This window comes from Pseudonaja textilis, chromosome 8 (genome assembly GCF_049901715.1).
Source record: "Pseudonaja textilis isolate UNSWEBS1 chromosome 8, rPseTex1.2, whole genome shotgun sequence".
NCBI lineage: Eukaryota > Metazoa > Chordata > Lepidosauria > Squamata > Elapidae > Pseudonaja > Pseudonaja textilis.
The window spans coordinates 21,472,214-21,616,392 of NC_141997.1; the positions used below are offsets into that span (position 1 = coordinate 21,472,214).

The window sequence follows — 144,179 nt, forward strand, 5'->3', positions numbered from 1 at the left end:
GAGCTAGATATGTATTCTCTCATTTAAAGACCATTAAAAAAGCAAGTGGGTGCCCCATTTCAGTTTTAAATGTCTTGATTACTGCCTTGGAATGAGATAGTCAATCAGTCAATGAGGCTTAAGTGTTTTTATCTACCTGATGATAAGCTTTAATGTGCCTACATATCTGCAACTTAGTTTGTACTGTACTTTGTATGTTTGCCTGAGACAAATATATATATATACAAATAAATATATATAAACAAATAAATATATATAAACATTGCTATAACTTTAAAAGCACAACTATAATGACGTGGGAAAATACCTGAACAAAGTTGAATACTATACATGTAAGTACCCGCGAAAACTTATATATATATATATATATATATATATATATATATATATATATATGTGTGTGTGTGTGTGTGTGTGTGTGTGTGTGTGTGTGTGTGTGTGTGTGTTTTCTGAGGTTCTCGCATGGTATTAGTATGTGGATCTTTGGTTATTCAGGTTTTCCCACGTAAGATTGGAAGCATCGAAACGTTGCCTAGATACTTCCAATCTTACGCGGGAGAAAACCCAAAGATAACATAAGATATATATATATATATATATATATATATATATATATATATATATACATACACACACACACACATACACACACACACATACATACATACATACATACATTCATTGCTACTCCTTGTCAGCGTTGGATATTGAAATCCAACCTAGGCAGAATAATAAGGGGAGAGTAATTTCATCCCTCTTCTTCATATGTGGATGCACCATGTGCAACAATATTTCAAGCCAATAGCTAGCTAAGGGAAGGTCAGCTATTTTTGGCTGGTCACGCCAGCTAAGGAAAATACTGTAAAGTTTTTTTCAGGGAGTGTCCCAAAATAGAAGTCTATCTTCATTTGTTAGGCTGCAGTTTAATTGAACACAAATCCAAGCCATAGCATAAGCAACATAATTCTTAACTAAATTTATCTGAGGAGGACTTTTCTCCCCCACCACCCTGAAAGATATATTTTAGCTTTATCAGTTATTTTTAAGGAACAAACCAACAATGAAGTTGAGTGTTGGAATATTTTTTGGAGGCTTCTTTGGGGCTCTTGGCATTTTGTTTTTTCTGGTTGCTTTTGGGACAGATTATTGGCTTCTGGCTACAGAAGTTGGGAAGTGTTCTGAAGATGTCAATCGCACTAGGGTTAGTATACTTTTTATTTCTAGGAATAATCTCTTGGTATCAGAAATGTGTCTGTTTTGTTCTTGTTTAGAAAACCATTGAACATTTTGATTTTAATATTAACTTCAGCCAGTAAGATTCAGGAGGTTATTTTCTCCAATTTCTATTTTGGTCAGTTATACTCAGAATTAGCAGGATGTTATGGAGTTATGAGCAATCTACCATAAAACATAGAACATGTGTTCATATAAATGTATGCTAAGTTCTTCGGGGGTTTTTTGTGCAGGAAGAGACAATTATGTTCCATCATGAGGGTTTCTTCTGGAGATGCTGGTTTGATGGGAAGATTGATGAGAATCCTAGCAGTATGTTGAAGTTTTGGTACAGTAAGTAATCGAGTTTTGACCTAATATGCTTGCTTACATTTTAAACATTGTCTGCTTTAATAACTTCTATCTGTAGAGGGAAACCTTTCTGTGTGGCAAAATGGATTTTCATGAGCATTTTCATTATCCTTCTCTCTGCTACATTTCTCTGTGATTCTTTCAAAATCTGTTCTAGAGGACTTCCCAATCTTCTGCCTCAGATATGTGGATCTGTTTGTTATAGATATTATTCTGCTGGACAGAGGTTGAATAAGGCTCACAATACCCCGTTTCTTTATGCTGCTTTATATTCGAAGTATTCAGTGGAGATTCAGTTCAAGGACAAGAATGCAATGGTTTGCAACACTCCAACAGAACAATCCACTAAAAAAACTAGCATGTTTGTACTAGCAGGATGACCCTGTATGCAAAAATAAAAGCCATAATCTTACACGTGCAGAAATGTGACCAAAATGAAACTAGGACACTTCTGCACATGCTGCACAAATGCATTCTGCAAATATTTCTAGCAAGGCTTCACATAGTGATATAAGCAAGATTGAATAGCAACTTCATGTTTGTGCTTGTGCAAGAGCTGCACAAGCTCTTGAATGAAATGGAAGAACTTATTTGAATGTATTTTCTGTTTCCTTATGCACTGCTCTAGAACAGTGGTCGCCAACCAGTGGGCTGGGAATCACAGTGGTCCACGAGAAAATTTTGGTGGTCCTCAGAGAAATTTCACCCCCAAAGCACCCCCCAAAGCAATTAATCCAGGCTGCGTGGAACACAAGGCTGCGCCGCCGACATGGCCCGCAGGAACACAAGGCTTGTGTCACTTGCATTGTGAACCACACGAGGTAGTGAGGAGAGGGAGGAAAGGGCGGAGGGGGGGGAACTTGCCCCACTCACCCCAGGCATCTCGTCTGGCCACAGGCTGCTTCTTTCTGCTTTTTTCTTCTTCTGCTTTCGGCTGCACCCAAGGAAAGCAGCAAAAGTCTTTCTTTCTCTCCCCCAAACTCCACCAGAAACGACTCTTTGGGACCCTGCAAGGCATCCTGCTCCAAGAGGCTGTGCCAGCACAACAAGTCTCACAAAGACTCATTTCTGGCAAAGTTTGGGGGAGAGAAAGATAGACTTCTGCTGCTTCTGCTGCTTTCCTTGCATGAAGCCAAAAGTCTCTCTCTCTCCCCTGAGAATGGAGCTTGAGATGGTATCCTGTGATCCCAAATAAAGAATGATCAATCGGTAGGAAAACAGGGTGGAGACTTTTCCTGTAGACCTTTTTGGAGATTTTTCCAGTGTCTCTGGTCCGCGGGATTTAAAATTATGAGTTTGGTGGTCCCTGAAGTCAAAAAGGTTGGCAACCCCTGCTCAAGAGCGTGGTGTTTTGTTAGTGAAGAATTGACAGAGCCTTTCTATATAAATACCTGTATAGACTGGCGCAGAAGCCAACTTACTGAGCATTGGGTATTCCTAAGCATTAAACATAGAGAACTAGAGAAATATATAATTATGGTTACAAACTGTTTTAATCATTTGGGAAGTATAATAACTATCTTTCACAGATGTTCCTCTTAAATATTTAAAGTATTTATGGAAATAAGCGTAGCCCATCTTTCCATAAAAAACTAATTGCTGTCTGTAGGACCATAATTCAAACAGATTTGCATCAATAAAAGCTCTAAACTATACCAAAGTTTTAGCTAACATCACCCCCCGCCCCCAAATCTCTTTCTTTCTCTCTTTCCCTCTACCCATTCACCCTTCCATGTCAGACCATTCAAAAGCATCCTCCTCTTTCTATGCTAGTTTCCAGATACCAAATGAGAGGCGGTGCAAGTCCTAAAATGCCATATTAGGACTCTAGTAGAAGAAAGTTAGACGGAGACTCGTCTACTGAATGATCTTTAGATGACAGAATATTGGAATTTCAAAAATGTTACAAAATGTAATGATGGTTTGAAAGACTGAAGAACTTGGAAGGAACAAGAATGGGTGTTTATGCATTTCTTACACTTTCCTTATAAGGATCTTCATAATATAGGCATCTGGAAATCAGGAGAAGTCAATGAATGATTTTTGTTTGTTTGTTTGTCTTCAAAATTTAAATATAAGTGCTAAATGAAATGCTAATTGGAAATAATTGGCAAGTATATATATATCACTGGGAAATGTCTTGAATTCTCTAGGGAAGTCCTTTACTGCTTATGTTTCACTCTGAATCAGTTCAGAGTGAATCAAGCAATACGATTACTGCTACCAAAACTCCCACCAGAATAGTGTTTTTCCTACATTTACTAGTCCAGATCATACAATAGATTTTTAATTTTAATTTTTAAATGTATATGCTACCTGACTCCTAGAGACTGTGCGATCTGATACTGACACTGTAGAGCCCTCCAAGAACTAAAAGTAGGATGTAATTCTTTCTCTTTCCCACACATAATTCAGAATTTTGGATATTAAACATATAGGGCCAATTATCCATCCACCTAGCATAAGCATTCTAAAATTGGGGAAATTGGCATGTATGGAAATGCAAGATAATAATTTAGCCTTTGTTACTGTTTTTCAGCGAACCAGTCACCTTCTAAAAACTGCACCCATGCTTATCTCTCTCCATTTCCTTTCTTACGAGATTCCCATAATTCAACCACCTATAATTCTGCAATTAGTAAGTATTCTTTATTGCAATTATCACTAGGGCTTTGGAATTCTTCAAGTTCAATTCCAGAACTGCTGTTCAGAAAACATAGCAGTAGCAATTGCTTTAAGAATTATAAGCAGATCACCACTTCTGCCATTGAAGCCCCATTTTGGAATTGAACCCACAGTGTTGCATTGCCCTGGGCAGTTGTTTCTTGTGTGAGTAGACCCATTACAGTCATAACTCATTTATGATCCCCAGAGGCATCAGGCTGGATTCATTGTTCTACCAGTACCTATTATTATTGCTTTTGTTGTTGTTTTCTCCCCAAAGGCACATTCCTAAGGTGAGAATATATATCATTGTCTTAAATCAGTGTATGTGTGTGTGCGTGCGCGCGCGCACGCGTGCAAGTCAGGTTTGATTCCTGTCAACAACTTTAAACAGGTAATCTCATTTTCTTTGATGTTCTTATCCTTACTGTTAATTCTTTGTACCATCTCATGTTATGTTTTCACCAATGAAGAATCTGACATTTAAAAGGAGCTAAAGGAGACTCCAAAATTCTAGCATCCTGACTCGTCCAATTGGAAGGGTGGAGGTGAGATATAATCTAAGACCTCTGTGTATATATTCAAGTACAGAATACAAGTCCATGGTTAGCAAAAAAAAAAGAGTGAAGCATTTCTAGGGAAGAACCAGTCTCATGGTGGTTCAAATTAAAATTAACTTGTCAAAAATGACACTTCACTGCTAACTGAAAAAAGATGGCCGGTATCCATTAGTACTGTCCTTTTATCCCAGAAATTGAGTCCAACATTTTAAGGGCAAAGATTGCAATGTACCTTTAATTAGCACCTCAACAATAAGGTAAGATAAGAATTGAGAAATGGGTTGAATGGGGTCAAAAAATTAAAATACATTAAATTAAATCCAATTAGCTTAATGAGATATTGGTAATATGGTTCCTTCCAATAGTTTACTTTCATAGATCATATGAAAAAGGTCAAGGGCAACATTTTGAGAGGAGAAGAAGTGAAAAAGTCAAGATAACATCAACACCCACATAGTTAAAATCCTGTTTCTTTATTATGCATTATGATATCTTTACAAAAGGAGGTGGCATTTTGATTGTCCATGCTTGAGCATCATCTTGACTTTTTTACCTCTACCACAAATGGTATTTTATTTATTGATCAAATATGTGATTGGTCAAATTTCAGGCAGTAGTCACTCTATTCACTGATTAAATCAACCAACCAACCAACCAGCCAAGGGACCTTTTTTTTTTTTTGAAACAAACACAACTCTTTGGAAGAGCTTCCCTCTCAGTTTTGGAGGGCCTCACTCTATTTCCCTTCCAGAGGGCTATGAAGCTAGAGGGCTATGAAGCATTGAGCTAGAATGGGAATGAACCCAGCAAATGCAAGTGTAAATATAGAGTTGATAAGAAATGATAGTGTTGTGATGGGATATACCATATGATAATGTGGAGTTTTCTGGCTTCTATTTTATGGAATGTTGTTGTGAGATGCCTAGGTTGATCATGCATAGTATAAGCAGCCATACAAGTTCTTTAAATAAACAAAAGCTTATTATAGCTGTTCCGGACTAGCAGGCTCGAAAGCCTGCAAACCTGATTGGCCCGCTGATAGCCGATTGTGATTGGTCGCCATAGACTGATGCGATTGGCCAGTAAACGGGCTTCCGCGATTGGCCCTGCCAAGAGCGGCAAACTCAAATTGCCTTCATTGGCTACCTAGCCGCAGCCAGCCCTATATAAGGGGCTGCTGCAGCTGGGATTAGTTGCTCAGATCTGAAGTCACTAATAAAGAGCTGTTGTTGCTATCTGAGTCTTGCCTCCGTTCTTGAACCATCCTCCCAGATCTAAAAATAGCCTATTATAAAAAAGGGTCAACTGGATGAATAAAAAGAAACTGAGAAATATTGAGCCTTCAGTCACACTGCTCAGAAAGACAATACATTAGGCAGATTTCTGCAAAAAAGGAAACTGACTAAAGAAACTCTTGTTCTGAAAAACCATCTCTTTTCCTCTTCCCACACTAAGCCACTTTATTTGGGTACATAAAAAAACATAAAAATGCAAATTATTGCATAAAAATAAATACATGAAAACAGAATCCTGCATATAAGAATCTATTATTATTCAGTTTTCTTGGAACTTTTTCCTTTCCAAAAAAAAGAAAAAATCAAATATTGAAGACAGTCAATTTATGGACTTCTTATTAATTCTACTGGGAGAGAAGACATACTGGTTATATCTGTCCTTAAGAGCAACCTGAGAAAAGGGAGATTAGTTTCACATTTTGCAATCAATCACTCACTTACTCAATCAACAGTCAAGCCCCTTCTTGAAGGTAGTTCTAATTCTGCAAGTTTTATGATTCAATAAAAGACAATAAGAAATAATTTATTCTTCTTATGACTGGCAATATCACTATGATAAAAATCAAGCTCAATTACCTATTCACTCCTGTTTGTTTTCCTGTTCCCAACTCTTTTATATTTTTAGCCTTGTGAAACATTGCCAAAACTAGAGCTGTGACATGCTGTAGAAAAATGTTATGATGCTTAGTTATGGAAACTATTCATATTGCAACAACACAAAGCATGTGGATTTAAAATCTGTAGCACCACTTCAATGCATTCTTGTTCTACTACTTTGGAAATACCCTAAGTATAAATATTATTCCAAATTCCACTTTATTTATTGCTAAGTTATATTGTGTAAATATTACATAATGAAATAATAAATTGCTTCATTTTCGGTGGCATACACATTTAATGATAATGATAAATTATTATTTCTGTGTGTATGTGGGCAAAGGCAGAAATCTATGGAAATAATTCTTTTTTAGACCCGAAATTCAAAGGAATATTTCTAAATCTAATTGGGAGTAGATAATAAGTCTCCAATTCCTTAGCCATATTGGTCCCTGAAAAATAATATTTCTGATCACAAAAAAGAAATAAAGTTGAATGGTTTTTCATCAATTCTTCAAAACCAAACTAACAAAATAATTTTGTCTCATCACCTCTTTTGAATGACAATCCTCAAACTGAGGAACTCTGTTCAAGATTCTTGAAAATGTTAGAGACTATAGTTTACTTTTAAGAAAAGAGGCTATAGTTCGTATAGCTTATTTTGAAAGATCCCATTAGATACTGAACTGTCCTTCAGAGGGAGGGTGCAAATAACAATGTCTTCAACCAGAAGATGTGGAAAACTATCATAAAACACACGATAGGGTTCTTCCTTATATTCATATAAAATTGTGTTTAGATAGAGGTTCCAATTATTCCCTTGAGTTTTTATATTTTTGGTATAAACTTTTGATTTGCCACCATAACAGCAAGAAGTATATATTTAAAATAAACAAATTAATGAACAGATTCCACAGATAATCAAAGCATACATAATCTATCTTATAGGAAAGGGTAATAATTAATTATTGAGAGGATACTATACTAAGGCTTTCAGTTGGAAAATAAGACATGGTTTTAGGTAACATTTGCAATTACAATTGTGTACATGATGATGTAATTTTTTAAAAAATTGATTTTTTAATTTAATTTGTATGCCGTCCATCTCACTCCGCAAAATGATTGGGTGGCTTGTTTATGTTATACCATATAAACAGAGCATAATAGCAAATGCTGTGACCAAGATTAGATTCTAGCAACCTTTTTTTTTTTTTTAAAGGACTCTCATTTATACATTAGGGAACATAGCAACTCTAATACATTTATAGTCTTTTTTTTTAATTAAAATTATTTGCATTACAATGTAAATAAATTTTGGTTTAAAATATTTCAAATTATTGAAATGGGAGAACTTTATGAATACACTATGAGGAAAATTAATTTATAGAATGTTCATACACTTAAAGTATTTTCTGCAACTTCATTCATAAAACAGTAGTTGAAATACAGTTTAAATATCAATATGAATAATCCTAAATTTATTTTATTTATTATTTCTATTTATAATGAATAAAATAAATAGATTTCCATAATCTTACTTTTTATAAAGATTCCTAAAAATAGATGCCTAATTTGTCAATTAATTTATTATTATGAATATTTGAAGGGAAGAACACCATATATTACTAGAGTCTTAAAGCAATGATTATTATCCAGAACCTTTAATATTGCTTGTCCTTGATGCAATGACTTTTAATATTTGCTTTGAAAAATACACAAAGAAATATACTGTTTGAACAGTTGTAGTTATTAGCCTTTTTTAGAATACATATTTTGGCTGGTCTTTCCATTGATATTTTAGACTTGGATTTTTAAAACCATATGTAAATACATTTTGGTGAATATATAGTATACGTTTCTTAAAAGCACTCAATTCTGGTTTTCAGCAATTTTGTGACTTATCTTGGCTCTGTTTTAAACTTTTCTTTACATTGTCTGTAGGTTCTGTTTCTACTTTAGTGAGATCAATTGTATCTGGTAAAACCATGCAAATATCTTGAAGAATCTTGGCTATAGTTCAGCATATTATTTTATGAACAATTTCCATTGGCCAAGCAAGTGAACTGATTAACCGCATGTCTCTCCAGCAGATACCAAACAACAGGGATTCAAAACACTCTTCACATGCATCGTTATATTCCAAGATGATCTGATAGCATTTGGCATTCCTGTCTAATGCAGGACATATGGTGCTTTAGATTACTGATTACTAGGAGGCTGTGCTGGAATAAATGTTCAGCTTGCTAATGAAAAAAAATGTCAGAGAAGGCTGGAAATATTTTGTAAAAATGGTCTTTTATTCTCTAAAATGTCTTTTTGATATTCTCCTATCCCCATTTCTAGTTTATCGTGGCTTTTGGTCAATTTTCATGCTCCTTGGAGTGGTCACTGTGGTTGTTGCTAGTTTCTTCATCATCTGTGCTGCACCTTTTGGTAGTCACATCCTCTACAAAATAGGAGGAGGTTTTTTCATTGCTGCTGGTAAGTTTCATGTGCTGTCCAAAGTTAGTGTCCCAAAGCAACATACCTTATCCTAAAATTATAGACTGTGTGGTTGAAACCATAGATGCAATGCAAGGATCTGGGGAAGGTTTTGTATGCTAAGCATAAAATACCTTGGATTTAGATGGGAATGTTTCTTGAAAAAGTCTCATTGAAGGAAGGGATAACATTTTTTTTCAATATATGTGTATATGTATAAGTATATGTATAATAGCCCAATCATTCTATGTCCATGTATTTATCACAAAATCCTCCTTCTTCACAATGTAATACCAGCAAAGTCCCTCTGGCTTTTTCTAGCATGCCATATTCAAAATATTTCCAGAAGATAATCTAAACTCCACATATTTTGTGGGACAGTATCTAAGAATGCCTTCTTGTTTATATAGTAAGGAAGTAATCCATTCTTGGAATTGTGGTAGTCCCTTCAAGATATTACAATTTCTTTTCAAGGCCTTGGAAAGAGAATAGAAAACTTAATTTGAACCTCATTCTCTCCTTCAACACCAACCCTCAAACTTTGTCTCCCTCTCCTGACAGACCAAGAAAATAAGAGCCTCTACTTCCGGTCATTTCTGTCTCTTTCAGAAACAACTCATCAGGTGTTTCTACAGAATACATGCATGCTTGCTTAGAACTCAGATCTGACATTTAGGATCCAAATATGTATCTTTTCTGTCCCTTGTTCCATTCTGTTGGATTGATCATAGTTCTGTGTAGATATTTCTGTTACTACATACATCCTTCTTATTCTATTATAGACACTCTACTTACTCCTCCTATTCAGTCCCCATTTCTGCCACAACTTCAGGGTCTTGAACAATTAATTTTAGCCTTGTTAAACCATTTCTGACTCAATAGCCAGATTATATTATTCTTAAGTGATTTTCAATTCTTCCCCAGTTGCTCCATTTACATTCAGTTCTTACAGCATTCCAGTAAATTCTAGCATCCTGTTTCACAACACCAACACTTTGTTGGATTTATATTCCAACTGTCTCCTTAAAGCCTTAACACAAGTTTCATTTATCTTCTTACCATTTTTCTTTTCCACAAATTATATGGAAGTAATATGCTAGTGGCTGGGGGCTTTGGAGTCCTGGCTTTCTTCTCACTTGTTAATTTCAAAATATAGTAAAATATACTATAGATTTGAAATTACATAAATTTAGAGCAAGCTATTCAAAGTACATGAGTCTCTGTAAACATTTCATGGTCTAATCAAGAGATTAAGCCATATTCAGAACAGGAGATTCAAAAGAGATGTTGCTGATGAACTGACAATGTTGTATAATAGGTGTATTTAGAGCAATCCTGTGTGTGTCTGTTCAGACATAAATCCTGCTCCTACAATGACGGAGTTTTACTTCTAAACATCCAGTTCTTCAACTCTGCGAGAGAATAACCCTATTTTTTTCTTAACTTTGTGCTCCTTACTTACGTTTCTTCATATCAATTAATGGCTGTTCTGAGGCTCAATGTCCTATTACCTTATTTAAAATACTGCATTAGAAACATATAATTTTATTTACCTCAGTTAAGACATGACAGTACAGATCATGGAATGTGTGATTTAGAAGACTCTCTACTAGCTGGATCCTTCCTAAATTCTGTTCTTTTCTACACTGGTTCAGAGGCTAAACAATAAGGAAAAATAAAGTCTTTTACCAGAGGTCTTTATTTGATTATTTTAAACCAACAATCAAACATGCAAGGAAATAATGCGAGGAAGGATGTATGTTTAATTTATCAACCCACATAATATATCCTGTTTTGAATTGCTCTCCCTTCATATATTTTCTCTAATGCAAGTACAAGAAAGGCTGATTTGTATGTTATCTACTAGCAGAACATTCAGATCAGCTACCATTTCAGAGCCTCTGTATGATTTTGTCTTCTGCTCCTCAGGATGACTTATATCCTCAGATTTTTGTAGGATTTGATTGAAGCTCTGTGGAATGCATGAAGTGCCCTGGCAGCAGAACAGTTTCCCAGCTTCAATCAAATCCTACAAAAATCTGAGGATATAAGTCATCCTGAGGAGCAGAAGACAAAATCAGAAGTTGTCCATATACAGCCTGCCAACAAAGCCAACAAAAAGAACAAAGTCTGGAATGATTAAAAAAAATAAGGATTTTCAAACCTCTGTAATACTAGTGGAACTGTAGAGGAGCCTGTCACTTTAAACAGCACCTGTTGATCACATCTCTCTCTTCCTTCTTTGTACCATAAACAACCCTTCATTGTTCGTATGGAAAAAGCATTGCTATGTGGGAAGATCCGGAATTTGTTCGAGTATACAGATATTTCTTTTTTGTCATTTATTTACCTTTGAAAGAAGTATAAAGATATTGGAATGAAGACTTCTGTTAATTGCTGCTTCTCCTCACTATGTTACTTTATACCTTGTGGATAAAATATGGGTGCCCCTGAAAAATAAAACAGCAAAATGAGTAATGGTGAGGGAGAGACAGAGAAATAGAGAGATGAATCCTTATTTATCCCAATATCTGCTGAACCCATTGTTAATTTTTTGAAGTAATGGGTTCCATCTTTTTGTGATTCATTACATCTTTAAGACGCTTACTTTTACTAATGAATGGGGAATTGGTCTTCAAGCAAAGGGTCTTAACAAGTTGAAACAGAGGATCTGTGTAGCAGTCTCAAAAGTTTCTAAAAATCCTTGCTTTTTAAAAAAAACTTAAACACAGTCACTGGGCTTGGATGGCAATGGACATTTGTGATAATGATCATAATAAAGGAACATTTTTCTCCCAAATCAATGAGTGTCATTTGGTCCATTGATCTTGGTAATAAACCAATGGTACAATTAAGCATTCAATCTGTTCAAACATAATGCAGGTTTTGAAGGAAGATGTCATTTAAATTATAAATGTTTAAGACAAGAATTGGAGCCTCTGGTCCTCCATTGGTTTTTGGTAACTTGCTTTCCTCAACCTCAACCAAAGCCCAAAAATTAATGGGCCAAATATTTTCTCTATTGGATGAATAGATAGATGTCACAAATCTATATGCTGACCTTCTAAAATGATGCTATATGCAAGTAATATATAGTATAAAAACAAACTTAAAACATTTCTTCCTATGTAACTAATAAATAAGTTTACCAATAAATATTTTTCTAGTTGTTATTATATCCATTCACGAAAGATTCCCAGTAGAGAGAAAAACAAGAGTAGAAGCAGACTTGGATTCTAGTTCATTAATAAGCTTGTTGGATGATGTGCTGGTTACTTTCTTTCAGCCCATCCTTCCTTCCAAAGTAGCTGTAGGGAAAAATGGGGTGGGGGGAGAGTGTCGTGAATGCTGCCTTGAGATTCTGAACAAAATGAAGGATATAAATCTAATAATCCATTCTGGAAATTGTGACTTCCATAGATTTATAGGATTAGAGAATCTGTTTTAATGTTTTTCTAAATTTTCTGGATATTTCTGAGTTCCTGTATGACAATGTTGCCATAAATATTTAATAAAATATTCTTTTTTCTCCATCTGTCAGGCATTCTATTCTCCCTGGTGGTTGTACTGTATGTTATCTGGGTCCAAGCAGTGGCTGATCTCAAAAATTATGAAGCTCAGAAGAAAATTGACTGTTCAAGTTATTCCATCTATGTACGTTACGGCTGGTCTTTTATACTGGCTCCAGTTGGAATATTTTTTGCTATGTTTTCTGGCATGTTGTTCCTCCTGGTAGGACGTACGATTTATCTGCATTCTGATTAGTTGGGTAGCAGGTGCTTGAATTATTAGTGTGTGGTGAAATTATGCTAAATACGGTTTTTTATACATTGTTATCACTACTGCCATAGAATACTCATGGTATCATTGAAGATTGACTTAAATAATGTAACTTCATATTGTCTACTCAGTAATACTGGAAGTGTGATGCTTAGGTTCAGTGAAGATTGCTTCCCAGAAATGTGCACAAGATTGTAGCCACTGTTTACATGTCCTTGCCATGAAGGACATGAAAATGCTTTCAGAAGTAGGATTGTTTCACATTTCTTCAAATCTTCCTACATATATTAACACCCAAGGAAATATATAAAATAATTACCATAAGAATTAGGTGTTGGCTGCAGGCCAATTCAGCAATTCATTATTGACATTAACTACTTAATGAAAGAACATTTACAATGAAACAAGGTCTTCTTTTCTCTCCTATCCAAATATTTGCTGCTGGAAGTAAGGAAAGGGTTGGGAGATCACCCTTCTCAATTCATCTACAATGGATTTTTGTATTCTGTTTTATGGAAAGATTCCAAATTTGATGTCTTTAGCAATAACACTTTAATGTTATATAATAATATAACAATGCAAATTTCCAGAAACAGGGCTATTTTTTATTTAGTATAGATATAAAATTTCTCTATCATCAATATCTTTTTCCAGTGTAAGGATCTGTGTGCTTACAGACAGCCAATAAATTAAGGTCTAATCATTAAATTGCCTTGTAGTCAAATTGTATCCTTTTCCTAGGCAACACAAATGCAAAATTATATGAGAAAGTCTAGATGCAAATACTCATATTGCTCCTGAAAGAAGGGCCAGCTTTGGCCTCCTTAAAAGTCATCTGAGAAGTCATCTCAAAATTATAAAATGACAATGTCAACTGCGTATAAAGAAAATTTGTATAAGATGTTTTACAGGTGGCACTTACCCCCGACGAGAATTGCCAGAATGTTCAAGGATAATTCGGATAAATGTTGGAAATGTCATCAGATACCTGGTTCATATTACCACATGTGGTGGACATGCTCGGATGCAAAAAGATATTGGACTATAATCCACACATGGTTGGAAAAAATTACAAAACAACACATAGACTTTAAACCTGAGATTATTTTTATTGGGAATCATACCGGAAATATATTGTAAAGAATTGAAATATTTGATTGTAAATGTTTTAACAGCAGCTAGAATTGTATTTGCTAAGAACTGGAAAAATGAAAAAATACCCATGCAGGAGGAAATTATTAAGAAAATCATGGACTGTGCCGAAATGAGTAAATTGATATTTGAAATTAGAGAACAAGAGGATAAACAATTTTAGATGATATGGGATTTATGGTAAAGAAAAGTCATCTGAGAAGCAATTTGGACTGTGTGTAGCCCTTAATTATAATATTGTTTGAATTAGCCCTGCATCCTTACTGAACAAACAAGAGTTCCATGCAATCCTTACTCTATTTGCTTTTGTTTCAGTTCTCAGTTTTACTATGAGCAAGCAGTTCAGTTCTTAAAAATAATTATCCATGTAATGCTTTAGACAATGTGTCAGAGAAAGGATGAGATCAGCAGAAGAGCAGTTTTTAGATGCAATAAGTCCATGTAGTCCAAATTATGAACAGTTCATCCAAAGGAACTACAAAAGATGCAGCAGCTGTTGTTGCTTACCTGGGCATTAAAACAATGCGTGATACAATTATAATTATTATTTCATTTTGCATCATGTTTTGGTGTCCAGTGAAGTTTATAATTTGATCCATTTGATCATGTTGTTTGAACTATTGTCTGTCAATCACCTTTTCATAGTCCACCTGTTCTCTTACAACAAGCATAGGAAAGAATGAAGGAAGAAAGGAAGGAGGAAGGAAGTAAGGAAGGTCTATGATGGATATGTAGAAGGGGTGATCATATGGAATGGAGAATAATATTTTTAAAAACTCATGTATTATCATTTTACCACACACTTCCCATGTTGAAGGAGCAAGACTATATTGAGCTCCATTCTTAGCTAGACTACAGTTGACTCCGACCAACTTGGTTTCTCTCTCAGATTAATAAAAGGTACTGGCTACCTGCAACCCGAGCAGAAGGCACCAGCTTTACATATGGCATCCTTTTTCTTCTGGTTCAGGATGATAGGCTTTCCCCATTATCCCTTAATCCCCTGCAAGACTGAAATATTATGGGTAATGTAAAGGGGGCATTGAGGCCTGTTTCCTGTATTGCTACATTGCCAGAAAATGCATGTCAAGATTCAGTTAGATGAGGAAGGGCAGAAAGGAGGCATTAGAAATGTTACTTACATTTTTCAAGCCTGGAGCCAGGTCTACTTTTGCTCCTTCTATTTGTTATCACTTTGCAAACATTCACTTTTTAAAATTAATACCATGTTTTCACTGGAAAACTTGTTCCATTCTCTATTTTTGGTAATAGCAAGAAAGTATGTTTCTTAGCATACTGTTTACATCTGTTTCGCTATAATATAATCCCTTCTTTTGATTTCCTCTCTTCTCCTCTTACCACAGTGGTTCAGGGTAGAATTAAAGCCCGCATGATTATGTTCCGATAAATATTAAAAGTATCCGTTTTTATGGAACTTCTGTCTTTACCTTTCCAAAGCCTTCTCTGTTGTCTGAATACTCTATACTACCTGTATAGGAGGTATACCTGTATGCCTCGGAATATGGCTACATAAAGACTGGCTAGTTGTGGCATTGTCTGTTCGCCAGGAGAAAGTGCTTAGCAATTGGAAGTATGCCAAATCTGCTTCTTGCAAATAGGAGCAGATTTTGAAGATAAAATTCTTATCTCATCATTTGCGGCAACATATGATAATTGGATTTCTTTAGAAAAATACATATATATGTATTTGACATATGTTTTCTATGAAAAAAAAACTTGCTGTATATGTTCCCTTTTTAAAAAATAAAAGTTAATGAGGAAAATATTTGTATAAAGGAAGGGTTTTCTTTTCTTCTTGCTCTCTGTTTCTCTCCAAACGATGGTGCTAAATTTCATTATATTAGCAAAACATAAAGCTTGCTGTTTGCTTGAGTATGCATTTTAGTAATCCGGTTGTAATGCCTTTATTCTACCTATAGATCTCAAAACTAGTTAAATGTTCCAGACTGTTTCCCATACAGCTATGGAAACAGCCAAACTTCCTTATCTCCAATTGTTTTCAGATCCATTTGCCTTGGGATGATGGTGCTTTTACTGGGAAACTATTCTGACTCATTCAATAAATTTGATGGAAGTGGCCTTATCTAGACATCTTCCTACTGTCAGGGTTCCAAGTAATAGATCCATTACAAGCAAAAACTTAGAGGCAGGTGGATTCTTCAAAGAATAGCTTTATTGAAAATATCATATAGGCACGTATCTGGTGCAAAACAACTCTGAGGGGCCCCTTGGTTTTCACCTAATTAAAAGTAAAAGATTTCCCCCAACCCCAAACAATCAGTAACATGGCTCAATCAAGGCAGCATCCGCTGGTCTGGTGACATCTCCTCCTCCCGGCCAGATGTGAGTACGTCCTAGGTTCCCAAGAGTAAGTATTTTATTTTGACTACACAGCCCCAGCTATCTCTAATCCTCCTTCCCTAACCCTCACTGCAGTGTGGCGGGACTGAAGGTCCAAGATGGCTCCAGTCAGATCAGCTTCGTAGAGTTGACACTTACCATTCCTTCTGATTTGTTTGTTCCCTTTAGGATATTTCAGTCATATTCTCTGGCTGCTGGTATTTTTTTCACTAACATTTTTATAGAGTTCATGTAAAACACATGACCATTCTCATGTAATGTTTTATATATGGGCATTTTTTTTTCTTGAACAATTTTTTTCTTGAATGGGTTTTGTGGGCACTATGTATGAGCCAGGCTTAGGAAAAATTTTATGGCAGAGGTGGGGAATGATGGCCCTTTTATGACTTGTAGATTTCGAGTTGAAGTCCACAAACCATAAAGGGGCCATCATTTTCTACATGTGGTCTATGGGAACACTTCCCCATCCAGCTGGTTGACAGCTGAATACAATGAACTTAAACACTGAAATCCATAAACTAAATTGAAAGACCCAATAAAAAAATGGTAATTCTCTGTATGAGGCATCTGAAAGGTAGTTCTAGAAGTATATAATAATTTTGGAGGTTGAGATTATAGTAATGTAAAATATAAATAATAATAAAGCTTTATTTTTTTAAAAAAGAATTTTCTTTTAAATGCATATTTTTCAAAGAATGCAAGAAATAGATAATATATTTATAAACTTAAAAAATATGGGCATTACAAAAAAGCAAATATAAGCCATGCTATGTGACTGGTTAGCCAAGAAATCTGAAACATCTTATAACAAATATATTCTAATACATAATTAAAAGCTTATAATATAAGAAGATAGTCCACGTCCATTTTCTAATCAAAATGTGTCTTTGTGAAGCTTTAAATGTAAAGTGGATTGAAATTTTATTGCATAATAACAGTAAAAAGAAGCTGTGTAGTGCCTCACAGTGAAGCTGTGAAGTGGTGTTATAATTGTAGTTTTTCATTAAGAGTAAGCAATAATAATAATAAGTGACAGATAACTAGTCAGAACGAATGTGAGCAAGATAAGTTACATAGCAGTGAAGAAAATCCCAACCGTTTTTCCGTTTTGCTCAAGGCATCATCACTACTATTAATATTTACCTATTGCTCATTTTCAGGGGAAATTTCATGCTTTTTGGATGATGATTTTTTGACAAGGCAGATCATTATAGAGTATAATAATAAGAATTATTTGGATATACAGTACGCATATTGGTATAAACGACACCTTCCTTAGGCAGTTAATTACTGACTTGTAGATGCCCACCCACACACCCCTACTCTCAACATATATTTTCTTAAACTATTAGCTTTTTCCTTCTGTTCCTGTAATATATTTGTCTATTTACTTCAGTAATATTTATTCTGATTGACAGCATGTTCCTAGAGCCTCATGCAAACAGTGAGTCATATCACCTAATCCTTTGAATTGAAAATGCTAAAGACCAAACCTGGAATTTACTGAGCTGAGGAGGATCCTGCCATAAGCATGACATAAGAAATCCATGTAGAAATGGAAATTTCAATATTTATGAACATTGAAAAGGCATGGGAGAGTAACATGAGAAGACATCAGGTATGGATGAAGGTGGGGAAAATCTTTCCCATTCATCACCTCTTGCAATTCAGTGACTTTACTTCTGAACAGATCATTCACGCTGCAACAGATTTCTCCATGGTATACTTGGCAGCTATTTTAAGCTCAGATCACATTACTCCATTCAGCATTTGGCACCCATGTTCCTGAGTTGTATTGGACTGATTTAAACAGAAACCATCTTACTGGTTTTTGTTCTCCAGAATTAAAGCTGACAGCATGATCCTTTATGATCCTTTCTTTCTTGGTATGTTATTACTTTTGTAACAATGTTTTGCTAGCACCACAGGGGAAATTCAGCACAGTTGTCAGTCAGATAGAGTGAATTATCAGACATGTTAGCTTTCCCTCTCACTTACATTTGCTTAAGAGCTTATAAGCTACAAAGACTGTTTTTTAAATGCTAAAGGGAATGAAATGTCCTGTCAAGGATATTTGAAACCGACTTACAGAATTTTTTCCAGTTTCCAAACACTCTGTTCTGACATAGTCTGGTTTACAAAATCAATATGTTCGGAGATCTTCAGTAAATTAATGATGGGGAGATGAGAATGAACATTACTCTTTCAAAATATGAAACTGGCTTCATAATGCTATGTTATATCTATATCTATATATCTATCAGTGGTGGGATTCAATTTTTTTTAGTATCGGTTCTGTGGGCGTGGCTTGGTAGGCGTGGAAGGGGAAGGATACTGTAAAATTTCCAGTCAGAGGTAGCATTTGCCAGTTGTCCAAACTACTCAAAATTTCCGCAACTGGTTCTCCAGAACTGGTCAGAACCTGCTGAATACCACCTCTGATATATACACATAGCTTCTATATATTATACAGATTCATTATTCTCCAAATGTATAGAAATACTATAACTCTCAGTCTACCTTCCTTGGAATTAGAAGGTTGTGGTATGTCACATTTGGAAAATGTCACATTTTGGAAAGGCTGACGGGCTTCAACATCAGGAAAAGCCATATTATACAAATTCATGGGCGATAGGCTCTTAGTGGCTATGCTCTATGACATTTGAATTAAATCTTGGGTATTGGATATCACTGACTGCCAGATGCTAAGGATTAAACAAAGGTTGACAGACACATTTCCATTGCATCAGTGGTTGCAACCACTTAACAAACCTTTTGAATTGGAACATTATATTAGATACTGTGATGTTATTATCCATTCTAACTAGGAATATATTGATGTATATTTTTTACCTAACAGACTTGCTTTCCTGCATCAGTATATAAAATACTATACCTTAATAGCAATCACAATTCGTCTAACCCCCCTCCTTCAAAAAAAAAAAAAAACAATAATGAAATGACTCATTCTTCCCAATATTGTTATTTCCATAATATTTGCATATTAATTGCATGGAAATTCTCCTGAACCCTGAATGTAAAACATTCTAAGCAGAGGAGCCATAAGTAGAAGTCAAAGGAAATTGTAATAAGGAATAAAGAGGGTGTATTTTAGTGATGTTAATTTTTGATACCAATTTCTCAAAGTCACACATAGAATTTGGAGAAGGGAAAGCTTTATGTACATTTTTTTCTTCTTTTTATGACCTTTGGAATGGAGTCGGGGCAACTGGAGCTAAGCGTTATTGGCTGAGTGCCCTTCCTGACGCCTACACGGAGTTCGCAGCAGATATTTTCTCTTTGCACCCTGATAGAGAAACATTTGTCACTGCTTAGGATTGAACTCTCAATCTTCTGAGTGGGAAGTGAACATCTTCACCTCTAGGCCACTACCCCACACCGAAGACTTTATGTACATAAATCAGTGTAATTCCTTGTTGGCTTTTGTGAATTCTGTCCATGTCAGTTTTGGTTCTTCCTTTTCCCTTCTAAATTCAGTGTTTGATAGCAAGACGTGATCCTGGGCATAGGTGCATTAAAAACAACAACAATCCTCCTCTTTGTTTGTCCAGTCATCAGATTTCACAGGACCACCCATCTGTGCTGTAACAGACCTTATTAGTGTCATCAGCCTTTGTCAACCTGACAGTTTGCATTTCTTCTGTAAACATCTGGTTTTATTTATTTTAATGTATTTAATAGTGCTGAATATATATAGCTCAGAATTGAATTTTTGGGTTCTTGCTTTATCTGAGCTTGGTTGTTTGAGAATATGTGTCATTAACAGGCTATGTAATGTCACCAATGCATGGAAAAAGTTTGTTTGGAGAACAATGACCTCAAACAACACTAAGAATGCAATAAAGATAAATGCACCATATGGATGCTGAGAAACAAATTTTAAAATAGCAAATGGTATAAGTTTAAATGTTAAAATCACTTGAAAAACATGTACAAAGAAATATAAGAAGTATTGGAAACCAGGCAAAGGCAGGCCTTAGTCTCTTTTCTGTCTGGAGATGCTGTGGTTCCAGGAGAAATCCAACTGGCCTTCTGAGGGAAAACTATTATTACTAGTGGACAGAATCACAATTTCATAAAGGACTATAGGTTGTAGAATTATTCCTTGATAATCCCTCTCTCTGATCAGAGTTTCACCAAGCTCTGTAACATTCAAGACCTCCATTAAAACCATGATCAGATAATGTTTCCTCACATTCCATGCTGTAATTCCTCACAACAAAAACAGGACAACACATTTATCATGCTGCCTGTAAAATATGTGCTGATCGTTGTAGTTTATTTTAAAATAAGTTTTCATTTGACTTCCAAAATCATCACTCTCCATAAAGAAGATGTAGAAAGTAGAGGCTACTCCCACCTCCCACTTGGTTTTACATCAGGAGTGGTAAAGCATTTGAGCAATGTCCTTTCCTACGCACCAGTGAATGTGCTATCAAAAGGACACCAAACATTCTTTTCTAATCTAGGATTAACTGCACAGAAGAGCAAAAATAGCCAACCTTCCAGCCTCTCCAAGATGCTAAGAAGAACTTAAAACAGTCCAGCAGCAAAGCAGTTAACATGACAGGAATACTAAAGTTACTAAAATACTGAAGTTAGCCAAATTGAAATGATAGAAGTTAATAGAAACGTGACCTTGAGAATCAAGTAGCGTTATGGAAGATAATGTATGAGAAGTTCCAACCTGGAAGCATGTGAAGATGGATCTACAGGGGTAGAAATCCAGAGAAGTGGTTTGAGAAGGAGGTAAGTCCTGCACGTGATCTGAATACAGCAGGTCAGGTATGATTTTATGGACTCATTTTCTGCCTAACAATCAGATCGGTGTGCTCTCTCAGACTTCCTGATCTGCTACATTACATGTTTCTATAACTGTGATCTTGCTATGGAGATGTCTTGTGTTTCTGGAGTAACTCCTGGAATATCATTCCAGAATTGTAGGTCAATCACTTCTGCAGGGTTAGAGGTAAACCTTGCCATAAACATGGTTCTATTTTTATTTCCTGTTACTTCGTTACTGAATTTATACCCTACCTGTTTTTGCTAACACCTGAGGTAGCTTTCAACAATTAAAAATATAACACGTACCCAGTGCTGTCTACCAGGAACAAGGATAACAGCAGCCACTGGACAGCCCTTAGCCAGAATTTTATAATGTTGAATACTCTGTTAAGCACAGCAAATGCTGTCATAAAGCCATTTTTCATCCAAGATGGATTTCTTTCTCTGTATCCGACTTATTTCCTTGACCTATGAACTTCACATAGAGCTATGTGACTAAAATATGATTATGGCTTCTGAAGAAGGTAGATCTGTACATGAGGTATTAATCATGCCCATGCAGGTATAATTTCCATGTGAGGAAGGAACAGACTCCATCTGGGAGGGGGGAAAAGGGAATCAATATGCTTGATTGCTTGAGACTCTTCATTTTGCACTCTGCAGCCCCTTGCTGAGTTGAGCAGCAGGGATCCACAGTGTGCATCTCTAGAATTATGCCACCAGATGGCAGTAGAGACTGACGAAATGGCATCTCTTTGCCAATACATTTCCTGAGCATTGCTGGTAGACAGAGTCACTATGGATATTACTGTTATTACTATTATTCTTTTGAAAGAAAAATAACATGGGGAGTAATACAAAGGAATGGTTTAAAAAACATGTCCCGTTATTTCTACATTTTTATGTCAGTTAAGAGCTCATGTGAATAATCTTATTTAAAAAGCTGACGCTTTTCAAATAGCCCTCACTTGATGTTTCCTGAATCCAAATGTTTGTGGAGATTCTCAGTCATTCCAGTCATGGTTGTTCCAAAGGTGCTTTTTCAAAAGGCAGCTGCACTTTGTTTTTTTCTTGAAGATGTTTCACTTCTCATCCAAGAAGCTTCTTCAGTTCCTTAATCCAAATTAACTTTGAACAGCATATGGCCCTTCTTGATGCCTTAGTGAAACAAGTAGAAGCTATGTTGGTATCCAGATTTTATTATTAGTTCAGCAGTATATGCAGCTGTTTATAGTAATTTTATTAAAAATTACAATAAATATAAAAATTTGGTACAAAATAAAAATAAAAATAAAAAATAAAAAAATAGCAAAGAAAATAGGAATAATAATTAGTAAAGGAAAGGAAAGGAAATAAATTTATGAAGAAATGGCCTTCCATATCATCACAAATATAAATAATTTTCCTAATTTATAACCTTATCTTAAAATACAACAAATAATCTTTTCATCCCAAAACCCATTCTTTATCTATAAGAGAAACAAAAATAATTGGGGGAAGCTAAGAAGAAGCTAAAACATATGAAGAACGACTGCAGGAATTTAGCATACCTAGTCTAGTGAAAAGAAGAACCGGGATGCATGATATGATAGCATCTTCCTATATTTGAAGGGCTGCCACAAAGAAGAGGGGGACAACTATTTACCAAAGCACCTCTAGGCACGACAAGAAATGATGGATTCAGGGCTGAGATCCTACTGGCATAACAACCGGTTCGGGGAATGCGCACATGTGCACCAAACACACACTGCATGTGTGTGCGCACTACCGGCTCAGGTGAGCATTTACCTTTTCTAGCTGATGAGCGGCATTCAGCTGTGCTGCACAAAGCAGCTAAGGAAGTAAAAGCATAGGATAAAGGACAGTCTAGAGAAGGGCAGGTGAGCCAAACCGATGACCAAACAGTCGTCCCAGCGAACTGGTTTGGGGTCAGCTGCTCTTCAGAACTACTGGTTCTATAGAACCAGGCTGAACTGGTAGAATCTCACCCCTGGGTGGTGGGTGGAAACTAACCAAGGAGAGAAAAAATTCCTAATAGTGAGAACAATTAACCAGTGGAACAAATTGGTTTCAGAAATTGTGAGTGCCACAACAGCGGAGGCTTTCAAGAAAAGACTGGACATCCATCTATCAGAAATAGCATCACTTTTGCCAATTTGTCTCCTGTACAGCATTACCAAGATCAGTACTCCAAGCTTCTGTTAAATCAATTGGTGGATCTATAATAAGATTATCAATAACATCTCTATCAATAATATTTCTGACTGTATAATTTTCTAATTGCAATAATAACCTGTACATTTTTGAAATTGTTCCTTTTGGTTGTTCTAAATAATGAAGTGTTAAATTGTGAAAATTGATATAGGGTCATGTTGCTAAATCTCTAATATTTCTACTACCCAAAATAAATTTAAGTTGGTACTAGAAGAGCTATGGTATATATTTCATCATCAATCTTATGTTTATTGAAAAGTTCCCTATTACTATAGAAATATTTTAGTCTACAAAGATTAAATTTTCCAAAGATTTTGTTTTAGTCAAACTATAATAACCTTCTTGACATATATTTGTTAAAGGAGAAATATCCTTTATGAAAACTCTGCAACTTCTTTTCCAAATCTGAAGTATTGTTTTAGTAGTAAAAACAATTTCAATCTGTTTCATTTTAGAAAAATATTTTCGGTGAAAAGAAACATTGATTTATAAACTTATCTGGCTCTAATATAGTTTCAGTATGAATACATTGTTTTAAGAGTCTACCCTAATAAATGGAATCATATGCCCTAACTATGCTGCTTGGTAATATATTAACAACTTGGGCCTGTTCCAATCTTCCTGCTTCTGAGATCCATATAAAATCCTTTTATTTACTCTCAGTTTTTGTGCACGGAAACAAAAGCTTTCAATTTTTCTCTGCCAATATCTTAAAACCTATTCTGGATTTAACATTGGGAGGCATTGAAATAAAAAATTTAAGCTGTGCAAGGATGTTCATTTTAGCCATTGTGATTTTCCCTAAAATATTGAAATGTTTTGACGATCTCTTTGTTTAGTTTCTCCCAAGTTGTTACATAATCATTTGCAAAGGTTTTATTAATATTTTGAGTTACAGTCATCGCTTAATATTTTAACGATTCTGTTAGAACCTCTAAAACTATGAAAATTTCCTTTTGTGTTTTTTTGCGGTTTATGAAAAAATCTCAATATGATTTATGAAAATTAACTGATAGTCATGTCAGCTCTGCAAATTTTTCTAACCCTAGCTGAATGAGAAGCATTTGAAGGATTCAAGATCATATAACCTACAAGTAGATACAAAAGATACATCTTATTTCCCCTTTTATACTGTTATGCTTCTAAAGTCAGGTTGGATAATAATGGTGATACAGGACAAATTTGCTTAGTATTTCTTAAAAATGTAATGGGAACTGAATCATAACTTAAGATTTCTCTGAGATTTAGTTGGTCTGTAGATGTATTAAATCATCTTATAGAAATCAGTGCCAAATTAAAATTTAATTAGTTATTTGTTTTAAAAATTGTACTTTGGTAGAGTCAAAGGCTTTAAATATATCCAAAGAACATATGGCTAATGAAGATCTAATAATTTTGTTTATTTGTGTAATATGTAAGAATTTCCTAATAAGGGGTAAATTTATTAATAATTTGGAATAAATCCAGCTTGAATAATATGAATAATGTGATCTATAATCACTTATAAACAGTTAATAATTTAGTGTAGACTTCATAGTCCATGTTGAGAAGTGAATGGGCAGGTAAAATGCCTGTAAGATCAAAATGATATTGGAATGACAGCAAGCCACTTGTAGATGCTGAAGGCTGTCCTTGGTGAGATGTGGATATCTATCAAACTAGACAGTGAGACACAACTTCATCTGTTTGCAGAACAATCATAAAGCCTTGAATCATCAGGTGGATCTTTCTGCAGCTGGCATGCCCTGAAGAAAGAGAAGCATGACCAGGTCAAAGACAAAGCTTGAGATGAAGTTGAGTCACTACTTTGCTGGAGTGAATGCTATCATTCCTGTATGCCCTACAACTTTCTTGCTTTGCTTCCCTTTTATTAAGGTTTTGTTTTATTATATAAAATACAAAGAAGAGAAGAAAGAAATGGGAAATTAAAGGAAGGAAGGGGAGAAGGGAATAGGGGGTGTGAGATACAAGGGGAAGGAGAAAAAGACAAAAACTTTCTTGGTTTGCAAGTGGACTATTAGATACTTGAGTTTGATTCTGCCAAGAGCTGCAACTCTAGTTGTTACAGAATATCACCATTGTGGTGCAGCACAGCAAGGGCAAACCTCAAGTATGACCATGATCTGAAAAAGGGAAAAATTCCACTAGATAACAAAAAATTGATCCTTTGCTGTCATCTATTGATTCAATGGTTTTTGTGCCCCAGGTAGGGCAATCATATATTGTACAAGTCCTTTTTTTTTGGTGGGGGGGAGACTCCCAGAAAATGGGTTGCTCTGTCCTGCTACACTTAACATTCATTTTGTGGTATTCTGGCAAAGTCTTTAAAATGGATCTCAAGACATGTCATAGTTTTCTTTCTAAATTAGAAGGCTAGAATGTGTGCAGAAAAACAGGAAGCTCAGCATTACGTTACTAAAATAAGAATGATATTAAAAGTTAGGACAATTTGGATATAAGGCATTGAAATGTAATGAAAGGAACAATAATTTAAAATAATAAAACAAACGGCACCATTAATTTCAAGAAACCTACGGTAGAATCAGTTAATTAATTTTTGGCCTTCTTAACTACAGGGTATTTGAAGTCATATGCTATGAATCATTTTCAGTTGAGATATTAAAATCAGATTACAAAAGAAAAGCCTTGTAAATATTTGCCTTCAAATGAGTCTGAGAATAAATATATATTCAGTAATTCATCCATATTTAGCAGATATTAAAGAGACAAAGCATAGCTTTAAATTCAATTATCATTTTATACAAAGGGAGGAAATATGAAACTTGGCTTGATTAGCTTGTTTCTTTCCATGCTTTGTAATACCTTATTAAAATTTGAACTTTGAAATTGATATTATCAGTCTAATAATGTGAGAATAAATATTTAATCCATGGTTACAGCCTTAGTTAATAGAAGCTTTATTTGAAGTGTGTTACGTCAAAAGTAGGGAAAATACATAACGGAAATCCAGATTTGATAGGGAAGTTTGATTTCAATAGTTTAATTCCATTTAAAATCCTCCAGTAGAGAAAACACAGTTTTTGGAATTCATCCAAGGAGAATTACAGTTTTATTTAGACTTGTAGAGGAAAACATTGACAAATCTCTGAATTAACCATTATGCTAAACATATTATGGAATGGCCACTGAGCTGAAAGAATTCCTAAAGTAACAACGCTTTATGGTGGAAAAGCAGCAAAGTTGTATCCCCAAAATTTACTTTAATAATTGGACTTTAAGTTTTTTTTTCATCAAAAGGCTGTTCTTCTTATACATCTTTTAAAAAAAACTAGCTATTTCTTATAACATATAGTCAAACCCACGTAGATATGAGAATATCTTTAAAGCCACATTTTAGGTATTTGTAAGATGTCACTCAGATTTCTCAGAGTTAGACTCCGACTGGGTGAGTTCTTGTGTGCTGACTGAGAAATAATCTTGTCCTGTTATGTAGAAGAAATATAATCCTGTAGCTCCTGGAAATGCACAGAATCTTTTGGGATTGTTAATTTGTTTATCTGTCCTTTAGATTTTTACCCTTCCTTTTTAGTTAGAACTGCCGAAGTAGCCATGTGGTGATGTCTGAATCTTCACTGAAGGAAGTTGTGTTACACCCATCCTGGAGAAGCTGTCATTGGACAAATCATAAAGGTAGAGAACAACTTTTGTTGAGAAGATGGTCATATTGTGGCTTCAGAGGATCATGGCGTAAGTAAATTATTCGCATTTTTTTCAGTTATGTTTTAGGTTGGGAGACTCCATTGATTTTGTCTATTGATGATCTTTGGTATTCTCCTTGATGCCTCAGTGACTTTTAATATAATAGATCATGGCATCATTCTGGGCCTCCCTGTGTTGCTCCTTCTCCTACTTCTGTGATCAGTCCAGTCAGTGTTTACAAGTTAGGATTTTCAGGATTGACCTCTTTTCCCTTGTCACTGCTGGTGAAAAAATTAGAGAAATCTGTTAAGTTCGAGAAATGAGAGGCTGAACCAGGGCATGGATGCAACAAATACTTTATTAGAATAATAAAGGACTGACCGTGCTTGCCAAGCCTGGAACTGGCTCGCAGCGATCAGCAACTGGTTGGACCCCGCAGCCTGCTTTTATAGCTGGCTGCTGGGGAGAACCAACCAATGGGAGAGAGGGCAACCGCCCCCGTATCACGAACGGACCTGGGTGGGAACTTCTTTAAGTTCCAGGGACATAACACCCCTTCCCCCCAGATGCGAACACGCATAGTCTTTAAGGTACGCGGGAGGCTTGTGCTGGCGCCCAGAATGGCGCAACTCTGGGGAATTGTCTGGTAGATTGGAGTCTGCAACTGAAGGTTGGACCGGTGTGGTGTCACGAGCGCGTTCCTCGGTCAGTGCCGGATCGGGGCTTGTAGGGCTGATCGTTGAGGAAGTGTTTCCGTTGGCTGGTTCGGACTGGTCAGCCATCAGGTGGTCACGGGTCATATTCGGGGTCCCCGACTCGGCTGCAGGCGTGAGCTGGTCCCTGGAATTGGTGCTGATGTGGGGTTGATGCTGTAGCCCTGCACCGGTCTGCAACCATGAGTCACTGCTAATGTGCGTGTCTTGGCGCTTCCGCAGCTGATCCAGGTGCCTCCTCCAGATCCGGCCATCCTCCAGTCTGACTCTATACGACCTGGGTCCGGTGATGGCCACGACCTCGCCCGGGATCCACAGAGGGTCTCCAGCGAAGTTCCTCGCGAACACGGGTTCCTGTAAGACAAAATGCCTAACCCCCGATGTGGAAGCGAGGGGAACGTCAGGGCAGTAATGTGGGTGCAGCCTGTCCAATACAGTCCGCAGGCGTCTACCCATCAGGAGTTCAGCCGGGGACTTATTAGTGACTGTGCACGGGGTTGAGTGCTGGCTCAGCAAGAAACGGGAGAGTTTGTGGTGCCAGTCATCCTTGCTGAACCTAGCCAGAGCCTCTTTAGTGGTCCTAATGGCTCTTTCTGCCAACCCATTACTGGCAGGATGAAAGGGGGCCGTGAAGATGTGGCGGATGCCCAGATTGGCAGCGAAGCGACTGAACTCAGCCTATGCGAACTGGGGGCCATTGTCGGAAACAATTGAGTCAGGTAGCCTGTGCGTTACGAATAGGCGAGTTAATACCTTGGTGACCGCTTGCGTGGTGGTTGTGGACAGTTGTGCCACGTCAATCCATTTAGAGTAAGAGTCCACGACCACCAGGAACATTTTGCCGTGTGTCGGGCCTGCTAGGTCGATGTGAATCCTGGACCAGGGTGCGCTGGCGCTTTCCCACTTGGTGGGGTGGCAATTGGAGGGGATGGACGGGATTCCTGGCAGGGATGGCAGGAGCTTACCCATCTGCTGATGTCATCGTCGAGGCCGGGCCACCATATGTAGCTGCGTGCTAATGCCTTCATTCTGACGATGCCAGGGTGGCCCTCGTGCAATGCCTCCAAAACTCTGGTACGCAGCGAGGTCGGGATGACCACTCGTGTGCCCCACAGCAAACAGCCCTGCAAACTGGATAACTCCTGTAGGCGGGTCTTAAAAGGCGTGAATTTGGTTTCAACATCACTGCCCGGCCACCCCCTCCTCACCCAGTCCAGTACCTGGGCGATCGTCTTGTCTGCCTTGGATTTGGCTGCAATGTCAAGGGCAGTGATGGGGAGGTCCATTTGGGTGACCTCAAAGATAGCGTGGACCGGGGCCGGGTCCTCAGCTGGAGCAGGTAGGGGGCAGCGGCTGAGGGCGTCTGCGTGAGACAATGTTTTACCTGGACGGTGTATGAGTCTATACGAGTATGCTGCTAGGAAAAGAGTCCACCTCGTCATTCTAGGCGACAGGACTTGAGGGGTCTGTTTGTCACCTGCTAGTAGGCCCAGGAGAGGCTTATGATCCGTGACCAGCTCGAAAAAGTGGCCAAAAAGAAACTCATGGAATTTCTTCACAGCTGCGACAGCTGCTAAAGCTTCCTTATCGATTTGACTATAGTTGCGCTCTGTTGCAGAGAGCGTCCTGGAAAAAAAAGCGATGGGGGCCTCGGAGCCATTGGGGAGCCTGTGGCTTAACACTGTCCCAATTCCAAAAGGGGATGCGTCCGCTGCTAGCACTAATGGAAGGTTGGGGTCAAACTGAATAAGGACCGCCTCCGACGTGAGTAGTGATTTGACTGCACGAAAAGCGGAGTCTTCCTTGTGACCCCAATGCCAAGCCGATTTTTTATCCAAGTCTGTGCAGGGGTTCCGCCACAGATGCTTTATGGGGCAGGAACGATGCGTAAAAATTCAAGAGCCCCAAGAAGGCCTGTAGTTCCGCTTTGGAGGTTGGAGTGGGTGCCTCGTGAATTGCCTTAACCTTGGACTCCAGGGGGTGAATGCCTGAGGCGTCAATTTTATAACCCAGAAAGTCCACCTGTCTAGTGGCAATGGCACATTTTTCTTTTTTTAATTTAAGGCCATGCTGTCTGAACCTCTCTAACACTGCTCGAACTCTCTGGAAGAGTTGGGGTCTGTCCCTGGCCGAGACTAAGATGTCGTCAAGTAGGGTACTACACCAGGAGGCCCTGCAAAATCCGCTCCATGAGGGATTGAAAATGCCGGGGCAACACTTACGCCAAATTGGAGACGCTTGCACCGGAAAGCACCCCTGTGGGTGACGATGGTCTGGAGTTCCGCTGTTTGGTTGTCAACAGGGAACTGTTGATACGCTTGAGACATGTCCAATTTGGCAAAAATGCTGCCAGGTTCAAAAGTGTGTAATAAGTGCTGAATGACGGGCACTGGGTAGCGCTAACTTGTAAAAATTTATTAATTGTGGTTTTGTAGTCCGAACAAATTCTCAGGCTACCATCTTTTTGAGGGTGTGACAATGGGCGTCTCCCATTTGGCGAAATCTGTTGGCTCAATGACCCCTTGTTTTAATAATTTATCCAGTTCCGCATCTAATTTAGGCCGAATAGCGAATGGGACTCTACGAGGTTTTAGCCTGATTGGGACTGCTTGGGGTTCGACTGAGAATGAGATAGGGGTACCGTTATAACACTCCAGTTCATTGCTGAATACGTCTGAGTAGTCAGCGAATAAGGAGTCAGTGTCTGAGGTTGAGACAGCATGGACTCCTGTTAACCCTAGGCCGAGATGGGGGAACCAATCAAGCCCCAAGAGTGTGGGTAGGTTGCCGTTAACTACCACTAGAGGTAGGTGGCCTTTGAAAGTTTTAAAATTGACAAGAAGCTTGCCTCTGCCGATTACAGGAATGTCCTTCCCCTGGTAGTCCTTCAGGCTAAACTGGCACTTCTGGAGCCGGGTTCTGGATAGATTGGGCTGTAGTCTCTTGATGGTGCTCCAAGAGATAATTGAGAGCGCTGACCCCGTGTCAACCTCCATGCGACAAGGTCTACCTTCTAACAAAACGGAGAGAGAAATTTTACTAATGGCATGGCAAGCGTGCTTAGCATGGTGGTGAGTGCGACAGTTCAATACTTGCCTTTGGGGTCCCGAATGTGAAAAGGAGGGGTGCCTTTGTGCTGAGTTGTGAGCGGCCTGGCAGACTCTAGCGATGTGCCCTTTTTTGTGGCAAATGTTGCAAGTGGCTCCCTTGAATTTGCAGGTGGTCCTCAGGTGAGATCCACCACATGATAGGCACAGGGTGATGTGCTTGGGTGGACTGACGCTTTCTTGCTTGGCTCCTACCTGCGGGGGTCTGGCGTGGGCTAGGCGGAGGATGTCGGCTGCATCGCTGGGGTCCTCTTCGATGACCACCTCTTCAGAGTGGACTGAAACTGCACTTTGCTTGGAAGCAGGACCTTGGATTTAGGTGGCTGAGTGTGCTGCCAGCTCTGCTGCCAGGGCTTCCTCGACGGCTTGCGCGAGGTTGAGATCCTTCTTAGTGAGTAAGCGCCTTTGGAGGTGAAGGTCCTTGACTCCACAGACTAGCTGGTCGAGGAGCATGTCCTCCAGGTAGGTCCCAAACCCACAATGGAGAGCTGCAGTTCTGAGGGCAGCCATGTACTGGTTGATGGTCTCTTTGTCTGATTGCTTCCTCATTCGGAAAGTGAACCGCCTGGCAATCTGTGAGGATCTAGGAGAATAGTGGTTAGTAAGGATTTCTAACAGTTCTGTCCAGGGAACGTTTTTTAACTCACGTGGAGCCACGAGTGCTGTGGCAGTATCAAAGATGATGGCTCCACAGTAGATCAGGAAATATGATTTTTTCCGGTGCTCCCCTGCATCAGCCAACCCAATTGCGTCAATGTAATGGTTAAAGCGATTCTTGTATGACTCCCACTTCTCCTCATCCGGCTTGAACGCTGGGAAAACCGGGTTGGAGTTCATGATGAAAAAAAAATCAGGTTGGAATAATCTGTTGAGAAAATCTCTCTGGGGCAGCAGCAGGAAGGTTTTTGTGCCTGTGGCAGGCAAGTGACTTCAGCTCTGGAGAGGCTTTTCACAACTCTCTCTCTCTCTCTGGGTTAACACGAGGTTAGGCTGCAACGGTCGTTGGCAGCGTTTTGAAATTCACGCCTGCGTGGGCGTCAGTGACTTTGTAATACAGCACCGCGCTGTACTTCTAGGGCGGAATTCAAATGACAGCCGTTTGAATTTCGCGCCTAAAGAAACGAGCGGCTGCGGCTCGCAGAGCTTCACTTTCCCTGTAGCTTGGCTAACAAGCGGCTACAGACGCTTCTCACTCTCGCTGCTTGCTGACCGCTCTCTCTGGCTGCGGATCAGCGTTCGCTCTCGTTTGCCTGCTGATCGTTCTCTCTAGCTGCGGATCAGCGTTTGCTCTTATTGCCTGCTGATCGTTCTCTCTGGCTGCGGATCAGCGGCTAGTGATTCAGCGGTTGCATTGTGCCTCTGGTCGCCATCCCATCCTCGTCGCCAGTGTTAAGTTCGAGAAATGAGAGGCTGAACCAGGGCATGGATGCAACAAATACTTTATTAGAATAATAAAGGACTGACCGTGCTTGCCAAGCCTGGAACTTGCCAAGCCTGGAACTGGCTCGCAGCGATCAGCAACTGCTTTTATAGCTGGCTGCTGGGGAGAACCAACCAATGGGAGAGAGGGCAACCGCCCCCGTATCACGAACGGACCTGGGTGGGAACTTCTTTAAGTTCCAGGGACATAACAAAATCCTTGGTAAATCCAACTATATAGTGCTTCCAGTATCCATAATCCATTGTATAATTTTATTCCACATTTGAATCACTGAAAACAACCTATTGAAGTACTAGCCATAATGGCATTAGATATATATGAATCAAATACTACATAGGAGTGTGAACATTTCTATAATCTCATGTTTTCTGGACATATATCCACGCTCCTTTTCCCTCAAACTAACCACTTTTGACCTCACCCCTTCCTAAGAGGTATGTAAGGGACATGAATAAGTGCACAATCATGCCTATCGTCCCTGTCCTATTGTCCCCAATTATTCATACCCATTTCTTGTATTTATACTTATGTTCATTATCTTGTAAGTTATTGACAAATAAATAAATAAAACATAAAAAATATTCCTACTAATACATCACATTTTGTTATACTGTCTCAAAAATAAACTCTAATACTTGGAATACAATTATCTTTTAATTCAGTATGATTTATTGTGGCTAAAGACCAGTGAAAAAAATAGACAAAATTTAGTTCAGAGTTAAAATACATTTGTAAAATAACTAATATCTAGTATAATATAAAATCCAGGATGTAGCGTATATTAAATTATAATATAATATAGATAAATACACTATGCTACATAACTTAACAGCTGCTAGGATTTCCTAGGATTTTGTGGAAAATGTACCATCAGAGGAAGTTGTTACAAAAAAAAAAAAAAAAAAAAAATAGACTGTGCAAAGATGCACAGACTAACAATAAAATTAAGAGACAAAGAAGAATCGATATATTTTAATGTCTGGGATGCCTGGTATGAATGGATTAAGAATAAAAAGAAATCAAAATGGCAATTAGGTAAAGAATAAGAAACTATGTAAATACTTATATCTATATTCATATTTATCAATATTTATTTATATATTAAGTTGAAATTATATAATGAAAGAAATGTGTATGTAGAAAGTTGATAAGGAAATGTAAAAGATGTATTGACAGTGATATAATGATGTATAAAGTTTTATTTTATGTTTTTAAATTTTGAAAACTAAATAAAATTTAATAATTGAAAAAAAGATAAATTCTAATATAAAGACTAATTAATATTAAGTATGATATCTAAGATTGAACCAAGGTAAAAATATCTATTAATATCAGCAAAGTATTAGTATTTAAAATCTAAAGGAATTATTGTTACAGGGGATGCATTGCAGGATAATGGCCCATCAATGGATCTTCTGCACTGCTGTGCAAATCTTAGCTACATGCACTGCAACAAGTGGTACATTATCTATAAGCAGCATCTGGCATGGGCCAAATCTCAACAATCAGAATATCTACTGATTAGAAGAAGTCTGAATCTGGTTTGGATGTCCTCCATAAAGGGAGCAACATAGAAGGACATGTTCTGTAGTTTCTTCCTCTCTGGAATTATAGGGGCAGAGCCTTTCAGGCAATGGAACTTTTTTGAATTTACCATCCAATGAAACTTTTTTTGTATTTACCATACAATACTACAGAGGAGAGACCATGGCATCAGGCAAGAGAGAAAGGTTTGTGATGACTGGGTCTTTCTAGCTGTGTAAGGTAGCTGGCAGCTGTGGCAATATATCTGTTATGTGCTGGAGACAGGAAGCTTCCCTTAGATCCACTTACCTCTTTGCTTCAGGGATTGTCTTGTCTGATCTTGTTCCATCTTAAGACCTGTGGAAGGAGAGTAGCCCAAATCTGAAATATTTACACAGCCTTGATCCATCTGGATTGGAAGTTATCCTCAAAAGTTTAATGGTGCTAAGCCTTGAGGACAGAAGTTGACTTTAACCAAAGGTATTTTAGAAGCTAGATGTAATTTATTTTTTATATTAACTGGCTCTATTCTGAGGTGTGCGTCTGAGAAACAGCAAAGTATCTGGAGAGTTGATCTGATGAATTTAGATTGTACTCTTTGCAGAGACCTGGAACACGAAGTTGGGGCCAACCAGAGTCCCATAAAGAAGTTGAGCTACCAGCTTAGCCTGAAAGAGTTTAAGTGCAGCTGGAACATAATGTCCGCCTTGGTTTGGAAAAAAATTAAGAATGGCATTGGCAGATCTTTGTCGAATAACAATGTTATACAGCATGTTAACACTGAGCTTTCTTTGAGTCACTGGCATGCATGACTACTCCTAAATACTTAAAGCTAAAGGTAATCACTTGTTCTATTTTATGGCCATTAATGCTCTAAAAATTGCTGTGGAAAAAACTGTAATCTTGGTTTTCTGATTATAATCTTTGATATCTCACCATGCCATTAATCTAAAAATGGGGCCAAATGTGTATGGAGATTCTCAGTCATTCAGGTCATGGTTGTCCCAAAGGTGCTTTTTCAAGAGGCAATTGGACTTTCTTTGTTTTTGCTTGAAGACATTTCTCTTCTGATCCAAGAAGCTTCTAAACTAAACTAAACTGACGAAGCTTCTTAGACGAGAAGAGAAACATATTCAAGCAAAAACAAAGAAAGTCCAATTGCCTCCTGAAAAAGCACCTTTGGAATGAGGGAGGGGAAATAGTCGGTTCCCCACCCCTTTTGAGTTGTCATTGGTTTCAAGAAAAAACCCTTACATTTTACACCTGAGCTTAAGAGTTGTATTGGGGTGTAGGAAATAAATAATGAATGAATGAAAATGAAAAATGAATTAAAGGGAGAAGTCTCCAATTGAAAAATGCATTTCCAGCTTCTCCCATAGTTTGGTCCTGGGTACAGAATCAAAAGCTGCCTTAAGATTAATGAAATATTGGTTGCACTTACATATTTTATGGAAGCTGGTAAAACAGAATGACTAAAGTGAAATAATTATTTACAATTTTATAACAAATATAGCATCCAGGCACAAAATATGCTTAAATCTTATTTGACTAATTATCTACGTGTATGAAACCCAAGTATCTGCCTTTTAGAGCAATTTCTCTAATGTTGGAAATCAGTTGTAGCCTGTTCAAAACACTTTGTCTCTCTTCCCTCACTAGTGATACAATTACAAGATCCCGGGGAGTCTCCCTGCTAAAGAGATACGTACGAGAAAGGAGAACAAGAAATCTCACAGGGTGGGATTGTTTTTCTCCACTAATGTATACAATCAGGCAGCTCTCTCACTTATACATTCATATAGATTTTTCTTTTGATAGAACAAGGGGTGTCATTTGCAACAGGGCAGTGAGTGAGAGGAAAAGAAAAGGAATGAATGACTCAAGGCACAATGCCTCCGTGTGAGAGAAAATGGCACTAAATGTAATGTTTCGTCAGAGAATTTAATCACAAAAACACTCAAGACTTTAAAAGACAATTTTTAAAATAAAAAATGGAATGTTCTGATTAATCAATATGCACTTTCCAATGACATTGTTTAAGGAGAGAGAGGAAAAATAGATGGTGATTTGAGTCCATAAAATACTGGGACATTTAATTGTTTGCCTAAAGCAAATGTAAAAATTGACTTAATTAGATTTCTCTGTAACAAAGTAATATCTACTGCACTGACGACAGGACCTGGCAAGAGAGAAATAGGCCAAAAAGCAAGCCTGGTATAAGGAATTGGAAATAATTAGAAGTGTCCACAGTAAGAGAATAAAATAAGTCAATATGCTGTTCACAATCATGTGATCAAAACCTCTCTCTTTTATTAAGATTTGTCAAACTTCCATTATGTCCTACATGCTGATAAGCTTAAGAGACTAAGAGTCAAAACTACTTGGAACTGGTAAAACTCTATTCATTTCTTCTTCTCTTCCAACTATCGGGTGTTACTTTGGGAATGAAGAAATGTAACCCTCATGGCTTCTGAAGCTGCTGGAAAATAGAAATTAAGTTAACGTTATGTTGTTTTTAAGTTTATTTCTGCACATCTTTCACTAATATGCTTTGGGGTTCCTTAAATTTTGAAAATGGTATTGGGAGATATTTTGATCATGCCTTTCCAAATAAAATACTTCAAGGCCAGACACTTCTCTAACAATTTACTCTCCTGTTGAGATTATCAAAAGATAGTGATGGAGATAGTGAACCTAGATTAGAGGTGTTGTTTTTAAGTCAGGGCATTAGAGGTAGTCCTCAATTTAAAACCACAATTGAACCTGGAATTATGGTAATAAATGATTGCAGTCATAAGTCAAGGCACTTACATGACCAGAAATAATTTTCCAGCCTTTTTCATGGCGGTTGTTAGATGAACCAATTTATTTGATTGGGACTGAGCAAAAAATATTGTGAATTGTAATCTTATGACTATGACCTATTGCAGTTAGTTGCAAAACTGATCTCCACAACATGCAGTCCAGTGGTGGGATTTATTTTTTTTTGCTACTGGTTCTGTGGGCGTGGCTTGGTGGGCGTGGCAGGGGAAGGATACTGTAAAATCTCCAGTCAGAAGTGGTATTTGCTGGTTCTCAGAACTACTCAAAATTTCTGCTACTGGTTCTTCAGAACTGGTCAGAACCTGCTAAATACCACCTCTGATGCAGTCACATGACAGTGGGGGGAGGTGGGTGGCAGACATAGCCATTAATGACAGCATCCTTTACAGGCCACAAAGCAATTCTATATATGATATAACTTTGAAATGACTGGTAGATAAGCGAAGACTACCTGTATCCTAAGATGTAAATTGGTAAAGAAGTAGTCTTAGTTTTAGAATCCATGGACAAGACAACCAAGACTGTTACAAACTGCATGTGGGATTCTAAAAACCACGTCAGAGAACTGAAATGCCACATAACTTTTCCAAAATTTACAGCTCCTATATTTATATAGGTGCCAAAATATGCAAGCACCTCAGTCAAAATATATAAACTAATCCTAATCCTAACCCAATCACGAAGGGAGATACAAGATTTGAGCAGAGCAGAATAAAGGGAAGGGAAGGGAAGAGAAAATCCCATGTTATTTCCATGTGAGTCTTCTTATTTCAACACACCGTTTTCTTACAGGGAAAAATTGTACTCTTCCGGAAATAGCTAAATTTTTAGCCTATGTTATGTTAGTTCCAAAAATGGACTCCTATTGTTTTTTCCTATTGATTTGATTTGGGATAGACTATCAGGGATTGAGAACTTGAAGCCTGCTTGAATCTCAGGTTCTGTGACACGATGTTTTCTTTCTCTTCTATCTGTACTCAAGCCATGTAAGCCAAAAGCAGATATTTAATTGTGGCAGTTTGAAACATCAAGGTTAGAAGCTAAGGATGTTGATATTGTCTGGTTAAAAGTATTGTGACAAATATAGCTCCAGGGGATTCTTCTAAACGTGCTGGATGGGTTACGGGAGCAGACTAAGGATTCAATCTCTGCTGGTTTAGTGTTCTCTGGCTGGTTCTGCTCATCAGGTATTAGTAAATTATACTATAGAGTTTACAGCACAGAGAATATATTCCGAGCCTTGTTAGAGCTATAATCTTTTTTTAATGCTTTATGTCAGGAAGCCCTGCTGCACTCTAACCACTCTTTAATAATAAGACAAAAGTGATATTTTAAGGTAACAGTTAATAAATAACGTGACTTATCCAATCACACCTTTCAGTAAAATATTATTATCTTTTGACAGATTCATTACAGTGGAGGCATCAGGAGCTGATGAAACCCTCTCTAATTCTACCACTAGTACATTTTCTGCAGTTGTCTTTCTTTTAATTTAATTCTCCTATTCTGAAAGCATACTGTCCATTGCAATTATCGAGTAAGCATTTAATCTAGCATAAGTAAAGCATTTTAATCTTTTCTTATGGAAAAACAATTAAATGGTCATAACACTGCTATGATGAGCATTCCTTTCATTTATTCCAAAGTTTTAGAAGTTTCTTATGCCACGTCCAAGTAAAACTAAACTACTTTATCAAAAACCATTAATTTTGGATTCCTGGATTTATAATTGACTGCTTTTTCCTATTGTTCAGAAATACACTGTATGTCTTCATAATAGGCTATGACTCACTAATGTACCATTTTATGACAATATTTAATTTTTGCACAGCTTTCAAAGCAATGATCTCTGTCCTCCAGATTCTAGATTTAATATTATTTTGCAGAATTTTATTTTTTATAGAGTAGTATACAATGTAATAAACAGTCCCAAACTGGACTTAGATACAAGATAAAACAAGGTAAGATAGGTAATACAAGTTAAAAGGTAAATTTCAACCAGCTTAAGGTGAATTATTTCCATTGTCTTTTTGGTGGTGATCTTTTGCTACTTCCCAAGTGTAATGTATAGCCTTAGGACTCTCTGGAGATCTCCCATCCAATTTTGAACCAAGACCAACCCTGCTTAGTTCTGAAGTTCAAAAAAGGTTTGCCAGATATTGCCGCTTGCTCAGACAGAAGTTTAGAATTGTAATTTTCACACAATTTGCTACTTTACATCAAGCCAAGATCACATCCAAATGAATATACATGGTAATGTGTGCAAATTCTGCACTTGGTATTTGGAGACTGACATCTGACACTAGTACCATGATTGTACCAGATATGTTTGAGATGTGTATCTGGTGTCATGTTTTGTTATTTGCAACATCCAGGTCAGTTAAAGCAATTCTGTATTTCTCTCTACTCTGGTCAGGCAGAAATGGCTTTTTACAAAGTTACAAAATTTTGAGTGATAGCTTGTGTTGTATAGTGAAAAATAACATCTTCGCTTATTTTTGTGAACTGTCTGCTTTAGAATAATAGAATCATAGAATTCTGGAGTAGGGAGAGTTCATGACAATCATTTATTCCAACCCTCAGGAATATATTCTCCAAGTTCTTCAATCAAGTTCTTCTCTAAGCCATGAATTCCCTTTATTGAATGGGCACCTTATGTTTTCCTCTGTAACTGTAACACATTACGTTTCTTCCTGTGAAGGACATCTTGTTCCTCTCAACCCAACTTCCAATCTTTCCAGATTTTATTGAAATTTAATTCTGTCATCATGAGAGTTGGCCCAACCTCCCAATTTTGTGCCATTCACAATTTTGACAAGCAATACATAATTCTTGCTATTCAGGTTATGAATAAAAATGTTCCAATCACATTGGCCACTGTTCTCCATATTGATGTGGCATCATCAGTGCTTCAGAATTATTTTGTCTGTCTTACAAGTTAGATTCAACTAGCGAATATGGATTATATTCATTAATACATTGTTACTGGTTTTTTCTCTTATTCTTAATACATTGAAACACCTGGGATGTTCTCCAACACCTCCTGCTCTCTTTGCCTATTATTGAGCCAAAGGATGTAAAGAGCTTTTGATTTTATCACCACCACTCGACTACTCTTTGTCTACTATGGCTTTCATCACTGCAACCTATCCAGAATAGTTACAACCATTATACATGTTATACAACATAACCAGTTAGGTATCAAATCAGCTCTATGATCAGCTAGAATGAAACAATTATTTTTTTCTTGATCTCTCTGTTCATTTATGTTTTCTGGAACATGAATCTAAAATTATATAGAAGCCCTTCCCTGAACTCAGAAATTAGCTTGCTCTGAAGGAGAAGGGTGGTTAAAAAATATGAAAAATAAATACATAAATACATAAATAAACAAATAAAGTAAATAAGATATATCTGCCAATCCAATTGAATTCTTGAGTGGATAAGTGTTTCCCCCCTAATTTTATTATTATTTTATTCCATTTAAACAATATCCAACTGGCATATAAATCAAGGTTCATTACAAGATTCACCTGAACTATTATTAATTCAATCCACATCTAATAAGAATAATCTCTCTTCAAATCTTATCAGTAACTTTTTTCCTGAAGAACAACTGATCATATGTTAAAACTCATTTTTTTCTATTGTTAAATTATTCTAAAAGCATCCAGTTTTAAGCAATGATTAACTTACCTGCCCCAAACAGGAATTTTATTTAACATTATATGTGTGTGTGTGTGTGTGTGTGTGTGTGTGTGTGTGTGTATGTATGTATGTATGTATATGTATACAAAATGTATGTATGTAATAATTCTGGGGTATCTTTGTTTTTTGATATATCTTATTTCTTCAGGTACAAATTTTTCACATACCCAACACATTAAAAAGTTCCCTTTTTCTCAGGCAGAAAAAACATCTTGGATCAGTCTTAATAAGGTCACTTTATTTAGTACAGTACATTTCCTTTTCTTCCTCATTCCAAACAGTTGCAGGAAAGAACACCCCCTGAGTCATTCCAAATTATATTTGTGAGGATTATCAGGTCTAGTAATCGGTCTCTCTTTCTCTGTCACTCTATAAAAATATATTTAGTGCTTGCTGATTTGAGGTGGAGGAATGTGCATAAGGAAGCAACAACTATAAAAATGATGGCATTGAGAAAATAGAAAAGACAAGCTTCTGCACACTTGTAGTTTTTTCTGGTCTCTACCTCCCCATTTTAGATGGTTTCTGAGATAGAAAACAGTCTTGCTTGCTTAAGGGAAAAAAATTAACACAACCTTTATAAGCTATATTACATGCAAGCATAATTAGCAATAGAGTGCCAGAATATAACTGTTCAGAAATCAATCAGCAGGGGTTGGGGGAGATGAAAATAACACAAAATAGTACAAAAAGTGTGAGAGAGGAGACATAATTTATCTCTCAGATTGTTTCTTGTGAATAGCTTGCTCTATTCCAGCCTTAGTGTTGGCTGCTCCTCAATTACAGTATAATGTTTGGATGGTAAAGCCTAAATTCTCTGTAGCACAAATTAGTAATTTTTGGCATCAAATTATCACCTTGCTATGATGAAGAATCAAGTATTCCTGGGTGCCTGTCATACTTTAGGATGACATTTGCAGCACCCCACAACATATATACATATGTGTATGCCATCACAGAAGATTGTGCAATGGCACTTGGAACCTAGTGAAAGGATTTGAATCTCTACCTACTTACCAAAAGATGAAAATGTTGAAAATGGAATTTCTTGATCTTAGGTTATAGTCACCCATGAAGCTGATTTAGTGTTACTTGTACTATGTGCTCTTCTTGAATGTATGCATTGTATATGACAAGGGTGTCAAACTCGCGGCCCATGGGACTGATGCATCACGTGCTGGCCCCACCCCATCCAGTTTAGTGAAGAAGAAAAATGTCCTGATACATCACATGACAATGCCATGACGGCACGAGTTTGACACCCCGAGTATATGATTATCAATTTTTCTACAGCTTTTTCCCATCAAGCATTGTGTAACATTTGAAGATGGTATGTGGCTTCCTCAACTCTGGTGAAGTCAGATAATTATGATTTTCTATTTATGAGTACTGTCATTCTATTCTTTTAAATTAAAAAAGGTATTTTGACATAAGATTTTTATTTAGCTTGGAAATAGCTTTAAGCCTGTCCAATTTTGCATTATCAGTTGGGTTTGAGAACTGTGTTGACTTATTTCTCTTCTGCATCAGTATGTTTGAAACAGCAGCAAAGGTTTTCAACTTCTTCTTGTGGTTCTGTACTTCTACAGTGCTTGTGGCTGAACATTTTTTTTTCAATTGGTGTTTCTTGCTTGTCTTCCTCCTGCTCTGAGGCTAAAGACAACCTCCTTCAGATCATGAAGAAATAAGGTCACAATGCCTTTCTCATCCTCTCCATGGTGTCATACTGAAAATCTGCCTTAGAAACATTTTCAGTGCCACAAAAGAATGATGGCATGGCAGCTTAACAGCTCTCTCTCATAGACGCCATTCGGATTTTTTTGGCTATGTGACCAGCAAATGCATATGGTACAATCAACAACAAAAATGGAATGGGGTTAAATTGTTGAAGAGTTTTTCTTGCTTGATTTTTTAATTGCGTTTTATGTGGAGTGGGCTTAAGATATTTTTGGCGGGAGAGGGGGGCAACCTGAAATGATGATCGGACAAGGCATTGATTAAATGATATTTTTAAACAGTTTTGTTGGACAGCTGGTAAGAATATTAATTCAGTCCTGATATTTGAATGATGTATTTTAGTGTCAGCTGGCTGTCAGGGCTCCAACAAATCCACCCCCATTCAAATCATAAGTCTTTAGCTGCATCTCTCAAAGTAAAAAAACACAGATTTATTTGGAGTGGCCATGTTGGCGTTAGCTGGGTGCAGCTGACACTAAAATGCATCATTCATTTCCCCCTTGACCCTGGTCTTCCTCCTACTCCCTGGACATATATTCTCCAATGGGACATGTTCATAGCCAAAAATAATCAATTGTGCTCTCCAGTAATATTGTTGCACACCAACAGCTTTGGGCATTTAAGGAATGCATTGCTTTCCCTCACTCCCTTTCTGCTGGCAACTAAAAAGACCAAAGAAGTATTTTTTAGTTGATAATATTCTTTTATGTCCTCGGTCTTTTGAGAACCACAGAAATGATGTGTTTGACTTCACACTGCTTTGAGACTGAAAGTATGAGAGGAAAAGATGAGGGATTTCCTATGAAAAATGGCTAGTTGGCAATTCATTTCCACTAGGGAATTGGGGACAATGGGTTTTTTGGTAGGAATGGGAGCAGTTTATTTCTCCTTTCAATTCAGTGAATGAAATGATTTGCTCTCCACTTCAACAGAAGCAAAACGTTCTCCTTTCAAGCAGAAACAATGACAACAATTTGAGATTTTTATCCATGCTCAACAAGGGTTTTCAGGTGACAGATAGGGATTTGGTTTCATTCCAGCTGTTTTTTGGTTTTGTTTCCACAAAGAAAAAGAGCTTAATTCAATTACCTATGATGTTTGTTTGTTTATTTTCCATGCCCTTTAAAAAAAAAAAATCTTCTCCATATGCAAGAACCCTATCAATCCTTGTGTGGCAGATCGTTTCCCACCATCGTGAACTCACCCTGCCTTCCTTTAGGTATGAAAGAAGCACGGATACTGGGGCGCTTCCTCCATTCTTTACAGTCTATCTGAGATATATCTGCCTCCCACGGCATAGTGGCGCCATGTTAAAAATTGTGACATGGATCATGGAGGAGGAGAATGCTGGAACTATGAAATTTGCCCTCGTTTGTAATGTTGGAACTCTTCACTGAAATTAGTGGAAATCATTTTTGGGTCATTATATCAATCACTGTGGTTTAATTTTATAATTTTGCTTACTTTTGTTTCTGTTTCTGATTGGTAATTTTATAAACAATCTTTACACTATTGTTAAGAGAGTGATTTATTTTTAATTTTATGCTTTTCTTTTTAATCAATTTATGCTTTTTTATATTTAATTGATTTATGCTTTCATTTTTAGTTTTAATTTGTCTATGTTTCTATTTCATGTTTTCATTTTGATCTGATTTGCTTTTGCTGTTGGGCAGACTCTACTATCCCTGTTATGCAATTCAAATTAAATTGATCTTACCTTGAATAGAATCTTAAACAGAATGTTAGCTTGTATTAATTACATTTAGGGTAGTAAAGATCCATTGGTTGGCCATGCTGTTCTCAAGTTGCCAACAGAAGTCTGTGAATTGCTCTGTGCATCTTAGTTGATTGTTGCATTGTTTAGTAAAATATAATTAATTAAAAACATCAAATTACATTTTGGGAACTCAGTAAAGAATCTTAATCTGGTTGATAATTAGACATGGGGATCAGGGGATCAATGAGCTGAACTTTAGTTTTAGTCATTCATTGCATTTGCAGTTTTAGGAGTGAGGTGTTCTCAGTACACATACATTTTATATACAGTCTCAACAATAAGAGACAAATTAGAAAAGTTGGCTAAAATGTTTGACTCACTGGGTTAACTAGAATCCAGAAACAAAATGTCCTCCCACAACAGAAGTCTCTTTAAAGCCTACAGAGCATGCTTTGTTTTATGTTTTACTTATTTTCATATCTAACAGCCTGCTATTGCTCTATCTTTCTCTTCAACTTTTGTTTCAGAATATGAATTAAGAAAACTATCTGAGGTGTAAATGTGACTGTCAAAAATATCTGGATACGTTTAATCTGGTGCATGCATTTTAGAGGACAAAAGAACAATGCCAAATCACCTTTTGATAATAACATAGCTTTGAGGCTGGGAGAAAGCACAGAGTCATAATTTGATTTTGCAAAGGGATGCAGAGTTTAAAGTGTTCCCGTATTTTGCTATTTTTCTTTGTTTGTTTCAAGTCTTATACCTGTGGCACTTTGGGAATCTTATAAACATTCTCCTGAAATCTATTACAAAATTGAAGTATTTCAAGAGCATGGTAATAGTTGAGTTTTATAGATTGCAGAATGCATAAAAATGTGCAAAATACAGGTGCACCATGTAGACAGCTTTGGTCCAAGTGATCTTCTGTGAATAGTCAAATGAAGCAATTGTGTTTAATCAAGCTTTTCAATGACCCTGTTCAATTCCTCATTGCCTTGGAAAAAGAGGCTGCTCATGATTATACACTGAAACGCTAATAATAGTAAGCTTACACTTGATCAGAAGTTGTAGAGTTTAAGAGGAATGACACAATTTTCTTAACATTGTAAAAAATGTAAATGTGGATCAGATCACACATCTCTTTCTTTGTGGCATATTTCTTCAACTGTACTAATTTTGAACAAATAATGATCTGGGCCAGCTTTCCGTACTTCCAACAGAGGGAAGATAAATTCTTTGCAAAATTAAAGACCGAGTCCAAAAGCAGCAAACCACCACAGTCCCAACTACTGGTGCTCTAGAACAGGGGTCACCAACCTTTTGGACCTCAGGGACCACCAAACTCATAATTTTAAATCCCGTGAACTAGAGACCCTGGGAAAATCCCCCCCAAAAGTCTGCAGGAAAATTCCCCACCCTGTTTTCCTACTGACTGATTATTCTTTATTTGGGATCACAGGATACCGTCTCCAGCTCTGTTCTCAGGGGGAGAAAGAGAGAGAGAGAGACTTTTGGCTTCATGCAAGGAAACCAGCAGAAGCAGCGGAAGTCTTTCTTTCTCTCCCCCAAACTCTGCCAGAAATGAGTCTTTGTGAGACTTGTCGCACTGGCACAGCCTCTTGGAGCAGGATGTGTTGCAGGGTCCCAAAGACTCATTTCTGGCAGAGTTTGGAGGAGAGAAAGAAAGACTTTTGCTGCTTTCCTTGTGTGCAGCCAAAAGCAGAAGCAGAAAGAAGCAGCCGGGTGGCCAGGCCAGGCATGTGGGGCACATGAGGCAAGTCCCCCCCCTGCCCTTCCCCCCTCTCCTCACTAACTCATGTTGTTCGCAATGCAAGTGACCCTCTGTTCCCGTGGGCCATGTGGGTGGCACAGCCTTGTGTTCCTGTTCAGCCTGGATAAATTGCTTTTTTAGGGGGGGGGTTTCTCTGGGGGTGACATTTCATTGCGGACCACCAAAATTTTCTTGTGGACCACCTGTGGTCCCTGGCCCACTGGTTGGCAGTGGTTGGCAACCACTGCTCAAGAATAACCAGAAATGAACTTTCAAGTAGTAGAATGACTTAAACTGTATTGGTGATACAAAGGTAACATGCAGCATATTTTATTAGAGATTTAAAAAGGGGACAATGTTATTTCAGTACTGATTGCAACCATAATACATTTTAAACATGATGACAAATAAATAAAGCAGATAGATTATGTAAGGTATGCTTTCCAGTAGTTCTGTTCCAAAACTACTCAATAGCTTGATAAATCCAGAGAGCACCAGATTGTTTAACATGTTTATATCAATTCTCAAACACGTGGCAAAAGGCAGAGCCAAGTAAAATATCTTCTAAAATATTTGCTTGTAAAAACATTGCAATTGATACTGCACAGTAAAGAAATGCAGAGACTTGTCTGGAGAAGCTGAGTGGACCTGGATTTACCCAAAAATGGGGAAGCTCTTCCTAAAGACATATGGAGGGATGATTGGTGGTCTTATCAAAATGATTGTTGTTCAGCCAAGCAGGCAGGCTACCTTTCCTTTGTAATGGCTGCCCTGTCATCAGCTACCTTGCTGGTCCTTCCCGTGTGTCTTGTTGTGCCTTGCGTAACCCCTTCCTTCATTAAAAGTCTCGAGTTAAGCGCATGTCAGCTTCCTTTTGTGTGTATTGATCAGACTCTGTCATCTTCTCCCTTGCCCTTATCTGCAAATGAACCTTGGGTTCTCCTCCCTCCTGAAGAGCATCCTCTCTCCTCCTTAACCTGGCCTGTCAGCATAATGAAGGCTTGATTTCAATGCAACTCCCTCATTTCTCTGTTCACTGCTCTGCAGGTTAATGCAGATTCCAAACTTCAACAAGCAGCTGTTAAACATGTCATTAACACTACTCTGGCTGCAAATGAAACTCGGCTACTGGGATTATTATTCTGGGAGCTATAGTTTTGTGATGAGCTTTGTCAATCACAGCTGACCTGCTGTGTACAGAATGAAACTCAGATTATCTTCTCTCTTCCTCAGACTCTTGTCATTTTTCCCCCCAGAAAGAATTACTATTCTGTTCCCAGAAAGATTGATTACTTGCACAAATAAGAGAGTCAGAGACATTAATACAAAATTCCACAGGCTTTTCTTTATCTCAAACCTGCAACTCCCTCTACATTTCCCTCCTGGTAATTATATTAGAATTGTATACACTAGGAATTGCCATCTGATTATTATGAAACTAGTTTTGTCATGACAAAAATGAGCTTAAGTCTTGTTTTTTTGGAAAATGATCAGCACAGTGCAGTGGATGAGAGAGAAGGAGATTAAATCCAACTTGCTTTCATCCATGAATGCTTTCATCTCTTTTTCAAACACAGGAAATGATTACCACTGCTATAAGCTGCGGTTCATAGGAGTGAAAAAAAAGGATATGAAAATATTGAAAATTCTGTAACCAGAAGAATATAGATCCCTGGTACTGAGAGATATCTGTCTATTTTTTAAAATATGGCCCATGTCAAGGCTTTCCCATTTGAACAACTACTTCACAATGATGTCCCATTTTGTCCTGTGGAATACGTTAACTAGCTTGTGTTTTTCCTACATTAGTATTTTGATTGCAAAAAATAAAAGATGCTCTCTCTCGCTTTCCCTCCCAGTCTCATTCCCTTTGTTTTAAATGTGGACCTTTTTTGAGTCCTGGAATCAGCCAAAGGGCCCCAACAATTGCATATCAATATTTCACAGGGAGTGGCAGGAGGTGACATATTTGCCGGGGCTTCTTTTGATGTGGTCAAAAGGCCTACATTAATATAGCCTTCTTGTGGCATACTTGCTATAAAATAATTAATATGTGACTGCCATTTTTCATTCTGGCTCAAGTGAAGGGAATTTTTATAGCACCTTGGGTAATATTTGGATAACTTCACATGAATTTAAATGTTTGAGGATATGATATGATAGCTGATATGCTTGTTATTCTTTGCATCTAGTTTTCTGCCTTGTTTAGTCTCGCACTTCTCTAGATACCTCTGTTATGTTCCCCTTTGGATTCAACTTTGATGGCTTTTACTTGTTGTCTATTTCATTGTCTTTCACGTGGTTCTGGGTTGCTTGTTTTTTATTCCATTCAACAAGCAAGATTGTTCCTGTACAAGTGATGTCTTCAAGGTGAGCAATCTAATCTGATCACCAGTAGAAGCTAGACAATAGACAAATGTAATTAGGTTAGTGATGGAAATTAATTGGAATGCCTGGGATCTTTGCAGAATCAAAGTTTAAAATATTTTTTTGCAGTTTTTCAGTTCCAGAAAACTTTTCAGAAGGCAAGATTGTTAAAAGTCCTATCTGGAGTGAGGATGGGAAATGAGGATAGATGATGTTTAAGTCTTTCCTATACCAGGTGACATTCATAGACAGCATGTGGAAGTAGACACAATAAAAATAACTAAGGTGCCCTAAGAACTCTAGCTAGCTTGCTGGGAAGATAAAACCAGCAAGATTAATATGTATAACAATTCACAGATAATGGGACCAGAGCTATCAGAATTGCACATATAACAGGGAATGTGTAGAACACTAGAAAAGGAAAAAATATCCAGCAGTTTCTATAATTGCCTTTATGTGATAGCATTCCACATCTTGGAAAGCTAAGTAGGTAGTCTGTTTTTAGTTGCATTTTGTTACTAGATCCAGATAATTATTCAATGGCTATACATTTTGCTTTTTAACACATTCTCCAGAAAAGGCTTTTCAAGTTAGAGTCTGAGATATACAATGGGTTGTTAACTCCAAATCAAGTTGGGATAACAGCAAGAATATATATAACCCAGAAAGTGAAGGAGACTAGCATTATAACTTCAGAGCATTGAAGCATCTCCAAATAATTAGAAATAGTTTAAATGGAAAAGCTTTCAAATACAATATCTAAATTAGCCACCTTGGTCTAGTGAGTAAGTTACCAAGGGTACAAACCTGGAGACTTTGAATTCTAGTTCCATCTTAGCCATGAAGTTAGTGACTGTGAGTCAGTCATTCTCTCTCAGCCCAATTCACCTCACAGACAGTTGTTGAGATAAAAAGAATATTAGGTATGTTTGCCATTTTGAATTAGGTTTAAAAAAATCTAATAAATAAAAAGAGGGCAGTAGATACGGCGTATTTCACTGAATTTGAAAAGATATTATTAACTCATATATAAAAGTCTAATTCAATTAAGAGATATTTGTTCTCAGTGATTAGGTGGATTTTGTAAGGTGAAGAGGAATTGTCAGTTTGAGGGATAGAATATAAAGATTGATTGATTGATTATGTGCCATCAAGTTATTTTTTATTTCTAGTAACCACATAGATATTCTACATGATGAACTATCTCCAACGTAGCCTGCCTTCCTTCCTTCCTTCCTTCCTTCCTTCCTTCCTTCCTTCCTTCCTTCCTTCCTTCCTTCCTTCCTTCCTTCCTTCCTTCCTTCCTTCCTTCCTTCCTAGATCTTCCAACCCCACACTCATCTCCTTCATCTATACCCACTGCTGCTGATCTTCATCTTTTTCTTTCTTCCCATCCCCCAGCATTAGAGCATTTTCCAGAGAGCTGGGTCTTCATATAATACTGTATGTCTGAAATAGGATACTTTGAATCTGGCACTTGTGCCTCAAGTGAGATCTCTGAGTTGATTTCTTCAATGATCTGTTTGTTTTCTTGGCTGTCCATGGTATTCCCACACCAAAATTCTAAAGGCTCAACACTTTCAAGTCCTTCATGGTTGCTGTACCAAGTTGCAGTCTGTGGCATATCTCTTGACTACTTGCTTTTTTACTATTGATTTTGAATCAGACATGCATTATGAATAGTGTTTGTGTACACACACGTTCTGATATATAGTGTGATTTTACCATGTATATGCATCTGTATATACAGATATCTGTATATGTTGTTTACGTGTTCCTCTCTGTATGCTTTTGTGTATCTGAATGGGATATCAAGGTTGGTAGTCATCAATATATCTCCTTTTCATGCCATCATTATAACAAATATGTGAACTAACGTGGTAGAGGGTTGGCATAGAGACTTCCTATATGTATTTTTCCTTTGACTGCCATGGTAGACAAAATCATCATTGCTTCTTTTTCTGCTTTACACATTATCAAATTAACACAGATATACATGCAATAATGGATTTCTTTTTATTAGAAGGCTTGTAAAATGTAATTGGTACAGCTTATGAAATTTCAGAGTGAATTATTCTTGCTTTTTACCTTTCTAGCCCACTGTAATTTTTGAAAGAATTTATGTAAATAGGCATGGTATTTTATCTATCTATCTGTTTGTCTATCAGTGGAGTGGTACAGTGGCCTAGAGGTGGAGATCTGACATTACAATCAGGAGGCTGTGAGTTTGATCCTAGGTAGAGGCAGAAATTTCTCTCTCTGTGCACAACGAAAATATATCTGCTGAACTAAACTTCACATTGGTGACAGGAAGAGTATCTGGCCAATAAAACTCTGCTAGCTCCATTCAGTTGCCATGACTCTACCATGCAAGGGATTATGGGGTCATTAAAAGACGACGATGATGATGATAATCATGATGATCTGTTTGTCTATTAGTAGGATAATTCTCTAAAACCAGCTTTGGACCTTGTTAGAGGGAAGAAACTTGGGAATAATACAAAGAACAGAGATGCAGAGAAAAAATCCAGAACAAATCTCAAAGGTAAGAGTCTGAGATTCATTAATTTAAAAAAATAACCCCAAGACTGATCACCACAGAAATTTTTGCAATCAATAAAGTTGAACCTACTTCACGGAAAGAAAATGATGAGGTGCAGAAATAAGTACCTTGGTCCAGAAATTAAGTCCAATTTAGGTGTGAGATGTGAGTTCCAAGCAGAAAAAAACTACAAAGTGTAATAAGTGTACTTTTCACAGAAAGCAATAAGAATTGCTTGGAAAAGCAGGCAAAATAAGAACTCTGCAAAACTATGGAGAAAACACAGACAGCCCAAAACCACCATGGTTTTGTTGGTTGGCTGGTGTGTTTTTAGTTTGAAATGAAGACTGGTCTGCAGTGAGCCAGCATTTTAATATTTTCTAAGTCTACCTTTGGGGCTGTTGTGAAACATTCGTAGAAAACAGAATATGGCTGGCTGGCTGGTGTTCTGGTGGAATATTGAGTTTTTTGAGTCCAACACGAGAGGAAAAGCTTTCCAAAAATATCTTATATTTGGTACAGAAAATTTTTTAAAGAAAGAGACTAAAATTTATAAGCAGCTAGTAAAGAGGATGATAACCTTGCTTACCAATAGGGAAACCCCTCCCAACCATTAATGATTAAATGTTTCATATTTTGATTTATTCAAGCTTTGTGAGACCCAAGTTGCACTTTTACATATTCATTTTTTTCTCCGTTGACTTTAATTAAGCTGGCCCCAGGCTGGAAATCTGGCAATGCAGATGAACCATGATGATTTTTGTCCCCAGTTCCTCAAGAGCAAGCTGAAATAGATTTTTTTCCTTGCCTTGTCCAGCTATGACTTAAAATAGTTTATTATGTCACCAAGTTAAAACCTTTGAAATATAACATTTGGAGGTACTTAGCTCCTCCACCAATTTTTTTTACTTCATGATGATAAAATTACCCTATTTCTAATATTTCTGAAGATGCTAATATTGGCAAGTGACTGCAGAGATGGAGGCTACAGGTGTTAAATGTATGGGAGACACTAGTATTTAATTCCAGGATTTCTCTTCTGAATGATGACAATATGAGCAGAATTGTGATTTGGAGTACAGGGAATGTTGGTTAATAATATGAACTAGAATATTATATTTGGATTAAGAGTGCATTTCTTAACCATTAAATTCTCAGTCTATCCTGTTTATTTATTTTATTTATTAATTTTTATGCTGCCATCTACCCTATTAGATGAGTCTGGATTCTTTGTACACTTGGTTGTACTGAAGACAAAGCAAAGAATATGAAAACAGTGCTCTATGTGGGTTCAACTACTCCCAAATACCAACTCACCATCCTTATCTTATTGTGATTGGATTGCCCTAACTTTGCATTACTGATGCGCGAGCCTATTCCAGGTGCGTAGTACAGGAGTGAAGGAAGCGCATTCCTAGACAAGAATCACGCTTTGTCGGGGACGTATCGTTGAGACGATCACGTCGGGGTCACCAGTTGATGCGTTGCGGGTCCCAGTACCGGGATGAATCAGTCAGCTGACGACCTGCACCCAGGCAGACTGTCCGGGCGGGCTCCTCTTGATGGCAAAGATGACAGCGACACAAAGGTTTCTTTTGGTGAGAGTACTACGCACCTCTCTTTTATTGTGCAGCAAGCGGGGGGTTATGTTACACATGAGGAAGTTAGACAGGAATAGGGAATATTGCCATATATGGCTACACCTTATGCTATAGCCAACTCAGGTTTTACACGTTGCTGTTCCAATAGTGTCGCCCTATATGTGTATTGTATGTGTATTGGGTTTTCTGTGTACGTGACTTCCTACTGATGTGTCATGATATTGCAACACATTACATCACCATATGAAAACTTTTATAATTGTTACACAGTTTTCCCCTGGAATCCTCAGAAAATAAATTACTGTGTGTTGAATTTTAGATGGTGATGAATAAAAAGATTAGACTAAATCTGGTATGTTAATATTGCATATTTTTTATTTATTCCCCTGCATCTGAGACTTTTTGTTTCCAACCTTTCCTAACGTTCATACTTTGTATGAATCTTGAACCCATTTTTTTTCCATAAATACATTTCGGTAGACAACTTTGTCTAACGACCTGTTAGACAACACTTTCTGCAACACACTCTTTTGCTTTCATGGTCCATTATGTATCCAAGTCCATGTCTGGTAAACTTTTTGGGAACGATCTATGCTATTTAACATTACTTGTGTTCTGTTCTCACTACACTTTGTGTGCAGCTTGACATGCAGCTAAACCCACCCAACCTCCAATAAAACAGACTGTGTGCAGAGATCTGAATGTTTTATTGAAAAAACGGGATATGGTGAAACTGAGGAAAATAGGAATACATACAATGAGAAACAAATACAAAATAGGCAATATTGGGTTACTGCTCAACATAACAATTAATAAATACAAGTAATTTCTCACCAGCCATGCTTTATGTGTGGGATGTGGGTTTGTCCTTGGATGACCATGTGCCACAGATTAAGATGGATTCTTCTTTGTGCTTCTTGCCTTCTCCAAATGCTAAAGGAAATGGTAACTGGCTTCCCAGCTTGCACTTGTTTTGAGAGTGCGGGCTGATGGGTAATGAGGTGAGGCCAGCTTCAAACAATATACTTGGTATTTTTTTCTCTGGCCACTAGATGGGGCTAGAGAGCAGCAACAGTATATAAAAGTTATATGTTGAGGCATGACAACTTGCAATCTTGCTGCAGCATCCATCCTTCACTTTAAAAGAAATCAGTGGAATTTTTACATTTTTATTTTCATGGCTATGAGATCATGGCAAGCTCTACAAATTTCATGGAAATTGGCCTGCTATAGTCTGTTAGGGTTGGTCCTTACAGTTGCTGCAAAGGTCATATCACAACTCCATATTTATTTACCCGAAGAAAAGCACCACAGTACACATTGATGCTTACTTCAGAGCAGATATACAGTATATAGTCATTCACTTTTGGCTTGGGTAGTAACGGCAACAAGCTGAGCTAGTAAATCACCCATAGTAAGTTACATTCATTTTGTTAATAACAGCAACAACAGTTGTGAGGAAATCCTGCTGTGAAAAAGGTGAAAAAATTATCAACAAAAGTTAAAAGGGAGACCAGTTTTAATCAGTAATGCTAGAATAGAACGCTAGCTTATTTTTTGTTTTTTGTTTTTAATGTTATCAGAGGATATGGAATGAAAAAAAAAATATTTTTTGTTCCACCGGAAAGGGGAGACTTACATTTATTACACTCTAAGCTGTCTAAAGCATCCTTTTTGTCATTCAAAGATTTTGATAAGATGCAACCATATTTAATTTTAATCAATTCATCAGGTGAAAGGCAAATGATGATTCAGCTGCAGCTATAAAACGTGGAAGCCCCTCTACTACAGTTGATATGTTATGCATCACTAAAGTTGCATCTACATGTCAGTGTGCAATGAAACTGGGAGAAATCAGGTGCAGCTTTGTTCATTTCTGCCTCAAAGGTTATTGCTATTAAAATTCCATCTCCGACTCTGCTGTTCTCAAAGGTAAAAAGTGGGATCATCTTTAACATCATCTTGGTGCATGAACTCCGGGGGTTGCCATTTGTTCCTTAGGAAGGAGTTTCAATGACTCAGAAATAAACAAAAAGGACAATAATTACAGCTTTTAAAATGTCTGTGCTTGCAGGCATCAGAGTTGCAATGGTCGTCCTCTCTGTTCATCACTCTAATTGCATCAGAATGATTCTACAACAATTTCTTTGACCGTAGCCTTCATCAAAAGGGTCTTTGCCTGAAAAGCAAGCCGCACACAATTCTTTTCTTGTAAAGGTGAGGGCTTCTCAATGCACATTCAAAGCCATACACCAGGTGCAAATAAGTCAACTACCATAGCTATTTAATCAGGAGCATTTGTTGATTTGAGCAGAGCCCCTATGCTGTGAAATGAAAAAAAGAAAACCAAATTTTCTTGAGCAATCTTGCTGTTCCTGCTTCAGGTGCTAGGCCATTTCACTAAAGCAGCTCAGACGAGAATGTCATTAGTTCTTAAGCCCCAGGTGAATTTGCCACTGTTCCACATGATTAAGCCAGATAATTGTGTGTTGATAGCAAATGTGGTTGGTAAAATACAATTTCTGGGACCTTCCTAAACAAACACAAGGTAGAAGGGAGTCAAAGTGCTGTCATTTCGGTCTTTTGTCACAGGCTTTGTGCCTGCAGACGCATCTCTGGCAAAGAGCACAGAGGAATTTGATGCCACATTCTTTTAGAGGTGACCTGGCTGAAAAGAAGGAGAATGTGCATTTTTGGCATTCAGTTCCAGGAAAGGAGAAAAGAGCATCTCAGAGAAACATTTGTGCAGTGGAGCTGTACTGCTTTCAGCTTGTCTTAGGCAATAAATGTAAATGCTTCTTCTAAGTTTAGTACAATGGTTATTGCAGATGATACCTTGAAAAAAGATGCAAATGCTCCTTAATAAGCTTATACGGTATTTCACAAGGAGCAAAATAAAAAGAATACAAAAAAAAATATATATAGGAAGCCAAGAATACAGAAGAGAAATCCCAGTTTTAGATTTTAATATATCTGATATGTAGAATAAATGTAAACAGGATATGAAATAAATTACACTAATTGACATTTCTAAAATAGCATAAATCATAATAATTTTTTCAGTGTCTTCAAACCAACACACTTAGATTTAAACACAAAATATAACATAAAGCTTTCCTAAGCATTTGATCATCCCCCCAGTAAGTTGAGATCAAAATTAGATTTCAGCTTAATCTGAACTATTTGCATGAAAATTATTTTCTTGTAAATGGTAAGAAGAGAAAGCAAGAGAAATCAATCCACATGTGATATGCACCACACACACACATACCCCTCAGATACACACAGTAAAAAATAAATAAAATTGTCCTTGTATTACTAACATGTTAAACATGGATAAAGAAAATGGCTACAGTAAATCATAAAATTCTACTTTAATTATGTATCTTTATTGAAACAAAGATACTTTATAAGTTTCATAGACTGAAAGCTGAAGTCAAGAGATCTAATTTTGCTTAATGCTTAGTGCTATCTGTGAGTTATGGCAACTGTTAGACTTGGATTCATATTTCATCAATTCATATTTGATCTATCCAATAGAATTTGCGGAAAGAAAGGGTAGTCTTGCTTACTCCAAATGTAATATACACTCACTATTTAGGACTGGATTGTTTTGAGTTATTCATTAAAAATATTGCATTCTGTCCAGAACTTTGTACACATGCATGCATTAGACTGGTTTGTTGCCCATATCATCTAGAGGCAAACGTTTATGATTCAGCATAGCAAGAGTTACTTCCCCAAAATATTTAGTAGTGACTAGTGGGTGTTGGAAAAGCAAAATAGACCTTGGCTACTATTTAGAGGGAAACAAAAAAGAAACACCAAAACTATGGAGTAGAAGATTGATAAATGCTTTAAAAAAATGGAAGAAGACAATGGTAAACCATTTCTGCACTAGTGTTAGCAAAATGGGCAGGTCTACAAAGTAAGCTTAACTATGATATTTTACTTATCTGCCTGAGGACACATCCAAACAGTTTAGTTCTTTATTTTGAGCATATCAAAGTATGATAATATGTCTTTTGAAGATTTGAGGAAAATCTGGTCAGACATATGGAAGTTCTGCAACAGTGGTGGCTAACCTTTTCAGCACCAAAAGCCAAAATGGGAGAATGCGTGTCAGTGGTGGGATTCAAATTTTTTTTACTACTGGTTCTGTGGGCATGGCATGGCAGGGGAAGGATACTGTAAAATCTCCATTCCCACCCCACTCCAGGGGAAGGTTACTGCAAAATCCCCATTCCCTCCCCATCCCACTAACCTACTTTCCAGCTCTGTTCTCCTGTGCAGGGCAACAAAAGAAGACCCAGCCGATCAGCTGGGACTCAGGAGGCAGACAATAGATGGGGGCCGGTCAGTCAGAGGTGATATTGCCGGTTCTCTGAACTACTTAAAATTTCTGCTACCGGTTCTCCAGAACTGGTCGGAATCTGCTGAATGCCACCTCTGATGCGCGTGTGCTGGAAACCAGAAGAGCAGCTCCCTGATGCATGTGCATGGGAATACTGGAAACCAGAAGCTTAGCTTCCCAGTTCGTGCATGTGTGTTGGCCACCTGGTCTTCTGGTTTCTAAAATGCATGTGCATGAGAACACCAGCTGGCTGGTGCATGCATGTACTCTGGGGAGCTGCTCTTCCTGTTTCCAGTACCCGCCCAGGTGCACCACACCAGCTGGCTGGTACATGCATGTGTTCCGGAGAGCTGCTCTTCTGATTTCCAATACTCCCACATGCACAAAGAGCAGCTGGCCAGCATGCATGCATGTGCTGGGATCCATAAGAGCAATGGGTGGTGGCTGGCATGCCCAGGTGGCTGGCATGCCTCTGTGTGCCACTTGCAGCATGCGTGGCATAGGTTTGCCATCACGGCTCTACAAGCTGTTTCCAAAGATGCATGAATGTTCCTTATCATAATGCATTCTTAGCAAAAGCAGTGGACAATCGTTACCAAATATATATTCTTTTTAGAATTGATCAAGATTCACTAGGGTAAGTATTCAACACAATTTTCAAAGGGATAGTTCTTTTCAAAGCACTCAAAAGTTATGCTAAAGAATCCGCCTGAGTTGACAGGAGCAGGTGAATCTAGGAAACTGGAGGTGTCAATCTTTAACAACTAAAGATGTCAAAAAGCAAAGACGATGGGGGGTCCATTATCCCAATCATCAGGTAGCAGATGCAAAAGAAAATGCACAAAGTGTCAGGTAATGTGAGCTTACACCAGTGGTGGGATTCAAATTATTTACTACCGGTTCTGTGGGTATGGCTTGGTAGGCTTGGCAGGGGAAGGATACTGTAAAATCTCCAGTCAGAGGTGGGATTTGCCAGTTCTCTGAGCTACTCAAAATTTCTGCTACCGGTTCTCCAGAACTGATCAGAACCTGCTGAATATCACCCCTGGATCACACCAGCAAAATCAATATTGAAAACAAGATGAGAAGAGAATTGGTAGCTTAAGGCTAGAATTGGTCAAGTTGAAATGAAAGAACTTTTGACCTGGCTAAAATAATAGTAAGTTCGGGAGTAGCTGCAAGTGATAGGGACTAATCCTATAGGCTGTCTTATTCAACTCTATATGGCAGCAAAACAAACCACAAAAACAATTGTGGTATCTTAAAGATTAACCCAAGAAATTTTAGACATGCTATGAAAATGAAACACTGCATTTTCTTTCTTCCGTTTATATTATTAGCTGTATATAGTCATGACTTTTCCTATAGAAGAGGATTATGAGAAGTCAGGAAATAAATCAAAGAATATGATGCAGGTCACCCAGAACTTAATCCTCCATATCTAGGAAATACCATTACCAATCATTTTGTCCAGTAGTGGGATTGAATTTTTTTTACTACCAGTTCTGTGGGCATGGCTTGGTGGGCATGGCAGGGGAAGGATACTATAAAATCTCCAGTCAGAGGTGGTGTTTTCTGTTTCTCTGAACTACTCAAAATTTCCGCTACTGATTCTCCAGAACTGGTCAGAACCTGCTTGAATACCACCTCTGATTTTGTGCCAGAGGCAGCAGATTATCAACAGAAAGAATTTAAAAAGAAACCCTCACCCCAACAAACCAAAATAACAAATTCATATTCTTCATGTATTTCAGTAAAATTATACTTCTCATTTTTTGAAAGAAAAAACACCCTCACCGCATGGATATAACATGAATAATCAGTAAGAAATAATGTATATGAATTTTATCTTCAGGTGCTGCTGATGCAAGAGAAAGGAGATTTAGTTTGCATTTTTTCCCAAATGTGTGTGAGAGAGACTGACTGAGCCAGGGACAGGAGTCAAATGGAGAATTAGACTGGAATCCCTGCATGGGCATAAGAAGGCAAAATCTGATCCTACTCCCCCAAATGCCATTGAAACTTATTTAATCTGACCCTGGTGCAAACTACCAGTTTGAGAAGATTCTAGAATTGTAAGCTTGAACAATAAAATAGATAATTGAACTCTTCACCTGTGTAATCTGATTGTTTGCACCTGACATTGGAAGGTATTTCTAGTCAGCATTTTTTAATTTTAGATGCTTATCTAGATTTTAGTGTTTGTTAATCTTAGTGACATTAAGACTATGAACTTCTCCTCTCAGAATTTCCCAGCGAGGGGAATGCTACCTAAGAATTCTGGGACTTAAAGTCTACAGGTCTGAACATCACTGAAATTAAGAAACACTCCTTAAAGTTACCTGTAAAAATCTTCATATACGTCTCCACATTATGCACCCTTATTAACTCTGGTCTTTCAGATATGCCTTTGGTTTGAGTTAGACAATGATTATTCAGATCTGTCTCAGCAATAATGAAGATAATTTAGGTTCCATGCCAGGGAAAGTTGATGAAATCAATAAGACAACATGTACTTGCAATTATTCTTGTACTGATTTCATGGGAACTGTATTATTTCTGATTTTGTTTACTTTTAGTACACTGGATTTACTACTATTATTAAATCCCTTACTTTACTTTATATATTCTTATTTTAATCCCAGAATTTGATATGTTTCTCTAAATTGCTAGTTGAAAATTCACCTTGGTTTTGTATTTTATAGTTTGGGAGAAGCCTTCATTGCACCATTAGAGAATACTAATTTTGGTAATAAAGATCCTTGATATCCGGAACAACACATTAGAAGACTAGAACAACATTAAATTATACAACATTAGATTATAACTGTATCTTGCTACAGAGGCATTCAAAGGTCTATAGGTGGAGAAAAGGGCGTGCATAAGTGCACCATCGTGCCTCCCGTCCCTGTCCTATTGTCCCCATTTATTTGTACCTATTTCCTGTGTTCTTACTCATGTTTATACTTATACCTATTATCTTGTAAGCAATTGACAAATAAAATAAAATAAAATAAATAAATAAAACGAGTCTGGTGGGCTGGTTTGAGAAATGCTTTCCATTCAGAATAAATTAAAAAAATAAAAAATAAAAATGAAGTCCCTAATATCAAGTGTTCTGAGGAATTTTTTTTTTTTTCTGTTTTGCCAAGAATGACAAAATAGGGCTTTCCCTCTTATGCTTGAAAATAGTTCTATAAAAAGAGAGGGAGGCATTTTTGGCACTGCCCTACTTAGCTATTACTAGATTAATCCTTCTATCCAGAAGTTAATTTGATAGCATTCTATTCTTTAGATGCTTTTAGATATAATTTTGGAATTTATAGACATAGATTCCTAGAGGTCTCAAACTCTGAGACAAACAAACATATTTGGAATATGAGAATACTCTCCCCAAATGTTGACAATGGCATGCAGTTCCAGTCACTAGAAGGTACAAAAAAATTGGCCACAGTTTTCATTTTCTTATCTACTAATATTTCTGGAGCTATGGCTCGACCAGAAGTATTGTTGGAAATGTAGGTTGTGCTTGAGGCTAGTGGTTTACTTCATAGCATGCTGGCTTTCTTTTCCTCTTTTAATTAAAAGAACCTAAAAAAATATAAAGCTAAGAAGGGCAAGGAGCCTGGCAGGAGTGAAGGAACATGTCAGAACATTGTTTGCTCCAGGCACTATGTTGGGACTAAAAACCTATATAGTTGCATTTGGATTGTTATGTTTGGGAGATAGAAATCCAAAATGCCTTTTCACACTAGGGGCACCATTCAGCCAAAAAGCTTTTATTTAAATTAATGAAACCCAAAAGGTGTATAGCATATTATACCTCACAACATGTGATGTTTTAGAAAGAATAATTGCTCTGCTTCTAAAATGAGCACAAGGGGGCAAGTTGCATCTCCAATCTACTCTTCTAAAAAAGTCAAGGACTAACTCACCCTCTTCTGTCTCTCCATAGATTAATATACAATTCTGTGGCCTCATTTCAGCGTGATAAGTGGTTTTCTTGTACATCCATCGGAAACATTATTGTTATATGCTGCTTTTTGAAGATGACGTTCATTGCATCAATAGCCTTTAGTGCATTGTCTCATTAACTATATGCATAAGAACACTTACACAAAGTTTTTGGATTTTTTTTCTCAGTTAGCTTCAGAAATTTTCCTGCATGAAAGTTGATTTAAAACTTGAAAAATGCCCTACTTCCTAATAAGAGCCAACATGAGAATGGTTTATATTTGCACCAGACTTTCTGTCACATACTTGTATGTGTGTTCTTCATCTTTGTATGCATTATAAATTTTTTTAAAAGATGCACATTTTTTATTGGAAATGGATTTACTGACATTACTGGGAAAGTAAAAGAGCATAGTACATACTCCTGGCTAGTATACAAAAAGTGACATTTTTAATTTTTTTTAGGTGGTGGAGCGGAATGAATAATATCTAAGAATTTATATGCAGGCAAATTTCTGATAAAATGGATCTTCTATTGAATGTTATTGTACATATGGTTTCCATAGTGATATTCATCACATCCATCCTTTAAATGTGAAACAAATACCCAAGTACCTTCCCTCAATAAAGGTAGATACACAACTCTGTGTGAGTGCCTCTAACTTGTGACATACAACTATCCTCAGGGTAAAACCTTTCCCTATTTTATAGATCATTTATTCATTTGCTTAAAAAAAAAGTTTAACAATTGCTAGGTTTGAAAGATGAAACTTCTAACTTTTTTTGAGGGGGTAGATTGCTTACCTCACACAAGCAGATTGCTTACCCTAAGGTAGGGGACAGTTCAGAAAAATTGCAGCCTTTCTTTGAAAAATCTGTTTTAGTATTTGTTCACATAGTGGGTGAAGGTGAAACTTGTCAGGCAGTGAAAAATGGAATCTGTGCTGGATGACCTGCAAGACGCGTTAAAAGGCTGTTCTTCACAGCAGTAAGATATATTATTGCCGCAACGCCATTATTCCGCTCCATCACTTTTAAACCTTGTTCCCATTATCTACAAGTTAAATATAACCCTATGTAAAAACAGGAAGGCCGGTACTAAGTTGCCCAGCTTAACAGCACATACTTAAGCATAATAGAGCACTTGTTACTGTATTTTATGGAACGGAAACTCCAAATGTAAAGACGTATTAAGGAAATATCTCAAAGTTATTAGGAAAGGATATTTACAATTACAGATTGCTTTATATTATGCTTTTATGAACATCTCAGGAAATGAAATAGCCCTCAGCTGTAGAAAGTAAAGAGGGAGGTAATTTTCCTTAATACGGGTGATAAAATTAATCTGATTGAAATCGCAGGCGATTATTTCACAGAATACTGAGTGGCAGTACAATCACTTACACCCTTTTATATATTTTTTTTAGTCAAAGCTCATGTAGATGAAAGCTAATTACAAAGTAGTGATGTGAAGCACTAAGGAAATAGTTTGTATAGCATAGAACAGGCACAGCTAATTGGGGTTTGTGATTACACAGATTGTTGTTAGGGAGAATTAACTACCAGCAGTCTCTCCTGCAATGCTTCTCATCAAGGAAAATAAAAATAGACACTAGATCTGTTATTTATCTAATTATGCCATGAATATTTTCACTCATATGGCTTGTTGTTCAAAAAACTTTCAGTCTCCATGCTGCTTGTGATCAAAGTATCCATATGAAGTTTTTGACGTTAGCTGTTCTTCCAATTACCTTGCCTAAATCGGATTGCCAAAGGTATTTTCATAGTTTCTTTTCTTTTGTGGTCTCTCTTTGGCTCCATCTCTCTCTTCCTTTGATTACATTATTAGTGTATCGTCAAGTAATGTCACTTCTGGAACAAATTTTCATTTAAGGAATTGTCACTGTCTTTTTTTTAAAAAAAAATACACTTTATTGATTTTACGATTAAAATAGACCAACAACACATACATAAATGCAAGAGAAAAAAAGAAAACAAGAAAAATAAAGAATAGAAAGAAAAAGATAGAAAACAATTAAAAACATTTTCATCTTCAACAGTTTGTGAGACCTTCTTTTTATCCTTATTTTATGCCATATACACAATTAATCCTTACATATATCTGTATATCACTACTATGATTCTATCATATCTTCTTTTGCCTTTTAGTGTGAAATCTATCTTTGGTCTATCCATTTGTACCAGCTGTCATAATATATTGAAGTGTTTTTATCTTTTAATGCCAAGGTTAATTTGTCCATTTCTGCACAACTTGAAATTTTTTGAATAATCATCTGTGATGGATCATGAGGCTGTTTCCATCATTGTGCAAAAGCCAATCTGGCCGCTGTCAAAATATGTATTATTATATATTTCACTTTTTTTGTTAGTTCTTTATCAAAGATCCCTGACAGAAAGGACTCTGGTTTAAATTCGATCTGTTCTCTTGTCATTTCCTCCAGCCAATTTCTAATTTTCTGCCAATATTTTTGAGCTTCTGTACAAGACCACCACATATGGAAGAAAGTTCCCTCTTTTTTTTTGCATTTCCAGCAGTTCGGACTCATATTGGGATGCATCTTCTCTAATTTCGAAGGAGGAAGGTGCCATCTATAAAACATTTTATAGGCATTTTCTTTGTACGCTATCCAATTTTGTGATTTTGTTATTTCTACCCCAGACCTTTTCCCATTCTGTTAAGGTGATACTACGTCCTATGTTCCTACTCCAGGCTATCATGTTCCCTTTAACAATTTCTTCCTCTAATTCTACCTCTAATAAATAATTATAAAATTTTGTTATATTTTTTTTGCCTGATCCTAATAAAATTTTATCTAATTGCTGGAGTTTATTATTAATTACAAATTCTTTCTTGTCCTGTTTGTATCTACTTTGAATTTGAAGATATGCCCACCGATCAATTTTTAATCCCTGATCTTGAAGGTCTTGCCACGATTTCAGATTTCCTTGTGTATCCAATAGGTCCTTATATTTAATCATTTTAGTAATATCCGGATTATTTGGGTGGGTCATTGCCTCCATTGTTGAGATCCAAATTGGTAGCTTTAAGTAGTGTTTTTTCCATATTTTCTTCCAATTAGTCAATAATGTATCTCTGATTAGGTGTCTGTGAAAATATTTCTGGCTAGTTTTCCCAATATCCCATAAAAAAGCATGCCATCCCCTCTATAAGTCATGGCCTTCTAAAAGTAATATTCTCTTATTGGTTAAATTCACCCATTCCTTCAACCATACCAAAGAGGCCACACTATAATACAACTCCCAGTTTGGAAGTGCCAGCCCTCCCCTGCTCTTTATATCCTGCATTGCCTTTAGGTTTATTCTAGGCTTTTTCCCTTGCCAGATGAATTTTGCAGTTATTTTGTTAAGTTCTTCAAAAACTTTTTGTGTACTTTAATTGGAATCGTCTGAAATATATAGAGGAATTTTGGAAGAATATTCATTTTAGGAATTGTCACTATCTTTTAATGGAGCATCAGTATGACATCATCTTTATCTCATTTGTAACTTTTATTACTGTGTTTCTCCAACAATAAGCCCCCCCAATTGGAAGACCCAGCATGTTTTCTAGGCATAAAATGAAATTAAGCCCCTCTCCCAAATTTAGGCCTAGTTTAAAACATGTGAAATTGGGGGGGGGGGGGAAGGCAAGGGGGAATTTGCCATTAGGAGTGCCCAGCGGGCAGCTATTCCTCACCATCAGCCACTCCTAACACCATGGTGGAGCACAGAGGGCTCCCTTACCTGGGTCAGCAGTGGCGGAAACCGTGGAAGTGTTTCAGTCACTTCTCGGGTGGGGGAGCCACCTCCGTAACTTCCACGGTTCCCGCCGCTGCTGCCACTGTTATTGGAGATGGCGCTTGTGAGAGCGGGACAGCTGCAGCTCGGCCTGGGTGCTTGGAATGCAGGAGCGGGCTGCGCACCAGGACTTTTGCCAACTTGCAGAGCCCGAGGCTGGAGCACCAAGCATAGCAGCAGCAGAGACGCTAGCTCGGCTCTTCTCATGCCCACCCAGCTGCTTGGGATTAAACCAAAATGCAGCACGCGGTGCTCCCAGGTACCTCAAAGTGTTTTTTTTCCTGTTGTTATGGGGACGGGGAAAAGCGGGAGCGACTCAGACACTGTTTTTGGAGATGGTGCTGGTGTGCGGGGGGAGAATCAATTCACCCCCAAAAGATGTCCTAGCCATTTTGGGGGCTCAAAAAAATAAGGCCCGGCCTTATTTTGTGAGAAACACGGTATTATTTTTGTAATTGTGGTGAAATCTAGCTTGATACTTATTAAAGCAGAATATTAAGCATGTTAAATGGAATATCTTGTTAATTCTACTTCGATCTGAATCGCTGTATAAATTGTAGACATTGTGGATGCTTCATCACTGGACATTTATAGTTAGTCACTTATCTGAAGTGGTATAGGGCCGTGATGGCGAACCTATGGCATGCGTGCCACAGGTGGCATGCAGAGCCATTTGTGCTGGCACGTGAGCCACAGGCAAACTTACCTCACTGTGCATGTGCGCACCTCACAGCTGATATTCGGTCTCCCAGGGACTCGAGGAAAGCTTTTGCAGGCTGAAAAATAGGCCTGTTTCATCACTTCCTATATTTCTGGAAATACCGGAAGTGACAAAACGGGTCCACTTTTCAGCCTGCAAAGGCTACAGAAGCTTTCCTCAAGCCTCTGGGAGGCCAAAAAAAGGCCTCACACGGGCTGGAAATCAGCTGGCAGGCACAGTGCAGGTAAGGGGGTGGTGGGGGGAGGATTGCATACACATGCGCAGGGGGCAGGGGGGGCATGCACATTGCCTTCTGGGTGCTGGCACATGAGCACGCATGCACAAGTGCATGCACAAATTTTGGCACAGGAGCCCAAAAAGGTTAGCCACCACTGGTATAGGGTCTCCTGCTTGAGCAGGGGATTGGACTAGAAGACATCAAAGGTCCCGCCAGCTCTTTTCTTATTGAAATATTAAAATAATAGATCAACAATTTGGTTGATTAACATATGCCAAGCATTATTTTAAAATATTTTTGAGAAGATGTGGTATATTTTGACATTGGTAGAGATGTTCCTGGTTAAACATTTCCATTCATAAGCAGATTATATTCACAATATTCTTGCTTTCATTAATATAAAGGGTTTTTTTTAATAAAAAAATACAATGTTAACCAAAAAATATGAGGTATAGGCAAAAAACAATTAAACATTGGGGTAAAATCATTCAAGAAATTAATTACAGTTTACTTTACTGTAGGTGGGGAAAAAACACATTAAAAGAACTTTTATCTCATTGAAATTGTCAGCAAATTTTAAGCTGATTAGAATGAAACATCTTTTTAGTAAACATACTTTGGAAATTGCTGTAAAGTTGCCAGTCACTGCACAGTAAATCCTACTCAATTTTTTGTCATAGGAATGAGATATTATGAGACTAAAGGGAGTGAAACAGAATATTAAATGTCATGTGAACCCTAATTATAATTTTATTTTCAATCATTATGCAATTATTCCAATGTACTAATAACCTTATTATTTCTTTGAACACATTAATTGACCATGGATCCTTAAGTTGCCAAAATGATTGGGGAGAAGGGATCTGAGAAAATCCTAAATTTTGTAAAAATACAATCGAGCTAGGCCTACAGAAAAATAACTTCAATCTAATGTATTGTGGCCTGAAGAATAGAATGGTGCAAAAAAGTAATTAAGAAATTTCTTGATGGGTACATACAAGATGACAAAAATAAGAACATAGAAAGAAAGTATGGTTGAATCCTAAACATCAGCATGTCATAGAATTACTATTGAGTTTCCCATCCAAATAAAAGTGTATAAAATATAGCACTGAGATTGCAGACTGTTCTCACTCAGAAGGTCCCACTTTCAAAATTTCACTTAAAAAGAGTAAAGCAAACTATAATCTGAAAGACTTCTGGTTGATTCATAAAGAAAATATATTAAGTGAAATATTGACTGCTTGCTTGGCAAGATGAATAGTCTGATCTGGTTCCAAGCAACTTTGCCTAATTAAGTATACAAATGAAACATTATTGTAATACTTTTATAGTGATATTTGTTAGCAAAGACACTGACAAGGAACTAATTTTAGTATTTGCTTATGCTTAATAAAAGCAGAATTGTAAAACTTGATTTTCCACACTCAGCAAAAAAAATAATAATAATAATCCAATTTTATTGGAAATTCACTGTGTGTCTTATGCTGCCGTATGGAACAAGTAAATAAATGGAGGCCTGAGACCATATTTGGGATTTCCAATGTACACTTCACTTGACAGTTAATGAAAATGAAATGTTTCATAGATTACAAGTGTTTAAATTCTGTTATATAGACAACAAAAAATAATAGTATAACAGCATCTTATTACCAGTGGCCCTTCACATTGCCCTATTTAATGTACTTTGTTCCTTTTAAACTGACACCACAAAGACAGACAAAATCTCTCACTCCCCCCAAATTTGCTGTTACAGTCAAGCTGAAATTGAACTTGTGTGTGAGATACACTTCTTAACATATCCTTATCACAGGGCTTCTTCTGTCTTATTTCAGGGAATTCCCTAGTCAGAGGGCTGAATTTTGTTCAGGCTAAAGTATCTTTTAGTAGAGCATCATAAAAACATCTTATGGTGTATGCGCAAATTCTCTTTGGGAAGCAGAAACGGGCAACAGAGTGGCCGGCATGAGGGAAGGAGAAGGCCACTTCCTCTCTTTCTCCTTCCTGCTCCTCCCCCTTCCTTTGTGCTGACTGCTCCATTTCCCGTTTCTCCATTGCAGTGCAGCACCCAGGATCCTCTTTGATAGCGGGAGGGGGATAATTTAACAACCGGTTTGCCCAGGGTCAGGTTGGCCATTGTAGCAGGCTCATCCCACATGTGTGGTGGAGCTGAAGGACGGGGATGGGCTACACTTTCCACAACAGCCAACCTGAGCCTTGGCGAGCTGATTGTTAAATTATTTGAATCCCGCAACTGCGATAAATGATAAATAGACATAAATGGTTAACTTACCATGACGCACTAGAATTTTCTCAAGGTGATTGTAAAATGAAATGAAGAAAAGTTCTAATAAGAGGATATTAACATCAATGGATTTTCATATGCACAGGAAGATTTCTTATTACCAGGAAGATTTAAAGTGGACTTTAAAACAAGACTGTGTTTGAAATAGATTTATGTACTATTAATGATCATGTTATTACTAAAATGTATAAACTTGTTGAAAGATGAAATAGAAGAAGAAATGAAGGAATACATGATAAAATGGGGTAACACACTTAAGTACAATGTGAATGAAATACTGTATCATGGGTATTTATCACCACAGAAACTGTCTAGAACAGGAGTGTCAAATTTAATTTCATTGAGAGCTGGATCAGCATTGCAATTGCCCTCAAACAGCCAGATAGGTATGTCTGGGTAGGCATGTCTGGGTGATCATGTGACCAGGTGGACATAGCCAACTTGACCAGGCCAGCTTGACATTGCTCATGTCAAGGGGTCAGACAAGGCTGGGAGGGGTGATCCGGAGGTCTCTAACAGAGGAAGGAGAGATCAGAGCGACCGCCAAAGCCTACTGCCCCATGCCATCCTGCACCTTATCCTGCCTGCTTCACTACGAGAGCTCGAGGGCCTCCACAGGTAACAGACACACTTGTCCATCAGTGTATCATTACTCCCCATTCTGCTCTCCTGCCTCACACAGTTTCTGATGCTGGGGCCCCTGATGGGGCATTGGTGCTTGCATGAGGCTGGAGAGGGTGCTTGTTGGTCTAAGGGTACAGGAGTGGGGTGGGGGGACAGTTATGTTTGGTTTTAGGCTGGAATCCAGGTAGAGAGGCAACGGCATTGTGGAGAGATCAAAATGGGAAGCCCTCACGCACTTCTGCCTACCCATTGCCCTCGGCAGCTTCTATTTTCATTCCTCCTCCCCACTGCACTTCATGTAGTTTGGCTGCCCCTTTCACTGTGCCCCAGTACTTTTGGACCCCCTGGAAACCCTTCCCAACTATGTGCAAGCACTGATGCCCTGCCAGCCCCTCCGGCATCAGAAACAGCCATGCACAAGCAGCTTCTTTTTTTTTTTTTACCTCCCCAGGCATTCTTCCCAACCCCACTAGGGGGTGTCCTGGCATACTTAGCTCCTCCTTAAGGCTGTTGTGGGTGCTGCTGTAAAGTGAGGCAAGGTGAAGAGGTGAGGCTGAGAACAGAGGAGAGATACGGTGCAAGGCCAATGAGCATAGCCAATCTCTGTGCACTTGCCCACCTCCTGTGTGTGTGTCCGCTAGGATGGGATGGGATGGGCCAAGGCAATGTGGGCTGGCCTCTTGCAGTTTTCAGGATGGCCCTGCGGGCTGGATCTGACCACATCATGGGCTGGTATTCTGATCAATGCTTCCTGAGACAGTAACCATCACACGGTGTTCCCAAAAACCTTGTTTTTAATTTCAATGGCTGTGAATTATATGCATTCACAGCCCGTAATGAGTCCCAAACAGTTTATGAATAGTCCAACAGAAGTCTGCCATAGTCTTTCAGGATAAAGCTGATAAGCACCCACATTTATCTCCCTTGAAATGCTGCTAACGACTAAATTGCCAATTAGTTGTACAAGGAAAAATGGAGCACAAAGTCAACATGGAACTTCAGAGTTTAAACCAACCAGAATGATCAAAGTTGCTTCCTGCAAAGGCTCATGTCCCTTTGCTCCTCCTTTATGTCTTATGGGAAGGGGCAATCATCTCCAAGCCTTACTCCCAAGTCACCCCTTTTGTCTTAACTGTTCTTGCTTTCTGGCAGCTCTGCACAAGTGCACACTGGGAACAGGCTCCCCCTGTTCCTCTGCCTTGCTGATGTCAGATTCTAGAGGTTCCAGAGTCAGCACATAACTCTCAGATAGGCCCTTACCCCATCTCTGTGTTGGATGCAGATCCCTCATCCAAGTCCTCCCCAGACTCTAGGACTGTCTGACTCTACTTCCAGCTCCGCGGGCTTCTGGCAGACCACAACAGCCAGATCTGGCCTGTGGGCCTTGACTTTGACACCCCTTGTCTAGAATATACAAATGCACTTTGAATCTTTGCTCTAAATGTGAACAACATAAAAGGACATTTTACCATGTTTGGTGGACATTCAAAAAAGCTAAAAGAATTTGAACACAAATACATACATCAATCCAGAAAATTTTTAACAACTGAAACCAGAGACTTTTCTTTTGGACTAATGGAAAGAAAACTAAAAAGAAATGTCATGGAAATTTTTATATATGGTAAATGTCCTCCCTTCCCCTCCTCTCTCCTTCCCTCTCCTTCCCTATTCCTGCATGTTTAAGTAGCCACTGAAATAGGTCATGTGATCAGGTCAGTGAAAATGCATTTTCAGTTCTTGAACGAGGTTTCCATTTCTTTTGGCAACCCATTATTAATTCAATGCTGTGATACAACTTTGACTAGCATAGTCTTCAGCACACTTGGCAGTTTGTAACTGACTATTTACAAAATAGATAAGTGCACAATTAGATTAAAATCCTGTTAGTTTTGCCTCTCACAGTACTGCTTTTCTAAGTCTCCCAGGGTTTTAATTGATATATTTCACTTAACAACTACATAGAGCTCTCTGGTAGACCAACAAAACATGGCATTTTTCTGACAGTGCCTGAGATTCAGAAGCCAGCCTCCTCTTTATTTCACCTAACACATATTCACACAGACATAGTCATTCAGAGCTGCAAAATATTAGTTTGGCTGCAATCTGAAATTTTCAGAGACTATGACATTTATAATTTAGATTCGCTTTTAAAATGTCTCACTTCCATCTTATCAGAAGAAAGTAGACACAAATACTATAATTTATTTTTAATTTAGAATGCACTGCAGCAAAGTAAAAAGGCAGAATCTTTAATCTAGTTCTGGGACAGCCAAAACTTTGTTCATCTACAAAGCTGTGACCTCTATGCGAGTTCTCTTCTAGCCAGAAGTGTACATGTAGTTATATAAGCACAAGGCATTAATGCAATAATATTTTAAAAGATAATAAAGGAACTCTTAAAAGTACAATTATAAATATTATAGGAAATAGAGAAAAATATAGGAGGAGGAAAAACAGTTCAACAGTGATCTTTGTACATAAAAATAGTAATTTATCCAGGGATCAAATCTAACTCCCATTGAGATTTCATGAGATAAATTACTATATAAATACTGTATATCTATCATAAATTTGAAGGTTAAGATATTATATTTCTGAAAAAATACTTTAAAATTTAATGTATAATTTCATGTTACAAAGAAAACATGCTGTAGTCAAAACGTTTGGCCATAGATGACATCATATACCTATCATTTCTCTCTCTCATCTATTTATCTCAGATAATATAGTGGACACTTCTGGAATCATTCTTTTTCTATTTACTACAAAGTAACAATCTTTGAATTTTGGATCTTGAAACCACATTTATAATGTAATATCACTTTTTGTAATTTTGTGATGTAGCTCTTTGAACAATAATATTGATATACCAATTATTTTAAATGCACCAATCTGTAAACTGGAATAGATAGTTAAATTATTTACCAATAACTTTAATTTCAGTGTCATTTGAAATTAGGGTTTTCTGTATTATAATGTTAAGAAGTGTTATAGTTTGTGCCTTACATAAACATATCAGACAATAACTCTTGCCATTTGTATTGCTTACTAAATTGTACAGCATGGCTATATGAGAATCCATTTCATCCATTTGTTGAAGTTTAGTTTAACTCCCTGAAACCATTGCCCGAGAAAACTGGTTGTTCTTAAGATACTGCAAGACTTCTTTTATTTGATACAATGCCACACCTAACAATGCAGTTAAAAAAAAAAACATTTAGGTCATAATACATTGCTTAATCAGCTACCAATGCTACTCTTATGTCAAGAATATGAAGTGTGAAATTAGATCTGGAGAGTAGGTTTTCCAGCTAAGGCGTGTTTTCTAGAAATGTCCAGCAGGGGAAGCTCTTAGCACACAAGTGTGCAAAGTGTGGTCACTGTTATTTAACAGACAAGAAAAGTTTAGTGAAGCAGAGTAGACAAAAGGCAAAAGAATAAAATAACAAGCCAAGAATTTTGCTTGCAATTAATTAGAATATATATCATATCTCTACCATGTTCTATTACTGTTATTATTGCTAAGAAAATAGACCTCAAGCCTCTGAAGGCCAACATACTCTTATTCCAGTGATAAGAGCCAGCTTTTTACCACACTGAACTTGTGGTAGCAGAGGAACAATTGTTGTATTCACAAATTCTTCTGTGAGAATCGTAGGTTTTTTTTTTTTAACTCCTGTTCACCTTGGGATTGGGGAGAAGAAATCCCATTTTCATAAATGATAAATTCAGTGTCTGTAGGAAGGCAGTCACCTAATTGGACACTGAAGCAGAAGAAAGCTTTGCAAATGGTATACAATTTTCAAAGTGTTCTAAGCCTTAGGCAAAAGCCTTTCAACTGTGTCTAAAACTGAATGATAAAATATGTTGTACAAATTATCTGTGAACAGGAAACATGTGGTAGTAGCTGGGGACCGAAATGTAACACTTGTAAAGAAATGGGAACTGCCAGTCATGTGTATACTTTCTTTCCCTTTCCTTTTGGTTACCCATTCTGTCTTTTCCATTTTCAATGCAACCCAGCATTAGCTTTTTTGATAATAAGGTATTTATCCAATTATGCAGAACCAATGGTTGCTTTTGAATTATGAAAAGGAAGAATGAAAAGAAGTAATAAAGCATAAAAAGAGGCACTCAGTCTAGCAGCTCACAGTCCTATAGTGTCCCTTTCTCAGCAGTATTTTGATTTGGGATATTGGGATAAAAAGACAGGCAGCTATAGAAATCTTGGCTGAGACACCAGCCCACAACACTGAAGACCAAAGTAATGAAAAGTTTGAAGAAGCTTTCTTGAGTTCCCTCCCCACCCCAGGGAAGGAACAGAGAATAATAAAGTGCAATTGCTGTTCAACAAGAATCTGAAAAGCTCTTATTTGAAAAGATTGTTTCTGTTCTTTTATAAAATTCTCATCAGTAATGGCGTATCGTTTCATAGCTCGTTTTTAAAAGATGTAATCTTCATCATCAATACCAACCACTGTGCACTGTGGTCTTCATTGATGGATTTTTTGATAGTTCCTTTTAAAAAAAGTTTGAAGAGACAGAATAAAATTTTGTATTGGTACCAAAAATAAAAACTTTTTATCAAGTATCAAAAGAAAGCAGGAGGAGGATAAGAATTTTCTGAAAACAAGATAAAACTCAAGACTAATAGATTTGGGGTACAAACTTTGAACCTAGTTCTCTAACCTGATTTTTCCAGATATGTTGGCTTGAAAAATTGTGAGAGCTGAATTGCCTATGCAGATCATCATGTTGGGGAAGGCTACTAATAAACTATCAAAGACAAAAGCCTAATTAGATCCAATGGAGTTAAACGAGATGTGGCTGCTTTGAAAGTTTCATGAAAGAGATGCTTTAATGAATATCAGAGCAGTGCAGGGCTTGTGCAAAATGCAAAGCTTTTCTTTTTTAATTATTTTTGAAATGGGCACAATCAGTCTGTGCCAGAGAAATGGCACTTCCCTTTCTAATTTGGTAGGGCCAAGATTCTATTCTCTCACATAGAAAGGACACTTAAATCATCTTCATCAATTTTTTGATACAAAAAAGGGAGTCCGTAATAAGGACTTACTCTTGATTATGCACTTAATTTTATCTCAACTACAGAAATTATTAAATTGTCTTAAGCACCATTTCACTCATAATTGGTAATTTCACTGCTGTCTTTGCAGGAAGGATAAGCCTTTTGATATCACATTGATATGAAGTTGGAAACATTATGGAGAGGAAAGAAAGGTAAGTAAGAATATGGAATTTGGTGGAATTGCCCCTTTCTTTTAAAGAAAGCAACTCTCAGTAGCATAAACAATGATGGCAATTAAATAATTCTCCAAGAAACATATTGTATTAGTACAATACTGAACTGAATAAAACTGAGCTGATTCTTATTTCTGGTGAGACTGAAAGTTAATGAAACAGCATTCAAAGAAACCAAGTTTCCTTCTAGTCCAAACTTATGACATATCACATCTTATTTAAAATAAGGCAAACATTATTTAGATAATAATGAAAATAATGCAAGGAAAAAGAAACATTGAGGCCACCAGGGTTTTCTTCTTTTGTTCCACATCAAATATTCTCTTATTCCTATTATTGGTTTTGCAGTGGAAACTAGTTTACAAAATTCTATGCTGCTTTGTTTCTAACTAGTGTTAAAGATGTTTTGAAACACACTTTCCTTATTTTCCCTTCCCTTATTTAACTTTTCTTATTTTCCCAGCATCTATCACCATTTTTCATGATGAATTATCTCCTTCTGTGATCTATCCATTAGTTTTATCAATTGTTGCAACAGTGGGAATAACCTTATTCTTTGAATTGTCTCTTTTCCCAAAATTTTATATATACAATATGTACAACCAAAGCATTACATTATCTGTCTCAAGGCTCCATCTCTGATTGCACACAGAAGAATATTAGGCCAGTTCTACCTTAAAGTTCAGGAAGGAAAAGGAGAAGGAGGGAGAGAAAGGAGAGGAGGAGGAAGAGGAGGAGAAGACACATCCACCAACTTTTTTCATTAATCTGAGGCACTTAATCCTTCATTATAAATATGTTTCTCTCCCAGTGAACGGTCACTTCTCACTCATAACTTGTGAGCTTGGACTCTATTCATTTAGCAATAGCAATAGAATTTAGACTTATATACTGCCCCATAGCACTTTACAGCACTCTGTAATCGTAATAGTGATGAGACTCCAAGATAAATGTTGAGTGGTAGGGATTTTTCTTTTTCCTGCCAATGATCTACTGATTTTGCTGCCAAAGTTGGTGCTCAGGCAGTGCTGCTCCCTGAATTTGAATGGGAATACTCAGGAATAACACAAAACAGCTTTGGATGTGGACCAAGATGAGAAGGGGAGTCTGGAAGATTCCAGTTCTCTGTGGGAACGAAGGAAAGTCACTGGGCATCCACCTTCTGTTTTTTTAAGCAAGCCTGAGTTTTAACTTTCTTTTTTAAAAAAAAATTATTGCATTACTTGGTTTTTTGGGTTTTAAAAGTTGAATGGCTGCTGAATGATGATTTACTTTAACCTCTGCTGAATTTCATCTGTTTCCCCACCTTTCGATGTTTTGAATAACGTTTGCTTTTTCATATGGAAACCTGGTGTGTTCTTAGACATTGAAATGCTTCCCTTTGATTTACATTAGTACTGGACTTTTACCACAGGGTTTTTGCATTTGATTAATTTGCAAAATATTTAGAGCTTATTATTTTTCTTTTAACTTTGAATCAACATATCCAGAAAATATCTTCCCTGTTCTTTTAAATTATTTATTTTTTTAGTTGAAAGCTTCTTTAAAAAGTTTGATGAAATGATAATGGCTATGGAAAGTATTGTAGTTCCAAATAAATCAGATTCACAAAATTTTATATTTTTAGCTAGACCTCTTCCCTTCCCTTCCCTTCCCTTCCCTTCCCTTCCCTTCCCTTCTCTTTTTCCTTTTCATCACATTCAAAATTCATTAATTATACCCAGTTTCTTTCCAGAATCCTTTCCATCACTGTTTCAAATGCTTCCAATTTTCTTCCTTTCATTTTTCTATTTATTTATGTTAGGAATGTAAGTCACCTAACAGTTATTTGGGTTGGAAAATATATAAACCAGGATAGACATTTTAATACTGTCTCTTTAAGGAAATGCTAAAAGTGTAATTGGGTGTGGTTCCTCAAACGGCCATAAGATGGAGCCAGAAACCTGGGTTGTTTAGTTCCTGTTCTGGTGATTCTGGAGAGGGTTGCTGTTCCTCCAATTTTTCCCTATTGACTGTTGATTTGACGTAAGTCTGTTACTGAACTGTTTGTTTTTGATACTGGACTTTGTTATTTGGATTATCCCTGAACGGAATACTGACTGCTTTACCTGTGAATGACTTGGACTGCTTATCTTGGACTGTGCTTATACATTTATTGGAAGTAAAAACCTACATTTATTGTACAGTTTATCTGTGTGCTGTGTGTGTATTATTCAACATTACTCTCACTACGTCTCCCTGTATGCGCTCATTCTCCTAACGAGGAATTACCTCAACAATTTATAGGATTTAATGTTTTTCTTTTTAAAACCAATTCCCTCTGTTATGAAATTATTCTATTAGAAACTTGTATTGCCTTATTTTATTTTTGAGATATTTTATATATTATCATATCATTTGCAATGCATATATATTCTATATGATTAATGTGTTTATATATTTATTTTGAAGTTATACTCTTAAAAAACAAAACAAAAAACATTTTTTTTCACATTTCTTGCTATTTTCAAACTCTTATGTGTTCAGCAGACCTTTTCAACTAGCCATATACAACTAGTGAAGTCCCTTTCATTCTTTTAATCCTTGGTCTATATTTGCTTTATATTATTGATAACTATAAACACCAACATTGGAAACTTTTATTAATTGTGCTTCTTATTCAACAACACACATTCTTGTTGTTAAACATCATAGTTTCAGTGTTTTATCTCTCTATATTTAGATTAATTCTCTGGAAGATAATAAACACATTGTTCCAGCAAAAGTTGTCAAAGGCCTTTTCTAGATTTAGAAGAAGCCACACAATATTTATTCTTTCTCTTGATATGCTGATCATTACGATAGCTTCACTTCTTATTCTTTGTTTCATAATACCATAATAAACTGTTAAAATAATTCTTCAAATTTTCTAAAAACTGATGAAGAAACAAATATGTGCTTTTGAATTTATGTTCTTTCATTTGTTTGAATTATCTATTATATTACCAGTATTATATAGTATATATTTTATTTTAAACGATCTATAGTATTCCTCTAGTTGCATTCCAAAGGATGTAGTTAAAATATAAATACTGTAACTTTTGTATGAGCTTCAAAAGAAAGAAGCTTTTTAAAACTGCAATATCAAAGAATTACAGCTTAAATCGTATTTAAAAATTAAATAAATATATATTAACTTGCACTTGAGAGCAACTGACATCAAATTTTCTGAAGGGGGCAAATTTAAATTGATGTGTCACTCCAACAAAGATCTTCTGCATATTTTTTTTGGCACTTGGTTTAAGAATAAGGAGAACTAATTTTCTAATAATACCTGGTCCATTGGCTAAAGGACAAAACTGGACACAACTGAGTTCTGGAGTTTCGCCAATGAAAACAATAGCTGTTAAATCCTGTCTTTAGTAACTTTGCCTTGCTATTATCTATCCATGATTGTGGCTTTATCTTCTTTGCATTTCAACCTAAAAAGATCATAGGTCGTTTTCAAACTGCTTTGAATTATATGTGGAGTAAAAAGGATTGCATGAAAATCACTTTAAAAAGTTTTCTCAGTGATATTCATCTGATTTACATGCTAACATGTAACAGCCTTACAAAGTTATGGCTCTAAAATGAGACACTGAGTATTTTATTTGCAAAATGTTCCCTTTATAAATTGTAGCATTAAAATATATACCTATATTTGGGAAATGAATTTGCCTGATAATTAACAACTGAGGAGACAAGGAAAAGTTAGACACTGAAATGACATGGGAGGCTATGCCAAGTGTCAGACCTTGTTCTTTCTGTTTCCAACTGTTGCTGGATAACTGAACAGTTAATTTGCTGCCTATTTTTTCTCTCTTTTTAAAATTTAGTCTCTAACTCAACAGACCTAGAAGTGGGAACATCCATTTGCTTGAGGACCAAACACGAGCAACATTACCTGAAGGCAATGATTTATTGCATTTCTCAAGACTACAAATTCTTTGTCCAAGGTCTTTGATGAATGTGTATGAGAATAAACACATTTGCAAAAATCAGGATTGCTTCATTAATTATTTGTGAGGCTTTTTTTAAAGGGGGGAGGCTCTATTCGCAATGAATATTATTTGCAGTGCATAATTCAGCCAGCTCTAATTATTTAACACCTGTAGAAAAGATAGAGACAAATAGATATTCAGATATAGAAGTTGCCTCTTTTCCTGCTAACAATGAGAAATCCACAAAGTCAAAGAGGGGGAAAGGCTCTCCCTTAAAATTAACTGGCAGCTAGTTTGTCTGCTGGGGATATGATTTCATTAGTGGTAATCTTTGATTTACAGACACTCATTCAGTGCCCTTTCAAAATTATGATGGCACTGAAAGAAAAGACTTATGTCCTGTGCCCAAAGCAACAGTTGTTGCAACATCCCCATGATCACATGATTACAATTAGGGTGATTGACAGCCTGCTTACACTCATGCCCCTTCAAGATCAGCTCTAGCACACCTGCAGCCACTAAGAAATGTCATCTTGGGCCATTATCCAAGGAATTGTGCATTGGAGAATGGCACAATTGTCTCTGCTGCTAAATGCTCTCCAGGATCTGCCGTATGAGGCTCTCATTTGGCTGTTTCTCTCCAGCTGCCAAGAGGCCCACCAAGCTTATCTAAAGCAGTTCCTGTTTGTGTCAGGCCTTCTTTTCCAAAGCCACTTTGCAACCGTTTTCTAAGTCTTGCACCATGGGGGAAAGAGACCTCCAGAGCACTATGAGAATGCAGCCTGTTCTTGAGGTGCTGGGACTGCTGAAGGCCTTCTTCTTCAGGCCACATGAGTGCTGCCCTGGGATGGCTGAGGGACTCCAGAAACCCCCAATTTGCATGTAGCTTTGCTGGTGCTCCCAACCCCCTGAGGTATTGACTCACTTTTTACCTGGGATTCAAGCTGCTTAATGACCTGCAAGATTGCTTAACAAACAGAAACAGCAGTCTCAGGATTGGGGCTCTTGAGTGAAGCAGTCACATGATATGTCACTTAAGGGCTGTTTCACTCAACAACTGATATTCTGGCCCCAATTGTGGTCAGAAGTCAAGAACTACTTGTATGGCAACCACATATCCATGCAAGCACTAGATGGCAGCAGATGATTTGAGCAAGAGATGAACTTGTTGCCACCTGATAAATACTGAATTTTTACGCCTACATATGGACATTGTACATGATCGACTGAAATGTCCTTCTCTATTTTTGTACACAGCACATTTTGAAATTTGCTCTACATTTTATTGTGCCATAACCCCAATCTGGAAATGGATGAGCAAAGAGGCTGTATTATGATATATTATTTTGTGGAAAATCAGGGAGATCCGAGAATTTGGCAAGAACTGGTCAAAGAAACATTCTTGAAGCTCTGGGAAATACTGGCATTCAGCAGGGATTTAGGCCAGCTCCCCTCTGATTCATTGGGGTAAAAGACGGAGAGGAGCTAAATCATAATTGGATTATTGTAGCCTTTTGCAGAGTTTCTAAATTGCAACAGGTACAGTAACCTTAAGATGTCTGAAATTCATACCGGCTGTGGAATTCTGAGAGTTGAAGTCAAGACATCTTAAAATTGGCAAGACTCAAAAAACAATAGCTTTTTGCAATAAAGTACAGGTAGTTTTCGACTTACAGCAGTTCATTTAGTGACTGTTCAAAGTTACAAAGGCACTGAAAAATGTGATTTATGATTTTTTTCAGAGTTACGACCTTTGCAGCATCTCCATGATCATGTGATCAAAATTCAGATGCTTGTCAAATAGTTGATATTTATGATATTTATGACTTTTGCTGTGTCGAGGGTCATGTGAGTATACCTTTGTCACCTTCTGACAAGAAGTCAATGGGGAAGCCAGATTCACTTAACAACCAGGCTACTAACTTACCAATTGCAGTGATTCACTTAACATCTATGGCAGGAGAAGTCATAAAATGGGCAAAACTCACTTAACAAATGTCTCTCTTAACAACAGAAATTTTGGGGTCAGTTGTTATCATAAGTCAAAGATAACCCGTATACTGTAACTCTAATCTTTTGTTGAATTTGCTTCTCAATTTAGTAGTCTAACCCAAATTTGACATATCTGGGAAACTCTGTGAAGTATTTCAACCATTTACATTCTTTTCATCCTGAGAAAAACAAGCACCGCTTTTTCCCTGAAATTTCCCATCATGCATCTGGTGATGAGACGATAGAATTTTCATTTGCAGTTTCCCCAAATCAATCTATTCCAGCCAAGGCAAAGATACTTTGTCCTTCTTTCCAATTGTATAAATTTCCAGTGGAAATGGTATTGTTTACAAGGAAACATTAATATAAATTTCTCTTCTTTGAATTCACTAAAAGCTCTGAGATTTTTCTTGTACTATCTTGTGAAATCTGCTTTATATTTGGATCAGGCTACTAATTAATTTATTATTATTATTTTCCTCTTTACAGTAAAATATTTGAAAGCTTTTTTGGTGCTAGCTTGTTTATAATGGCTTAAAAGCCATTTTGTAAGATGTTTCTTAGACTGGCCCACAAGAAGAAATGAAAACATCAAATTAAGCAGCTATATCGATAATACATAAGATCCTTGTGAAGCTGCACTACTTCTAAACAAAATATTTAGAGTCCATTAGATTTGTTTCTCAACATTTATTTATTTAACAAATATATAGCTACTCATTTCACCTAAGTTGACACTATTTTCATTTCTTCTTGTAAACAACCAAATAAAAACAACAATTAAAAACAATCATTATAAAAATATAAATCATTATTAAAAATTAAAATAAATTAAAAAATAATATATACAAACCACAGACAGGAGTGAGTAAATGCATCAATAGCAATAGAACCTAGACTTAATTCTTAATCCAATCTAAGCAGTTTACAGAGTCAGCATATTGTCCCCAACAATCTGGGTCCTCATTTTTCCCACCTCAGAAGAATGGAAGGCTGAGTCAAACTTGAGCCTGGTGGGATTCGATCTGCCATATTGCAGGCAGCTGGCTTTCAGAAGTAGTTTGCAGTACTGCACTTTAACTACTGTGCCACTGAAGCTCTTGTTATGTTATTGGTTCCCTGAGAACTCAAAACAGATGACATAATCAGCTCTTGAAGGACTTTGGGAACATTAGAAGGGTTGGAGCTAACCTGGCTTTTAGCAGAAAATGTTCTCAAGATAAGTGGCCTTGGATTACTTTAAACCAGGATAAGAGCTATCCTTCTGGAATAGAAATCCCACTCAACAAACTGTAGCTAGTGTCCTTTTCATTTATTTATACGTTTAAATACAAAATTGAGAAAAAATATTTTTTCCTGGGAAACAGGAACACTAAAAATGAATAAAGAAATACCTTCCACAATAGATCCTCACTCATACTGCTTTACTAATATATGCTTTGTAGAGTCTCTGCTATCCCCACTCATATGATTTGCAAGTGAATGGCGGTGGGGGTGGAAGTGGGACTAAAAGAGAGAACAGGCTAGAATCCCTGTGTAGCCATAAGCAGACTAAGTCCAACTTCCCTTGAATTTTGTAGACCCTTACATAACCCCAAGCAGGTATTAACCAGTATTTAAGAATATTTGGCATTAACCAATACTGAGAAGGAATGATTAGCAATAAATCAGTTTAACTGACCTCATGTGTGGACCTGATCTTTCTTGCCTGACAGAGCATAGATTTCTTTTTCCCCCGTTTTATTTTTTCTTTCTCTTCTAATTCAAATGACTCATCTTCTTCTGGAAAGTGAGTCTTGAATTATGATTGAAAGGGAACAGTTTCTCAAAGGCTCTTTGACTTTAGGCTCCAGGAAGCACAATATCATGGACTTGATGTATCTTCTTCTTCCAAGCCTCATGAACAAACTGTGACAGAAAAACAATGAAGAATATCCACCTGTTACCCCAATACCATGATTTAAAATTCACATGGTTTCTACTTAGGCCAATTTCTGCTTAGCATAATGAAGTCATCAGAGATCCCCACTGTATGCCTGATTAAGGAACATCTAAATAAGTACGAATTTGATCTGACACATACTGATATCTAAAGGATGATCATGAATGATAATTCTCTTATTTCTTCAAGGTAATACCAGAAATACTAATGGAAAACAGATGTATTATAAAAACAAAAAGTATTAATTTATCCTTTTTTTGTTTACATTTTCTTAATTTTTTAAAATCCAGCTCTGTTGGTTTTTTGTTGTTGTTAGGTGGAATTCAGGCTAAATTGCTCAAGCTTGATAACACTAACATCATTTAAATAATTAGTTTATATTTGTTAAACTTCCATTTATATCAGTTGTTGTTGGTTATGATCACTGAGAACTGTAAAAGCAAATAGCTGAGGAATTTGGAATACAAATATGGCATATTGATAAATATATTGTTTTGTGTGAGTTTTTTGTATTTATAATTTACCAGAATATTTTGAAATTCTGGATATATGAAATTGGAATGGTTTTCTTGATGATGTGTCAACCATTATTTTGGTCTTGTAAATTGTTGTCTAACAGTTCTTCTGGAGATCCTGAGAGATTGCCATATGCTGACTCAGACCAAAATCTTACTTGATTTAAACATTTGTAAATCTGTTTTGATTGAAATTAACCATGGATCAGTGGGAAGCCTACAAGCAGGATATGAGTGCAAGGCCAGTGCTGTTTGCTAGAAATAGATTTCTAGACATAATAGTTGTACTACTGGAAAATTATGACCAGATAACCCGACCATAATCCTTGCTGTGTTATCACTTCTGTTTAAACCACATAAAATTCACTTCCAAATATTTTCCCTTAAAATAGATATTCCTAAATATATATTTCAGATACTGAGAATTACTGGGTAAACATCATGTGGGGTGGCAGGCAAATCTATGATATCTAGAAAAAGCAAGAAGCCATTTCTTGAAATGATCCCATCTGTGTGGGAAGGTATTTTCTTTTTACCATGACACAACTTTAAAATAAGAACATAAATCTCCAGTGTGAACTAACATGTTTCCAGGAAAATGATATCACATTTTTTTTTTTTGAAAATGTAATTTAACTCTTGAAGATACATTCTTTGGAGAAAATGACAGCAGCGGTATTATTCACTGAAAACACGCTTAAGCCATAAAATTATAGCAATAAAGGCAAATATTTGTAGCTCAGGGTTGAAATGAGGGGTCCTTGGTGCTCTCTGAGCTTGGTTGTTTTGTTGCAGATGTTTCATTACCTAAGTAGCTAACATTATCAGTGCTAGTGATGATTTTACCTAGTTCGGATAAAGAAACATCTGCAAGAAAACGAACAAGCTCAATGACCACCAAGGACCCCTTATAAAGTTATGGTGCAGAATGGGAGCACAAAATATATTTCCACCATGCTCCCAGACTATTGCATTTGGGTCATATAATTTTTACAGTATCTGTTTCAAAGCCATTAAAGAACAGTATACAATTCTAAGAATGGCCAATTTACTGCTGTCCTCTTATAAAATTTAAAAAATTAACTAAAGAAGAAATCTTTTCAGGAAGGGCAGGGGAAGGCAACGTCACCATGTGCATCATATCAAGTACGTATGTCATTTTAATAACCCTAACCCTAACCCGAATAAACTACAATGTTGCCTATGACCCAATGTTATTTAACACAGACCTGTGATGACCTGGGGCGTGGCACAAAAGCAACACAGTCAAATAAGCAAGAAGAGTCCCTTTATTATCTCCAACTTTGCCCCCAATGTTCAGGTTACCTTCAGCTGGAGAAAAACTCTCCCAGGAACAGCCTTTAAGTGGAGGAAATTCAGTCCGAAAACAAAGTACATACAAACTGTAACTAAAAATCCAAACAAACAACGCTGCAGTAATTAACTTGACAGGGCAGGAGAAGGAATTGCAGGCTTGAAAGTACAGCAAAATACACACAGTTGGGAAGATGCCAGGAACACAGATAAGCCTCGGCGATACCAGATAATTTTGCTTCCAACAAGCTGCTATGCATAGCTTCCCTTTTTAAACACTGTGTTTCCAGTTGCAGCTGATGAAGGGAATCAGGGCCCTTTTCTCCCCTGTAAGCCACGTAACTCACATTGCTCCCTTTTCCGTTCCTCCTTGTGTGCATTAGGATGAAGAAGGGGTGGGCCTGGGTATTTCTCTAAATTCTCTCTTCCTTGCTCTACCTCTTCCCTGCTGTGCCCAACAGGACTGTGCCCTTCCCAGTTTCTTCTTCAGGCAACAGAGGCACAATCCCACTCCCTGTCAGCTGCTTGGCCTCCCCCTCCAAATCAGATTCTGACAGGGGCATGACAACCCAGATGTAAGTCTCACTGCTTCTGACTCTGATACTGAGGACTGACACTTGAAATTAGAGGGAAGATCTCATTTCTGAAAATGCAGAAGACAATGTCGCAAGACACTGGGATAACCTAGAAGGAGAATAGAAGCCTATCAAGAAAAACCAACATTGGCAGCTGACTTTTTGCAGAATGATAACATAGCAACACCAAAACTGGATTTCAGCTTCACAAGGAGTCTGCAACTTACTATCTGTGCTTTAATGACCATTCAGAATTACAACCTCAGAAAGGTGCTTAATAGCCTTAAGACACTTCTACTCATTGTAAAATGTCACACTACTCCCGCCCCCCGCTCCCCCAATGATCACATGAATATATTTCAGATGCTTGGCAACTGGCTCACATTTACGGCTGGTTGCAGCATCCTGCAGTCACATGACTGCGTTATTTTTTGACCAGCTTCATAATTTATGAACAAAATTCCAATCCTAGTTGCAAGCTCTAAATTGAGGATTATCTGTACCTGGTTGATTTAACAGATTTAAACTACTCTGTAGGCTCATGCCTTGCTGAAACAACTTTAGTGATAGCTTTATTTTAGCAACCTGTATTTTATGGGTCTCAACCTAAAGATTATACTAGATGGAACCCTCATGTTGGACTGCTTCCTGGAATTCTGAAACCATTATTTGCTAACTCCTTTCAATACTGATGGAAAAACTATAGGCTGATTTATGGTTTTATAGCCTGATTTGAAAAATGTGACTTGATTTACAGCTATTCTATTTAACTTCCTGCCAGAATGTTAGTAGGCTGGAAAACTTATTCCAACCTTAGCAAAAGACAGATTACAGAGTACCAGAAAATCAAAGAAACACAAGGAAAGGAAACTCTTTGTGATCAAATTAATATTAATTACTATTATCATGCAGTGTCAATGTGCGAAGCTTTCCTGACCTGCTCCTGAGTTGCCATAGGCAGGGGGATGGAAATCGCACCTCACAGCTGTTCCAAGGAATGCACACCTCAGTCAAAACAAGACACAGCCTAGCCAGCAAAGTCAAGGCCATCTCCACAGAGACCCACAACTGCTGGAGGGAATGACTTCTAAGACCCGTGAAATTGCTCCATTGGGAAATGTGACTGGTGGACACACTCTGGGAGGAGGGGGAAATAGTGTCAGAGGCAAGGCGCTAATTGGCTGAAGTCAGAGCTGGCTTCACCTAGATCATGCTGAAATGGTGCTCCTAATAAACAACTGGATTTTTCTTGCTAAATGGCTTGAGACTCTTAATTTTATTAGGATATTTGTTGGAACCCTGACAGCAGACTTTGTTGAATTTGGGTAGCTGCTTAAACTTCTCTTGGTCCACTTTGTTGTTGCATTGCTGCATCAACCAAGAATTAACACAGATGTAAAGAATTCCCACATGATGAATTTCTTGGAAGTATGTTGGAGGTTGACATGGTTCTCCCTACACATCAAACTAACATGCAGCCTTGCAAGACTTCTCCTCTCCTCCCCTTCCCCTCTTTTTGCCTCCCTTATTATCCCTTCCACCCCCTTCCTCATCTTTCATTCTCTATATCAGAATTTCACAAAAGGAACATTCAATCCAACCTTCCATTGAAATATTCAGAAATGTTTCAAAAATATTTCCATATTCTGAAATAACAGAAAACATAATTCAAGAATGTCCAGCTTATTTAGTGATTTGTTTTATCTTCAAAGTGGTATGGTTTCTTGAACACGAGCTTTATATTTTAGGATATTCTAGATTTGCTGAGATACCTGCATGTGAATACAATATTTGTATACAGATTTGAGAGGTATCCATAAGAAATGGAATACTGATCTTGTTCCTTATGCTTGGAAAGTTACCAAAACCCACCTAATTCTATGCATCATGCTGTGTCTGAATATCATCAACTAGTCTGCCATCCATCCTTAAATACATTTAGAGGAGTGTATGTCCTTGCTGTTCCTACATACTGGGTATATTTTACAAAATGCATGCAGAATTCTGAGGTGGAAAACCGCCTTGTTTGCATCCTTTATAGGAAAGCAAGGACTACATTGCAGTCATTTTGTCTTTGAAATTGTCTTTAAATGTAAACTTCACAGAGAAGAATTGAAGCTGAGTAAAATCCATATGAAATAGAAACAATTAAAGTTGGGAGGCTAGGTAGCAAACATATTTTGTTTATAAATAACAACAACTGTAATAAAAACAATCTTGATAAAATCCTGAATAAAGCAGTGGGTTGCTTCCCACTTTAGAAAGCTTTGCCGCCTGGGGAATAAAACAATGCTGAAGAGAAACATTAATACAAACTAGGCTTTCATGATCATCTTACCTGTTTTGCTTTTTTCTTTCCACTGGCGTATTGTAGCTGCGCACTGTCCCCTTCAGATTCACTGAAGCTTTTATATGACTTTATATTTCAAAGCTACAGGTGGTCTACAAGTGTTGCACTTCAAAGAGTGTTTTGATTAAATGAAACAATGTTTATGTAATACGGATCCCCAGATCTTTGAACTGCCCTCATTCAGTTCATCCCACAAAATTTCAATTAGAGAAGATCAGAAGGACATGGGGTCAGTCTCAGTTTGCATCTGTCACTCAAGCTTGTCTTATCAAATATAAAACCCAAGGCTAAACATTTTGAGGCTATAATAGTAATGATTGCTTATTTCTAGATTATGTTTCTTTCTACACCGAAGTACAATAAATATCAAACACAGCAACACTTCATGAGTTTCAAATTACAGTAATCATGTCTTTTAACCCAAGTTATGTATGTATATGTGTGTGTGTATGTGTGTGTGTTTTATTCAGCCACACAGAACACAAATATCTCTATCTTTTATTGGTAGCCATAGAAGATGCTTAAATATCAAACTGCATCTCCAAATCATCAATATATATTGATCTCCTGGTCTTTGCCAAACTGCCCTACAATTCTCAGGACACAAAACAGCAATTTTGCCAGAGAGCTCATTGTAACTACTAAGCCTCTCTTGCACCCCCTCTATGCTGCCAGTCCAGTTGCTTTTTTTTAAATTATGTTTTGCTATAATAAACATAAAATGAGAACATGATTAAAAACACAGTCACAAGTCAACAGCTACCTTAAGATAACTTTTAAAAAGTAATCACACAGGTTAGTCTTACAAAAATAAAAGTATTTTTTTTAATACAAAAGAAAGTAAAGATAAAATTGCTCTTAAGAGTTTGACCGTTTTTGACTATATCTTTACATTGTTGAAATATTTCAAAAGTACTTTGCTTTTAACTTCTGGTTTTTTATCTTTTGGTTTCTCAGGCTTCAATTCCCAGGGGAAATTCAGCTTTCTCTGCAAATACTCATCTGGGCGAACACCATATAGTTTCTGTACAAAGCTGATTAGGTTAATTAATTTAGGCAGTGTTACTTATGGAAGAATAAGGACTTCTTGTCTAACTTTTGGAATACTTTATATCCTGTTCCTCTGTAACCAACATGTAAATGCCAACGGAGTCCTGAGCATTTGATATAAAGTGATAATGTTAAAAAATAATCATGTCAAGTCTTAGGTTAGACACTGGAACTTGTGGAGATGCTGCAAGGAATTTGTGCCCAAAGCAACAAATTATACCAGCCTGGCATCTTAGCCGCATCATTATATAGAGATCTCATAAATTGCTAGGGAAAATATGAATGGAACAACCATATAAATAAGGTCCTCACAAATGCATATTCTATTTAGTTATGAAATTTTATATTTTTAGCTAGACCTCTTCTCTTCTCTTCTCTTCTCTTCTCTTCTCTTCTCTTCTCTTCTCTTCTCTTCTCTTCTCTTCTCTTCTCTTCTCTTCTCTCACCTCACCTCACCTCACCTCACCTCACCTCACCTCACCTCACCTCACCTCTCCTATTTTTCTTTTCTTTTTCTTCTCTTCTCCCTCCCCTTCCCTCTCTTCTCTCTTTTCTTTCCTCCCTCCCTTCCTTCTTATAAATAGAATCTGTTTACAGGATCTCTTTGGTCAGGGCACTTTATTTATTTATTTATTTGATTTGTCAATCACTTACAAGATAATAGGTATAAGTATATACATAGTTATGAATACATGAAATGGGTACATATAAGAAAAATAAAAGAAACAATAGGACAGGGACGGTAGGCACGTTGGTGCGCTTATGCACGCCCCCTATGTAACTTTATAGTTACACTGCCATCCTAGAAAAAGATCTGCCAAGTGACACTAGGTTCTTGCTATATACATTGTATCTTATTCCAATGGTTTGGGCTATAATTTAAAAAAAAATCATTCTTAGAGAAAAAATACAAATAAAGGAATATATTTTTTCCAGATGAACATCTTCCAACCAAATTATCACTTTCATTTAAGCAGAGGAAACATGCATAATATAAGAATGCTTCCAAATTCAGATTCCTTTTGCCAGATTCTCACCAAGTTGTCCATTATAGTAAGCCATGTAGTTCATGACATCATCATGAGATTCATCACACTTCCTTGACCAGATGCAATGGCTCACATCAAGTTAAATTTCATGAACTTATGATGTCACCAACCATGCTGGAATGCTGTCACTGGGAAAGATTCAGTGTGATCTATATCATACGGAAATGTAGACAACCCCCCTACCAGCAATTATAGCATATGTGTAGATTATATGAAGTGAGTAAGCACATTCCACATTCTGATTCATCATTTTGTTAACTGCTATAAAATTAGCTTCTGTTAAAAATTCCCTTCCTGTCAAGAAACCAACCAGCTGAGTTGTATGGTTGTAACTGAAGCTTATTTCACAGAGGTGCATCCTGCAAAGTTTGCTCCTCCCCCACTTTGCCTCCAGTGAAAGAAAAACTGATCTTAACAGTTTTAAACTTGTTAATTCAATCCATATGTCAGAGAGTTTCCATATGGTGCCACAGAACATTACCTGTTATTGAAGGCTGATTTTCAAACAAAGCAAATTCTGCAAGTTAAATTTTCTGCAAACTTAAAACAAACAGTATTTTATTCTGTATGAAAAACTGTTTCAAGTATTCAAAACTGCATGGTGATCTAGTAATTAAAAATAATGGCCCAAAACTGTGCTAAAACCCATGACGCTCAGTATAGGCTAAACAGAAGGACTTATCAAATATTTTATTCTGATGCTTGCACTAGATAAAACCAGAGAAAACCAGAATCTTCATTTGCATCTGTAATTTTTTGAGAGCTTGGATATTTATGCAATGACCCAATTGGAATTTTATTATACCAATTAGACTTAGGCTGTAAGTTTTCCAGGGCACAATGATCCAGGAATTAAATGTAGGAGTAGAACAGAAAACTAACTCCCCCCCCATTTTTTTCCATGTTGAAATATAACTAGAACAAAATTTCATTATTCTCCAGTAGCATAATTCATAATTGTTCCCTGTTGTAGCATTAAACATGATAATTTATTCATAGTTCTTGACAATATTTCTTGAGGTTTCAAGGCCACAGGCAGTGTACCTAGAATTTTACCCTTTAAGACAGTGGTAATTAGAAAAACTACGGAAATACCACGTGTAGAGGACAATCTCCTCATATCTGTATTGGCTTAAAAATTAGAAAGACTGATTACAATAATCTTTGTTGTATGCCCAGCAGTGAGATGATAGAGCAGTATTTCTCAACCTTAGCAACTTTAAGTTGTGTGAACTGCAACTTCCAGAATTCCTCAGCCACTTTTGTGAGTTGAAGTCCGTCTACCTTAAAGTTGAAAAGGTAGCAAAACACTATGGTAGTGGCGTGGAACTTCCTTAGGGTCTAGCACATTTGTCTGCACACAGGGTCATGGTATGTAATAGCTTGTTCACATTATCCATTTGGGAACTTGACACTTTTTAAAGTCTTATTCTTTGCCTTTACTCTCTGCACTATGAAACAATGCACACGGAAGGCAGAAAGTTTATTGAATATCTTCTATCTCAACCTAAGATTTCAATAAAAAATCCTGCATTTGATCCACATGGAACTTGATTTGACATTTATAGTACTAGTGTTTCACACTGTCTGAGTTTAAAGATAAATTGTTAGGCTCAGGCCAAGAACAATCTAGAACAGTCCAGCCAAAGTTCAGTTCTTTATTTGCTCAAACACCTCATAGAGAAAATCTTGCCAGACTTAAATGTATATTACTCTAATCCTCATGGATATATCTGGGAATTCTAGGAAGTTGCTATCCTAAATCTATTCCTCTTTCTCCATTCCATCTTTGGGTTGTGTGGTCTCTTGCCTTTCCCCACTCCTTGAAATATGCTCCTTCCTTCTCATGCTTCCCTGTAGCCAATCAGATAACCTCTATCTCTTTTGAACTCCTAAGAGCAACAGTAAAGACATAAACCTAATAAATAAATAATTAAATATAAATAAATTAGTGAGATACAGTCTTCCACAATGTAAATCCTGTCTTGAAGGACATTGGCCACATTTCTTGGTCACAATATTTGTAATTTAATCCAATAAAATGTGACTGGGTAATGTGTGTAATGTGAAATGAGCATAGCAAACCATTTTGTTTGTGCTCATTGTTAAATGGGATGCAATCCAGCTATGCTAAGCCAATCATTTGCTGCCTGAAGAGTATTCCTCTATGTGGCAGCTGAATTTCAAAACTGAAAAAAATTGGATAGGTAACTTACCTTAGACCATCTTGGTTCAAAGGACCCATTTAAATTCAAATAATTTTATTCTATATAAAACATCGACCTGAATGCCTCAGTAAATAATAAATGCTTTACAAAGCACAATATTTCTGCAGATGTTCTTCTATGTATCATAATCTTTTGTGGAACTAGAGAATGAGAATAGCTTATGTTTGATATTAATTCATTGTTAAGTGAATAAGAATCAAACAGCTTTTTCTGAATAAATATTTTTACAGTGGAAAAAATACCTGTTCACTTTTAGTCATAAAATTTTATTTTTTTCTGGGTATGAAGGTGGAAAGTGACTTACTGTTTCTCCCTTCTTCTCATTCTTCCAGTAAATTCAGCTAAGACAAAACAGTCAGGTTAGATTAAAAAAAATGTGATTTAGCTATAAATCTTTAATAAATATATGTTCAAAATCAGTATGTTCATTATTGTTAGATAATCATATAAAAGCATATCCAAATGTGGAACTTATACAATAGGAGAACTCTGGGTGAGAAAAAGAGATGCCATATTTAATGAGACTGCCATAAATGTCACTTTCAGAAGTTAATATTAATGTCCTTCCAGAAAACTAGGCACCTCAGAGTCATACACAATAGAATGCTGAAAAGAAGAGACACACACAAGTGAACAAAATGGTTTTGTACATAATCCCGTTGTTACTTTTTAAAAAATCTATTGAATTTAATCATCCTCCATTTAAATTAAACCACCAACCAATCACCCCATTCAGAATGCACAATGGCTTGTTAGTACAGCAGCCTATGAACAGACTGGAGTGAGGATGATGCATTGTTTCTCATTTAAATACAGTCTGCACAAAATGAACTAAGAAAAAAAAAGAAATGAAATTCAAGTCTGACGCCAAAGATAAGCATTTGTGATGGTCCACTTGTTAAGATCCCATGACCAGAGAGTCTCTTATATGATAGAATGCTGCAGTCATTCACAGATGACCTCTTGGAAAAAAGTAAGGAAGAGCAATATGGCATGATTTATGAGTGCAGATTAGCTAGGTGATTATTTCAGTCAGGAAAGGTGTCCTTTCTGATAATAAATGTCAGGTTTCTCCTTGTAGCTGAATATACTGTATATATACACCCCCACCCCCACTCCCATACCCATACACCCACACCCATCCACACTGTCTGTGTGTTTCTGTGTGTGTAATTATTGTACCATGTTTGCACCTTCATCTGTACCATGAAATAATACAATCATAATTATTATTTGTTGATTGCCAAAACTAGAACTGAAATACCAAGGAGTTGTGAGTTATTTTTATTTCATTCTATTTCATTCCATCCATCAGGTTTGTTCAAAGGTGAAAAATGTAAGTCTCTGCATTTAGGCAGGAAGAACCAAATGCACAGTTACAAGACTGGTGGTACATGGCTTAACAATAGTTCCTGTGGGAGGGATCTGGGAGTTTTAGTAGACCACAGATTAAGGATGAAGTAGTGTTGTACTGCAGTTGGGGCTACATCAACAGATGTAATTCAAGATCATAGAAAATGATAGTACCACTCTAGTTTGCACTGGTCAGACCACATCTGTAACACCATGTCCAATTTTGGTTATCATAATACAAAAAGGAAGCCTAAGAACTGGAAAAAAATGGTAAATGTAGCTAAATCTTACAAAAGACAGCTAAAGGAACTTGAAACTTTTAGGGTTGAATTGAATTGAATCAAATTCTTTATTGTCATTTTACGTATATACACAATATACATACAACGAAATTCTCATAACACCTAGACACAAGACTCAACATGCACAAATACATGACAATCCCCAAACACCTCCCCACCTGGCAAAACTCCCCACCTTCTAAAAAGACACAAACATCCTCACAACAGACCAAGTAATACTGTCCAACAGTATTACAATTTATTCCCTCACTGATTGTGGTCCTTAAGTTCACTGTTAACTGCAATTATAGCTCTGGGATTAAAAACTATTCAGAAAGCATGTGGTCCTAGTTTTAATTGTTCTGTATCTTCTGCCAGAAGGCAAAAATTCATAAAGATTGTAAGCAGGATGGGAAGAGTCTCTGAGAATGTTGTGCAACTTACTCAAACAGCGAGATGTAAAGATGTCATCCATGGCAGATAGCACAGTGATATTCTGGGCAGTTTTAATGATTTTCTGTAGAGCATTTTTGTCTGCTACAGAGCTCTCCCATACCATATAAGAATGCAGTATGTCAGGATGCTCTCAGTGGTGCTGCAGTAGTAGGACAGAAGTAGATATTGAGATAGATTTATCTTCCTGAGCATTCTCAGGAAGTACAGCCTCTTCTGTGCCTTCTTTACAAGCATATTAGCAATTAAGTTAGGATTAAGTCTAAAACTATGAAGGTATTTTTCTGTTCCTCTCCTTTAACTCTTTGGAAAACTAAAGAGAGGCCCTTTTGAAATATTTCCCATACCCTCACCTCTCTCCTTCTATTGGCTGAGATATCTTTTCCATGATGTTTGTCAAGTCTGCAGCTCTTCCTCCTGTTTCCCAAGGTCATTCTCACATACTATTACATCCAGTGACCCTCACTACAATTTTCTTCATTTGTAGGTATTATCTGACACCAAAACAGAGTTCCTGATTGAAAATCTTTAGCAGTAATGTATAAACCCCAGACGTGAAATATATTGAGCATCTCAGTGGCATGAACCTTAGCATCAACCTTTTAATTTTCTGGATCAAATATCCATCAAAAATATCATATAATCAAAAGGAACATGTGTGTAAATTATGAACAAGATGAAGAGCTTCCACTGGGCCTTTTAAAACATCTTCCCAGAGATCTGGATTGCTTCCACCCTGAAAATGCTCAGGAAGTCATTAAAGACCTGGCTATTTTCCCAAGCTTTGATGCAGAGGAAAGATTGAGCCCTTGCTAGATGGTTTCCTTTGTTTGTGTGAAATTCTGGGGTTTTTATAATTTGCATTTGATGTTTTAAATTGTAAGATGCTCATAGCTTCTGGGAGTCAGAGGGCTAATAAATTGTAAGAATGAATAAATAAATAAAATAAAATAAATAAAATACAACATATGCCAATAAATAAATGAAAAGTGATGTTTTTTTTAAAAAAATGAACAATTGATAAACATTGGACAGTATTAGGTGAATCCAATTCCAATTAATTTTATAACATATTTTATACAATAGAGTTTTATACATAATGAACTTGGTCCAACAAAGATTTCACCTAAAATATAAGTATGTGTGTATATATAATGTAGTAAGAATTATTGTTATAGTCTAAAAAGTGAAAGCATATCTTTTTATGTTTTTCATCTATCTATTATTATCGTATACTTATCTATCATCTATCTAGCACTGACGATGTTACCTAGTTTGATTAATGAAACATCTGTAAGAAAACAACCAAGCTCTGAAATCACCAAGGATCCCTATATTTGTCTGCCTGCCTGCCTGTCTGTTTGTCTGCCTATCTGTCTCCATCCATCCATCCTCTCTCTCTATTTGTAAAATTAGGAGAAAGCACTTGATCTATGTAGAATAAAGAATGATATAAGCATATCCATAGTGAAATAAATTATGATGATTACCCTAGGACAGGCAGGCAGGTGCAATTTTTTTATGTCAGTGACAACTTTTTGTTTGTATTATAAGTGCATATGTGTGTATGTGTGAGTAAAGAAAACGGAACTGATACTGGACAAAGAAGAGATATGCTAAGTGTTCTGCAAAAATACTGATATTATACCTGCATAGTCCATATCCAAAGAACTACAGCATTGCTTTTTTCCCTCAAACTAAACTTTTTAAATGTCAATTCTCAATGAGCCTGTTTAAAATCAAACTATAAGCTTCATTTTTAAAAACATAATGTTATACTGCAGTTTTTGAGCTTCTTTAATATTCTAAAATAAGAATTTATTCCCTAACTGATAAAATCATTTAGTACATCTTAGGTTAACTGCCCACTAGCTCTTTACTCTGCTAGATTAATTAACTACATTGAACTGTTCCCTAGGTTTTTGTCTCTGATAAAATATTAATAAAAGTGAAATGATGAAGTTGTAGTGTGTTAAAAATTCTGGTTATATTAAAATAGCATTTTCAAATTATTTGTAGTTCCATATAGATAAATAAAAGGAATTTTAAAAAGCTCATAAAACATTAATGTTAGGTTTGGATTTTTTTTTATTATAAGAAAAAGTGTATGATAACATAGCTAATTATAGGGAAATTGTTAAATAACTTTATTTATTTTCCAAGTTTAAATATATTCCAAAATATCAATAAAAGAATTATAATTTTATTTTACATTTAAATAACACAAATTAATTAAATATATAAAGCAAAGTTTAAAAATATGATTTATACATTAAATATATTTAGAATTTTAGAATTTCCAAATATTCTTTTGCATAAGTTAATACTATTAAAGTTTAATTTTTGAATTTTATTAAAAAATTTTTAACAATGTGATCCAGTATTTGAATGAACAAATGAATGAATATATAAATAAATATATGATGCATTTTTGTTAATGAAAGAACACAGAATGCCACATTTTAATGTTTCCAAATCAGGTAAGTTTAAAAATAACTCCTTGTGGTGGGCTTACTCCTCTTGATGGCAAAGACATGTACATTTAACTTTCTTGGCAGTTGTATAGAGATGGTTTGCTGTTAACTTTTGCCAATGTATTTTTTTTCATTGGCTCCCCAATCAAATCTACAGTTCTGTTATACTTTGAAGGTTCACCAGCCAGACTCCAATTATTTTCTAAACCTACTTGACCTGTGATGAATCAATGAATAGGTAAATCGTAAATGGAGTCTAATAAAAATATTGAATAAATTGAACAATGTAATCCTTAGTAAAAGAAATGGAAAATGTTAGGCAGAACTTTTTAATAAAGCATGGAAAATAGATTTGGAACTAAGTCGTCATAAACAATTAAGTTAGAAATTGAGAGAAATATTTTATAAAAGGTATCCAATCTTACTTTAATTTTGAAACACATAAAGAGATGAAAACAACATGTCAAAGATATTTCTATTTTTTCCCTCAATAAAATAAATCCTACCTCTTTATTAGCTAGGTGCTTTATTCCTCAAAATAGCAATAGCACTTAGACTTATATACCGCTTTACAGTGCTTTACAGCCTTCTCTAAGTGGTTTACAGAATCAGCATATTGCCCCCAACAATCTGGGTCCTCATTTTATTCACCTCAGAAGGGTTGGAGGCTGAGTCAACCTTGAGCCTGGTGAGATTTGAACTACCAAATTTCAGGCAGACGGCAGCTAGCAGAAGTAGCCTGCAGAACTGCACTCTAACCATTGCACCACTGTGGCTCTTAAAGGAGGGCCAAAAAGGACATTATGTTTTTCTTCTCTCCCACTAAGAGTAAAATAATGTCAATATTAATCTTAACATCACTTTTTACAAAAAGAAAGATTGGAAAGAAGAACTCCACAATTTTCTAAGGCAACTGACCAACTCGTGTCAAATAGTTGTATCAGACTTCTCCAAACTTCTGTATTTTCTTGAAATCATGTTCATCGCGGTTGCTACATAATCACAAGATCCTGTAAGAAAACAGTGGGCAAAGGAAATTTCAGCATCTTTGCAAGGGACTGCATGACAAAGAAACATTTTTAAAATAAAAGAAGGAATTATCCTCCCTGCTAACTCCTTTTTGATTTTGTTAACTACTCTTGATCCTCCAACTATTTTAAATAGAACGAATAGTTTTGAATATCAGAACAAATACATATCTGCATTACATATATAAAATGTATTACATCTATATATATAGTGTAAAAGCAAAATTCCACTCCTGCATCGTCGCAAAATCTCCAGAACCGTAAAGCCTACAAACTTGAAATTCAGCACATATGTTCATCTTGGTTTTTAGGTGCTCACTAAGAAATGATTTTTCAAAATGAGCATCAGATCATTAGTATTTAATATATTATTATAAATATGATCTGATGCTAAGGAATTCTACTCCCCCTCCCCACCTGAAAAGAAATCTGTTCCAAATGCAAAACCCAAGCAGAGGAGAGGAATTTCAGTTTCAGTTTTAGTTTCACAGCAGCAAGCAGCTTTAATACAGAACAGTTGAGCTAAGCCACACCCAGGCTCCTTGCTGTCTCCTTCTTGCTCACACAGCAAATACTGTTTCAGTTTCCAAACAGCCCTCAACTCTCTGACAGGACGCTAGCCAGATGACTACCGATGGATGCTGGTAGGCAGAATTTTTTTCTTCTCATTTTCCTCCCCAAAACTAAGCCCGATGACATAGTTTCGTAGTGAAGCATCGGAATCCAGCTTATATATATATAAACGCAAAATACCACTCCCGCATCATCACAAAATCTCCAGAACCGTAAAGCCTACAAACTTGAAATTTGGCACATAAGTTTCTCTTGGTTTCTAGGTGCTCACCAAGAAAGGATTTTTCAAAATGACAATCAGAGCATTAGTGTTTTATATTTATTATTAACACGCTATGATGCTAAGGAGTTCTACTCCCCCTCCCCACCTGCAAAACACAAGCAGAGGAGAGGAGTTTCAGTTTTAGTTTCAAGCAGCTTGTGTACAGAACAGTTGAGCTACCTCAGGCTCAGGCTCCTTGCTGTCTCCGTCTTGCTCACATAGCAAATACTGTTTCAGTTTCCAAACAGCCTCACACACTGACAGGACTCTAGCCAGATGAATACTAATGGATGTTGGTAGGCAGAGGCAGAATTTTTTCCCTTTATTTTTCTCCCCCAAAACTAAGCCCAACCACATAGTTTTGTAGCGAAGCACAGGTTTTGAGCTATTATTTTATATATGTAAAACTTACACAACACAGAATTTTAGATGAGAAAATGGGAAAGCAGGAGGGACATGGATAGAGACAGAACAAATCAAAGTTTAGAATGAAAAATTAACTATAAATCAATTTACAGATAAAAGGTTGGCTATACTATTTTCTATTGAGAAATTTTTTTATTTGTTAACTATGTGAACAACTCCATCACATATTACAAAATGGTTTATTAATTTTGTAGTAAGCTTCTAAATTAGGAAAAGATAGAAACTGGACCAAATCCAGTACTGGAGAAAAATACATATTTATTTCAGATCAAAATTGAATGTCCCATCAATACAGATTCTGTCGGGCTGCCAGATGGCAGTAATTCTGAGGTCCACTAAAGTCTGTCATTCTCTATTAAATATTTCATGCAAATTATGTATTTAAAAAGTTGTATACCAAATCAAAACAAAAAACACATAAACAAAAGATATTTATATTTGCATTTAAAAAGTGAGCTGTTAACTATGTATAGATATGTATATGTACATGTCTCTGTGTGTTTACACACACACACATGCATACATATAGGCAAATGTATACATACACACATATTATGTATTAAAACCCCTCTACATTAAGTATGTGATTCACTGTGTTTATTCATATGGTAATTTTTCTTCCTTCTTTCAATTACCAGGGGTAGAATGTGTATATCTGCTGTGTATCTGTATCACAACATTTTAAAATGGAACTATACATATTATATATAATATAACTCTGATATTTGACTGGTTTGAAACCAACCTTTCTCTGTCATGTGCTTCTATTCAGTGGAGAGAGTTTCTTTATTCTATATCTACTCCCATTGTAGGCATGAAAGCTGCCTGATTGACTTTGGGCCAGTTACTCTTTTAGCCAACTCATCTCATAGCTCATAGCTATTGTTGTGGGGAAAATAAGAGGAGGGAATTGGGCATGTTCGCACCTTGAATTATTTATATAAAAAAATTAATAAAGGCAGGATAAAAAATGTAAAACAGAAATAAATTCTAAATAAAAATCAATTACCAAGTGCAGATGGGGATCATTGATAGCGTACTACTATTGAGAAGAATACATATGTCTGTTTTTGCTTTGGTGCATTCCATCACTTGCAAATACCATTTTAGTATACTGCTCGAGTTAGATTGGCATGCTGTTTTACCATTTGTCATGAGACATAATTAAAATTGATTAACTTTCTAGTCAAATTCATTGGGCATTTTAAAATGTTTTTATTCAAGTAGTTTGTAACCAAACTGAGATAATTCAAGCTGTGTACTTTAGTGTGTAACCTTACTAGTTGTTGTTATAAATAAGAATGTTTTGGTTTTTTTTTTCCTGCTGTTCACCTGGAATGGGATAGCCTGTTTTACAATAACATTTTTTCTTACATTTGACCACAAGTATAATGTAATTTTTATTATGTATTCATGGTGTTCTAATTCTGTGATGACAATTCTATAATAGGCAAAGCAAGTTATGTCAAGGAGGACTATGTTTTTTATATAAATAGCCAGAAGAAATATATGTTAATAAACAGAATTTTAAGTAAGCAGGAGAATGAGGTCATGCATTAATATTACTGATCATAGTAAAATATTATACAACCATGTTGTGCATTTCTCTGCTCCTTTTAAGCTATTTGTGTTACTTTTCCTAAACAAAGCTGTAGCAAAATTTGAGTATTTTGTTTAGGCTTTATTAAAAAAATATGCTCCTCTTAAATCACACATTCAGCTGAAAGTTTGAAAGAAGAAAAAGATTGCTCACCAGTCTTCAGTTGAATGGTCATTCTGAACGCATGGAAAGTTTCAAGTTCAGGTGTAGTGATATCAGTACTACTGGAAGCTATTTGTTTGTTTGTTGAAAATCAGGAATATTGATCTTCTAAGCCCTTCAGAAAGCCAGACATTATCTCCATTGTAAGTAGTCAGCTTCACAGAGTTATAGACCTGTTCAAGTCCAAATGTAACTGGTTGCTTTGAGCCAATAGACAATGTCTGTAGTATTAAGCAAAGAGATTGAGAGCTTCTATTTATTCATTTATGTATTTATTAAATTTACATCGCTGCCCATTTCACAAATGTGACTGGGTGGTGTATAATAAAATAAACAATTTAAGCAGACTTAAAAAACCATTAAAACACTTAAAAATAAATGTAAATAACATTATGGTATGATACGTTAGATTACACATAATATAATCAATTATTTCAATAGGATCAAGTAATATTGATCACTTTTTTTAACAGAAGAGGTCCATGTGCTAGGGAAAAGAGAGGATTTTATCCATCTTCAGCTCTTGTAAAAGACAAAATCACTTACAAGTTTGCAACTCAATATTCAGTGTGTGAAGAGAAGAAATTGCTTCTGCATTGGCTCCAGGCAAGTGTGAAATAAAAGAACACAACATTCTTACTTAATAGTACATTTTGATTGGGAGCTGTCCAAAATTAGTTATAAGGTGGGCAGCTATATACATGCCTTAAAACAGAGGTGGGGAACTATGACCCTTTTATGACTTGTGTACTTCAACCCCCAGAATTCCTGAGCCAACATGGCTGGCTCAGAAATTCTGGGAGTTGGTCTACAAGTCATAAAAGAGCCATAGTTCCCCACCTCTGTTTTAAACAAGCAAGCAAGCAGGCAAACAAACAAACATTAAAAATAAAGTTGGATCTGCAAACTTCTCTAATAATTACCAATTGCTGAAAAAATTACCATACAATATTGTTGAATAAGAGTACACGAAGAAAACTACAGGAGAAAAAAAATATCCTGAACATTTACACTGTATTCTTCACCACTTGTATTTGTTTTAAATATTCCATGGGTCTTATTTTATCATTTAATCCTTTTGATTATTTTTCTTCATCAAGAAAAGAAATGACAGAGATTCCTATAAATAGGAATCCTTTTGAAGTATCAAGTGTAATTTCACCTGAAATATAAGAGTTAAGTTACATTAAAGAAGAAAATGAATGACACAGAGACAAGCGTACATGAAAACAATTATGCTGTCAAAGCAAAAGCAAAAGATGGAATGGAATTCATCCATTCAACAGGCCTCCTTTTAATGAAACAAGAGGTTTAGTTTATATTTATTATTTTATTTTATTTTATTATTTTATTTTATTTTTTGCTGCCACTGCTTAGGGCAATTTGTAGAGAAGGAGAAAGGGCCAAATGGTCACAGTTAGATATAGAAAGAAAGTATGTTTATTGTGTAACTACAGGTCATAGCATATAATGCACCATAAAATACAGTAAAATAACAACATTGTAAGCTAAAGCATACAGTTGTATTAAATATAAAAATGTCACAGCAAATTAAAGCCAAGGCTGCAAAGAAGAACTTAAATATTTCTTTCTAAGTGTAAATGGCAGCACAGAACTGGTGAAAACACGTCTGCAAGAAGATAATTTGATTTTTTTTTTTTTAGGTCCAAGCCCTACTACTATCTATAATGGCCTTGGCCTCATTATAAATGGTTCAGTGAAAATATACAGTTACATAGATGGACATATATCTAGTTTGCAATACAGGATTGGAGAAGATTACACTCAAGGACGGTTGGGGGACAAGACTGATTATAACTTTACAAACAAGGATTTTAAGGGAAATTAATGATGCTGGATAAAAACCTTTTTTCTTCCACTCCTTCACTTCTTTCTCCCTTTTTTTGGCTACAAATGGAATGACTTGGCCCAAGGAAGCTGTTAATACACTACTAAAATGCCTTTTCCCCATTTTATCACAATATATTTATTCTTTTCCTTTATTAGCCATTAAAATATCTCCATATTCACCAAATGGCTGTTATACTGAATCTTTTCATTTTATTTTGCTCTTATTTAAAGAAGCAAATTCTTTGCAAAGTCTAGTACATTCTGAGTTTTTGTTTTGCTACTTACACTACCTATACATATTTTTTTCTTGTCATCTTTTCATTTCTTATAGATTTTTTTCTTGATTGTTTTTATTTTACCACTAAACTTTTTGTATAGGCAAATGGGCTTTGATTTTTCTCTTCAGCAACCTTTGGAATTAAGATAGCCTTCTTTAGGCACTCCTGTTCATCTTAAATTCTTTTTTCCCATTAACTTGGCCTGCTATGTGACACGACTTATCATTGCTCTGATTTTATTACAGTCAGCTTTTGTTGAACATAAGATGTGTATCTGACTGTGTTCAGTTTAGCTCTGGTTTAGTTTAAAAAAAATGCCAGCATTACACAATGATTTTCTTAAATATTCTTGTTATTTTCATGTTCTCAACTAAACACCCCATTAATTCCCGTGAAGGCAAGGAAAGTGCAATTCTCTTGTTTTTTCTTCTATCCTCTGAAGAAGGAAGTTGTCAACAGGGAAAACCAGGAATTCCCTGGAAGGATCATGCTTGACATAGTTTGTTTGCCAACAGATGGGAGGGGAATTAAAGTCTCCCATCACTATGGCTTCTTGCATCTATGAAAAAAATCTGTGGTTTTGGGTTGTTGTTTTTTTTTTGAAGGCATCATAGACAGTTTTTCTTTGGTTGAGCAATGTATAGTAATGTGCTGCAACTTTTATTAATTTCTCCACTTATTTTAATACGTGTACTCACTATAGCATTGTCAAGTTAATTCATTTGGATTGCTGTGTGGGAGTTGTCATTTTGCTTCTGTGACTTATGAAATTATTGTGATCTATAGTAGCTGCATTCTAGGCATAAGCACCTTCCTGTCAGTTCTCTGTTTATACCAGTCAAATCATGTTTGAATTTCTTTACCAAAATATTTAAGTTCATATTGTTAACTACTCATAATCTGAAAAGTAATGCTTTGAGAAAGGCATGATTTTTACAAATCATTTTTCTTTCTAATTGTTTAGTTTCTATGCGTATTTTAATAAAATTCCCACCTTTTACAGTGAAAACTATTTCCCTTTATGTGAGATTTTTGCTTCATTTTTTAAATGTCTACATAATTGAAGTTTAAAATCCCATAATCACCTATGCTATGTTTTCTCAAAAAACTAGTTCGTTTGAGGTTTAATCCACATAGTGCCAGCAGTCCCTTATCTGAGCATTTTAGACCCCAATCTCTTAAATTGGATCTTTCCAATTTACATAATTTTATCAGACAATCATTAACTTGCAAAGTTATTTTTTCCCTTTCAAATTCCCTTCTGTGGAATTTTTCTTCCAAGATTTTATAATTCCTTCTTTATATAATTGAAGTTATTCATTGAATTATGAATGGGGTTTATACATTTTGGATACTATACTGTATGGTATACCTGGTAGAAAACATACTTCACAAGTGAAGAATATTTATTTATTTTATTTTATTTGTTTGTCAAACATGTACAAGATAACAAGTATAGGTATGAAGTACATGTTTATACAAGTATAAACATGAACAAAGGAAGTAAATACAGATAAATGGGGACAGTAAGACAAGGAACTTCTTAAGAATGGGTGAGGTCCATGGTAAACAGACTGAGATTGAAGCTGTGCAAAATATGTTTTCTAACATATGTGTATTTGTCTATATATGCATAAAACATGTTCAGACTTACAATGCATTATACCAGAAGTTTGTTGGGAGGAATTCTGTGTCTTGATGTTCAGTTAAAAGTAAAGATTCTTCTTGCACATACATACTAGTTGTTTCCAGCTCTAAGGGGCAGTGCTCATCTCCATTACAAAGCCGTAGAGCCAGCATTGTCCAAAGATGTCTCAGTGGACATGTGGCCAGCATGACTAAATGCCAAAGGCGCATAGAACTCTGTTATTTTTGCACAAAGTGGTCCTTATTTTTCTATTTGCATTTTTATATGCTTTTGAACTGCTAGGTTGTCAGAAGCTGGGACAAGTAACGGGAGCTCATTCCATTATGCAGTACTAGGGGTTTGAAACGCCGAATTGCCAACCTTTCCAATCAACAAGCTCAGCGTCTTAGCTACTGAGCCACCGCATCCCTGTTGATGTTCAGTTAGGAAACATCAATTGCCACATAGAGAAATAAGTCCCTGATCTAAGTGTATATATTTATTACTAGTTATATTTAGTTAACCAATAATAACGTTTAAATTTTCTCTCAAAGTGATTTTTTAAAGTCCATTTACTTTTGTAATCTGATGAAAATCTAGCAGGCAGGGCATGATGGCTCCAGGAATCTGCTTATGATCATGCTAACCACCATTTAGAGGGATCCCAAGCTATAAAATAGCAAGAAACTCCAGGCAGAGTATGGGGTATATACCCCTTAAACCAGTTAACCAAATCAGATAAAGATCAAGAAAACTCAAATGCTCACATCTTTCTTCTCCCAATCCAATCCCTGAAGAAGTCACCCATTGGAGTAATCTAAACAGAAACCTAATGTATCATTCTTATAATCTAGAATTGATTCTGGGCATCCAGCATGAACCAGATGATTAAGGTATTACTGATGAACATATACCACTTACTGGTAAATAACAAAGAACACTTTTAAATTTGCTGATCTAACTAGGCAAGAAGGACAATGGTTGAATAAAAGATGGCTACGTTTCCTTTCTAAATATGTCTTCACAACATAAAAGCATATAAGATTTAGCTGTTGCATGTGTGCTCAATTTAATATTAATGATTTATCCCCCCCATTCCTGAATTAATTTGTTTCTCTGACTCCTTTTTTTCTAGTAACTAGTCCCTCACAGCAATATGATGTCTGGTTGTAAAAGATGATAAGGTAAAATGTACAATACTATTTCATGTCACTAAAAAAATACTATGTTTTAGTGTGATAGCTGCACAGAGTTAGCACACATCAATAAAATAATCAGAAAGCTTTTGATTTTAATTGTGTTGTAATTCTCTGTACTGAAGCCTCAAATGCACTGTTTGAAATCTAGCGGGGATGCATGTTTCCTCAGCAGCCACTTTATGCTTGTGATACATTAAAAGGTGTAATCTAAGTGAAATGTAAATCACTGTTCTCAAAAACAAATTACACATGGAGATAACAGAGTGGGTTGCTGCACAAAAGCATCTAAGAAGCCATTGGGAGATAGGTTTCTTTCAGGCCCAAATTGCAACAGCCTCTGTTATCAGGGGTAATATGGTACTGCAAGGCAGGTTGATTACAAGTCTATAGTAAACAGTCTTTTCAGCGCTGCATAGAAAAGCACACACAATGTTAATCAATCGGATTTAGATTGAACCGCAAGGCAAAATGGTCGTCCTGCCCTGTTGTTTTAACTCACAGTAAGTGGTCCAAATACATAGCTGGCTTTTTGAAACACTGGCAAGTCAATACTTCATAATCAGCGATACACTTTTATGAAATGTTTAATTGCAACTCTGCCCACCACCATTACCACAATAACAACCAAAAACCCCTGCCTGACTTGCAATTCTGCAATCTTAATCAAAACAGGGAGCTGGTACTTGCTTGGAAATCAGTATTTTAACCAGTATTTACTTCAGTAAAAAACATGTTTGGTTGATATGCTTTCTTTGAGGCCCAGTCTTCTGTTTAGAAGATGCTTAAAAGATTTTCCAATTACAGAAACTTATTCAATGAAAAAAAATTCTTCTGCCAAGCTGTTTAGAATTGTAGCCTGACATTCCAACTTATCCTAATTAGATGGTGGGCTTCAAAAAGTTAAGAATTGAATCAAATGCCTGAAATACATTGTCTATATTACATAGAAGATGGAATGAGTAAACAGAAAGAAGTAACCAACACATACAAAAGGGTTACAAGAAAAATAAAATAATCAGTTGCATACATTTAGGCACCCTTTCAATTCAGATAAGGAATAAAAAATTTACAATACCAAATGCATTAGAGAACAGTGAACAAAGTTGAACAATGGTTACCATTCCATTGGTAGAGATTAGGGAAATCCTTAGGCAATTCTCAGATCCCTCTAGATAGAAAGCAGAGTCTTTGCATTTGGTTATAGCATATTAGGAACTAGAATTTTTGAATTCTACCCTATCACTTTCCTCAAGGATTTCTAAAATTAGTTTTAGAGACTAAAGTTATATAGTAGCTCTTTTTGTACATCACTGAGAGAGAGAAACAGAGAGAGAGGGAGGGGAAATGAAATGCCAAAAAGAAAACTCACATCACTAAAAATGAAGCAGTCAAAAAATGACTTATATATTGCATATGCTAATTTATATGAGGTATGAACAGCAGTAATTTAAAGATAAGTATACTGTATTTCACTATAGAAAGGGAAGCTGTGGCCAGGTAATTCGTATTTCTGTCACTCATTTTGTGGCCTGGGTCGTGACTCTAACCCAGCTCCCCTTTCTCAATTCCTAAATTAATACCAGCTTAGTCAGGAGAGATCACTACAGAAGGACACCTTTCAAACATAGGACCTTGCTGTGTACAGAAGGATGCCTGGCCATTGCAAAATGCCAAACGGCAGTACAGCTTGCCCTTGGGTTCAAAGGCATGCATTGGATGTACAAGGAGTAGTACATCCACTATATAAAACTCTCTCCTTGGAAAAGATCATATCCCTTCCATCACAATTTCTCTGGCAGCAAATTTTAACCTTTCCAAAAGGATAGATATAGGAACAGTTTATTGAAAGGGCAAGGTCTAAAAAAATGGAAAACTGTTCTAGTAATCTGAAAAGCTGAAACATTAAGGGATAGTTCATCCTATTGGCTTGGATTTCATAAGTATATTAAATCTTCCACGAAATATTGCAATGAGAATTCTACATGGAATTTAACTCGTGTCCTAGTCAAAGAGGCTTCTGTCCATTTCATTCTGTTTTATACTTTCTCTTTCATCTGTTCATTCCAGTTTCACCGAGCATTCTTAAGTTCAATTAATACCTTCCAGTTATGTAGGGATTGCTGCTGTTTAGACTTTGTGAGTATGAACCTAACATGAAAATATGATAAGACTGATATCCAAGGTTCAGCTAAATATCCAATACCATGTACAAAACGGGATAAGTGGGCAATGATTACTCCAAGAATTAGTTAAATTACAGAGTTTTTATATAACCTATAGCTTGGCTAGTGGGATAAGCTACAATTCCTTTTTTCCCCAGATAACTTGACTTCTTTTGCTTTTTTTAATAGTTTGTTTGCAATGTGTTGCTAGGTTCAAGGCCTTGCCTAGTTCAGGCTTTGGATCAGAAGATTCATCTTCCATTAGTCTTTTCTCAGATAAGCTTGAGATGTAGGATAAAGTTCAGCCTAGTCAAACTCCTCAGCTTCTGAATCCAAAGATTCAGAGTGATTCCTTACAATATTCATTTGTTTAGCATTTAGATTCAAGGGATGACTTTGAGTTCTCGCATAATAATAGAGGAAAATGATTTTTTATTTCTCCACATTTTCTGTGGCACCCACAATTCTTTAGTCCTCTATGTTGTCTCCTGTTGTCTTCCTGTGCTTCAAGATAAAGAGTTTTCAGGTTGATACATCTGCATATAATGCATTGCAGATGCATTATTTAGTTGCTCCAAATAAATAATTGGAATGGGGAGCTGACAAAGTCTTTTGACATAATTTCCACCCATCATAACTGGAAATTACTCAGAAGAATCTAGGAAGGTTGGTACTTTTTCTGGTTTTTTTTCTTCCTCCAGCATTTATAATGGTTACCAAAAGAGATAAAAATGCATTGGTAGTATGACACTCATGACCATATCCTGGAAGACAAGTACCATTTTGGAAATAAAGAGAGATTGAGACCCTGTTCAAAGATGTTTATATTGCACTTTTTATTTTTAGGGAACAGTAATGTTTGATGGATAGATAAACAACTATTGTCAAAAAAATATATCACTGTGCTTTCAAATGGACAAATTCTAATCTTTTGGAGAAGCTGGTCACAAAAAATACCCCCACAGGAATTTTCAGACTTATTTTTAAATTTTCCAATATGTTCTAGGGGAATATGCTAAGATTAAGTTGCCCTGTACTCTTAAAAGATTCTCAATCCAGCAAAAAGAATGTTCATCATTCATGGTAAATATAATACTTTGCTGAATTTCTTAATTAAGGCAAACCCCTTTATACCAGTTTGCCCCCCTGCAGATGATTTAGGTCTGCAGCTTCTAGAAACCATAATCTTAAACTATTGGGTTTATTTACTGGGTGTGTGAAGAACTATAATCCCAATATATCTGAAGAATACTTGTTTGAGGAAGCTGAATACAATGCTTCTCACAATCAGATAATCAGAGTTGGAAGGGACCTTATAGGTCATCTAGTCCAACCCCCTGCCCAAGCAGGGGACCCTACACCATTTCTGACAAATGGCAGTCCAATCTCTTCTTGAAAGTCTCAAGTGATGGCGCTCCCACAACTTCCGAGGGCAAGCTGTTCCATTGGTTGATTGTTCTCACTGTCAGAAAGTTTCTCCTTATTTCCAGGTTAAATCTCTCCTTGTTCAGTTTCCATCCATTATTCCTTGTCTGGCCTACAGGCGCTTTAGAAAATAGCTTGATCTCTTCCTCTCTGTGGCAGCCTCTCAAATATTGGAACACTGCGATTGTGTCTCCCCTGGTCCTTCTCTTTACTAGACTAGCCATGCCCCGTTCCTGTAATCATTCTCCATATGTTCATATGCTTCATAATATGATAAATGTTTCATTAGATTAAGGGCAGGTGAATTGATCCCCTTTAAATGCCATTTAAGAAATCATGGAGTTGACGTTTCACTCAACAGGAGGGCATCAAGTTGCCAACTTCTGCATTAGATAAAATGAGTATTAGAAGGAATACATATGTCCTCTTTTTAAGGAAAGGAACAAAGGCTCTGGATGTCGGTAAACTTCAGCAAGGTACCTGCCTGAAAACTCCCATGCTATACAAGAAAGTCAGTGAAGCACCTCTAAGATGCTGTGGCAATTGAGAATGGTCTGAAACACAATAATTCATTTGTGCAAAAGAGGACTGAAAAAAATGTTACTGCTGCTTCTCTGCCTGCTCTCCCCGGCTCCTCTCCTCCTGCTCCTCCCACCCCAGTGATAATAATCATATACCTAAGCTACAGGATAAGGCCAGATTTCGTGGTTCATGACCATTTGAAAACAACTCTCCCATTGTTGCTTCCCTTGCAGAAAGGCTGAAAATGGTGTGCTCTCCAGGAAGCAGTGATGTGGGAATCATTTAGTGCAACCCTACCCTGCGACAGGTGCCACCGTGAGACATTTTAATTGCTCTCATTTGTTAACTTATACCTGTAAATTGTGCAGCTTATCATCCTGGAACAAATCTTGGAAGCTTGGATTTGTCACTGAAAGAAAGATAGCAGAGAGAGTCCTCAAATGAGCTACTCAGATAGTTTTACTGGCTTAATTTCACAACAGTACATTAGATTGAAAGGAGATACTTAAAAAAATCCAAATTACACGGGGGCCCTCTTGTTTCTTTATGTTACCTTGACACAAAACAAAGTTCAAAAGGTACTGCCAAGAAGACAGACCCAGTTAGAGTTTTCTTTTTTTTCAGAGAAGAGGAAAGAGAGAGTCTGTCAGTCCTGAAACTGTGAAAGGATCTCTGTTACTAGGACTAAGAAGACCCTTCAGCCTTATCTAAAGCCATGGAAAATTGTAATATATGTTATCATGCCGGACATACCATTAGAAAGAATCTTATGCAAGCGATAGCTGAGAAATCTGTGAATGTGTCGTTCTCTAATTCTTAAAAAGAAAGAAATAATATCTGTCAGAATTTAAGCAGCTGAAAGGTACAGATTTAGCCATCAATTTATAGTGAACTATTTTATTTATTTGAGAAATCTTCCCCTTATTTTAGGGGTCTTAAAGTAGCTCATTAAATATAAAGTTTTAAAAGTAATAGAAATGAAGCCGAATGCACCACTGAATAATCTCAGAGAACCTAAGCAAGAGTCAAAGAAATGTCTTTGCTAGTGGATATCTGATACTCTTTTCTGAACTCCAGTTTGATAATTTTGAAAGTAATCCTGATTATGTTGGATCAATGCAAATGTTACTTAATTCATTTGGGAACCAATCTGATATGAAACATCTAGTCTTCATAAATCTCATAGTTATTAGTAAAAACCACAACTTTATATAACTATTTAGTGGAATTAGCTTTTTTTCACAATATACATTGTTAAGTCGATGGAACATGATGAAATTAAAAGAAACGGGTGAAGTTTTTTTAATGCTAAAAATCTTTAATGGCTACATTAACTATCTACTTAAAATAAAATCAGTAGAATAGGATGAAATATATAAACAAGGTCTTCTTTCTACAGAGAAAATAACCTACCAAATTTCAGGCAAATGGAATTTGCTGTGTTTATTTGTTTGGTGAAAGGGTTGCTTTTACAGTTTGTGATTATGAAGAAAATAATCTTTTGTTTGTTAGGAGTCTGTGATAATTGACTTGGCAAAAAAAGGTCTACTTTCTATAATTCTGGGAATCTCCCTGTCTAGCAAGATCTCTTTCACTGCTGGAGCTACATTTCCAAAGATTTAGAGATGCCAATGTCATCTGTCTTGTCTCCAAGAAGAGTTTTCATTCCAAAGGGAAGAGATTGGCTCTCTCTAGAAGCAGGTTCATAGTTTGAGAAAATCTGCTCTCGTTGCTGCCAAGTACTGTTCCTGTCTGTTTGCAAATACATTTGTGGGGAAGAATTGGACCACCATGATGGGTTTATTTCAAATCAATATAATGAGTAACATGTTAAAGTACACTCTACTGATGTGAAGGGATTTAAATCTAGCAGGGGATTTCTAGCATCTTGACATCCAATAACATCTGCAGCAAATTATTTTAAGGGATCCATCCAGAATGTAGAGATTATAGTGAAAGATTATTCTTGTACATGTGATCTTAAAAAGGAGCCAGGTTATTGGGGGGTTATATCAGGGGTGGGATTCAATTTTTTTAACAACCTGTTCTGTGGGCATGGCTTAGGTGGTGGGCATGGCTTGGTGGTCATGTGACTGGGTGGACATGGCTTGGTGGTCATGTTATTGGCTGGGCATGGCCAACTCAATATCACTCACATCGAGGCATGCATCTCCTTGCCTGGCCTCTCATGACTGTGGGGATGCTGCAACAGTCATAAGTGTGAAAAATGGTCACGTCACTTTTTCAGTGCCATTGTAACTTTGAATGGTCACTCCACACAAGCAAAGTACCAGCAAACGAGGGAAAAAAACTCCAGAGAAGTTCCTGAGACAGGAAGTCTAGTCCTGCCAAGAATGTAATAAGGGTTAAGGGAGAGGCAGTTTCTTTAAGCAACAACTGAATGTTTCCTTCCTGCCTTCCTTACAGGATTAGGCCAGTAATTTCTTCTAACAACCAGTTCTCTGAACTGCTTAGAATGTTAACAACCGGTTCTAGTGAATAGGTGCGAACTGGTAGAACCCCACCCCTGGGTTATATGCTGAAAGATAATCTTTCTTTGCAGAGAAATTCTAACAAGGATATAGAAGATTGGATAGGATAGGATAGGATAGGATAGGATAGGATAGGATAGGATAAGATAGGATAGAATAGAATTCTTTATTGGTCAAGTATGATTGGACACAAAGAATCTGTCTCTAGTATATAAGCTCACGGTGTACATGTAAATCTCCTTCATAGGTCACTGCCTTGTCATGGCAAATTGGCTTGTGTATCACAATGAAGCTATTAGCTATGCCATGTAGGGCCACCCAAGATGGACAGGCCATAGCAGAGAGTTCTGACAAAATGTGATCCACTGGAAAAGGAAATGGCAACCAGTATCTTTGCCATGAAACCCCTATGAACAGTACCAAAAGGCAAAAAGATATGACTCTGGAAGATGAGCCCCTCAGGTCGGAAAGTGTCCAATATGCTACTGGGGAAGAGCAGAGGGCTAGTACTAGTGGCACCAGAAAGCATGAAGCAACTGGGCCAAAGCCAAAAGGATGCTCAGCTGTGGATGCATCTGGGGTTGAAAGGAAAATCTGATGTTGTAAAGATCTATCCAGGGGATTGTAGAGGACAGGAAGGCCTGGAGGAACATTGTTCACAGGGTTGCGATGGGTCAGACACGACTTCGCAACTAATAACAACAACAACAAGAACATGTAAATAGCAAGTAATGGGTTATAGATCATAATAAACAACAATTGATAAATCATAAAGTCAAAGACAAGTCATAGCAAGAATAAACAACAATAATTAAAAGTTAAACCCAAGATGTGAAATAAAAGATTGGAATTTTCTGAAACAGAATAAATTTGGAAATAAAGACTGCGTGGAAGAAATTGAGTAGGCCATCAGAATGACTTCAATATTCAAGTAATAGTTTTTGTCACCAAAGCTCTTCCTGTTTTTCTGCTCAGGTGACCTGAAGGTGGAATTTATAGTTGTAATTTATTTCAACCAAAGATTAGATTGTATAGAAAAGACATGCTATAAAAAAGTAAATACAATAAAAAAGGGGGAGAATATCATATACTAATATGATGTATAATAGATTAGGCTTGTGGTGGAATAAAATAGCAACAAATAGAAATTTTGTGACTTGCATAATGATCAAGCTAGTGTAGACCTAAAACAGACCAAATCTGCAAAGCATTGTGATTCTATAACTCCAATTAAAATATTTTCTGGAAGTGGCATATCTATAAATTTCTCATCTACTTCCTCCAAAGTTTTTGGAGAGGAAAGAAAGAAAGATTTAGAGTATAATAATAAAAGAGTATTTTTTATTTTAACTTTCTTTTTCTTTTTTTCAGTTCACTTGCATTTAGATCAGGAATAAAAAAAATCCTGTTCACTTCATCTTGTTTTGTTACAGACTCCATTATTTAGAAGGCTCAACACATGAATACTTCTGATAATCTATCAGCCATCCCACCACTGTCAATTTAAGTACAATAAGTTGCTACAGTTACTCATATGCTGGGTAAGTTTCACAGCAGAGAAGTCTTGGTGTGCACAGGTGGGATTCCATGGTCTCTATGTGTGTCAAGACTTTCATTATTAGGATTCTAGTTCATTTGTATTTAGTATTTAGTATTTATTTGATTTGTCAATCGCTTACAAGATACAGGTATAAGAATAAACATAGTTTTGAATACATGAGATAGATACTTATAAGAAAAATAAAAAGAAATAATAGGACATGGATGGTAGGCATGATTGGTGAGTTTATGCACGCCCCCTACAAGCCTCTTAGGAAGGGGATGAGGTCAATAGTAGACAGTCTAAGGTTAAAGTTTTGGGGGTTTGGGGAAGAAACCACAGAGTCAGGTAGAGTATTCCAAACATTGACCACTCTGTTTCTGAAGTTGTATTTTCTGCAGTCAAGTTTGGTGTGGTTAACCTTGAGTTTGTATCTATTGTGTGCTCTTGTATTGTTATGATTGACGCTGAAGTATTCATTTGCAGGTAGGACATTGCAATGTATGATTTTATATACTATATTTAGATCGGACTGGAGATGGCGTAGTTCTAGATTTTCTAGGTCTAGAATTTCAAGTCTGGTGGCATAAGGTATTCTGCAATGAGTAGAGGAGCAGAGAACACTTCTAGTGAAATATTTCTGGACTTTTTCAATTGTGTTAATATCAGATACATGATATGGGTTCCAGTCTGATGAGCTGTATTCAAGTATAGGTCTAGCAAAAGTTTTGTATGCTCTAGTTAGTAGTGTGATATTACCAGAGAAGAAGCTACGTAGGATTAGATTAACAACTCTTAATGCCTTTTTGGCTATGGAGTTACGGTGGGGTCTAGCACTTAGATCATTTGAGATGAGTACTCCAAGGTCCTTGACAAAGTTTGGATCCTCAACAACGTCTTGATTATTTCGCTTGATTATTTAGCCAGTTCAGCCTTTCCCCTCTAGATTTTTGTGCTGAACCTTTAAGTAAGTTTTGATATTGCATTGCAATTGGCATGGGGAATAATATGAAGCAATTGCTTCGACAAGACTGAAGAATTATTCTTGAAGTAGCTTGATTCAGGCAGTATTGGACAGCTGACACAATCTGGGTATTGCCCTCCAGAAGGGAAGTAGTAGTAATAGTATCCATTTCAAAAGCTTCAGAAATATATCTTGACACATTTCAACTTCCATCTTTGTACTTTATCCAATTCCAATTTCAGGCTTTTACAAGTACAAACTCTTGCATGAAAGAATGCAGTGAAAATTTCAAATGAATACGTTAAAAAGTATTGTTTAAGTTCAGCTAAGATCATTGCCTAATCTTTTAATATTCAATGACAAAAATGAAAATGGATTGATTTTTCATTGGTATATCAAATACTTTGAATGGTAAAACTTACAGGATAACTTCATTAATTCTTACCCCCAGCAAGTCCCTTTGTTTTCCAGAAAATATGTATATACTAAATAGTCTTTTGTTATGAAGTTAATATTCTTTTTATAATGACAGAACTAAATTAAATAGTGAACTGCCTCTGATTTATGGTGACAGATGTGAGTTTCTTTCCTTATCTGCCAAACTTAGGGTATGAAAATATATTCTTCAGGTCATCTGTTTTAGTTAAATACTTTTCCCTCAAGCAAAAAGGAGAGAAAACACATGGTGATCATGATTACAACCATCAAGGAGCCTCTTAAACAGATATAAACCCCAGTAAAGGGGTTGTGACAAGAGCTGATATTTAAATAACTTACAATTCATTTAGTCTTTCAGGTACAATCATTTAATTATCCGGTTTATGGAACTTCTTGCTTGAAACACAAGAAAGCAAGAATAGCTGGTTGTTTCCTCTTCTGTTGTATTCCTGTCAAACAATTCCACCCTACAGGTGAATGTTTAGGATCCATGTCAGGGGTGTCAAACTCATGGCCCATGGACTGGATGCGTTATGTGTTGGCCCTGCCCCCACCCAGTTTAGCGAAGGGAAAAAAAGTCCTGATATGTCACATGATGCTGCCATGATGACATGAGTTTGACATGCTCTATGTCATGAAGAGAATCTTTATATAGTTCTCTACATTGAGGGATACGGTTGTATAATTCTGAGTCTGTTCTGACCAGGGCTTCCTGAGACCTTAATTAATCACACACTTAGTTCTAACAACTGTCTTTTTATTTCAACTTTGGGAATTATGTTCATTCCCAGCCCGTAATGAGTCCTAAACAATCTCTCGAGATAAGCACCTACCTTTATCTCCTTTGAATTGCTGCTAACAACTAAATGTCAAATTAACTGTAAAAAGCCAAACAGAATATAAAGTCCACACAGAGCTTCAAGGTTTAATCTAAACAGAGTGAAAAAAATTGCTTCCCACAAAGGTTCCTGTCCCTTTGTCGTCCTTTATATCTTATGGGAGGGCCAATCACCTGCAAGCCTTACTCCAAGTCATCCTTTTTGTCTTAACTGTTCTTGCCTTTTGGCAGCTCTGTATATGTGCACATTGGGAACAGGCTCCCCTTGTTCCTCTGCCTCACTGCTGTCAGATTCTGGAGGCTCTGGAGTCAGCATACAACTCCCAGATGGCCCTGGCCCCACCTCTGTATTGGACGCAGGACCCTTGTCTGAGTCCTCCCAGACTTGCGGATTGGCCCATGTTCCTCCCCACTATCTGACTCTGCTGCTGTCTTCGCAGGCTGCTGGTGGACCACAACAGAGTCAGTCTACCTTGCCTTTGCAGTGTCCAAATTATTGTCTATGGCAGGGATTTCAAACTCGCATCATCATGGCGTTGTCACATATCACAACTTTGTTAAGACAGCTTGCTTTCTGACAAGGTATTTAAATAAAGACAGAAATGGTAATGATAAATATCCAGAAAGCATATTTTGAAAAGTAATATTACCGATCAGTATAAATGGTATAGTACAGAAAATTTGTTTTTCATATACTGTAAATAATAACTTGTTAAAAGATGTAGCTCTGTTTCCTAACTATTATGTCACTCAAAGATGAAATGGAAAAATACATGTACATGTTTCTGAATTCAGTTTCCAGGTAAAATTAGAAAAGCTTCCAATCTCAATCACTGGAAAATTCTCAATAATTTTAGGCAATATGAACTTAGATGAATGTGGATAGCCTGACTTAATAATTAAGCTGCATTCCATCTTTGTATAATTATTGCAAAGAAAATAAATGTGAAACACATGCAAATATGTACACAGGCATAGCTGGACACCTGCATAACTGAATAGAAACATTCCCGTCAAACAGACAACAAATGGTCAAAATTGGGAGTGTCCTATCAAATTCTGTACCTGTCAACAGTGGTGTCCCCCAAGGCAGTGTTCTAGGACCAACTCCCTTCATACTCTACATAAATGACCTCTGTGATCATATTAAGAACAACTGCGTTCTTTTTGCTGATGATGTAAAGCTATTCAACACCACCAACAATAGTGCTATCCTTCAAAAAGATCTCGACCATGTATCAGAATAGTCAAACAAATGGCAACTTCAAATCTGAACAAATAAATGCTCTGTCTTACATATTGGCAAAAAAAAAAATCAGAAAATAAAATACAAGCTGAATAGTCAAGACCTTGTTGATGATCCAAACTCTGTCAAGGACCTTGGAGTACTCATCTCAAATGATCTAAGTGCTAGAGCTCACTGTAACTACATAGCCAAAAAGGCATTAAGAGTTGTTAACCTAATCCTGCATAACTTTTTCTCCGATAATATCACACTACTAACTACAGCATACAAAAATTTGCTAGACCAATACTTGAATACAGCTCATCAGTCTGGAACCCGCCTTACGTATCTGATATTAATACAGTTGAGAAAGTTCAGAAATATTTCACAAGAAGAGTTCTCCATTCCTCTACTCATTGCAGAATACCTTATGCCACCAGACTTGAAATTAGTGAAGACGTAGATTAGACGTAGACAACCTAGAACTATGCCGCCTTAGGTCCGATCTAAGTATAGTACATAAAATTATATATTGCAATGTTCTACCTGTCAATGAATACTTCAGCTTCAACCATAACAATACAAGAGCACACAATAGATACAAACTCAAGGTAAATTGCACCAAACTTGATTGCAGGAAATACGACTTCAGCAACAGAGTGGTCAATGTCTGCAATACTCTACCTGACTCTGTTGTTTCTTCCACAAACCCCAAAAACGTTAACTTTAGACTGTCTATTATTGACCTTACCCCTTTCCTAAGAGGTCTGTAGGGGGCGTGCATAATATAATGTCCTAATCTGAATACATTCTAATGCTATGAATTAATAAGAATTTTGCCAATTGTGCTAATGAAGCAACAGTTGGTTGATTCATACAGTGATTTCTTGCCTTCTGCAAAGATGAAGAAATTATATTAAAAGTCTGTTGTTTTGTTTTTCATCAAGGACAAGTATAGATGGGCTTTTATCTATATATTTTTCTATACAAACTGGCATGGATATTAGAATTGTCTGGTCCTAAGCTTATGCATCTACAGTTATTTTTGTAAGACCATATGCAGTTTATTGTTATACCTAATTTTCTAATAAATCATGCCACTATATTTTCTTCTACCCATCTACAACAAATATACCTTGGAGGCAAAAATGGGTCCAATTATTAATCAAAGCCAATGGCACCCATTACCGTACAGGGACACCATGTTTCAACTGTCAGGTGGCATTCATCCCAACTCTCTTTATCAGCAATAAACACAATTGGACTAATATGAATCTCACTTCTGCTCTGATTAAAGTCCTACATTTTCCCTAGGCGCTGTCTGACAAGTCCTTGACTTGACTTCAGTGTTCTTCTAATGCCATTTGAATGGAGTTGACCTGTCTCCTTGGGTCATCATTCTTTAGATTCATTTGGTTTACATAGAATATAGGGTAGAAAATCTAGACTTCCTTTGGGGTGTTAATTAAGAAGAGCATCCAAAATTAATCAGCAGATTCACTAGGGCGAAGGGGAACTGTCTCAAGGCCCTGATAGAAAAACATGCTCCTGGTACTGAGAAATGAGCCTTTGGCTATTGACAAAAAGAAAAACAACTGCACAGACGGTAATCTGACATAAACATTCATATACATATACAATTTTACATTTATTTTTCTTGTCAGCTTGTCACCTTTAATTATAAAGGTTGATTCGCTATTTGGCAGCTCTGAGAATTGTAAGTTGTTTCCTACTTGATCATGATCATATGGTCAATGTCTTTAAAAAAGACTGAAGCTGGGGTGCATTAGAATGAAGATGTCTCGAAACGGTAGTCTTATGTTGGCTATGGTGAAAGAAGATTCTTCATGACCTGGTGCCAGGTGGTCAGGAGCATGGCAGAATATGTCAGCATGATTGACCTATAGCCTTTACAGAGAAAATATTGTAGGGAGAAGTTGTAAATTCATATAAATCTCTTGGTAAGAAACTGAGATACTGACCAGTATTGCCAAGGCTTCAGAGTTGCTTGCCAATGTCTGATAGAGAATCTGAATTTTGGATTTCAATAATCTTGAAATATTATTATGCACTTGTGAAATTACACATTCTAATGTGATAGTGCTGGTTTTAACATTTGTAACATAGAAGGAAAATACCCGTCCTTCATTTTCTAAAATTAATATGAGCCGCCATTAAAATTGGAGACTTGCTATTATAATGTTCCTTTTGTATAATGTATAAAAATATTAAGTAATAAAAATATGTTGATCAGTACAAATCGATAGTTCCTTTTCATCCACTTTCGTATCATGCTGCTCTGCAGCAAAATTGTGACATCTGTGATAGTAAAAGTTTATAAAGTAAAAAAAAAGTTCTTCTCTTGATGTTTCTAGAATATGAATAGTATCAGCCAAAAATAACAATTAGACATTTTTTCAGTCCAAAACTGATCCTAGCTTCAAAAATGGCTCATTTTGATTTAAGGTTAAGGAGTTTTCCAAAAGAATGTCTTGATTTCTTTTTGAAAAAGGTTTGCTTTTTCACCAGTGAACCATTTTTAAAATCTGCCTGAATATACCAGATTGGAAGTGAAAATTTTGAGATCAATTCAGATATAATTAACTAGTAATTAATTCAGAATAAATTAACATTTTAGTAACTCAAGACATTTGCTCAACTCTTTTTTTAAAAACCTTCTTGAAAACTTCACGGGATAGTTTTGTTATGGTTTCATGTAATGAAACTCTCCAAGCTTTTTGTGACATTGCAATTTTTTAAAAAAAGGAGAGAGCAAGCAAGAAAGAATGAAATAAATTGTTCATTCCATTGAACACAGATTTGTAAAGCCTAATCTTTAATTTTTCTTCATTTAATTTCATTATGTCCTATATTTTATGGTTAGGACATTGGCTTTACATCTTGTCTAAGCTATACGGGGAGACATGTTTTCACACTCTGATCTGGAAATACAATGAGGAAGACAAGGTCTAGAAAAATGGTATAGTTGGCTGTGAAATGAATTTCACCAATCAGTGTGAATAAACCAGATATTGAGGAGGATGAGAACCTTCTTAGAAAGGTTTCAGGATACAGGTGTGAGAGTCATATGTAAATGAAAATAAAGGTGACATCATTCCAATTTGCTGCTCTAGGGCAAATGAACCTTCTTCCTTAATAGTTACAATTTGAAAACTATGATGTCTGGACAGTTTATTTTATTAATTTATTACATTTATACTAGTTAAAACTTTTGCTTTTTGCATCAGTATTATAATGATAAATGGAAGACAATGGCCTTTTTAAATTGGGCCCAAGATGCCCACATGCATTTCTAAGAAGTAAATTTCAAGATAGAAGATGTATTCTTACAAAGCTTGTTTCAAAAGTAGAACCATTGTATTTGCTTTTTATCTATTTCTGGGCTGACTCATCCATGTATTGGGACAAATGTCATTTTCAAGCCAATAGGCAGTGCATATTTTAGAATTTAATGTTTTCCCCATCCACAGTCTTCATTGATGCCTTCATTAAAACTAAGAATTTCTGCCAGTAGGCTAATGAGACTCGTTGATAATTCTTTCCTTTTGGATTTTCTGATGATTTAACAATCTATATTACAATCCTTTGCAAAGTTTAATGTCTAGAGAAGACTGGTTATGGACTGTTGAATTGACCCTTGGGTTTGAATCTATATTATGTGAGTCTAAACTTGCATGCAAAATAGGATTTTCTCAAAGTATTTTCTCCATAACATCTAAGATCCTTGAAAAATGGATGTATGTAAGATCTTTCAATGATTTATCAAGTAGAACAGTGATGAATGTATCAATTATCTATTGAATGTTCTGCATTAAAAAAAATCATGTTGCTTCACAGTATTTGCTTTCAAATAATGGACCCTGTGAAAAAATGATACCCAACTGAAAAAGCCATGTTAGCAAAGTTCCAGTGCCCTTGCCCACTCTACCTTTCCTTCCAAAATTATAGTTGTGGAAAATCATCAGTTTCTATCTCTGTATAAAGAAAATTTTATCTAGGGTTTTCCTTTGTTTTGCTGAAAGAAAGGAGGAAAAAGTTTCCCCTCTCCAGTCATGTTTGTTTTTGTGGGAGTGGGTGGGTACAGAAATGTATCATTGTGATTTTCATTTTTTTGAAAAATAAAACACAAGCACAACAGCAATGCATTCAAACACACATTCTAATTTACTCCACCAAAAAGATTAAAATGGGGGGGGGGAATCAACCTCCTCCTTAAGGACAATATCATATTGTCACACTTCCTAAAGACTTCAGCAGCTCCAAAATGTTTTTCTTCAAGCCTTGGATTAACCTTCATGGCTGCAATTGTGCCATTGTAGAAGTAGTGGCAGGTTAAAATTGGACCATAAAATAGCCAATTATTTATTTTATATAGCCTTCCACAAAGCCCAATATATTTTCAGAGCTTTAAGATTTCAAAGTGTGCTAGTGACGTCTAAAGGATCATGAGAAATATATTGAAAAAAACAAATGACCTCACAACTTAGCTCAGCAGTGGTCTGATTTCAATGAAGTAATAAAGGAATAGAGTCCTAGTTAAAATACCCTACATAAAATAGGTTGAAATTTAATGGTATGGGCTCAGAGTTTTAATACAGTTAAAACTTTTCCTGTTTTAACTGTATTTTAAATGTGTGTGATGTGACTTAAAGACTTATGACTACACACATGTTTATTAATGAAAGTTGAATTTAAAAAAATCCATGCAATTTTCTCTACCAGATTCAAACTTACTAGAATTTCTTGAGATTTGTGGTAAGTCAGACTTTTCAGAGGGCTATTGAGGGCTATTCTACCTTACCAATCAGGGGCTTCCTTGCTGAGTGGAGTGTCAAGATTGTGGTTGCAATCATGCAGAGTGAGACTTTGATTACATAGGGATAGCTGCTATATTGACTTTTCGAATTTTCCTGTGGATGCTCCTGGTCCCTATGGATGCTGCTGCTACCTTGTTTTATCCCTTTGTTTTTCCTTTAAATTCAGTATGGAATCTATAATGCTCCCTCTAAAGATTTAATCCAAAATGTTCACAAAGTTTCAATTTACCATCCTAGGTCTGACAACAAGAGAACCTATGATAAGTTTTTTAAAAAGTAGCTTCCATTTTTAATTTTTTAAAAAAGTTTTTAAAAAAGCAGATTACCATTTGAATGAACTTGCATATTCTTATTCATACCGTTTAAAACGGCTTATCAGGAGTAAAGAAAGAAATCTTTTACTCCAACACAATGATCACAAAAATATACACGTTTACTTAATGAATGCATGTAGTACATTTAAATTTCCCTCCAATAATTTTCAAGTAACATAAAACTATGCAGTTATAGGGTATAATATTTAAACATTTGCACTTGATGATTTAATGACAGCATACATTATTTTAGCATTCTACAGTTTTGTAGAATTACCTTTGTCAGCTGCAGGTATTATGAGAAATGAGGTCCAATACTACTGAAAAGAATTGCAAAAAACTGTTTTATGATTTAGTCTGAAGACTCATTTTGCTTACAAGGCAACATGCTTAGGACCACGCTAATACAAACATCTTTCTCATTCTATTTTTTAACTTTTGCTCCAAATTTTGGTTCAGAATTTCTCTGAACCATTTTAGTCAAATGCTTGTCCAGACTTTCAAAAGGAGACCGGACAACCATTTGTCTGAAATGGTATCCCTTCCAACTCTATTATTCTATGTTCTGCAGAATCATATGGTGAGATTCAGAAATGGACATTGAATGTTACATTTTGCTATATTCTTTCGAGAAACAATTTTGCTGAACAATTGCATAGATTAAATAGGTGAGTACAGAGAGCCAATCAGAGTTCTTTCAAAATCTTTACAATGTAATCCTTTTGATCTTATTTTTAACCATATATAATAAAAGGTGTTTGTAATGTACATGGTGTGTGGCTTAAGTATATGTCAGTACCAGACAATTGTAGGATTAATAAATTGAAATGATGATGAACATTATCCAGCTATTAGCTCTTTTATAATTGTCACTCTTTAATCTTGAAGGAATTTAAATAATTACTCCTAGAATAAAATAGTATCTTGTATTTGCTAAATTAAGATGTAATGGTACATATTTATTGCACTGCATCTGTAAATATTCTTTCCCAAATCTCCCTTTCAATGCTTCATTAAATACATTAAAATTTCCAAGTACAAATCTGTACAGATCTACCTGAAGAAAAAAAATATTCTAACCAAGTGTTGAAAATCACTCTGAACTGGGTTTGCAAAAAGGACAAATCATGAATAGGATGACAGAAAGGTTGTCCAGAACTCCTCAAGAATGTTGGGAAATTTAAACGATCAGAATAAGCTGAGGTTGGCAAAGGAAGTTAAGAATAACAGAAAAGGCTTCTTCACATATGTTCAAGCTAAAAGAAAGAAAAATGAATCAATGTGCCATCTGTTCAATGAATGTGGCAAAATGCTAATAGGTATCCAAGAAAGGAAAAACCATTCAAGTTCTGTTTGGCCTCAGTTCTGCAGGAAAACTAGAGTGAAGTGTGAGAATGAAGGTGTGAGACTGAAATTTGAGGTAAATAAAAACATGATGGGAATTCCTAGTTATTTGAGGAATAACTAGGAACTAATTCCTAGTTATTTGAGGAAGTTTAAATCTTCAGATGAACTTTAATGAATACACCTCAGAACTTACTGATAGAACATGTTCATCTTTGAAAGACAAAACAGAATATAACGGAATAACAGTGTTGGAAGGAACCTTGGAGGTCCTTTAATCCAAATCCCTGCTCAGGCAGGAAATCCTATACAATTTCAGACAAATGGTTGTCCAATCCCTTCTTAAAAACTTTCAGTATTGGAGCATTCACAATTTCTAGAGGCAAATTGTTCCACTGATTAATTGTTCTCACTGTCAGGAAATTTCTCCTTGGTCTTGTTCTGACCAAGGCTTCTGAGTCCATAATTAGCACACACTTATTTTAAAAACAAGTCTTGTTTTATTGAAATGCTGGGAATTATTTTCATTCCCAGCTGGTAATGAATCTCAAACAGTCCCTTGAGATAAGCACCCACCTTTCTTTCCTGTGAAGTGCTGCCAATAACAGAAGTGTCAAATGAACTAGAAAAAAAACCCAACCGAAATACAAAGAGCTTCAAGAATGAATCTGAACCAAACAAATGACTTTGCTTCCTGCAAAGGTTTTGTCATCTTTGCCTGTCCTTTATACCTTATGGGAGGGGCAATCACCTCCCAGCCTTACTCCCCCTTTTGTTTCAGCTGCTCTTGCCTTCCAGCACACACGCACACTGGGAACGGACTCCCCTGGGTTCTCTGCCTTACTGCTGCTAGACTCTGGAGGGTCTGGAGGTAGCACCCCACTCCCAGATGGTCCTGGCCCCATCTCTGCATTGGATGCAGGACCTTCACCTGAGTCCTCTTTAGACTCCCTGACTGGTCCCTGTTCTTCCCCATTGTCTGATTCTGCTGCCGTTTGCACAGGCTGCTGGAGAACCACAACAAGTTTGAGGTTGGTTCTCTCCTTGATTAGTTTCCATCCATTGCTTATTGTCCTATCTTCAGGTGCTTTGGGGAATAGGTTGACTCCCTCTTCTTTATGGCAACCCCTTAGATATTGGAACACATACTGTACTTGATGCTCTACCCAAGTCTTTAGGTATTGTCTTTGAGTAATTCTTCAGAATAACTGAAGTGCTGAAAAGATAAAGGAGAACAAATGTTGTCTTTATCTTTAAAAAGAGGGAAAGGACAATCCTGTCCTGCTTACGTTCAAGATTATCAAAAGCAAGCAATAGCCGTAAATTGTGGGTTTAAACCTTAGACAATCAGACACAGTGAAAATTTCTAAGTTGTAAAAGTAATCAGTTGAGTAAGTTATTGACAAATAGAATTTTGAGCCATTCTGTAAGTAAATAATACAGCATGATGAGTTTCAAGTGATAATTTCATAATATTCATATAACATGCAGAACAATTTAATAAAAATTATGATATACCTATTTAGTGACAAGTTTTATCTAATAACAACTTTATTAAATTCCTGAATTTGTAAATCATTCAAGTGTTTGCATGTGATGCAAAAATCAAATTATGTAGGTGGCATTCCATGTCACTGATTTTTTTTTTTAGTACTGTGTTTATTAAATGTTGGATATTTTCTGAAATATTTATGCTGTTTCTATTTCATTGGTAAAAGACATTGTTTTCATTTACGATGAGATTGATATGCCTTTAATATCTCATATGTATGTATGTATGTATATATATATATATATATATATATATATATATATATATATATATGGAATTCGGCTTTGCTCAGGTATTTTCCCATGTCATAGTAGTTGTGCTTTTAAAGTTGAGCGACGTTTCAGCAGATCTCATCTGCCATCATCAGGCTTCTGTATAGTGTTCATCAGATGAACACAATACAGAAGCCTGATGATGGCAGATGAGATTCTGCTGAAACGTCGCTACAACTTTAAAAGCATAACTACTATGACGTGGAAAATACTTCCGAGCAAAGCCGAATTCCATACATGTAAGTACCAAAACTTAAGAATATATATATATATATATATATATATATATATATATATATATATATATATATATATATAATTAAATTGTTTTTATTGATAAGAGCATAGATTAAAAATAGATAGATTGACTTCCAGGGAAAGTTGGTGAATTGACGATGGAAGCTTGATTATAGCAAAGATCAAGGAACTGGTGAATATACCAGTTTCTTGAAATCTCTCTGGATAAAGATAGGACAGGAGATTGCCCACATATACTTCAGATGGCGGCACCTTGTGAGGAGACTGAAGAACAGCAGTATTCCATGTGTTTCAACACTCCTATTAATGACATATAGGCATTTTAATAGTTGAAATAGTTGCTTATGCACCATTCTAAAACTAAGGCATTCCTAATTTCCCTCTATGAATATAGTATTCTTTAAGCCATCCCAGATAAACTTTAGATCAATAAGTTTAAGCGAATGATATAATAGGAAATGCATTCTTTTAAAATTATACATATTAATTTAAAAAATTGTCAGTCCTGCAAATGGTTGAAAGCAACTTTTAAAAGAAAAAATACTTATGCTTCCATTTTATGGTAATATTTCACCTATAAAACGTGAGGATAACAAGTTTGTATTCATACAAAGGTGTTAATTAATGAAAGATAAACCTTTGCCAATTATTGACACATTCTTCTGTATTCCTCTTAGGTGGGACATTCTAATGAAGTCATAGTTTATTACTAATGATCTGGTTTAATTTTTTTCCTAAAAAAAGGAAAGAAAAAGACTGTGAGAGCGTTGTTAAAATATTTATTTGCTTGGATTCTTTTTTTTTTTTAATATCACAGTAGGTATGAATGCTGCATTTTGACTATTATTCCTCTTTCCCACAAAGCTACTCATTAATAATAAATAAAATGAATAAAAATTTGATTGAACTTTAATTTTAGTAATGATAGGTAAGAAGAAGACATAGCAGGAATTTGTTTCTCTTTTCTAAATGATCACTGCCCAACTGTCATGATTGCAAAAAGCATTAAGCAACCTGCCTAAAAAAATATTTACATTACATTCTTGTTCTTCCTTTAAATTGGCTACAGAGGAGAGCAAAATCCTTTACCAGTCTCAATTTACTTCCATTGCCCATTATCTTTAAGTTAAGATTGGACATCTGGGCTTCATGAGACAGGGGAAGAAATCTGACATAGCTCTTGGATCAGAAACAATGTAACTTGCTCCACAAAAGAAAGATTTTACATTCAGTTGAACTTGGAAAATTCTTTCACTTGATACTCTGCATAACAAACCTAAAAAAATTGAATGATATAAATTATGCCAATGAGAGCTCTTCTGACAGTAATCTGAGTAATGCATGACAGGTCTGTTGTAATGCATAATCTTAACTCAAAAAGAACTTTTTGTGATAAAGAGATGATGGACATGATTGTTTAAAAGCTTCTTGGATTTTCTATTGTCTTCATGCTTCTTTTCAGCAATACGTGTTTGTGAAAGTTTGACAACTCTCATACTGAACTTTCCTGTTCAGATACATGAATGTCGATATGCTAGGATAAAATTTGAGCCTATATTCAAGATTACTCTGCTTATATGTCACATGTTCAAGCCATATTAAAATATCAGGCCAAAACAACAGTTTATTTCTGATTGAAAACAAATCTATACTGCAACTGATAATTTTTTCCATTGAACTGAATTTGCACAACTGAATTTTAACAGATGTAATCTTAAATCATCAGAGTACTAAATCTTTATTTCATTCTATGAAATAAAGTACTCTATATAATCTCGCATATAGGTAATGTTTGATTTATATCGGATCACTTAGCAATCCTTGGAAGTTATCATGGACACCCCAAAGCTACTAGTTTCAAAGTACTGACAGCTGCACACTAAGGAGGAAAGTAATCATAGTCATGCTAGCCCAAAGGTGAACGGGTCAGTATTGGTGGTGAGATACCCTCTTTTCAATTGTTTGTTTAATTGATTATTTTTAAAAAATTATGCTAATCCTCAAAACTGAGCTTTCCCAATATAATGAATCAGTAATATGTTATATTAAAATGAAACATACAGAAGGCAGAGATTTAAAAGGTTTGATTTTTACTATAGATCAATTATTGAATGATAAGGATTAATTGATTATTGCATTCTATGTTAAAGGACAAAAAGGATTTGTTTGTTTTAACCCACAATACCCACATTGGTATTATTTACAACTTTAAGCTTTATTAAAATATTGCTTTGGCACCTTCAGCATGAGAATCATCTAAATTATTTGAAGTGATTATCAAATGTTAAAATACTAAATGTGCCATTTTACTCTTTGGTAATACTTAGTGATAAATCAACTTGATATTAAATTTTTAAAGGTTGAGATGGAATTGATTCTTATATATGAATGTGCACGCACACATATACACACTTATATAAATGTATGCAATATTCATTCTTTTTTTCTGCTTATTAACTAAATGTATATAAATGTATACCATATTAAAGCTATATTAAAAGGCTTGGAGAATAAAGAACTATTGCCTGACAACTAGAAACATAGTAAAGTTGGCACCAAGTAAGATTCCCTGGGGAGAACATTCCAAAGTTGATGGACTATCCTCGAGAAAGCTATTCTTGACAATTTCTATACATCAGGTAACATTTTCCTGATGAAAAATTCTGGATCATCCCATTCTTTTCATGTTCTTTTGTGACACTTTGTTTGGTTTTAATAATTGTACTACTGAGCTATAGAAGCTGGAGTTGAAAAGCTAGTATTACATCTGAGCCAGGCTTTTTAATTTGTTGTGTCCCTTAAATTGAATTACAATTCCTGCGTTATTTGGAAATCATAAGTCAGGATTCCCAGTGTGGACATAACACTAAGCTTTCAATACCTTGTTAATTAAGTTGCTCTCGCTAGAAGAAAGAAGCCCCTCAGGAGCTATTGGACTGTGTATACCGACATAAGGCTTGTGAATAGTCATTGAGGATTCTTCAAAATTCTTGCCAGCAAACACAGTCCCCTACCATCTATCAAGAAATGCTATTTCTTAATATATACTGTATCATCGTGAGGGTAAATATGAATGCTACATCTGTTGTGGAGTGTATTCTTTGCATAACCTGGTCAAACCTTAACTTTAAATGTGTCTGAGCTTTGGAAGATATTTCTTCCTGTTTTCCTCTTAAAAAGCTTTTACAGATGATTGGACAAGATCAAAATGATAAAATGCAAAAAAGGCAGATTCTAAAAGGATTGAAATACTTTTGATATTGCTAAAGGGAAAGGGCTCAGTAGAGAATCTCAGAACAATGTTTATGTGGATAAATCCATATATTCAAGTAAAGAGTCTCAAGCTGTTGACTTTCAAACGGGGATAATTGCTCCCATCAATTGTAGCAAGCTAGCTTCATAATTGGTGAAAATGAGTGTTGCAGGATGAGCCATTTGGAATGTTGAAGAATTTCAAGTTCATAAGCCTAATGCATTTTTTTTACTCTGGTGTAGAATATCTGTTCAGGTTCTATTGAAATGGAACAACACTGCAGGATAAAGGGCAGAATGTAAAGGGCAGAATGGTAAAATCCACACTTATCAGCTCCCCTTTCCTTCACTTTCATTTTATATTCTGTTGTTTTATCTAGTACTTTTTTGGAACAAAATAGAAAATCAATAATGGCAATGTTAATTATTTTTCTCCTCCTCCTCCTATCAAAACTTAATAAGCACATCATACCAAAACACATATAGCATGATCTAGTGCAAATCAAATCCAACAATTTCCTTTCTATTGATTTCAATGGATTTATCCATATAGTAATTCATTTTTAGGATCCCAGTAAAGGTACAATATTTATAGGTAGTATATAAGAACATCAAAATAAATTTACACTAGACAATTCCAAAATTGTTCCCTAAGAACATGGACCAAGAAAGGGAAGCACACATCTTCATTTTCTCCTAGAGAATGGGTTTTTAAAGGTGACTGTATCTTTTAGAGTTGATACAGATAATCAGAGTTGGAAGGGACCTTGTAGGTCATCTAGTCCAACCCCCTGCCCAAGCGGGAGACCCTACACCATTTCTGACAATGGCAGTCCAATCTCTTCTTGAAAGTCTCAAGTGATGCCGCTCCCACAACTTCCGAGGGCAAGCTGTTCCATTGGTTGATTGTTCTCACTGTCAGAAAGTTTCTCCTTATTTCCAGGTTAAATCTCTCCTTGTTCAGTTTCCATCCATTATTCTTTGTCTGGCCTACAGGTGCTTTAGAAAATAGCTTGACCCCTTCCTCCTGTGGTTGCCCCTCAAATATTGGAAGACTGCTATCATGTCTCCCCTGGTCCTTCTCTTTACTAGACTAGCCAAGCCCAGTTCCTGCAACCGTTAGTTGTATGTTTTAGCCTCCAGTCCCCTAATCATCCTGGTTGCTCTTCTCTTACTTTTTCTATAGTCTCAACATCTTTTTTATAATGTGGTGAACAAAACTCTAGGTGTGGTCTTACTAAGGCTTTATAGAGTGGTATTAGTACTTCCCTTGATCTTGACTGTATCCCTCTGTTGATACAATTTAGGATTGCATTAACTTTTTTGGCTGTTGCTGCACACTGCTGGTTCATATTTAGCTGGTTGTCCACTAAGACTCCAAGATACCTCTCACAGTTACTGTTATTGAGCCTGGTTTCACCCAGTCTATATGTGTGCTTTTGGTTTTTCTTGCTTAAGTGTAGGACTTTACTTTTCTCTATATTGAATTTCATTTTATTAGATATGGCCTATCTTCTTGGGTATTAGCTATTCCTGCCAGCTTAGTATCATCTGCAAATTTGGTAAGTTCCCCTTCTATTTCCTCATCTAAGTTGTTAATGAAGATATTGAAGAGTACTGGACCTAAGACGGAACCTTGGCACCCCACTGCTTACTTCCCTGCATGTAGATTTAGACCCATTAAGGACTACTCTTTGAGTATGGTTTGCCAGACAGTTGTGAGTCCATCTAGTGGTGGTTCTATCTATTCCACTTTTTTCTACCTTACTAAGAAGTAGGTTGTGGTCTACTTTGTTGAATGCCTTGCTGAAATCTAAATATATTATGTCCACAGTATTTTGCTGGTCTACTATTTTAGTCACTGTGTTGAAGAATGAAATAAGATTGGTTTGGCATGATCTGTTTTTAACAAACCTGTGCTGACTGCTAGTTATTACTTTACTTGTTTCTAGATTTGGGTAGATCTGTTTTTTTATTATCTTTTCCAGTATCTTCCCTGGTATTGATGTTAGGCTGATTGGTCTATAGTTTCCTGGGACTGTTTTTTCCCCCCCTTTTTTGAAGATAGTGAGTGATACACACATGGGGAAATGTGTATGTTTGTGTGTGTGCTAAATATAACTAAGTAATAAAGATATACACTTAGATCAGGGACTTATTTCTCTATGTGGCAATTGCTGTTTCCTAACTGAACATCAATAGGGATGTGGTGGCTCAGTGGCTAAGACGCTGAGCTTGCCGATCAGAAAGGTCAGCAGTTTGGCAGTTCGAACTCCTAGCACTGCATAATGGAATGAGCTCCCATTACTTGTCCCAGCTTCTGCCAACCTAACAGTTCAAAAGCACATAAAAATGCAAGTAGAAACCACTTTGGAGGGAAGGTAACAGCATTCCATGTGCCTTCAGCGTTTAGTCATGTCAGCCACATGACTATGGAGACATCTTTGGACAGCAATGGCTCTTCGGCTTTGTAATGGAGATGAACACTGCCCCTTAGAGCCAGAAACGACTAGCACATATGTGCGAGGGGAACCTTTACCTTTACCTTTAGTTACAATTCTAAACAGTAACTGTAATCATAACTCTTACAAAGAAAACTGGTGTAGATCCAGGCTAATAACATTATATATTTAGATAGAGTTAATAGAGTTGATTTAATCATGCAATATGCAATTTAATAATGAAGCTCTTGGCTTAGAAGGTTTGCATTGTTTTAATCAAAGTCAAATTGTTTCAACCTGACTTATCCTGAGACATAAAAATATGATCGCAATAGATTAGGAAAAGAGATATTCATTTTTTTTGATGAACTAGTCCATGTTAAGAAATCAGATTAATAAAAGGTTGCTTACTTATTAAAATATACTCTTAACAAGAACTTACTCTTTGTTAGTTCAATTATTATTTCAGACTACATCCAAATAACTGCATCTGTAGGTTATCTTATGATGTACTATGGTCTGTTTAACAGATTTTGCATAGTTGGTCAAGGGCAATGGAACAAGAAAAAAATTGTATGATCTATTCAAAAACTACCTTACAATGTTTCCTTTTTTACCAACTCATATCATGCTGTATTTCGGTTCACATTCTCAACCACTTAAAGATGTAAATATATTAAACAATACATCTGTTTGCGCAAAGCCTTTTCTTATGAGCAGCTTTTAATCAGTTTCATGCTGAGTGAAAGAAAATTGCAAAACTATGCATTAAAAGAAGATTTAGCCAAAGTTATCCTGCAGAATCTGCTGCATTCTAATTCCTTGATTCTTTCTTTTGCTTTAGTGATAATGTGTATAATCACCTGGTCAGATTTATGAGGAAATTTTGATATGGGTTTTCACTATTGGAGATACATTACAATGGGTAGATTTAAAGTATTATGCAATGGTTTTTCAGATTTTTTATCAAGGTATGAAACCCCTGAGACACAGGCAGATAGGTTTTCCAACATACGGCATCATTCTGATTATAAAACAAAACTGTGTTAAGTCAAAGTACCTGATTACAATTCACTAGTGGAATGTAGCTGTGCTAGCCAGGCTTATATTTAATACCTTAGAAACAATATAATTTATTTTTCTGTCTCTCCTTATCCCTTAGTTATTGGGTATGTGGGCTTTGAAACCTTAAGCAAAAAGGATAAAATACAAATTATAGAAAATATCAAAGTATAGACAGATCAGATTATACCACTCAATCCCTCCTAAGGTATGGCAGATTTGTGGGTGCGCATGTGTGTGTTGTGTCTTGGTCAAACTGCTATCACTGAAACAATTTCTTGGTAATAATTATGGCTCTTTTAGAAGCTTCAGCAGCACATTTTTACATTTTTAAAATTAAAAAATGTTTGCAAATTCCCCTATTTAAGAAACCTTTTGATAAAAACATAAGCAGGCTAAGATACTGACCTATATCAAACCAAAGCTGATATTACAGAATCCCGTTTTAAGGTGGGGGCGGGGAGGGATTCAGTCTCTGGATTTTATGGATGTGTTTTCCAATGTATTGTGATTACAATGGAGCAATGGGGGATTTTTTTATTCATATTCTTATCAAAGAGACTGTACAGCATCACCCATGTGTAATGGAAAAGATTATGCAACACTGTCCATCTCAAACAAACAGCCATGTTGTAGGGTACTTTCAAAGAGGGCATTGCTTAAAGATGCAGGTACCTTGGCTTCAAACGTATCAAATAATGAGATAATTTATCATTATTCAGAGTTAAAGCCAATGTCTGTTTGCTTTGGCCTCTCATTCCCAGGCACTGCTATCTTATTAACAAGGCTTTAATTCTTTTTCTGACAGGCCAAAGTGTTGCACTCTAATGAACTGTCTTCTTCTTGCAGAAAATCTGGTGGTAACGTATGATGTTAGTTACAATAATGATAATCTTTAGTATTTTTAGCTTGTCAGAACCTGCACAGGGAACAACAATGAGTCTCTTACTAAAACTCTACCTCATCAAAGTAACTTAATTAGCAATTCAACTCCTTATTTTTGTTTTGGATTCCCCTCTGGCTACTAATTAAAGCTTAATCGAAACTGCTGAACTGAAGTTGTAAAGAATTCATTAATATTAAAATTAGCCCCAACAATTTTTTGGGGCTGGTGGTGCAATTTGTATTTGTTACTGTCAAGGATTTAAAACTCAGTCAAATGGCTCTGGAAAGCCGTTCCAGGAATTTGTTGTATATTCATATTATGAGCTGAACAAATATGATGAATGCCAGTGGTTGGGAAATACATTTCTTATATTCAGCCAAGCTCCATTTGCATCACTGGTGTAATTGTTTAACAAAAACAGACATAATAACATTTTATTTTAAGAAATTCCACGTTTTCTTTATCCTCTTCATGCTTTCTTCCTTTGAGTAAATAGGAATGAAAGGGTTTGGGGAAAATAAAAAAGACTCCAATGATTTTATATTGTCTTCACAAGAATAATGTGGTTTTTTTAAAAAACCCACTTGATTTAGCATTTCACTCTTTCTCACTGTCCTTAATATCAAAGATTCTGCCAGCTGCAAGATTACTCATTTTGAAACCTGACATCAGTAGAAGCATTGTGTAAAGGACCCAGCATTTTGGTAATATCTCTCTTCTATTCTTTTTTAAGGTGATGTATTATTTTCAAAATTAAAAGCATTTTATTTGATATTGGAGTTCTGTTTTGTTAACAGAGGAAACCTTTGAAAGTTGTATGTGTATTTATTAGTAAATTTTATGAGAATGTAAATAAGGAAAGCAATCTTATACAAGATTTAAATAATTTTCATAAATTGTATTCACTTCATTTTAACTTTTAGATTTATTATTATTTTCAGAACATGTATATTTATTTTACCCTACAGGAATTTCCCCCCCTATGTTTGTAGGAAGCAGACTTGTTAAAACTAAAATATACAGCAACTGGTGTGATTTATCATAGTTTATTAAATATAAAGATTTACATATATTTAATGCCAAACTTTACAAAAATAAACAGAAAAAAATTACAGATGCATCTAGGCTTCATTTAAATAACATTTATGACAAAACAATCATGCACACATTTAAAAATCAACATATGTCCATTTTTTATTCTCTCACTAAATCAACAATGGCATACAAGGCACACAATTGAAAATCTTGGTGACAATTTCCGTGAAGTTATTCAAATACAATTTGACTTCTGACAAGAGGATGTAATTTATAAAACAGAACATGCCTATCAGTGAAACTCAAATTTGCATAATGAGGATACTTTCATTTCTGCAAGCACAGTTTTTGACATACCAACTTGGAGTCCAGGAAGATTCAAGTGGAAAATGTCGATATACATAAGTAGAAAAATGATGAATAAAATACCCATAACATTTATCTGATTTGGGCAAACAAAATTAACAAAAATGTTTTTTTTTAAAAAAAGTTATTTTATAAGCTGCAGTAGTGTTTATTGAACATCTCAGTGCTTCTTGTAAAGCAAGGGAAGAATTGTTTGAGGTTCCCAATGCTAAACAAACTGAACATTGAGGCAATGAAGTTATCTGTTTTTAATCAGAATTTGAATTTAATTGTTTTTATGCAGTTCTCATAAATACATAGCTTGGTAACAATAGCCTGACAAAATTGCCTTACTAGCTGTCTTTCATCCCATCCCATCTTATTTTATTTCATTCACCATCTGGATTAAACTAGAATTCATCATTCTGTATGAGAAGTTATAGTTGCAGGAAGTAGCAAGTCTCATTTTCTCCCTTTTCTCTTTAGTTAAGATACATTTTGAGGTTGTTTTCAAGTTATCCACAAAATAGGTTAATGTGATTTTTTTAAAATGTCTGATAGCAATCAGTAATATTTCTCTTCATGGATTTTAGCAAATTGTTCAACTCTGAAAAAATAAATAGAATGTGGCTAAAAAGTAAACAAACTCCCAGAGAACAGGCTGTAAATAGCATTAGAGAAACTTTTCCCATGCACAGAATATCTAATTTTATAAAACACAAACAGCAAAACAATCAGGGATGAAGGATAAGATTAAAACAATATTTAACAGGTTCTTTTTAAAACCACTTTTTCTCTTGTATAAAAATGTAAATCTGTTTAGGGTAAATTGAGAACAAATTAAAAGAAAAACAATTTTATGTGTAGTTAATGTATAAGTTAAACTAAAATGATACATTACAATTAGATCCTTTGTGTAGGATAAATTTATCTGGATACAGTAAGCTTACAATAACGCTTTTAGATCCTTTAATTTTATGGGTAGTAGGTATGCTTATGAAAAAGCGTTTTGCTATTTTCTTCTAGAAGCTCAAGAAAAAGCTTTTTGCTAGTAGTATTTATTAGCTGAAGTATCTGATATTCTGTGGGTTTTGTTCATTCAGTTTTAACAAATATGAAGAAAGTGGGAATTTAAATGTGGCAGAAGATTTTAGAATTAAAATGTATATATGTATATCTATATGTGTTTTCCTGTAACAATAATATAAAATCTGCCCATCCCAGGTTCTTGTGAAGGACTTGATAGGTGAATAAAAATGCCAAATCTAGTCTTAACATCTGGCTGACTGTGTGACCAATCATAATACGATACCCATATGGTATTATCATACAACTATCACCATTTAGCTACAATTTTCTTGCCTTGTTGTTTTAATTAGCTTTAATTTTTTAGAAAACTATCAAGAAAAGATGAGTTAATCTCACAATAAATCTCTAGACTGAACATTAAAATGGCATCCTATCCCAATCTTGATATATAATAATTTAAACATTTTAATAATTGAAATAATTATAATTATAAATAATAATAATTAAAAAACACAACTAAATTTTTGTTGATAATGAATAATAAAAAACAGAGGAGAATTTTCTGATTCATTATGATCAAAATTCTTGACCTGGAATTCCAGACTCCTAGCCTGGACTACATGTAATGTAGTGTACTGCACAGAGCAAAGTAATTTCCATATGTCTGTATTTTTTTTCTACCAATATATTGACACTTTATTTCAGTATTTTTATATCTTCTCTCTTGTAGTAATATAATATAATTTCAATTTGTTTTAGCCAATCACTTTTAGTAGGGAGCTTAGCTACAATGTGTAATCATGTTATTGCACTGATACCAAGTAAGCAGAAATCTTCTATTGTAATATTCTAACTTTAGAAATTTATAGAAATATAATATAAATTAATTAAATATGGTAAATATAATTCATGATAGGACTGCAACTATTCATTGCTGCTATAACAAGTAGGAAAACTCTACAAAAATTGAAAGCCTCTTGAACAAGAAGTTTTCAGGTGGCCTTCAAACTAAAAAATTCCAGACACTTTATCAATTAATCAGAATTAACTCAAATATTAAGCAACAATGCAGCAACTTCACTTGAAATACAGCACCAAATGTTGATACTAATTTCCTCATATTGAAGGGGTCTTTTTAGTAACAGAATATTGGAACAAGGGAAAATAAACTGATCCTATTTGCCTCTATAAAACACACCTAGTTTCTACCAAATTTTCCCTTTTTTATACAATTTGGTACAAATTTTTGTACAACAAAAATAGGTATAAATCACAGATATAATATAATCTATATGTATTTCAATGTGAAGAGTAGACCAATGCATGAAAATGTCCTCTTGCAGCAATTTTTCTGGTGGTAAATGATAAAAACAGGAAATTATTTTCCAAAAGGAAAAACTTGATTATCTTGTAGTTCTTCCAAAATTCTCTTGAACTTTATTAACAAATTAAACTGTCCTGGTTTCATTGATTTGTTAATCACTGAAAATGGATAGTTAAAGGATCAATCAATATCCTCATAAAATATTAATTATTCAATAATTGATAATTAATTTGGAACAAATAATTTGAAATAAATGGGCCTTTTTTCTTTTTGACTTTGTTCCATAGTTAAAGTAAAATTGGACATGTTTGCTTCACTGTTGTTTGTAAACATAAATCACTTAATATTGTTTTTAGTTTTGTATCTACTTTAGCCAAGATTTCTACCTGGGTATATTTTTTAAATCTTCATTTAATATAAATTAAATATCGAAAAAACAGTGTTCTAATTAATTTTTTAGAACTTAATTTTGTAAGGTTTCATTTTCTTGAGATTATCAACAAATAATGTACACAAAGGGTGCTTAAATACTATTAACCTCAAAAAAGCAAATGTGTTCAATTGCAGTACCATTATTACTATTATTATCATTAGACTTGCTTGCTTTATATTGATTAGAACAATTGTGTAGACTTCAAATGCTGCTGGCTAAAAGATTCCAAATAGATCTTTTTACACTAGTGGGTTTTTCATTTCCCATAACTCTTGGCAAACTATTATTTGAACTGAAAAAAGTTTGAAAAATAGTTCATAAATGGCATATTTATCTGTTTTGCTTTTTTAAAGAAACATCTAATTATGAAGAGAGCAGTTGATTATGCTGGTTAGGATTTACAAGAGAAGAAAGCAACAGTTTGTTAAGAAACTAGTAACTATTTTGCTAAAAGTTTATGAAAGTTATTTAAGATGTATACAATTCCACCAAAACTATTGGCAATGGCTACAGATTTTAGTCACATTTAATTCTCCCATGGATAGTCCGGAATCATGCTTATTCATGTAGTTGGAGTTCAATCTACCTGTCAGAAGAATCAAATTGACTAACTCGGTTTGTGTGTGTGTGTGTGTGTGTGTGTGTGTGTGTGTGTGTGTGTGTAAAGAGCTAATATTAACAACAAAGTTATATTGCAGTTTATAAAGTAATGTGGGTCAGTCCCACACTACGAGTGGCTTGGATACTTTGTTTTCTTGATCTGTTCATAAAAAAAATTATGTCACCAGAGCTCAATGTTTTAACATGTCATTAAAACCCAGCATTACTCAAAATGGATTTTTAATTGGCCAGTTCCATTTCTTTCTTTTTGGATAAAAGAAGCTGTAATTTTTAACTTGAAAATTAATCTTATCAGATTTATAAAATGACAATTTTTATTTATATTTACCTACTTCAAATTTTTCGATAAAAGTTAAAACTGGCTCAAGAAAAGAGAAATTTCCTCTACAAGCCTAAAATCCATCTTATAATACATTCTATTTACAATATTTGCTTTTTCAGGAGAACTAATTATATAAAACACACATATATAAGGGACTAGTACCAGTTACTTATTTCATCCATAGGTGATTTGAAAGAATTACTACTTGCTTCATGAATAATCAAATAATACAAAAATAATCCAAGAATGACTCAATGGAATTGCAGTGAAATAGGATTCCTATATGAAATCTATATGAACATCCCATATGGTCACCAGATGGTATGTTAATGCCCCATTGTCAGAAACAACGTAACATTTTATAATATTGCTAAATTTGTCAGTGTTAAGGAATTTACTCAATTTTAACTGACCAAGTTTGGGTATGTATGTATGTATGTATGTATGTATGTATGTATGTATGAAAGAAAATAGCAAAATAAATGTCAGTCCCACCTTGGAAATGGAATATTTATTTCCAGTCCTTTTAATGTAGGTGCAACATTTATTCCAAGGTACTCTGGATAGAAAACATGGTAGGATAACTGCATTATATGACTGTATCTTGGCAATATATTCCCCAGAAATTAATTAGCCAGAAAGTGATCCATTTATTTTAAGTAACCCTATTTTGAAAAATAAAATATAGTTCATGCCAGATAATATATAACAACCAGGATTATATATTATCTTATCATTTTTGAAACAAGAAAAAGGGATTAATAATGCCACCATCTTAAAAGCTACTCAACTATATACCATACTGAGAACAGAAATAAGAAAGCATTTGAGCTCTGTTAATCTTCCTCTGATTCAGATTCCTCCTTTTTATCCTCTGCATTATCATTTTATAGCATCCAAAGGATGTTATGTGATATTAACCCAAACCATATTTTAACTACCTTGGACCATTTTTACACTGTTTCTCAGAAGAAAATTGGCTAGACTCCTACCACTTCTACTACTATATTGGCATTTCTATTGCCTGGTTTGAACAAGTGGGCCTTCTCTTGAAGAAATATATATTTTATTCCAGAGAATATATATAGCTCAGGGATGAACTGTGAAGTTCTTAGTGTTCCCTGAGCTTGAATGTTTGCTTGCATATGTTTCATTAGTCATTAACAGACAGATAGAAATAAACCATATTCACATACCATTCAAACAGAACAATAAAAAAGCTAAGAAGGAATAAAAAAGACCAGAGTACATTCTCTGCAGCAGTCAATACCCAGTTAAGGAGGGATTACCAGTCTTTCTATTCAGAACCTCTTATTTAATATGACAAAAACCTAGAACAAATTGCTGCATGTTGGATTGAAATCACTGATAAGAATTCAGAGCTTCTTTGATCAAAAGAACAGCCAACCACACTCCCTAACTATGTAGGAAAAACTTAGACAGATTTTAGAGCATGGCTCAGTTCACGAACTCTCTAATACAATCATATTAATTTTTTTTTTTTAAATCACAATTAAAGAAATGGAGTTTAGAAAACATAGAAACCATTTTTAATAGGTAGTTGTTTTGAAGTCAGGTGGTCTTATCTTCAGTATTTAGGATTTAGTATAGAGTTTTGGAGTCACACAAGTTATAAATAATACTTCAATAACTTTAAAAGAAATGTCAGTTAAGTGTAACTCATGTGTATTTAAAATAATATGGTATTATGTAAGGAAGTAATTAAATGTAGAGATACAATGAAGTGTAGAAGTTAATGCAGCTAGATTCTGGTTTATTTTTAGCCATGGGAACTCAGTGTGTGTGTATATCTATCTATCTATCTATCTATCTATCTATCTATCTATCTATCTATCTATCTATCTATCTATCTATCTATCCATGTATGTATGTATGTATGTATGTATGTATATATATATATATATATATATATATATATATATATATATATATATATATATTGTGTGTGTGAATGTGTGTGTGTGTGTATTGAGTAATAGCGTTCTCTCAATCTAAACTATTTTATGTTTTTGTTATTGCTTGGAGAAGAATGAAAGAAATAGTCCTACTAAAAATTAGTGGCCTATCTTGAGCTACTGTAAGAAAAGTAGAATATCAATCTAACAGACACAACACACACACACACATCACTATCACTATTTACAAATATATATTTTCAATAATTAGTAAAGGGAACAGGAAAGGATATGCATTAAAAAAAAAGCCCTACATGCAGGAAACCAAGAATAGGTTTAGAATACGGACATCTTTTGCTATTTTCTACCAGGACTTTTAATTTGTATAGTCTCATTTAAAGATTTTCTATTATTCAGTAAGAGAAAAAAAAGTGTATCTGGACAATAGGTTTTAGATGCTTGCGCCTGCTAAAACAATTTCCACTCATAATAAATGTATGTTCAGATTTTATCTAAATGTGTTAATTGCTTTAGATTCATTGTAGACAAGAATCTGCATTATTCTGAAAACACACACATACAACATATTCTGAATGAATTATTCCAGGCAATGCCTCAGTAATATTTTGTAAATATAATTAAGAAAATTGAGATGGTTCTTTCCACACTCTTGTTGAGTCATGTAAAGATGTTTTTATATGGCTCACCAATTGAAAAACAGACAAAATTCCAATAATTCATAAGATAATGCAATATTCATTGCAACTTGAAATATGACAAGGAACATTAAATTTTTCCAATATGTAAATTGTGGAATAGAAGCTTTTATCTACAATCCATCCATCCATCCATCCATCCATCCATCCATCCATCCATCCATCCATCCATCTATCCATCCATCCACTTGATTTATATAGCACCTACTTGGTACACAACTGAAAGTGGTGTACAATATGAATAAACAGCAATAACATGAAAAATGATGAGGTAAAGAAATAATAAAAACCGTACATGGTAAATATAAGAACATAAAGGGTTGGGGAAAATATATCCAACAAGATCATACTATACCCCTGGAGAAAGAAATAGGTATTTAATGCCTCTCAAATGTCAGGCAGGGCCAGACCAATGACACCCCAGAGGGAATGCTGTTCCAAAGGGCAGGAAGGCATATCTCTTGGGTCCAACAAAATGACATTGCCAGAGTGATGGGACCCGACATAATGCCCAGCTATTTTGTATAGAAAATGCAACTAGTTCCTCGTGTATTCTTCTTGAATCCATTCTGTGCTATTTAATGGTCTTTTTCTTTTTTTACTTCATTAAGAAACATAACCATCAACTGCACATAAGCTGTGAGCCATCTACAATCCTACCTTCCAGAGGCCGTTCATTATTTATACTTATGAACATTTGATAGAAGAAAATAGGCAAAACTGGTTCATGTTTTATGACAAAAGAAGTTTTTAAAAGGCCGTGAGCTCCTCAAATGCTTGTTTATGAGACTAGGGAACAAGCTGTTATCAAACATAACTTAATTGCTTCAATATAAACTTTATTTCCAATTTGATAAAACATATAACAAATATATGAATCTTGACTGTTAACCGCTACATTAGTCACTACATGTCTGAGTAGTAGCAAGTGGTTAAAATGTTCATAGTTTCAGTATAAACAATAAAGTAGAATCCTAAAGGTTGAGTCCTGGTTTCTGAGAACTATACTATGTCCTTTTCCTGTATCTCTATCCTACATCATACCAAGAGGAGCCATGGTGGTTCACTGGCTTAATGATGCTAGAGATTGTCTTTGTTCCAGCATTCGAGCCCTATCAATGCATGGTGGGTTGAGCTCCTGTCACTTGCCTCAGCTTCTGCCACCTAGCAGTTTGAAAGCATGTTCTATGATAAATAGAAGTAGATGAATAGGTTCCACTTTGGTGGAGAGGCAAGCTGATGCTTTGTGCAGACAGTCAGATTCCTGCCAGCTCTAAACCTTCCCAGTTTGTGGGGTGGCTCTACTGGAGGGGACGCTGGATGCTTTTCTTTCCTTCTGGTGCAAAGCTGGCTTGGCCTCCTGTGGTCCACCTTGGGAAGTGTGTATCACAACATAGCTAGTAAATTGGCAGCAAAACTACTACTTTGCATTAGCATTGTAGTCTCCTGGCTAATGTAACAATGCCATATGCTCCTCCTCCTCCTCCTCCTCCTCCTCATCATCATCATCATCCCAATAATGCTGCAACAATCAGGTTGTTTAGGAGGACAAATATTATAGTCATTTCCTATATCACTGTTACCTTTATCTAAAAAAGAAGAAAGTAACCTTTTATGATATTGTGCCATGAAATAATATGACTCGGGAGTGATCATTTAAATACCTTTTTAGATTGAGATGGACAGTCTTCTAGAGTCTGTAACCATTTTCGTGTCCTCATGTTGCAGTGTTTTTGTTCCTCTCTTTCTCATTTATTATTCTGCAGCTGCTTCTTGCCAATTCCTTGAAGGTTGTTTCTATTAAGTTGTGGCTTCAGAATGACTTCTGTCACTGTGTCTTCTGTACTTAGCAAGCACAGTATTTGCTGGATCTTGCAGGAAGAATGTCTTCCAGAAAATCAGAAGGAAATACCCCTTAGGAACTCAGCGTTAGAACCGCATCAAGCTTGGTTAGGAAAACTATTTTAGGTGTGTGTTTCCATATGCCTCCAGATAGAAATGTACATGTCTATGAACATCAGCCTACTAGGAAGTGAAGCCAAAAGATTGCCTGCCCTCAATTTAGGGGGGTATATCCTTCTAAAATTCAATAGGACTTACTTATGAGGAAGTTTGATGGATTGTAATGTCTTTCTAATTAATTTTTTTTTATAAATTAACACTTTCTAGATAGCTGACTAATTCTAGGTTACTGTAATCCAGGACTTGTGAAGGCCATATATATTAATCATCAATTTAATTAACATTCTGATATATCTATATTTTGATAACTTTATGATAAAAATGGACATTTTAAATAGCTACATGACAGTGTCTAAAGTGACTCAAGTTTGAAGTAAAAGAAAAAGAAAGATAACTAGATCCCAGTGCACATCTTTTATCTTTAACTATGTTAATATGAATTAATTATGTTCTTGATCACTACTTTCACATGAAGATTTAATTCATGTACATTCTTCAACCTCCAGAAACTACAGTAGTCCTTGTCTGTTTAATGAATTTTATTACAAATTAGATTAATTAGAAATACATAGGTACTGCATGATCTAAGGTTCAGTTCATGGAAAGGATTAACACCTAATTCTTTTGTATCTGTTGGAAATTGCCTCACTAGTTTCATAAAAAAAATGACCTACATTAGTACATGTCCTGTCTCAGTCTCCAGTTAGAGATACACCATGCAGACTTAACAACAGAACATCCCCAATCATCCTTGGTTTGTTTTCCCAAATATTAATAAGATTTCTCAACTAAATATGAACAGTTTATCTTTATATGTAATATCTCATAACACAACAAAAGTTAGAATATTAAAAGAGATTGCTATATTACATCTACAACTAAATCATCATACAAATGAAGTAAAATAGCTAAAATATAACCCATATTAATCAGGGGTGGGATTCAATTTCTTTTACTGCCAGTTCTGTGGGCATGACTTATTTGGTGGGCGTGGTTTGGTGGCCATGTGACTGGGTGGGTGTGGCTTGGTCATGTGACTGTGTGGATGTGCTTAGTGGCCATGTGACTGGATGGACGTGGCCAACTCAATGTCACTCACATCAAGGGGTGCCTCACCTGGCCCTTCCCACCAACCATTCCTTGTCACCCAGCCTCAACTTATCTATAGTTCTCTAAAAATGTTGTTCATCCTTTTTGACTTTATTATCTGCACACTATAGATGTACATTCATGGACCACTGAAAGGAGGAAATGGCTCACATGGTTTACTCAAGGGTGTGATAGGCAACAGGCTTTTAAGGGGCTGCCACAAAGAAAGGGGGACAATGTATTTTCTAAAGAAGCAGAATGCAAACAAGAAGCAATGGATGGAAACTGAATAGAGAGAAGCAACCTAAAACTAAGGAGAAATTTCCAGACAGTGAGAACAATTAACCAGTGGAACTGCCTGTCTCCAGAAGTTCTGGGAGCTCAATCACTGGAAGTTTTCAAGAAAAGGCTGGGCAGCCATTTCTCTGAAATGGTATAGGGTTCACTCCAAGGTCCCTTCTAAGTGATATTCTGTTATTCTGACACCTTTCCCAGGATCTCTACTCAGAGTTTGGCATCCTCAGTTTTCTTACCTGAGCTGGGGGTTGGACTAGAAGACCTCCAAAGTCCCTTTCAATTCTTGTTAAACACATATGTATCTTATGCTCTGGACTATTGATATTGAATGCATGTAAACCCTGAAAAATACGTGGTAGCCTTGGGGAAAAGAAAGGCAGAAAAATCACTCTAGGTGTAGGGACAGTGTAAAATATTAACACATGATAAACAATGGAACAATTAAAAATAATAGCACAGAGTTTTCTCTCTCTCTCCCTTTTTCTTTCTTTCTTTCTTTCTTTCTTTCTTTCTTTCTTTCTTTCTTTCTTTCTTTCTTTCTTTCTTTCTTTCTTTCTTTCTTTCTCTCTCCCTCTCTCTCTCTGTCTCTCTCTCTCTCTTTCTCTCTCATACCCCCCAAACACATGGAGCACTTTTGTACTTAACAGACATGCATTTTGAAGCAGCTCCTTTAAATTTCTCCAAGACTGGAGTGGATTCCCCCACCCCCTCTGTCAGACCGCATTCCTTCTCACTCCAGGCACACTCACAAGGGCAAAGCGATACTTGCAGTGTCCATGAGGAATCCTTGGAGAAGTTTTTAAAGGACTTGCCTCAAAATGCATTTCTTTTATGTTGCAAAAGTGCTCCAAGGCTCGATTCACCCCCACCCCCGCTGTCAGCCCGCACTCCCTCTCATTCCAGGCACTTTTAACTCACATGGGGAAAGTGATACTTGCAGCATCCATGCCTTTCTTCCTCCCCCACCCCCAGGAGAAAGAGGACATGGGGAATGGAAAGCTAGGAGAGCGACTGGGGCAAGTAAGCAACCAGGTGACTGGGTTGGGGGTGGGGCCAGCCAGGGGTCGCCACTGGTTCGGTGACCCACACCAAATAACTGCTACCGTTTCCCCCAAATAGGTGCAAACCGGTTGCATACCACCTCTGATATTAATGCAATGCAAGCAAAAACACAATTAAATCCTTTGTGGTTGGCCCCCAATGCCCTGTTCAACAAGTGAATATCCCACAGTTTGAATA

General features: G+C 36.1%; 1 protein-coding gene and 1 long non-coding RNA gene across 5 annotated transcripts; both read left to right on the top strand.

The window, feature by feature from the left end:
- The first annotated feature begins 875 nt into the window (after nucleotides 1–875).
- Nucleotides 876–15,897, top strand: TMEM182 (transmembrane protein 182). Its single transcript, XM_026707488.2, has 5 exons — nucleotides 876–1,201; nucleotides 1,467–1,566; nucleotides 4,124–4,222; nucleotides 9,044–9,181; nucleotides 12,723–15,897. The coding sequence occupies exons 1-5, from the start codon at nucleotides 1,061–1,063 to the stop codon at nucleotides 12,944–12,946; spliced, it is 702 nt and encodes a 233-aa protein (XP_026563273.1). The 5' UTR covers nucleotides 876–1,060; the 3' UTR covers nucleotides 12,947–15,897.
- Nucleotides 15,898–20,997: 5,100 nt separating this feature from the next.
- On the top strand, nucleotides 20,998–77,504 carry LOC113440844 (uncharacterized). 4 transcript variants are annotated; one of them, XR_015744571.1, is made up of 5 exons: nucleotides 25,212–25,348; nucleotides 27,066–27,223; nucleotides 50,526–50,631; nucleotides 73,398–73,461; nucleotides 77,340–77,504. It is a non-coding gene; the product is annotated as an uncharacterized LOC113440844 (long non-coding RNA). The 4 variants fall into 4 exon arrangements; XR_015744572.1 differs by lacking the exons at nucleotides 25,212–25,348; nucleotides 50,526–50,631 and adding an exon at nucleotides 20,998–21,265; XR_015744570.1 differs by lacking the exon at nucleotides 50,526–50,631.
- The last annotated feature ends 66,675 nt before the right edge of the window (nucleotides 77,505–144,179 follow it).

Coding starts and splice junctions, on each gene's coding strand:
- TMEM182 (XM_026707488.2), top strand. CDS start 1,061: ATGAAGTTGAGTGTTGGAATATTTTTTGGAGGCTTCTTTGGGGCTCTT. Junction 1,202..1,466: donor AAGATGTCAATCGCACTAGG/GTTAGTATACTT, acceptor TTTTTTGTGCAG/GAAGAGACAATTATGTTCCA. Junction 1,567..4,123: donor TATGTTGAAGTTTTGGTACA/GTAAGTAATCGA, acceptor ACTGTTTTTCAG/CGAACCAGTCACCTTCTAAA.